The sequence below is a fragment of the Hyla sarda genome, chromosome 7, assembly GCF_029499605.1.
Source record: "Hyla sarda isolate aHylSar1 chromosome 7, aHylSar1.hap1, whole genome shotgun sequence".
NCBI classification, from domain to species: domain Eukaryota; kingdom Metazoa; phylum Chordata; class Amphibia; order Anura; family Hylidae; genus Hyla; species Hyla sarda.
Window position 1 is genome coordinate 54,808,760 of NC_079195.1, and position 144,179 is coordinate 54,952,938.

At 44.2% G+C, this 144,179-nt stretch overlaps 4 protein-coding genes across 10 annotated transcripts in view; 1 reads left to right on the forward strand and 3 right to left on the reverse strand.

The window, feature by feature from the left end:
• Positions 1–19,563: 19,563 nt before the first annotated feature.
• ABRAXAS2 (abraxas 2, BRISC complex subunit) lies at positions 19,564–45,294 on the reverse strand. Its single transcript, XM_056529073.1, has 9 exons — positions 45,173–45,294; positions 41,463–41,553; positions 39,819–39,855; positions 30,652–30,718; positions 28,087–28,277; positions 24,976–25,095; positions 23,124–23,208; positions 22,937–23,051; positions 19,564–20,703 (listed from the first exon to the last, which is right to left on the reverse strand). The coding sequence occupies exons 1-9, from the start codon at positions 45,242–45,244 to the stop codon at positions 20,321–20,323; spliced, it is 1,161 nt and encodes a 386-aa protein (XP_056385048.1). The 5' UTR covers positions 45,245–45,294; the 3' UTR covers positions 19,564–20,320.
• A 15,093-nt stretch (positions 45,295–60,387) lies between these two features.
• EEF1AKMT2 (EEF1A lysine methyltransferase 2) lies at positions 60,388–83,110 on the reverse strand. 4 transcript variants are annotated; one of them, XM_056530058.1, is made up of 6 exons: positions 82,989–83,110; positions 71,836–71,901; positions 70,990–71,104; positions 70,736–70,846; positions 64,640–64,856; positions 60,388–60,759 (listed from the first exon to the last, which is right to left on the reverse strand). In XM_056530058.1, exons 1-6 carry the CDS (start codon positions 83,096–83,098, stop codon positions 60,656–60,658), a joined length of 723 nt encoding a protein of 240 aa, XP_056386033.1. In that variant the 5' UTR covers positions 83,099–83,110; the 3' UTR covers positions 60,388–60,655. The 4 variants fall into 4 exon arrangements, with proteins under 4 accessions (XP_056386033.1, XP_056386035.1, XP_056386032.1 ...); XM_056530060.1 differs by having other exon boundaries at positions 82,942–83,065; XM_056530057.1 differs by having other exon boundaries at positions 82,919–83,046.
• Positions 83,111–102,413: 19,303 nt separating this feature from the next.
• LHPP (phospholysine phosphohistidine inorganic pyrophosphate phosphatase) lies at positions 102,414–142,497 on the reverse strand. Of its 3 annotated transcripts, none has more exons than XM_056529537.1 (7): positions 119,274–119,357; positions 114,623–114,810; positions 114,224–114,377; positions 111,918–111,981; positions 109,952–110,056; positions 103,214–103,305; positions 102,414–103,139 (listed from the first exon to the last, which is right to left on the reverse strand). In XM_056529537.1, exons 1-7 carry the CDS (start codon positions 119,318–119,320, stop codon positions 103,037–103,039), a joined length of 753 nt encoding a protein of 250 aa, XP_056385512.1. In that variant the 5' UTR covers positions 119,321–119,357; the 3' UTR covers positions 102,414–103,036. The 3 variants fall into 3 exon arrangements, with proteins under 3 accessions (XP_056385512.1, XP_056385509.1, XP_056385510.1); XM_056529534.1 differs by lacking the exon at positions 119,274–119,357 and adding an exon at positions 142,325–142,497 and having other exon boundaries at positions 102,418–103,139; XM_056529535.1 differs by lacking the exon at positions 119,274–119,357 and adding an exon at positions 142,325–142,495 and having other exon boundaries at positions 102,420–103,139; positions 109,964–110,056.
• Positions 135,387–144,179, forward strand: part of NKX1-2 (NK1 homeobox 2) — a 33,438-nt gene continuing 24,645 nt past the window's right edge. Inside the window, exon 1 of one of the 2 annotated variants that reach the window (XM_056529541.1) lies at positions 135,387–135,419. The gene's annotated coding sequence lies outside the window, so the exon portion shown is untranslated. Of the gene's footprint in view, positions 135,420–135,597; positions 136,023–144,179 lie in introns of those variants that run through there. The other variant, XM_056529539.1, reaches the window with a different exon arrangement.

Sequence of the window (144,179 nt, forward strand, 5' to 3'; positions counted from 1 at the left end):
ACCTGAGGACAACATCCTAGACAAAAGTCTTATTCTCAGGTTCTCAGGCTCCAAGAAGAGGGGGAGACCCAAGGGGGGGGGGTACTGTTACGCCGAGCGCTCCGGGTCCCCGCTCCTCCCCGGAGCACTCGCAATTTTCTCGCATTTGCAGCGCCCCGGTCAGACCTGCTGACCGGGTGCGCTGCAATGTCTCTCTCAGCCGGGATGCGATTCGCGATGCGGGAGGCGCCCGCTCGCGATGCGCATCCCGGCTCCCGTACCTGACTCGCTCCCCGTCGGTCTTGTCCCGGCACGCGCGGCCCCGCTCCTTAGGGCGCGCGCGCGCCGGGTCTCTGCAATTTAAAGGGCCACTGCGCCACTGATTGGCGCAGCAGGCTTAATTAGTGTGTTCACCTGTGCACTCCCTATTTATACATCACTTCCTCTGCACTCCCTTGCCGGATCTTGTTGCCATTGTGCCAGTGAAAGCGTTCCCTTGTGTGTTCCTAGCCTGTGTTCCAGACCTCCTGCCGTTGCCCCTGACTACGATCCTTGCTGCCTGCCCTGACCTTCTGCTACGTCCGACCTTGCTCTTGTCTACTCCCTTGTACCGCGCCTATCTTCAGCAGTCAGAGAGGTTGAGCCGTTGCTGGTGGATACGACCTGGTTGCTACCGCCGCTGCAAGACCATCCCGCTTTGCGGCGGGCTCTGGTGAATACCAGTAGCAACTTAGAACCGGTCCACCAACACGGTCCATGCCAATCCCTCTCTGGCACAGAGGATCCACCTCCAGCCAGCCGAATCGTGACAAGCAGTATAGTGTGGAAGATGATAGACAATGCAGGAGATGTACAGCTAAATAGCAGTAGTGACTGGCGTTAAGGCTAAGTTCACACAGCCGTCGGTTCCCGTCCCGATATTCACCCATTCAAGTAAAATAACGGAACATGAAAAAAACGGGTTACCAACGGGTGCAAACGGATTCCAAACTGGTCTATAACCCTTTTTTTAAACGGTTGAAAACTCCTATATTATATCCGTTTGCACCCGTTTTAATCCGTTAATCCATTAATTCCTGGTTCATGCCACCTCTTCTGAGCATGCTCAGAAGAAAATAGAGGTGAAAAACGGATTGAAATTAACGGGGACAAAAGGGTACATTAAAGGGTAACCCGTTTGTCACCCGTTTCCCATAGACTTCAATGTTAAATTTAAAAGACCCGTTTTTTTTTTGCCGAGCAAAAAAATTGTGCATGGAACGTCTTTTTGCCGTCAAAAATAACGGGTTAGAAACATAACGGGTGCAAACGGGTGATAAAGGACTGTAAAAAAAAATCCCATTGAGATCAATGGGATCCGTTTACAGCCCTTTCCAACCCGTTTGTAAAATGAGCAAACGGGTTGCATAACGGGCATTTTTTGACGGGAGCAGGCGGCTGTGTGAACGAGCCCTAAGAAAGATTTGTCTGAAAAGAATAAAAAAAAAGTTACAGATTCAAAGAATTAACAGATTTATGGGATCATCAAAACATATTCAATTATTTCAAATAGAGTTGTTCATCTCTACCAGCAATACTATGTATAACTATTCTCACTTTGCAATAGTTTCAGACCACAGTGCATGATGGCCGCTAACGTTAGCCTACGGGGAAAGCATGAAATACAGCGTATACAAAGTTGGATATTTCGTCGTGAAATTGCAGGCACATGAAACAATGTACACCTGATATTTTTTTTCCCCACATCCTGTACGGGGCCCCGGCCCTTCCCGTGGGCTGCCGGGGCCCCGTACAGGAGATCGCGGGGGGCCTCACCAGTCGGACCTTCCTCAATCTGAAACGTATCCCCTATCCTTAGGATAGGGGATAAGTTTTTCAGGTCTGTACTACTCCTTTAAGCCTTGTGAACGTAGCCTTAGGGTATAAAAGCAAACCCTACCTCCTCTGGAACTGACAGTGGTTGCCAAACTTATAAAATTACCTTTCAAGTCAAGTGTCAAGAAGGCAGGACTGAGGTGCTCAAGTGCCACAGCCTGCCATGCCTTCTCGTGCACTCCCATCCGCCCCTTAATTGGCATACATTGTCTAAATTGTAAACTGCATTGGAACATTTCTAATGTGATTGAAGATTGATATACACTGTTGCTGTGACTTTAGGTCAGGACACATGCAGATTTAAAAAAACGTACACGTGAAAGGTGGCAACATCAGCCTCAATGTACTATATACGCCAGTGTTTCCCAATCAGGGGGCCTACAGCTGTTGCAAAACTACAACTTCAGGCATGCTGGGAGTGGTAGTTTTGTAACAGCTGGAGGCACCCTGGTTGGGAAACACTGGTGTACACTGAACCCAGAAATATTCTAGATACTGAAAATCTACATGCAAATGTAGCATAACAAAAGCAGGCCAGCAGTCTGCAGCTACAATCACTCCTTTCCTGTTTGTTCTTACACATTTTCCTATGTAAATATATAAATGGTTACTACCTGACTAAATCATGGCTCACTTATGGCCCTGCACGTGCAGAGAAGCCCATATGGCTCTGTACTATGGAGCTGCAGGGATTCCATGTGCTGCCGTATGTCAGAGATATCTCCCATAGAAGCAATGACTAAGGCAGTGGTCCTCAAACTGTGGCCCTCCAGATGTTGCAAAACTACAACTCCCAGCATGCCTGGACAGCCAACGGCTGTCCAGGCATGCTGGGAATTGTAGTTTTGCAACATCTGGAGGGCCACAGTTTGGGGATCACTGGACTAAGGCTAAGTTTCCACTTTTTTTTTTCTGGCAGGTTTTGGAAAACTGTCACTGCAGTTTTTGAGCGAAAGTCAGAAGTGGATCCATAAGGGAGGAGGAGTGTAAGTCCTTCCTTTATATGCAGTGGCAGCCAGAAAAAAAACTTAGTGGAAACTTAGCCTAATGCAGCACACAATGAGCCTGCCATCATTTTTTTTTTTTTTTTTTTTTTGCAAGACCTAAAAAAATAAATAAATAAATAAAAAAAATTAACCTCTATATAAATTTCTCCCAACAAATCTCCCACATGTAAATTCAACCCTGAGGTGTTTTCACATGTGCAATATTTATGCAGTTTTAGAAGTCAAAGCTAAGAGTGAACTAAAGGGATAGTCCAGGGAACTAAACTTATCCCGTATCCACAGGAAAGAGGCAAAGGGGCAATTTATCATTGTATATAGAGCTTTTTTTTTTTTTGTCTATTTTTGAAGGCAAAAATTTGCACAAGAGCTTTTTGTACAAAATCTGAGAGAATTCTTCATAGCCATGTTTACGGTTCAGTTTACCATAGAGCACTTTCTACATTAAAATCAAATTTATTAACTGCGTTTTCTTTTTTTTTTTTTTTACGCAAAACAAATTGCAAAAGCACTTTTCTTGCACAAATATACACCACCACGGAGGGCACGTACTGAAGTGTCAGAAAGCATCTGAGAAAGTGAAATTATTTTGAGACAGTTAGGACTACTATTCCCATCATGGACAGACTGTCCATGGTGGAAGTTCTAGTCCAGGGGCTGAGGGGCAGATCGCAGCAGGTCATTCTCCAAAGACCCGCTGCAATCCGCATTTATAAACTGTACAAGCTGGCGGTACATGCGGCTACACTGCGCTCCCCGCCGACTCCTGTATACAGTTTTCCTAATTCATAATACCTGTCTCCGGGAGACAGGAGCTCTGATTGGTGTATAGCTTTTCACCAATCAGAGCTCTGGTCTCCCAGTGGCGGGGATTATGAATGATGACAGCTGTATATAGTATTGCCCGCTGGTAGCACAGTGAAGCCGCATGTGCCGCCGGCTTTTACAGTTAATAAATGCGTATCGCAGCGGGTCTCTGGAGAATGACCTTGAAACACTCACGTTTCAGAAGACAGGAACTCCGGTGAATGTGGATCCGCTGGACCTGTGTGGCAGATGATTCGGACCATACCAGGGAGCAGAGTCTAAGGTGCCCCTGGTTTTCACCAGAGCCCGCCACAAAGCGGGATGGACTTGCTGCGGCAGGCGGCACCCAGGTTGCTACCCCTGGCACGGCTCGACCACACAGGCAGCTGAGGAGATGCAAGGCACAGGAGGGATAAGGCAGCTAGTAGTCAGGATAGCAGAAGGTCAAGGCAGGTGGCAAAGTAGCGTAGTCAGGACATAGCAGGAGGTCAGTAGGCAGGCAGCAGAAGAACAAGGTCAAGTCACAGATCAAAGGATCAGATACACGGCAAGGCAACTCTCAGGAATGCTTTCCCTCAGGCACAAGGCAACAAAGATCCGGGAGGGAAGTGAGGAGGGTGGAGGAATTTATCAATGAGCCACAGGTGAATTAAACTAATGAGCGCACTGGCCCTTTAAATCTTAAAGCTCCGGCGCTTGCGCGCCCTAGGGTATGGGGACACACGTGCTAGAGCAGAGAGGCAGAGGCTGGGGCAGGAGAAGCACCAGGTGAGTGACGGACTGGGGCTCACATGCAGGCGGGTCCCACGATGCAAGTCCCAGCCCCGCCGGCAGCAGCAGTTAACGGAACCATAACGCGAGCGCATAACGTAACAGACCTGCTACGATCTGCCCCTCGGCCCCTGGACTATAACTCCCATCATGGACAGAGTCTGTTCCATGATGTGAGTAGTTATAGTACCACAGCACTGAAGGATGGCACTTGCACATCCCCCGGCTGTGGGACTTTTAGGACTATTACTCCCATCATAGACAGACTTCATCCATGATGGGAGTTATAGTCTAGGGGCTGAGGTGCAGTTAACAAGCTGGCGGCACATGCGGCTACACTGCGCTCCCCACTGGCTCCAGACTCCTGTGTACGGTGTCATAATTCATAATCCCCGCCGCCAATCAAAGCTCCCGTCTCCCGGCGGGGATTATGAATTATGAGAGCTGTATATAGGAGCCAGTGGGGAGCGCAGTGGAGCCGCCGGCCTGTTAGCTTGCGGATCGCAGCAGGTCTCTGGAGAATAACCTGCTGCGATCTAACCCTCTGCCCTTGGACTACTACTCCCATCATGGAGTCTGTCCATGATGGAAGTAGTAGTCCTAAAAGTCCCGCAGCCGGGGGATGTGCAAGTGCCATCCCTCAGCGCTGTGGTACTACAACTACTCCCATCATGGGACAGACTTTGTAGTAGTCCAAGGGCAGAGGGACAGATTGAAAGGGGGTCTCACTCCTGAGGCCCCCTGCGATCTGTACTGCTCCACCCCCTAGTGAAGACGTTATTAGGGGGCGGAGCTACACAGTCCAGGCCTGACTCTGTTCACATTATGCGTTTTGCATAATGGGAACAGAGCCTTTCTGGCAGTGTGTTCCCAAACAGGGAGACTCCAGCTGTTGCTTAACTACAGCCCCCCATGATGGGAGTTGTAGTTAAGCAACAATTGAAGGCTCCCTGCTTAGGAACAATTGAAGGCTCCCCAGGGGAGAGCACAAAAAAATGTACTAACCCATATCTGTTGTTTTTCTTCTCCTTTCAGATACGTGAATTCAGAGGACTACATCAGATTTGGTGGACTGCGACGATGACCAGTGTTTTTTTTATTTTCAATAAAATGGTTAACGAGGGCTGTGGGAGAGTGTTTTTTTATTAAAAATTTTTTTTTTGCAATGTGTCGTGTTTTTTATAATAGAATTTTCAGGCTTAGTAGCGGAAGCCGTCTTATAGAGGGAATCCGTTACTAAGCTTGGGCTTAGTGTTAGCCCCAAAATCAGCTAGCACTAACCCCCAATTATTACCTCGGTACCCACCGCCACAGGGGTGCCGGGAAGAGCGGTACCAACAGGCCCGGAGTGTCAAAAATGGCACTCTTGGGCCTAGGTGGTAACAGGTTGGTGTTATTTAGGCTGGGAGGGCCAGTAACAATGGTCCTCGCCCACCCTGGTAACTTCAGGCTGTTGCTGCTTGGTTGGTATCTGACTGATACTGAAAATAGGGGGAACCCTATGCATTTTTCTAAAATAAATAAATAAAATAAAATGTGTGGTTCCCCCATTTTTTCGGTATCAGCCAGATACCAACCAATCAGCAACAGCCTGACGTTACCAGGGTGGGTGAGGACCATTGTTACTGGCCCTCCCCAACCTAAATAACATCAGCCTGTTACCGCCTAGGCCCAGGAGCGACATTTTTGACATTCTGGGCCTGTTGGTTTTGGGGGTAATAATTGGGGGTTAGCACTAACTGATTTTGGGGCTAACGCTAAACGTGAGCAGCGGGAAAATACCACAGCTCTGTGAAGTGTGAGGTAGATAAGGAGTGCACGGTACAGCGAGGGGGGCGTTTCTATATTTGCACAAAATTTATCAAAGGACGTGCACAACTTTTGTAAATCTTGAGCAAGAGTGTAAATTAGACAGCAGTGTAACGGGGTAGATCTGTGTCTACAATAGACACCTAATGGTAAATCTCCCCAAAAGTGTCTGATCGCAGGGGTTTAACAGCTGTGCCCCCTGCGATCACCTGCATGGGGCCCTTCCTCCTTACCCATCCTTGATGCGCTCCGCCACCACCTTACTGGATGCTGGCAAGTGACTGCCCTGCTCAGCCATAAACCGGCTGATGCAGGACATCACTGCAACCGGTGATTGGCTGAGCGAGCAGTCACAGCAGTTGGACCCTCGCGATCACTTATCTCCTATCCTGTGTATAGGGGATAAGTTGAGTTCCCCAGACTAACCCTTTAAAAAAAAAAAAGGAAAAAAAACGATGTTATTCCCTCTATGTACTTTATTTTCCTTTATGATCCATTCCAGAAGTTGCCTTCAAAATCTACATCAGAGCTGCTAAAGACTGGACAAGTAAAGACGCCGTTAGGGCCCATACACACTACGGAAATTCTGCGCAGTTATTTCAAGCAGAATTCCACTTTCAGCAGATTCCCTTTGCTTTCATTGGTATTTGGCTACACTATGCACACTGTAATGCCAGGTTCACACTAAGAAATTTCAGATTGGAAAAACAGAGCTAATTTCTTCCAAAATCAACATCACGTCTACCCCCAGGTCGTGTGTGCTATCGCATGTCAGTTCCATTGAAGTTAATGAAGCCAAGTGGTAATACCACACCCAACCTGGGGACAGACGTAGCGCTGCTTTTGGAAGAAACCAGCGCTGTTTTTCTATTCCTGAATAACCCCCTTTAAAAAATTGTACAGTTTTCTGTGTTTTAGCTAAAAATACTGAACAAAAATAGGGCAGGTGAACCCACATTGTTTTTTTGCGTTTTTATTGGATTGCTAAAAAAAAAAGTACAACTTTTATGTGTTACATTTTCCTTTTTACAAATCCCACCCAAATAGAAGCAAAAGTTAGTTAAAGGGGTTATCCAGGAAGAAACTTTTTTTTTATATATCAACTGGCTCCAGAAAGTTAAACCGATTTGTAAATTACTTCTATTAAATCTTAATCCTTTCAGTACTTATGAGCTTCTGAAGTTAAGGTTGTTCTTTTCTGTCTAAGTGCTCTCTGATGACACGTGTCTCGGGAACCGCCCAGTTTAGAAGCAAATCCCCAGAGCAAACCTCTCCTAAACTGGGCGGTTCCTGAGACACTTGTCATCAGAAAGCACTTAGACAGAAAAGAACAACCTTAACTTCAGAAGCTCATAAGTACTGAAAGGATTAAAGGAGTAGTCCGGTGCACACTTTTTTCGTTTTATCCCGTCCGGGCTGCAAAATAAAAGAAAACACACGAGCCCCCGGAGCTCCGGTACAGGTGTTCGGTCCCCGGGCTGTATTCTTCTTACTTCCTGTTAGCCCGGCACGTCACACGGAGCTTCAGCCTATCACCGGCCGCAGTGATGTCCTGCTTCGGCCGGTGATAGGCTGAAGCTCCGTGTGACATGCCTGGCTAACAGGAAGTAAGAAGAATACAGCCCAGGGATCGAACACCTGTACCGGAGCTCCGGGGGCTCGTTGGCAGGTAAGATAAAGTGCGTTTTCTTTTATTTTGCAGCCCGGACGGGATAAAATGAAAAAGTGCGCGCCGGAGTACTCCTTTAAGATTTTTTTTAATAGAAGTAATTTACAAATCTGTTTAACTTTCTGGAGCCATTTGATATATAAAAAAATATTTTTTCCTGGATAACCCCTTTAATTCTTCCCTTTATGTCAACTACAGCTACACTTCTGTGAGGTAAAGTTATGACAGACTTTAACGAGGTTTCCAGGCTAAATTGATTGATTCCTATCCTGAGAATAAGCAATCAATCTCCGACACCCAGTACCCCACACTACACAGAGAATGGACCAGAAGCCATGCTTGGTTCATTGTGTAGTGGTGGCTCTGTGTTACTGCAGTTCAGCTCCCATTCAAATTAAAGGGGTATTCTGGGCAAAAACATTTTATCCTTTATCCAAAGGATAGGGGCTAAGATGTCTGATCGGGGGGGGGGGGGGGGGGGGGATAGTGACTGGGACTGGGGACGTGACGGGATTCATGACATGAATGGAGGGGGCGTGGCGTGACGTCACGTCCCCAGTCCCGGAGGTTTGCGAAAATAGTTAAATACCCCTTTAATTATAGTAACTAGTACTGGGCACTACACAATGAGAAGCACAAGTCTTCCGTCCGCATTCACTGTGTAGTGCAGGGTGCTGTGGGTTTCTCTATGGATGGCTAGTCCTAAGAATAGGCCCGTCAATCAATTCAGCCTGGAAAACCCTTTAAAGAAGGGTTTAAGTTCTGGTGCCTGACAGATCCAAGTAGCAAAACAGATATACATCCAAATACGTACTCTGCAGATGAATATGGAAGTGAGCAGGTATTAGTGCATCAAGCAATGTAAAGTAATAAAGATAAGAATGTGATCCTACTATGATCAAGTGCCCCTAGCTCCGCATTTCCCAACCTTTTCCACCTTGTGTCACCCTACAGAAAATCATTTTTACCATGGGGCAACCCAAACAAATAACAATATACAACAGAATGCTAATACAAAGCAGTACATATATGTTAGATATATAGATTATAGTGCTGTTACATCCACCGACTCACAGGTGACATCTCTGAGGCGTTCACTTTCCCTTTTCTTCTCCATCTGGCCCGGACAGCCATGACTTTTTCCCCAGCCAAAACTCATCTCTGCAATACCTGTCTGAAAACATCTTATGCTTTGCACTTTTCCAGCATTCTTCTTCCCATCTATAGGGCTCCCAAACAGAAAGAATTCCTCCATACCGTAGCTAAGTCCCTCCATTAGGTAGATAAGTTGCTCCAGTAAGTAGTTTTTCCCATTAGACAGGTGCCCCATGTATGTAGCTTCCCTTAGTAAGATGAAATGCCTAATAGGAAGTTTCCCTCAGTATGCTGGTGTCCACTGTAGGTAGTTTGCTTCAGTAGGTACTTTGCTCCCTTTTGAAATAAAATCAAAAAATGCGACACTTGCCCTGATCATCCGGGCCTCTGCATTAAAAACTGCTTCAGGGAGTATCACACTTCGTGAAATTTGCATATTCGCTATGCTCATTCACTTATTTTTCCCCATGCGAAAATTTGCATGGAAGATTTTCATAAAATTTGCATGTGAAAGAAAACAAAAAAAAAACAGACCCACGTGATAGACCCCTTTTCGCATGGAAAATTTGCATAAAAATTTGCATGTGAAAAAAAAAATGGGGTTACAAAATCAGCTGCTATTGGTCGGACGATGGGGGTTTTCACGGGATGCCTGCTGAATGATTTAAGCAGGCTTCCCGGTCCGGTCCCCGCCCAGCAAGCAGTGAGGACCGGAATTCCCACAGGCATACGTGGGTCTGTTTTTTTGGGGGGGTTTTTCACATGCGAATTTTATACGAATTTTCCATGGAAATTTTCGCATGGAAAAAAAAGTGAATGAACATAGTGAATATGCAAATTTCACAAACATAGGATGAATAATCATCAATATATTCGCGAAATATCGCGAATTCGAATATGGTCCCTGCTGCTCATCACTACTTCTGAATATGGAAATACCCCATATGTGGACGTAACATCCTGTGCGGGCAAACTACAGGGCTCAAAAGTCATAGAACTATGTTTGAGGCCTATGGCATAACAGTTACATGCATTCAGCAGAAAATAAAAGAAAGGAACACCCACGTGACCCCATTCCACACAGTACACCCCTTGGGTAAGGTGTATAGGGGGGAACTGGACATTTGGAATGGATGGGTGTTCCCTAAATTTATTTTCCAGGAATGGATGAAGTGTACTATGGGGGGGGAGGGGGATGCAATTTTACTACTGATATGCAAATTATGTTCCCAGAATGATGACCCAGAGCATAGCCAAAAGAAAAAAAAATATGCCCACCCCAAACCCTATGCTCTGAATCATCATTCTGGGAATGTGATGTGTGTGGCCGTCTTTAACCTGTTGCCTCAAATGCGCACCCCGCTCAGGTGGAGAGAGAGCTGTGCATTTGAGGCAACATAAAAAAGTCCCTGATGATAGTGACTCAGTGACCCATGACCCATTTTTGGAAAAAATACCCCCAGAGGTCTAATAATTTTTTTTTTTTATAAAACGTTTTTTTTGGGGCAATTTAGTGGTCTATGGGGTTAAAATTGGGAATGTACTCTGGACTTGGTACATTGGGGTCAAATTATGGAAAATTAAAATGAAAAGGGAAAATTTAGTACTGCATGGAAGTGTGATACTCCCTGAAGCAATCCTTAATGCAGAGGCCCGGATGATCGGGGCAAGTGTCACATTGATAGGTGGTATCCTTCCGAATCCCCCTCCTGTTACACACTCTGCATTTTTTCTGGGATCGTCCCTTCTTTCCAGTGTGTGGGACTTCACCTGGAAAGTGTTGGCCTGGGACGATCCTGGCACCTATTACTTCAGTTCCTTGGGAAGTCCGGCCTGCTCTTTCCCGGTCGCCAAAGATCAGGACCTTTAGGACTTCTTCTTGGATCTGGAGGAATGTCCCTGTGCTGCCAGCGTTCTGGGATAGTACAAAAGAGTTGTACATGGCAACCTGTACCATGTAGACCGCAACTTTCTTGTACCATACCTGTGTTTTTTCGCATGGCGTTGTATGGCTTGAGGACTTGATCAGAAAGATCAACTCCCCCCCATATACTGATTGTAGTCCAGAATACAATCGGGCTTGAGGACCGTTGTTGTGGTAGCTCGCACAGGGACAGGTGAGCTGCCGTTACCATGAATAGTGGTCAGCATAAGGACATCCCTCTTATCCTTATACCTGACCAGCAACAGGTTTTCATGGGCAAGGGCACGGGACTCACCCTTGGACATAGGTGTCTGGATCAAATTTAGAGGGAGTCATCTCTGGTTCTTCTGCGCGGTCCCACAAGCGGACTTGGATCTGGCGGCAAGAGATGTGAAGAGAGGGATGCTGGTATAAAAGTTATCCACGTAAAGGTGGTAACCCTTATCCAGCAATGGGTGCACAAGGTCCCAAAGGATTGTGGGGGGGGGGGCATTCTGGGGTTCAATACGGGAATCTCGGCCCTCATATACTCTAAACTGTTAAGTGTACCCGGAGGTAGTCTCACAAAATAGAGCTTCACGACATACCGCACCCGCTTCGAGGGAATATACAGGCGGAAGATGAGTCTCCTCTTAAAACTGATAAGAGACTCATCTACCGAGAGCTCCTTGAGGGGTACGTAGGCCTCCAAAAATTTGTCCCCAAAGTAATCTATGACTGGCCTTAGGCAGGATCATCGCGGGGGGGGGGGGGGTTTGGACATGCCGCTCTATTAGTGTAATGTAGGCATTTCCGAATGGCCTCAAACCCCTCCTCTGCCAGCTGCTATTGATCGGACGATGGGGGTTTTCACGGGATGCCTGCTGAATAATTTCAGCAGGCATCCCGGTCCGGTCCCCGCCCGGCGAGCAGTGGGGACCGGAATTCCCACAGGCATACAGGTAAGCCATTGGTCCTTAAGTGGTAAAAAAAAGCTCATCTGTTCCCCTTTCCCCCTTACTGCATAGGTCAGAGAGGTCACAGGTCTCCAATGACAGATTTTCTTTAAGCCCCCTGGGGCTATGCTCATATAGTGTGCTATACCTATTAAACACAGCAGAAAACAGGCCAAATACCTAGTAGAGAACTGACAGAAGAAGCAATTCTATGATAGTAAACATGGCAGCAATGTTAATGTAAGACAACTACTTCCTTTTCCAGTATAGGAGGAAAAATTACATTTGGTGCGTAAAACACTGTTTACCAGAGAAAGCCAACACACAAATACTGTACATACAGTCATGGCAATATATGTTGGCACCCCTGAAATTTTTCAAGAAAATTAAGTATTTCTCACAGAAGAGGATTGCAGTAACACATGTTTTGCTATACACATGTTTATTCCCTTTGTGTGTATTGGAAATAAACCAAAAAAAGGGAGGAAAAAAAGCAAATTGGACATAATGTCACCAAACTCCAAAAATGGGCTGGACAAAATTATTGGCACCCTTAACTTAATATTTGGTTGCACACCCTGAAATAACTGAAATCAGTCGCTTCCTATAACCATCAATAAGCATCTTACACCTCTCAGCCGGAATGTTGACTGCAAATGTCGGACGCAAACCCATCTTTCTGACACTGGGCTGTACAGTGTGACCCACGATCCATTTGTAATCCTCAGATTTCATGATGCCTTGCACACATTCAAGGCACCGGCAAAACAACCCCAAATCATCATTGAACCTCCACCATATTTCACTGTAGGTACTGTGTCCTTTTCTTTGCAGGCCTCAGTTTTCGGTAAACAGTAGAATGATGTACTTTATCTTGGTCTCATCTGTCCACAAGACATTTTCCCAGAAGGATTTTGGTTTACTAAAGCTAATTTTGGCAAAATGTAGTCTTTTTTATGTCTCTGTGTCAGCAGTCATTCATTTAAATGTCGACGGACAGTTCGTTCCGACATTGATGCTCCCTGAGCCTGCAGGACAGCTTGAATATCTTTGGAACTTGTTTGGGGCTGCTTATCCACCAACCGGACTATCCTGTGTTGACACCTTTCATAAATTTCTCTCTTCCGTCCACCCCCTGGGAGATTAGCTACAGTGCCATGGGTCGCAAACTTCTTGAGAATGTTGCGCACTGTGGACAAAGGCAAATCTAGATCTCTGGAGATGGACTTGTAACCTTGAGATTGTTGATATTTTTCCACAATTTTGGTTCTCAAGTCCTCAGACAGTTCTCTTCTCCTCTTTCTGTTCATGCTTAGTGTGGCACACACAGACATACAATGCCAAGACTAAGGAGTGATCACTGTTACTTGCCCCAGGTGAGTTTAAAGGAGCCTCACATACTTGAAACAATCTTATTTTTCCACAATTTTGAAAGGGTGCCAATAATTTTGTCCAGCCCATTTTTGGAGTTTGGTGTGACATTATGTCCAATTTGCTTTTTTTCCTCCCTTTTTTGGTTTGGTTCCAATACACACAAAGGGAATAAACATTTGTATAGCAAAACAAGTGTTACTGCAATCCTTTTCTGTGAGAAATACTTCATTTTCTTGAAAAATTTCAGGGGTGCCAACATTTATGGCCATGACTAAGAACGAGCGAATAAAAATAAATAAATAAAAACTGATATAATGAGGGCCAAAGATACAATTAACAAGTGTTTGTGTTCTTGGGGAGAAGTAAGGTCTGTAGTATGCAGCTATGCCAAGACTGTGCAATGTTTTCTCACCTAGCTGTTTTTGCAATGAGATTGTATTACTCATAGGACTTCACGGTGATGAGAATATAAATTCAAGCACATTAAAATGAGGAAGCAAAAGTCATTTAAAAAAAAACTTTTGACATGTAGTACACAAAACACCTCAAAAATTTTCATCATTTGGACGATGAGACGCCCTCCAATTGGTAGATATAGTTGGGTGAAGGATGCTGCTGTGCTCTTCACTCCCTGGCTGGCTCCATTATAAAGAACTCCTCTCCTACAATAACTTGGATCCAGAAGCAAGCCGGGGTATGAAGAGCACAACTGTGTGCTCCTCCTAATTACATCAAACTACTGCAGGGGGTCTCAGCACTAAGACCCAGACACATGTAAACTTTTATCGTGTCTATATGACATGTCAAAAGTATGTTTCACTGACAGTAACACAAAAAGTAGTGTGGTATCATGGTATCCTCATATTAAAATGAACAACAAAATCCCTTTCTAATGTACTTTGTTTAAAAAAAAAAAAGTTTTGTTTATTTGCATTTAAAAAGCTGCCACTAGGTGTCTCCCTACTTGTCCAGAGCACATTTTCCCATATTTTTTTGCACAGACTCCTGCTGGCCTGGTATAAGTCCAAAATCAGGAAATGCTGAGGGGTGGGGGGTTTGTGTGCAACCTTATCCAATCATAGCTCATCTCATACTGAACTGCATGGGCTGTGTGTAGCAGAGTGAGGGAGGAAGTGTTTCACAGGAATAGCAGCAAGTTGAAGGAGAAAATTCAAAATCTTAATTTTTTTACACTCGCATGTTCTTGTAAACCCATTGTCCAGCCAATAGCAGCGCTCCTGGGGGGGGGGGGGGGAGGGGGCTTGTGACAAAATTGTCTTCTCCCCATAGATACAGTGGGTGATAGGGGGTGTATTGTACACCCCCGATCACCTTGTATCTTCGGGTCAGCAAGTACCGTATGAGCCGAATCGCGGCAGATCGTTAGTGTGAATTCACCAACGATCTGCCGCGATCGCCGACATGGGGGGTCTGCTAAACTAAAATATATCAAAAGTTTATTTGATGAGAGGTACCCTTTAAGTACCAGGACGTCAAGGAGTGGGGCATCGCACAGAAGCCCCGCTGTTACCGGCGGGAGACAAGTTCTGCAACACACCCCAGGACCATCTGTGATTGGTCCTGGTCAGCGATCACTGCGATTGGTCCCTGTGGACCAATCAGAGTGTCTCAGCTGACTGGGGGGTGGGGGGGGTATAGAAAAGGTCAGATCCCATGCTCTGCCCGCCACTAGAAGTCCGGGCAGAGAGGGGGAAGATGACCCCAAGAGCTGCGGGGGACAATGGGGCGAGGGACACATACCTGAGGATTGGCGCAGGCAGCAGGGACGGCAGCAGGCAAGTGGAGGAGGCAGCGTCGGCATCAGAGGCACCAGTGAAGGTCGCTGTAAAATGATCTTCACTGCTGCTTCTAGGAGTTTCAAAGCTACAACTCACAGCATACCCAGACAACCTTTGGCTGTCTGAGCATGCTGGGAGTTGTAATTTTGCAACAGCTAGAGGCATAAGGGTTTGGAAACACTGAGTTAAGTAACAAACTCTGAGTTCTGCAACCAGTGTGCCTCCAGCTGTTCCATAACTACAACCCCAAGCATGCACGGACAGCCAAAGGGCATGCTGGAAGTTGTAATAGTATGCCTCCAGCTGTTGCATAACTACAAGTCTCAGCATGCCCTTCTGCTGTCACTGCATGCTGAGAGATGTAGTTTTGCAACAGCTGGAGGTTTGCAAATTTTCCGCTGCAGCTCAAAACTCCCAGCAGGAAACTCGCTGTGAACCCCCGCCCATGCGAATGTACCCTAAAAACACTACACAAAATAAAGGGTAAAACACTACATATACACATTCCCCTACACAGCCCCCCTCCCCAATAAAAATGAAAAGCATCTGGCACGGCACTGTTTCCAAAACGGAGCCTCGGCTGTTACAAAACAACAACTTCCAGTATTTCTGGACAGCCATTGACTGTCAAGGCATGCTGGGAATTCGCAACAGCTGGAGGCACCCTGTTTGGGAATCACTCAAAAAACACCCCACATGTGACCCTATTTTGGAAAACTACACCCCTCACGGAACATAAAAAGGGTATAGTGAGCCTTAAGTACCCACAGGTGTTTGAAGAATTTTAGTTAAAGTTGGACGGTGAAAATAAAAAATGTCTTTCACTAAAATGCTGGTGTTCATAGTTACATAGTTAGTACGGTCGAAAAAAGACATATGTCCATCAAGTTCAACCAGGGAATTAAGGGGTAGGGGTGTGGCGCGATATTGGGGAAGGGATGAGATTTTATATTTCTTCATAAGCATTAATGTTATTTTGTTCCAGGAATGTATCTAATCCTGTTTTAAAGCTGTTAATTGTTCCTGCTGTGACCAGTTCCTGAGGTAGACCGTTCCATAAATTCACAGTCCTCACAGTAAAGAAGGCGTGTCGCCCCTTGAGACTAAACTTTTTCTTCTCCAGACGGAGGGAGTGCCCCCTCGTCCTTTGGGGGGGTTTAACCTGGAACAGTTTTTCTCCATATTTTTTGTATGGGCCATTAATATACTGATATACGTTTATCATATCCCCCCTTAAACGTCTCTTCTCAAGACTAAACAATTGTAACTCCTTTAATCGCTCCTCATAGCTAAGATGTTCCATGCCCCATATTAGTTTAGTCGCGCGTCTCTGCACCCTTTCCAACTCCGCAGTGTCCCTTTTATGGACAGGTGCCCAAACTGAACAGCATATTCCAGGTGAGGCCGTACCAATGATTTTTCATTTGCACAGCCCACTGTTCCAAAAGTTTGTCTAACACCAGTGAGGTGTAAATGCTCACTGCACCCATTATTACATTCTGTGAGGGGTGTAGTTTCCAAAATGGGGTCACGTGTGTGGGGGGGGGGGGGGGGGGGGGGGGACGACTGTTCTGGCACCACGGGGGGCTTTGTAAACACACATGGCCCCCAACTTCCATTCCAAACAAATTCTCTCTCCAAAAACCCAATTGGGCACAAGTAGTTCAATTGTAGTTCAGAGCACTTTACATCCACATATGGGGTATTTCCATACTCAGAAGAGATGGGGTTACACATTTTGGGGGACTTCTTCCTTTTACCCCTTTTAAAAATTCTAAAACTGGGTCTACAAGAACATGTAATGTAAAAAATTGAGATTTTACATTTTCTCCTTCACTTTGCTGCTATTCCTGGGAAACACCTAAAGGGTTAACAAACATTCTGAATATTATTTTGTATACTTTGAGGGGTGCAGTTTTTATAATGGGGTATTTCTACTATGAAGATTCCTCAAATCAACTTCAAAACTGAACTGGTCCCTGAAAAATTCCACTTTTGTGAAAAATTACTGCTGAACTTTGAAGCCCTCTGATGTCTTCCAAAAGTAAAAACATGTCAACTTTATGATGCAAACATAAAGTAGACATATTGTATTTGTGAATCAATATATCATTTTTTGGAATGTCTATTTTCCTTACAAGCAGAGAGCTTCAAAGTTAGAAAATTGCAAAATGTAAAAAATTTTCATGAAATTTGGGAATTTTTCACCAAGAAATGATGCAAGTATCGACAAAAATTAACCACTATGTTAAAGTAGAATATGTCACGAAAAAACTGTTTCAGAATCAAAATCATAAGTAAAAGCATCCCAGAGTTATTAATGCTTAAAGTGACAGTGGTCAGATGTGCAAAAAACGCTCTGATCCTTAAAGGGGTAGTCCAGTGGTGAACAACTTATCCCATATCCTAAGGATAGGGAATAAGTTGCAGATCGCGGGGGTCCGACCGCTGGGGCCCCCCGCGATCTCCTGTACGGAGCCCCGACAGCCCGCGCTAAGGGGGCTTGTCGACCACCGAACGAAGCGGCGGCCGACACGCTCCCTCAATACTCTATGGCAGAGCCGGAGCGCTGCCTTTGGCAATCCCTGGCTCTGCCATAGCGATGTATTGAGGGGGCGTCGGCCGCCGCTTCATGCGGAGGTCGACACCCGCTATCTGGCCGGAGAGCCTGGCCCCCTGTACAGAGAGATCGCGGGGGGGCCCCAGCGGTCGGACCCCCTGCGATCTCAAACTTATCCCCTATCCTTAGGATAGGAGATAAGTATTTCACCACTGAACTACCCCTTTAAAGGGGTACTCCGCTGCCCTGTGTCGGAAGCTCCGCTCCCCAGCGTCCGGAAGTTTATTGTTCCGGACGCTGTGTGCGGGCTTCAGGGCCGCCCCCTCGTGACGTCACGCCCACCCCCTCAACGAAAGTCTATGGGAAGGGGGCGTGACGGCCATCGCGCTCCCCTTCCCATAGGCTTTCGCTGAGGGGGCGGGCGTGACATTACGAAGGGGGCGGGCAGTGGAGTACCCCTTTAAAGGTCAAAATGGGCTTGGTCCTTAACGGGTTAATACTCACATACTGGTTTTCAACCATATAATGGAACTTTTAACACTCTTTACCATAGAAAAAGGAGGGCTTTTGTTATTCACATGCTGCTGGAGAAATATGGATGTGTTGGTGAAACATCTGCCTGAAACAAGCAAAAGGCCTGAGCTACATAATCTAAGACAGTGGTCTTCAACCTGCGGACCTCCAGATGTTGCAAAACTACAACTCCCAGCATGCCTGGACAGCCAACGGCTGTCCGGGCATGCTGGGAGTTGTAGTTTTGCAACATCTGGAGGTCCGCAGGTTGAAGACCACTGATCTAGGACACCAGGTGACCTCATAGTAGCCCAAATCTGACGTCTCCACAGACATCAAATATTGATCAGACACACAATCCGGGGACCAAGGTTCGATAAACTAAAGCACGTTTATTATGTTTGATTTGTACCAGTCTTAAGGCTGAAGTATGAGCACCATTCCAAGAATGAGACAGGCTCTCCATAACTACTTTCCCAGCAGGAGGTTTTAATCGGCAGTAAACATGACGTCTCGTAACTAGCGCCTGAAGGCCGGCATCAAACAGAATAAAATCCGCCAGCGACCCACGTGCACATCTGTACAAGTAACGTCCCAGTGAAGGACCAGGCACCTCAGTCCGAGGGATTAGATGCGGATTTCATAGACATACAGGGAGGATGTAACCTACTTAGTAAAATTAATTTAAAAGTGCAGCTAAATATAAAACCACTGTATGCGTCACATCGCAGCAGTCAGAGGAAGAGGTCTTCATACTTTCATGTGAGGAGAGGGAAATGGAGTAAGGTGACTTGTCTGCAACGCAGTTCAGAATCAGGCAACAATTTGATTTTCGTTAACCCTGGAGTCAGAGGTTGGGCGCAGTGTCCTAGTGCAGGGGGTCCGGCTCTATTCCAGATTACTTCCCACATGTCCAGCCCTTCCTCTTACCCACCAGGACACCGGTTTGTATGGACACTTTGGTTTCTCTGTAGGCTGAGGTTTAGATAAATGGCCACATGTGATCTGAGGGAGAACACTGGGTCTCACTCTGTATCCCACAGACAATAGAACCATCGCTCATTTGGGGTTGGGGGCATAATAAAAAACCCTTCTATACAAAAGAAGCAATATTGTGCAATTTAGTAAATTGATCATATTTTTCAAAGGTGCATGAATTGATTACATTGTAGAATTTTAAGGGATTATGCGGTAGTGACAGCCGGGGAGAATGGAAAAGTATATTGTGGAGGAGCCTTGAAAAGGGGAAATATACCCTCTGGCTACATTGGCTATTATTTTGGGAGTTGAGAGGTTAAAGGGGTTATCCAGGAAAAAACTATATTATATTATATATATATATATATATATATATATATATATATATATATATATATATTTTTTTTTTTTTTTTTTTTTTTTTGAGCTGCTGAAGTTAAGGTTGTTCTTTTCTGTCTAAGTGCTCTCTGATGACACCTGTCTCGGGAACTGCCCAGTTTAGAAGCAAATCCCCATAGCAAACCTCTTTTAAACTGGGCGATTCCCGAGACACGTGTCATCAGAGATTACTTAGACAGAAAAGAACAACCTTAACTTCAGAAGATCAGAAGTACTGAAAGGATTAAGATTTTCTAATAGAAGTAATTTACAAATCTGTTTAACTTTCTGGAGCCAGATGAGATATATATATGTATAAATAATATGTGTGTGTGTATATATATATGTTTTTTCTGGATAACCCCTTTAACCTAATTTAACTTTAACTGGAGCCAGATGATTGAATATATATATATTATATATATATATATATATAAATATTATGTGTGTGTGTGTGTATGTTTTTTTCCTGGATAACCCCTTTAATTTACGGTAGATTTTAGGCTAAAAAAAATAAAATAAATGTAAAAAAAATAATAATAGGGTGTGAGCTGTTCAATGTCCCGCCTCCCTTTATTACCTAATAATCCCTTTAATCTACACAACGCCCCCTTGAGGTTGACAGTACTGGCTCAAAATATACAGGAGACATAGAACAAGCAGCTCGGTGTACTCTTCAGCTTCACACAAGTACTGGCGATTCAGAAATCAGGAAGCTGACGGGAGTATAAGGCCCACACACAGGCAGCTGAGGAACTCCCAATAAAAGGCTGGCAGCTTCATCTGTCTACATTCCATCTTTCAATGCCACAATGAGACCTTAGTCTAGGTCTGGGCATGAAGGTGTTAGTCACTGTTGTGCCAGTTCTCCATCTGGCTGTGCGGTAGCTTGGTAAGGCTGCTCCTCTATCATCTCACTGTCAGGAGATTCTGAACGGTGCTGAGGCTTTCTATGTTCACTTGGGGATTCCTCCGTGTCTTCATTCACAGCCGTCTTAGAGGCGATTGTGCCAATATCCTTAACCTCTTGACGGACATGACAGGAAGATCCCACAGCCTGTGGCCTGGGCATGTCGGGTGTGCTATCTACTCCTTCATCTGCATGTATACTCTCTTCTGAGTAAGCAGGAGGAAGGAGTTCTTGTGGTCTAGAAGTGGCACCTAAACAGTCCGCAAGCGTTACCATGCTCTCTGCAGGCACTTGTGTCTGGATTAACATGGACTGACGCAGATCTGGAGATTTAAAAAAAAAATAAAAAAATACAAAAAATAAATTCACTTCAATAAATACAAATAAAAGGCACACATTTCATTTTATATATGGTACAGAAGAGGTGTATGTACACTCACCGCTCAATATAGGTCACGGGAAGCAGGATCTCAGCGTGGACGCATATAGGTAGCGCTCGGAGGCAACACCGGCAGTTTCGCATGTGAGTGCGTGCTTCTTCCGGCCTCAAGAGGCCGGAAGAAGCACGCACTCACGTGCGAAACTGCCGGCGTTGCCTCAGATCGCTACCTATATGCGTCCACGCTGAGATCCAGCTTCCCGTGACCCGGAACGCAGTGACTAGAGATGAGCGGACTTACAGTAAATTCGATTCGTCACGAACTTCTCGGCTCGGCAGTTGATGACTTTTCCTGCATAAATTAGCTCAGCTTTCCGGTGCTCCCGTGGGCTGGAAACAGTCCTAGGAGACTCTTTCCTAGGACTGTATCCATCTTTTCCAGCCCACCGGAGCACCTGAAAGCTGAACTCATTTATGCAGGAAAAGTCATCAACTGCCGAGCCGAGAAGTTTGTGACGAACCGAATTTACTGTAAGTTCGCTCATCTCTAGCAGTGACCTATATTGAATGGTGAGTGCACATACACATCTTCTGTACCATATTTATTGATACTTCATCTGTAGTATATGCACCCCGCAGGAGGTACTCCTATAAGTCGCCGAGGTTGAGCGGCGCATTCCATGCAGGTGAAGTTGCCGTTTAGTGTGCCCTCCCCTTTCTCTCTTGCATATTAGTTACACGTCTCCTATTATTTTGCTATGGACATCCATCTACAAAACGACATCCACAAGTAATATCCAGCAAAGCTGGGATCGAGGACTCCTTTGTAAGACCCTTATCAGCCAGTCTGGGTAGGTGAAACGAATACATTTACATTTTTTATTTTTTGCTGAACAACATTTAGGGTTCTGGGGAAGATGGATGACAGCTCTTCTGCACAACTTAAAAAGGGATAAAACAAGTCATCCATACACCTTACAGAAAAGTCAATCAAACACGCCAATTTCAGCAAGACAGGCTGGCTATCTAGCGTGTTTGGGGGTCTTCTAAGCTTTCTTTCAAAAGTGGTGCCTGGCAGTAGCTTTCTTTCCTCCCCCCCCCCCATTATAAATACATGTACAATCAGAATGAGTATGGGGGTGATTTTCTGCTAGCCCCAGATAAAAGGGACAGAGAGTTTGTGGCAAGTACAGAAGATGTCCAGGGCTAAGAAACGTATCCCCTGCTAGAGCACATTTTATGCCCAGCACATCAGCTGGTCGAAACATGCCCCCCCCCCTCCATTCATCTCACTTAAATGTCGCACACAGCAGCACTGCTGGGGACCCGTATGGGAGATCGGGGGGTCCTAGCAATCAGACCTCCGCGATCAGCCATTTACCCCCTATTGTGCGAATAGGGGATACATTTCTTATCACTGGACATCTTTAAAGGTTGTTTATAAGATGTCAGGTCGCCGGGGTCCCGCTGCTGGGGACCCCCGGGATCTCGGCTGCGGCACCTCGCTATCATTACTGCACAGAGCAAACTCTGTGCAGGGGCCGGAACATAGTGATGTCAGGGCTCCGCCCCTCATGACATCATGGCCCGCCCCCTTAATGCAAGTCTATGGGAGGGGGTGTGATAGCCACCACGACCCCTCCCATAGACTTGCATTGAGGGGGCGGACTGCTACATCACGAGGGGGCGGAGCCGTGACGTAATTACGCATGGAGCAAGTCCGCTCTGTGCAGTAATGATAGCGGTGTGCCGCAGCGGGACCCCGGCGATCTGACATCTAGGGGCGGAGTACTCCTTTAAGGATTATGCAGCTAGAATACCTGCGAAAATGTATTCCACAGTATACTGAAAGGCTTTCATATAGCAAACACAAAGGGGGAGATTTATCAAAACCTGCGCAAAGGAAAAGTTGCCCCATTGCAACCAATCAGATCGCTGCTTTCATTTTACAGAGGCCTTGTTAAAAATGAAAGAAGCGATCTGATTGGTTGCTATGGGCAACTGGTCACCTTTTCCTCTGGACAGGTTTTAATAAATCTCCCCCAAAGTGACTATGTCTGGTCTGATTCCTGAGCGAATACATTTTGTAGATAGTAGACTATTCAAACAAAACGTATGCGTTTGGGAAGCAATCTGAACAGGTTTTATTTTAACCTGAGACAAGAACAGACTCTTACTCTCTTTGCGTTGCTTTTCTGCCTTCCTTTTGCAGACCTGGGCTCGGAGTTCATTTACTTCTGACTGGTGAGCTTCTACAACCCTCTCGCTGTTTTCTACCTCTTCACAGATTGCCTGTAAAAGAAAGTATAGTGTAAGTTTTACTGCATTTCATCCTCCTTATTTTTCCTGATGATATCTCCTTACCTGAACCTTTTCCTGTAACGCATTATAAACCTGATAAATTAATCGGATGTCCTTCATTACACCATCTTTGTCAAAAAAATTGGTACTACAATGAGAAAACAAAAAAGACTGATGGTCAGTAGGATATACTGGACCTCTACTACTATATTTAACACCCTAAGTCCCAGAAGCACCTTCCCTGCGTTAAAGGGACATGTCCTATGTCAGTAGTTCTAGGCTGTGGATAGCAGCCCTAATAAAAAGGACATGTCACTAAGCCAGTGTTTCCCAACCAGTGTGACTCCATCTGTTGCAAAACTACAAATCCTAGCATGCCCGGACAGCCTTTGGCTGTCCGGGCAAGCTGGGAGTGTAGTTTTGCAACAGCTGGAGGCACACTGGTTGGGAAACACTGCACTAAGCAAGCCGAAATTCAGAAGTGTGAATGGGAGTGTGAAATCCCATAGAAGTCTATGGGCTTTAATTTGAAGCAGAATTCCGCAAGCAGAAATTCTGCCGTGTGAATAGACCCTTACGCTTTAAAAAGGAGTAGTCTTAAAAGGGTACTCCGGCCCTAAGACATCTTATCCCCTATCCAAAGGATAGGGGATAAGATGTCTGACCGCGGGGGTCCCGCCACTGGGGACCCCCACAATCTTGCATTCGGCACCCACCTCTTTGAGCTGCACGCCACGCTGCCAGCTTACAAACTGCCGGGTGCCGACCACGGGGGGCCGGAGTACCGTGACGTCACAACTCCGCCTCCATGTGATATCACGCCCCACCCCCGCTATGCATGTCTATGGGAAGACGGCTCAAAGAGGTGGGTGCCGAATGCAAGATTGTGGGGGTCCTTAGCGGCGGTACCCCCGCAGTCAGACATCTTATCCCCTATCCCCATCTTATCCCCTATCCTTTGGGGAGTACCCCTTTAAATTAGATACATGCTTCTCTTTTAGTCACAGAAACAGCGCCACTCTACAAGGCTGTGTCAGACACTGTGGCTCAACCCCATTTAGCCTAAAATAAATGAGCTGCAATGATAGACAAAGCTGAGGGTGACAATTCTGAAAAATAGGCTTTACATTCGAACCTGTAAAACATTTGGAAAAAAATTAGAATCAAATTACAGAACTCCAGTGATTTTTACATGTATTTTAGAACTATATAAAAAATGTAGATAAAGCCAAAATCTTAGGAGAATAATAAGAGCGGAAAAGTATAAAAAAAGTTATTACAAAGATTAATATTTATTCCCTTTTAAGTACAAATACAAGCATAAGCTGGAAAAAAAACTGCAATTAACAACTGCGCTTTTTACCAGCATAAGTCACCTATTTTTATTTAATTTTTTTAAATTATATTTTTATTTTCCATTTGCAAAAAATACATATTATAAAAACATCTCTATACACCATCATCTTTGCACAATACTCTTTTTAGCCCACCCCAACCATCCCCCCCCACCCCACACACGACAGAAGGAGAAGAAAAAATAAATATAATCTCCTTTAATCTTATCCCCAGTGTCCCCATATTCCCTGCCATATCTTTTTGGCTTCAAATGTTTTGATTCTCATATCTTTTAACTTAGCATAAGTCACCTTAATTTGACCACTAGGTGGCGCTGTTGTCAAATGCTGCAGTTATAGGCTCCAACCTGTGGCGCTACAGCTGTTGCAAGACTACAACACCCTTCAAGTCCTGAGGGCAGATGGGAGTAAATGTTCTGCAACAGCTGGATAAACACGGGTTGGGAAGCAGTGCAGTAGAGAATACGGTGCAGCAGCTGAAACGGTCACTACTACTTAGTCACTCCATTGAAGTGCCAACCATTCTTCATTTTCAATGACTCTACAATGTATGTACTTACCCATGTTCTTTGATCACTTTGGCATAATTCTGTGAGGTGTTTGGCACCGACGTCACTTTATATTCCTGTTGACTGGTTGTGCCCAGGTTTGGGATTGTTAGAGACACTCTCTGATTATACCTTGGGGAAAATAAAGGAATCCGGAAATAGGATTTTAGTGCATAAAATGTGGTGACATTAAAAAGGTGTGACTGCTTTACTGCCAAGTCCATGATGATATGGTGGTTATTATTATAGCAATCAGTGTAAGCAAAATACAGAAGAAGTTTGGAAGTTGCCAAGAAGGTTCAACATAAACTATACAAACTGCAGCAAATGACTCCTGTCTCAGTATATATAATTTAAAGAGGCACTGTCATTGTTAAAAACTTTTCATATATTGCAGGACTCCTATGACATTTCACAATTTACACCTGTTAAAAAAAATTACATTTTCACCTGAAATTCAAGCTCAAATTAGCCACCACTAGGGGTCGCCTGTCTTTTAGCCTGACAGATTTGTCTAGATTTTACAGCATACTGGATACCGGCCGTAAAGCATACCGGTATCCAGTATAGGAGATTTCTATTGTGTATACAAAACTACAGATAAAGGATGTGTGGACATGCTGGGAGCTGTAGTTTTACAACAGCTGGAGGCAACACTGCTCTAACACAGTTATTTACAAACACTGCAGCTTCAGTTGTTACTAAACTACAACTCCCAGCATGCTGAAATAGTCAGCTTTCTCGGACTCCTGAATGACAAAGAAGTTGATCAGACATTCAGGAGTCTGTGAAAGATGAATGACACACATAGTGACAGCTATGCTGATTAGCATCCAGCTTTACTAGGAGAAGATAAAACAGATAGAACATGTATTCATAAAAATGTTGTACTTTTATCTAAAAAATCCTTGCACTAATTTTATAAAGATCTATTCTTATATTTATACATTTTATCCCGTTATAAATTCACCATAATGCCTTCCGATTACTGCAGGAAAGCTCCAAGCATCTTCCTCTGACACATGACACAGCATAAAACCAGAGAGGAAAGGGTTACAGAGTAGAGAGTACTGATTGGCTGACTGCCCAGGCTTGCTCCTGTGAGGGAGACAGACTGACACGCCCCCTCCAGCCTGCACAATGAAAAAGTAACTCACCAGCAGATAAATGCTTATATCTCTGGATATATAGGTCCGAGACACATAAAAATTATATGCACATGATCAGGATTGGGTCCTGAGTAACATAGCTCTTTTTTTTTTGCACTATGATAGGTACACTGTAAGTCACCTTTGGCAGAGCATTCTTATAGTCTATACTATTTTTCTAATTTTTTATTTGGTTGACACTGCCATACGAGAGCTTGTTTTTTGCAGGACAAGTAATTTTTATAGGCATCATTTTGGGTTCAAGTAACGTCTTGTTCTTTTATAAATTTTTAAAGGCAGTGAAATATTGGTATAATTCCTGTATGGCTGTATTGTAGCACATACATGGTAGGCCAGGGAGCCTTCGGATTTAAGCCAACCAGCACCCAGACATTGTGTACGCTGGCTGCCAATAGGGGTCACAGAATCATACAAATTCATTAAATGCTGCAGTCAGGATTTGATTGTGGGAAGTGATGGGTTAAACTGGCCTTCAGGAGACCAGTGCCGTGCTTCTAAACCGCCAGCGTAAAAAGTATCAGCTCTGCCAAAGTACCCTTGCTGGTCTCCATATAAATGGTCATTAAAGGGGTACTCCATCGAAAAAATAAATTTAAATCAACTGGTGCCAGAAAGTTAAACAGATTTGTATATTACTTCTATTAAAAAAATCTTAATCCTTCCAGTACTTATCAGCAGCTGTTATGATCCACAGGAAGTTCTTTTCTTTTAGAATTTCCTTTCTGCCTGACCACAGTGCTCTCTGCTGACACCTCTGTCCATTTTAGGAACTGTCCAGAGTAGGAGCAAATCCCCATTGAAACCTCTCCTGCTCTGGACAGTTCCTACAATGGACAGAGGTGTCAGCATAGAGCACCGTGGTCAGGCAGAAAGGAAATTCAAAAAGAAAAGAACTTCCTGTGGATCATAACAGCAGCTGATAAGTACTGGAAGGTTTAAAGGGGTACTCCGCCCCTGGCATCTTATCCCCTGTCCAAAGGATAGGGGATAAGATGTCAGATCGCCGCGGTCCCGCTGCTGGGGACCCCGGGGATCGCCGCTGCGGCACTCCGCCATCATTGCTGCACAGAGCGAGTTCGTTCTGTGCGTAATGACGGGCGATACAGGGGCCGGAGCAGCGTGACATCATGGCCCGTCCCCTTAATGCAAGTCTATGGCAGGGGGCGTGATGACCGCCACGCCCCCTCTCATAGACTTGTATTGACGGGGGCGGGCCGTGAAGTCACAAGGGGCGGAGCCGTGACGTAACGATGCTCCGGACCCTATATTGTCCGTCTGCACAGTAATGATAGCGAGGTGCTGCAGCAGCGATCCCCGGGGTCCCCAGCATCGGGACCGCGGCGATCTGACATCTTATCCCCTATCCTTTGGATAGGGGATAAGATGTCTAGGGGCGGAGTACCCCTTTAAGATTTTTTTTTTTTTTTTTTTTAAATAGAAGTCATTTACAAATCTGTTTAATTTTCTGGCACCAGTTCATAAAAAAAAAATAAAAAAAAAGTTTTCCCCTTTAAGCAGTTAAAAATCAATATGACAAGTGCACCAGCTTGTGGTAAAGCTGCATGTATGGTTCTGTGCACATGTGTTGCAGCCCAATTTAAATAGCCATCAGCACCTTCTATCTTATAGTACAGTGTTTCCCAACCAGTGTGCCTCCAGCTGTTGCAAAACTACAACTCCCAGCATGCCCGGACAGCCAAAGGCTGTCCGGGCATGCTGGGAGTTGTAGTTTTGCAACAGCTGGAGGCACACTGATTGGGAAACACTTCTAGTATAACCTCCCTGTTCCCTTCATGATGGAGGCCTTATCTGCATCAGATGATCTAATAAATAACAAGCATTACATACTGAATGTCCAAAGAAATACTTTTTTGGTTATGTAGTAATAGCCTCAAATTTCCTTAAAATTAGAGCTAGAGACTTTAAGCTTATATGGAATATAAATGACACCCACCTGCGATTAGGCCTGAAGAGCACATATTCCAAGGCATGAGTGGAAGTGTTGGCAGTAGAAATGAAGCTGATGAGCAGGAAGACGAGGTCAGGAACACCAAGAAGGCGAGTTAACTGCTTGTGCAAAATATGTTCTCTATACGACATCTGCTGTTGGGTGTTTCTTCGAAACTTGTACCAACCAATCACGTTCTGCAAATCACAAAGGACCATTCAAGTTACATAACGCAGACCAAGCCAAAAAGAAGCTGTCTGCTGCCCATATGCTTGGTTGTTATGCGCAACAAAGATAGTATTTTTATAAAGGGGCACTCCGGTGGAAAACATTTTTTTTTATTTTTAAAACAACTGGTGCCAGAAAGTTAAACAGATTTGTAAATTACTTCTATTTAAAAAAAATGTTTAAAATTCTTCCAGTACTCTTCAGCTGCTCTTCTGATCCACAGGATGTTCTTTCCTTTCTGAAATGCCTTTCTGTCTGACCACATTGCTCTCTGCTGACACCTCTGTCCATTTTAGGAACTGTCCAGAGAAGGAGAGATTTGCTATGGGGATTTGCTTCTACTCTGGACAGTTCCTAAAATGGACAGAGGCGTCAGCAGAGAGCACTGTGGTCAGGCACAAAGGAAATTCAAAAAGAAAAGAACTTCCTGTGGATCATAACAGCCGCTGATAAGTACTGGAAGGATTAAGATTTTTTTTTTTAATAGAAGTAATTTACAAATCATTTTGACTTTCTGGCACCAGTTGATTAAAAAAAAAAAATAATAATAACAACAATAATAATAATAATAGTTTTCCAGTGGAGTACCCCTTTAAGTCAGTTTATAAATCTGTCCCAATAAGCAACATAACCGAGTCATGTGTATGACTGCAATATCCATAGTTTATCACAGTCTAACACACTTTGCTATTTAAAGGGATAATCTACTACCAGTACCCCCATCAATGGGCCGTAGCACTCCAGCCTTTCACGTTTACTGTTGCTCAAACATGCATCGCCATTAGAGATGAGCGAACTTACAGTAAATTCGATTCATCACGAACTTCTCGGCTCGGCAGTTGATGACTTTTCCTGCATAAATTAGTTCAGCTTTCAGGTGCTCTCGTGGGCTGGAAAAGGTGGATACAGTCCTAGGAGACTCTTTCCTAGGACTGTATCCACCTTTTCCAGCCCACCGGAGCACCTGAAAGCTGAACTAATTTACGCAGGATAAGTCATCAACTGCCGAGCCGAGAAGTTCGTGACGAATCGAATTTACTGTAAGTTCGCTCATCTCTAATCGCCATACTCAGCACAAAGTACTGCAGCGCTGTCCGCTTCACTTGAGATAAAATAAACATTGAAGGGGCTCACACAAGTGCTATGGCCCCTTCCTACAACTGATCAGTGTGGGTGCTGGGAGTCAGAAATCCACTGATCCGAAATCTGATGGCTCATTCTTAGGATAGGACATACGTTTTATATGGCTGGATAAACTGTTAAAGGGGTTATCCAGGAAAAAAAAATTTTTATATATCAACTGGCTCCAGAAAGTTAAACAGATTTGTAAATTAAAGAGGCACTCCGGTGGAAAAAAAGTTTTCTTCAAATCAACTGGTGCAAGAAAGTTAAACAGGTTTGTAGATCACTTTTATTTAAAAATCTTAACCCTTCTAGTACTTATCAGCTTCTATATACTACAGAGAAATTTGTGAAGTTCTTTCCAACCTGACAACAGTGCTCTCTACTGACACCTCTGTCCGTGTCAGGAACTGTCCAGGCGGAGAGGTTTTCTATGGGGATATGATTCTACTCTGGACAGTTCTGACACGGACAGAGGTGTCAGTAGAGAGCACTTTTGTCAGACTGGAAAGAAAATCACACATTTCTCTGTTTTATACAGCAGCTAATAAGTACTGGAAGGATTAAGATTTTTTTTTTTTAATAGAAGTAATTTACAACTGTTTAACTTTCAGGCACCAGTTGATTTGAAAACATTTGTTTTCTACTTCTTTCCACCAGAGTTCCCCAGAGTCTATAAAAAAAAAAATCTTAATCCTTACAGTACTTATGAGCTGCTGAAGTTGAGTTGTTCTTTTCTGTCTAAGTGCTCTCTGATGATACCTGTCTCGGGAACTGTCCAGAGTAGGAGCAAATTCCCATAGCAAACTTCTTCTATTCTGTGCAGTTCCCAAGACAGACAGATGTCAGCAGAGAGCACTGTTGCCAGACAGAAAAGAACAACTCAACTTCAGCAGGTGATAATTATTGGAAGCAATAAGATTTTTTAATAGAAGTAATTTACAAATCTGTTTACATTTCTGGAGCCAGTTGATATCTAAAAAAATTTTTTTCCCCTGGAATACCCCTTTAAATATTGTTTAGCACAGTGGTCTCAAACTGTGGCCCTCCAGATGTTGCAAAACTTCATCTCCCAGCGTGCCCGGACAGCCGTTGGCTGTCCGGGCACGCTGGGAGTTGAAGTTTTGCAACATCTGGAGGGCCACAGTTTGAGACCACTGCTTTAGCACATACATTTAAATACACGAAAACGTTACTGAGAAAACAAAAAGAGGACCCTACTTTCCGTCTGTCCTTGAGAATACGATTAAAACTTTCTTCGTTGATAGTGCCCGCATAATCATAAAAGCTGTGAGGAGAAAAAAAAAAAAGAAACATCTAAAAACACAATAGAAAACAAGATAATGTATTGATGAAACAGTCAAAAGGCCTTATGGGTCTATTCACACGTACAGGATCCTGCGCAGATTTTCTGCGCAGGATTTTCTGCAGCAGATTTATAATGTAAACTGACTGACTTGAAATCCTGCGTATCAAATCTGCGCAGAATACTGTACATGGGAATTGACCCCATAACTGTAATTTTACATTTATCGTGTGAGCTATAAGTATTTTTCTAATTTCCTGACAGGTCTAAATATCAGAGAATTTAACCACTTCAAGGAGATTTCTGGGATTGTAAAAACATTTAGTCAGGTAGGAACCAACCTAAGAAAAAATAAATAAAAATAAAAAAATTCTGTGTCATCCAATGCAATATGAACTAAATGGCAAGTCCACTGCTTAAAGGGGTACTCCCCTGGAAAAACTTTTATTTTAATTTTTTTTTTTAAATCAACTAGTGCCAGAAAGTTAAACAGATTTGTAAATTACTTCTATTAAAAAAATCTTAATCCTTCCAGTACTTAGCTGCTGTATGATCCACAGGAAGTTCTTTTCTTTTTGAATTTCCTTTCTGTCTGACACCTCTGTCCAGAGCAGGCGCAAGTCCCCATAGCAAACCTATCCTGCTCTGGACAGTTCCTGACATGGACAGAGGCGTCAGCAGAGAGCACTGTGCTCAGACAGAAAGGAAAATCAAAGAACTTCCTTTGGATCATACAGCAGCTGATAAGTACTGGAAGGATTAAGATTTTTAAATAGAAGTAATTTACAAATCTGTTTAACTTTCTGGTACCAGTTGATTTAAAAAAATAATAATTTCCAGGGGAGTACCCCTTTAAATAGCAGTGGGCATGGCAAGCAGCAGATCATACATTGTACGCAGTGTCTTGTAGATTTTGCCAAAATGTGGTACCACATGCCAACTATAATACAGGAATATGCTTGGAGTATGAAAATTATTTTGTTGCTGGCTTCCTGCTCAGGGTCCTAAATGAGTTATACCTAAGATGGCCATATGCCTTAAAAGGGGTACTCTGTGCCTAGACATCTTATCCCCTATCCAAAGGAAAAGGAATAAGATGTCTGATCGTGGGGGTCCCGCAGCTGGGACCCCCGCAATCTCTGCAGCACACAGCGTTTAAATGAACACTGGGTGCCGGCAGCAGAGGTAGTGATGTCACAACTATGACCCCTCGTGATGTCACACCACACCCCCTCAATGCAAGTTTATGGGAGGGGGTGTGGCAGTAGCCTGCTCCAAGCGTTCGGAACAAAAGTCGGTAATTATTCACTGGTAATGTTGTTTCCCCTTCGCCATGACGGCACCACCTTAGAGAGGGACTCTGCCCCTAGGGACAGGAAACCTGAGAATAAAAAGAAGAGCCCTCCTCTCCAGCCCCTCAGTGAATTTCCAAGACCAGAAGAGCCTTCTTAAAAGGGGTACTCCACTGGAAAACAACCGTATTTTCCGCCCTATAGGACGCACCGCCATATAAGACGCACCCAATTTTAAAGGTGCAAAATCTAGAAAAAAAAAAAAAAAAAGATTCTGAACCCAACAGTGATCTTCTACCTGCGGACCTCCAAATGCTGCAAAACTACAACTCCCAGCATGCCCGGACAGCCGTTGGCTGTCCGGGCATGCTGGGAGTTGTAGTTTTGCAACATCTGGAGGTCAGCAGGTTGAAGACCACTGGTATAGGAGGTAATAAGTGTCCCCGCCGCTCTGGACCCGTCACCGCTGCCCTGGATGTCGCTCCATTGCTGTTGCCGCGTCCCCATGGTGTTCCCGACGCTCCGGACATCATCTTCCCCGGGATCGACGCTCTCCGCCGCCGTCATCACGTCGCTACGCACGCCACTCCTATTGGATGACGGGACGACGTCAAAGGAGATCGCCAGCCATGCAGGGGATCCCGGCACGGAGCAGACACCGAGGAGGCAGGTAAGGTCCCTCCCGGTGTCCTGTAAGCTGTTCGGGACGCCGCGATTTCCCTGTGCCAGTCCCGAACAGCCCGGCTGAGCCGGGTTAGTGTCTCTTTCGCTTCAGACGCGGCGGTCAGCTTTGATCGCCGTGTCTGAAGGGTTAATACAGGGAGTCACCGCGATCGCTGATGTCCTGTACTAGCCGGGGGTCCCGGCCGTTGATGGCCGCAGGGACCGCCGCGATAGGTGTGTATTCGCCGTATAAGACGCACTAACTTTCCCCCCCAGAGTTTTAGGGGAAGAAAAAGTGGGTCTTATATGGCGAAAAATACGGTATATATATTTTTTAAATAAATTGGTGCCAGAAAGTTAAACAGATTTGTCAATTGCTTCTATTAAAAAAATCTTAATCCATCCCGTACCTATCAGCTGCCATATGATCCACAGGAAGTTGTTTTCTTTTTGAATTTCCTTTCTGTCTGACCACAGTGCTCTCTGCTGACACCTCTGTCCATTTTAGGACCTGTCCAAAGCAGGAGAGATTTTCTATGGGGATTTACTCCTACTCTGGACAGTTCCTAAAATGGACAGAGGTGTCAGCAGAGAGCACTGTGGTCAGGCAGAAAGGAAATTCAAAAAGAAAACAACTTCCTGTGGATCATATGGCAGCTGATAAGTACTGGAAGGATTAAGATTTTTTTTAATAGAAGTAATTTACAAATCTGTTTAACTTTCTGGCACCAGTTGATTTAAAAAATGTTTTTCCCAGTGGAGTACCCCTTTAAATGAGCATATAAGGGAATGCTGCACAACAATTAGTAGAGGTAGTTGGCAGGTCTCTTCATTGAAAATACTTCATCGCACATATAGGGTACCTGCACGCCTCCACGTCATTTATCCACTGGTATGTCCATTATGCTTTCGGGGGTGTGGGGTTAATGGTACCATGTATCACACCTGGTGGGGTTGCCCGGTGGTTGCCGCATTGTGGAGACAAATCTTGGATCTACTTACTACGATATTGGAGGTCAGCGTTCCCCGTACCCCTGCATTCTGCCTTTTGAGTCATAAACCAGCGAGCATGCGCTTTCAAGTATTTAAACTTTCTCAATATATTTTAATGGCGACCAGAATACATATTGCAGCACATTGCAGGCGACCTGTCTTGACCTTCTCCCTGGTACTGGATAGAATCAATTCTATTATGCTCAATGAGAAACTAGCTGCCATTAGAGAGGACCAGGTGGATAGATTTGGTGCAGTTTGGGACCCGCGGCTCAATTCCTCCTATTGTCCTGACTAGAGATGAGCGAACTTACAGTAAATTTGATTCCTCACGAACGTCTCGGCTCGGCAGTTGATGATTTTTCCAGCAAAAATTAGTCCAGCTTTCCGGTGCTCCGGTGGGCTGGAAAAGGTGGATACAGTCCTAGGAAAGAGTCTCCTAGGACTGTATCCACCTTTTCCAGCCCACCGGAGCACCTGAAAGCTTAACTAATTTATGCAGGAAAAGTCATCAACTGCCGAGCCATCTTGGATGACTCCTAAAAAGGGCTTTTTCTTTGCCGGGACCAGAGAGGACTTTGACCAATTTATTATCCACCCCAATTTCTGCAGAATTTTTAGGGTATGATCTAAAAAAAAAAAATGTTTAATTCCTCTTCCGTCTGGAGTAAGTTGTCCAGATAAGGAACGATCCACTGTGGAGGTAGCCTGAGGGCTTACCTCTCCTTCCACGGCAGCTCTGGCGCTCAGAATGATAAAGCGTGGCAGGACCAGGCTTTATCAATCGAGCGCAGAGCACACAGATCAATGGTTTTATGAAACCACATTGATCTGTATGAGGAATCAAATGATTCCTCCTAAAAGTCCCTTAAGGGGACTAAAAGTGAATAAAAAGAAAGTTTAAAAAAAGTTTATAAGCAAACACATTAACCCCTTCCTTATTAAAAGTTTAAATCACCCCCCCCCCTTTTCCCAAATTCCATATAAAAAATATATACACATAATAAAAACATATGTGGTATCACAGTGTGTGAAAATGTCCGAACTATAAAAATATATCCTGAATTAAACCTCAGTCAATGGCGTATGCACAAAAATATTCCAAAGTTCAAAATAGCGTATTTTTGGTCACTTTTTATACCATATAAAAAAGGAATAAAAAGCGATAAAAAAATGGTACTGATTAAAACTTCAGATCACGGCGCCAAAAAAATGAGCCCCGTACGTGGAAAAATAAATGTATAGGGGTCAGAAGAGGACAATTCTAGAGAAAGACCATTCTTTATAGTGTTTAGTACCCAGGAGAGGTTTGAAATCTGCTCCCACTCTGAAAAGAACTTTCTCAGCCTGCCGCCGACTCTAACCACCCCGTCACTGCTGACCTGGTTTCTTAGCTATAGAGGACGGCTGATTAAACAGGTATCCTTTAGATTTCTTGGGAACTCGCCATCTAGAGGGTTCCCCAGATTTGTGGGTCTGACCTCTGGATTTTCTATTAGAGAAATATTAGGTCTGAAGGGAGGGAAAATAGGGAAGTTTTTCTTCCGGTCACCGGCCTTCTCTAAGATTTCTGATAGAGGGGGAACGAACAGATTACCCTCACAAGGCAGGGCACATAGCTTATTTTTGGCACTAACCTCCCCTGACCAATATTTTAACCAGAGGGCCATGTGACCAGAGTTGGACATTGCTACAGATCTGGCAGACAGCATTAAAGCATCAGAAGAGGAGTCTGCCAAAAATGCTGCAGATTTTTTGATTAATGGGACAGAGAACAACAATTGGTCATGAGGGACATTATTTTGAATGTCCATAGACAACTGGTCAATCCAGATTAGCATAGATCTAGCTACCCAGGAGGCTGCGACATTCGGTTTAACCCCTTAAGGACCCGGGGTTTTTCCGTTTTTGCATTTTAGTTTTTTCCTTCTTACCTTTAAAAAAATCTCAATAACTCAATTTTTCACCTAAAAATCCATATGATAGCTTATTTTTTGCGCCACCAAATCTACTTTGTAATGACGTCAGTCGTTTTACCCAAAAATCTACGGCGAAACGGAAAAAAAAAATCATTGTGAGACAAAAATTGAAAAAAAATGTTTTCGGGGCTTCCGTTCCTACATGGTACATTTTTCGGTAAAAATGACAACTTATCTTTATTCTGTAGGTCCATGTGATTAAAATGATACCCTACTTATATAGGTTGGGTATTGTCGTACTTCTGGAAAAAATCATAACTACATGCAGGAAAATTTATATGTTTAAAATTGTCATCTTCTGACCCCTATAACTTTTTTTATTATCCCATGTACAGGGCGGTACGAGGGCTCATTTTTTGCGCCTTTATCTGAAGTTTTTAGTGGTACCGTTTATGCATTGATAGGACTTATTGATCGCTTTTTTCATGACATAAATAGTGATCAAAAATGCACTATTTTGGACTTGGGAATTTTTTTGAGCGCACGCCATTGACCGTGCGGTTTAATTAACGATATATTTTTATAATTGGGACATTTCCGCACACGGCGATACCACGTTTATTTTTAATTTACACATTTTTTTTTTATGGGAAAAGGGGGGTGATTCAAACTTTTATTAGGGAAGGGGTTAAATGATCTTTATTCACTTTTTTTTTCGCCGTGTTATAGCTCCCATAGGGACCTATAACACTGCACACACTGATCTTTTACATTGATCACTGGCTTCTCATAGGAAACCAGTGATCGATGATTCTGCCGCATGACTGCTCATGCCTGGATCTCAGACACTGAGCAGTCATTCGGCGATCGGACAGCGAGGAGGCAGGTAGGGACCCTCCTGCTGTCCTGTAAGCTGTTCGGGATGCTGCGATTTCACCGCGGCTATCCTGAACAGCTCCCTGAGCTCACCGGCAGGGTTTCACTTTCATTTTAGACGCGGCGTTCAACTTTGAACGCCGCGTCTAAAGGGTTAATAGTGTGCGGCACCACGATCAATGCCGTGCGCTATTAGCCACGGGTCCCGGCCGTTGTTAGAGGCCGGGCCCGACCCGCTATGACGCGTGGCCACGCGTTATAGATCGGGAGCGGACTCAGGACGTACAGGTACGCCCTGGGTCCTTAACAGGTTAAAGAAAGCCGTAGCAGCTTCCCATGAATGCTTCAAAAAAGAATCAGATTTTTTGTCCATAGGATCCTTTAGAAGGCCAAGATCCTCCATTGGAAGTGCTCCTTTCCTAGATAGTTTAGATATAGAGGCATCAATTTTTGGAACCTTCTCCCAGGAAACTAGATCTGTGTCAAACGGGTATTTTCTCTTGAATGCCATTGGTAAAAAAAAAAAAAAGACTTTATCTGGATTACCGCATTCTTTTTTTAATTAGATCAGTAATGCTTCTATGTACTTGGAAAACTCGCTTTTTTGGCTCCAAACCCTCAAACATGATATCCTGTACAGATTTGACCTGTTTGAGGTCCTCAATATTCATGGCATGTCTTATGCTTTTGATAAGGCTTTCCGTGTCTTCTGCTAGAAAAAAAGATCTCCCAGATGTAGAATCTTCTGAAGATGAGGAACCGCAGAACCCAGGATAATTCCCTCTTCTTCTGAGCCTGCACCGGGCAAAGCATCACTCACAGGAGCGTCAGGAGCAGGTGCAGAGGTATTCATAGACTTTAAAAGAATTTTAAATCTCTTTTCTTATCTCTTGCATTGAGGATGGCAGAGCTGGCACCTCAGTAGAAAAAACTTTAACTACACAGGAAGAACAAGTCTGTTTGTCATATCCCTGTGGCAGCTTAGCCTTACATGCATTATATTCTGCATGCTTGGATTTTTTTTGTAGATTTATTTGTAGTAACATCACCCTGCAAAATAGAAATAAACCAGACTAAGCATATGAACCCCAAAAAGGAAGGAATAGGTGGTTTTTGCAGGTACTGAGGACGGGGACTTTGCTGTAACTTCAGCCGACTCCCGTCGTGGTTCACGATGAGATGAGTTTTCCACTTGCCGATACTTCTTAGCTGGCTGGGACCACAAAGAGACGGCTACCATGCACAGAGGCCTCCTAAATACTATTCAGGAGGCGCTTCCGTACCGCTGCGCCAGCATCCGATGTCAGATCTGCCCAGCACCGTCACGGTCATGCGTCCCTCTGTCAAACAAGACGTAGCTCGCGCGGAGGCACAGGCACTATCAGCTGTTCCTCCGCTTTCTGTTCCGGCCTGACGCGCATGCGCCGGCAATCAGTGCTCCCCAACTGAAGGCCGCAACAAGTAAGTGGCTGTAGACTCCACAACCTCATGGCAGACTGTAGCAATAGAGCGCTGATCACACAGATCAATGTAATGCTTATACTTTACATTGATCTATATAAGCCAGTGTTTCCCAACCAGGGAGCCTCCAGCTGTTGCAAAACTAAAACTCCCTGCATGCTGGGAGTTGTAGTTTTGCAACAGCTGGAGGCACCCTGGTTGGGAAACACTTATATAAGCAAACAAACAATTAAAAAGTGTAAAAAGAAAAATGTTGCAGGTTTTTGCAGGTACCGAGGACGGGGTCTTTGCTGAAACTTCAGATGATTCCCGTCGTGATTCCTCTTTGTTAGAGCTCACGATGAGATGAGTTTTCCACTTGCAGATACTTCTTAGGGTGGGTTCACACCACGATTTTGCAATACGGTTTCGGTATACAGTTGGAAAAAATAAATAAAATAAAAAAGTATGCAACCGTACAGAAAACCAGGCCCATAGACTTCCCATTCAAAACTGTATGCACCATAATATATACGGTTGTGTCCGTTTTTCAAACCATACGGTTTTTTTTACTTTTTTTTAGCCGGACAGAAAACTGTGGTCTACCATGGTTTTTGGTCCGGGTGAAAAACTGTATTAAACCGTATACGTTTTTTTGTGTTTTTTTTTTTTTTGTAACATTGGAGTCAATGGGAACCGTATGTGCGTCCGGTTCCATCCGGTTTTTGACTTACACAGTTTTTTTTCTTTGAATTTCAGTCAAACAAGTGAAACTTTATTTATAATGGAGTGAAAAGTTAAAAACGTATACAGTTTTTTCTTAAAAAACGGATGCAACTGGACATCATTTTTCAAACTGAATACAGATAAAAACTGGTACACACATTTTGATACAGTTTAGTCCGGTTTTGAGGAATTCGTTTAAAAAAAAAAAATAAAAAACCTGATACAGAACCGTATTGCAAAAACGTGGTTTGAACCCACCCTTAGCTGGCTGGGATCACAAAGAGACCACTACCATGCACAGAGGTCTCCTAAATACTATTCAGGAAGCGCTTCCGTACCGCTACGCTGGCGTCCGATGTCAGATCCAGGTCCCGATCACCTGACCCCTCCGACGTCAGATCAGCCCAGCAGCGTCACAGCCCTGCGTCCCTGTCAAACAAGACGTAGCGAGGTGCGTGCGCGGAGGAACAGGAACTACCAGCTGTTTCTTCGCTCTCTGTTCCGGCCTGACGCGCATGCGCCGGCAACCAGTGCTCCCCACCTGAAGGCCGCAACAAGTAAGTGGCTACAGTCTCCACAACCTCACCACACCAGGGAGGTAAGCAGGGGAAAGGAGAAAAACCGAAACTACGTGGAAATTACGCTCCCACCCCCAGCTTCTTCCCCTACCTGAGACAGGGACTCCCACTCAATCAGGCTTCCATAGGGACAGGAAACACACTGCGGCTGGAGAGGAGGGCTGCTCTTGTTATTCTCAGGTGGTGCCGTACTGGCGAAGGTGAAATGTTCTGAACGATGGGGCAGCGGAGTACCCCTTTAATTAAGCATATAGAAAAGGGGCTGTCTCTACTGAGACATACGGGTCAGTGTGACATTTACTGTTTTGCTGAATTGAATATTTAACCTTTGTCTAATTTGTAAGCACAGAAACTGCTACCAGGATACATTATATACCCACATCCTGGTCACCCACGTGGTGTCACTCACACAGGCGAGACGGATTTAATGTCTTTTAGCTAACAGAAGTGTTGCCCACTGGCAACCTGAGACTCCAGAATGTAAATAAGCCTAGAGAGATCTCCTATCATGTAACAGCATAACCCCCAGCAAACCTGGTCTATAAAATAACAAAGCAAATCTGAATAATTTAAGAAACATTTGGAGGAAACCTACCTGAAAAGATTTGTACATGGTTCATGCCTATGGATCTCTGTAAAAGTAAAAATGGAGCTAAAATAGAGTTTACACATGACACGGAGTATACAGAAACAGGCAAAACATTACAAGGCTATTCCGAGATTGAAAGTTATCTCCAAGACACAGGGATAGGACATAACTAGCTGATCGGTAGAGGTCGGATGGCTGCGACCGCGACATTACAAGAATGGAGGTCAGCTGTTCCCTGGGTAAATGGGGCAGCAGTTTGCATGCCTGCCACCCTGCCTGTTCACTATGACAGGGCTCTACAAATCCCAGGTGCCAGGCCATCATGGCGACTGAATTTGTGTCAGCCCTTTCTACTGATACATTTATGATATTGGTTATGTGAGGGAGTATGATACGTGCCACAGAGCCAGGCCCGCAACAAACCCCGCAGGTAACTGAGAAAACTCCAATGTCCGTCGCTTAACTGTTTAAATTCCACAATCGCTGCATTTATGGCAGACTGTAGCAATAGAGTGCTGATCTCATAGATCAATGTAATGCCTATACTTTACATTGATCTATATAAGCCAGTGTTTCCCAACCAGGGAGCCTCCAGCTGTTGCAAAACTACAACTCCCAGCATGCTCGGAAACCTTTGGCTGTGCGGGTATGCTGGGAGTTGTAGTTTTGCAACAGCTGGAGGCTCCCTGGATGGGAAACACTGAAATAAGCAAACAATTTAAAAATGTAAGAAGAAAATCATAAAAAAAGTAAAGAAAATATGTTAAAAATTTTTGGTAAGGCCGTGTGGAATAAACATTTTTGGTAAGGCCGTGTGGAATTGTCCAAACTATTATGACTAGAGATGAGCGAACTTACAGTAAATTCGATTCGTCACAAACTTCTCGGCTCGGCAGTTGATGACTTATCCTGCATAAATTAGTTCAGCTTTCCGGTGCTCCGGTGGGCTGGAAAAGGTGGATACAGTCCTAGGAAAGAGTCTCCTAGGAATGTATCCACCTTTTCCAGCCCATCGGAGCACCGGAAAGCTGAACTAATTTATGCAGGAAGTTATCAACTGCCGAGCCGAGAAGTTCGTGACGAATCGAATTTACTGTAAGTTCACTCATCTCTAATTATGACTTTCCTGATATTTAATATCCCTTTACGTTGTTGACCCTGCATGGTCAACGGCCTACAACAAATGACAAAATTGCTGATTTTAAATAACATAAATGAATAAGAAAATATACTTCTATATAAAAATCTTAATCCTTCCAGTACTTATCAGCTGCAGTATACTCCAGATGAAGTTGTGTAGTTCTTTCCAGTCTGTCCACAGTGCTCTCTGCTGCCATCTCTGTCCATGTCATGAACTGTCCAGAGCTAAGCAAATCTCCATAGCAAACCTCTCCTGCTCCAGACAGTTCCTGACACGGACAGAGGTGTCAGCAGAGAGCACTGTGGACAAGACAAAAAATAAATTAAAAAAGAAAAGAATTTCTTCTGTGGCATACAGCTGCTAAAAAGTACTGGAAGGGTAAAGATTTTTTTTTTAACAGAAGTCATTTAAAAATCTGTTTAACTTTCTGGCACCAGTTCATATAAAAAATAAATGTTTTCCACCGGAGTACCCCTTTAAGGTAGAGGAAGACGCACAAGACGACTCACCTATAACTTGTAATAGTTCTGTGTTACTAATCTGAGAATCACTGATCGAGAACGACTCTTCTTGTCTCACTTCACCTAGTAAGAAGCCCTCCTGCAAAGCGAAAAAAATATATAGTAAATGGCATATAAACTTCTATTTATTCCCAGCCCAAGATGAAAATCAAGGAATCAATCACTAAATGAAGATCAAAGGTCTTAACATCCCCTTGTATTTTCCTGTACAGCAGTGATCCCGGCCACCAGCTATACTGGGAATTGCAGCCAACCCCACTGACTAGAATAGGAGCAGTTATGTTGTGGCCTTATGCAGGGACAACATGGGAGGGGACAGAATATATCAGTAAGTTACTTTATTATAGACGGGTTGTTTCTTTAGCTGGACAAGCCCTTTAACACTAATAGTTCAGAACGAGAAATGGTTCAGGATGACGAGAGAAGAACAGTCATGTGACAGGGGGATGACCTGTATAATGGTTCATCTCTTGTCTGCTTAGAGCCGTGTATCCAACCTTCAGCTCTCCTGCAAGACTACAACTCACAGCATGACCTGACAGACACACACACACACACACACGTTCCCACAGTGATGTCACACACACACACGTTCCTATAATGATGTCACACACACACACACACACGTTCCCACAGTGATGTCACACACACACACGTTCCCACAGTGATGTCACACACGTTCCTATAAAGATGTCACACACACACGTTCCCATAATGATGTCACACACACACACGTTCCTATAAAGATGTCACACACACACACACACACACACACGTTCCTATAATGATGTCACACACACACACATTCCTATAAAGATGTCACACACACACACACACGTTCCCATGATGTCACACACACACACGTTCCTGTAATGATGTCACACACACACACACACACGTTCCTATAAAGATGTCACACACACACACACGTTCCCATGATGTCACACACACACACGTTCCTGTAATGATGTCACACACACACACACACGTTCCTATAATGATGTCACACACACACAAACGTTCCTATAATGATGTCACACACACACACACACGTTCCTATAATGATGTCACACACACACGTTCCTATAATGATGTCACACAAACACACGTTCCCAGTGATGTCACACACACACACGTTCCTATAATGATGTCACACACACACGTTCCTATAATGATGTCACACACACACGTTCCTATAATCATGTCACACACACACACGTTCCTATAATGATGTCACACACACACGTTCCTATAATCATGTCACACACACACACGTTCCTATAAAGATGTCACACACACACACACACGTTCCCATGATGTCACACACACACACGTTCCTGTAATGATGTCACACATACACACACACGTTCCTATAATGATGTCACACACACACAAACGTTCCTATAATGATGTCACACACACACACACACGTTCCTATAATGATGTCACACACACACGTTCCTATAATGATGTCACACAAACACACGTTCCCAGTGATGTCACACACACACACGTTCCTATAATGATGTCACACACACACACGTTCCTATAATGATGTCACACACACACGTTCCTATAATCATGTCACACACACACACGTTCCTATAATGATGTCACACACACACACGTTCCTATAATCATGTCACACACACACACAGACGTTCCTATAGTGATGTCACACACACACGTTCCTATAATGATGTCACACACACACACACACAGACACAGACGTTCCTATAATGATGTCACACACACACACGTTCCTATAATGATGTCACACACACACACAGACGTTCCTATAGTGATGTCACACACACACACACACGTTCCTATAATGATGTCACACACACACACACACACACACGTTCCTATAGTGATGTCACACACACAGACGTTCCTATAATGATGTCACACACACACGTTCCTGTAATGATGTCACACACACACACGTTCCTGTAATGATGTCACACACACACACACGTTCCTGTAATGATGTCACACACACACACGTTCCTATAATGATGTCACACACAGACGCACGTTCCTATAATGATGTCACACACAGACGCACGTTCCTATAATGATGTCACACACACACGTTCCCATAATGATGTCACACACACACGTTCCCAGTGATGTCACACACACACACACACACGTTCCTATAATGATGTCACACACACACGTTCCTATAATGATGTCACACACACACGTTCCTATAATGATGTCACACACACACACGTTCCTATAATGATGTCACACACACACACGTTCCTATAATGGTCACACACACACACACGTTCCTATAATGATGTCACACACACACACGTTCCTATAATGATGTCACACACACACACACGTTCCTATAATGATGTCACACACACACACACACACAAACGTTCCTATAATGATGTCACACACACAGACGTTCCTATAATGATGTCACACACAGACGTTCCTATAATGATGTCACACACACACGTTCCTATAGTGATGTCACACACAGACGTTCCTATAATGATGTCACACACAGACGTTCCTATAATGATGTCACACACAGACGTTCCTATAATGATGTCACACACACACGTTCCTATAATGATGTCACACACACACGTTCCTATAATGATGTCACACACACACGTTCCTATAATGATGTCACACACACACGTTCCTATAATGATGTCACACACACACGTTCCTATAATGATGTCACACACACACGTTCCTATAATGATGTCACACACACACGTTCCTATAATGATGTCACACACACACGTTCCTATAATGATGTCACACACACACGTTCCTATAATGATGTCACACACAGACGCACGTTCCTATAATGATGTCACACAGACGCACGTTCCTATAATGATGTCACACACAGACGCACGTTCCTATAATGATGTCACACAGACGCACGTTCCCATAATGATGTCACACACACACACACGTTCCTATAATGATGTCACACACACACACACGTTCCTATAATGATGTCACACACACAGACACACGTTCCTATAATGATGTCACACACAGACACACGTTCCTATAATGATGTCACACACAGACGCACGTTCCTATAGTGATGTCACACACACGTTCCTATAATGAAGTCACACGTTCCCACAGTGATGTCACACACACACACACACACACACACACGTTCCTATAATGATGTCACACACACAGACACACGTTCCTATAATGATGTCACACACAGACACACGTTCCTATAATGATGTCACACACAGACGCACGTTCCTATAGTGATGTCACACACACGTTCCTATAATGAAGTCACACGTTCCCACAGTGATGTCACACACACACACACACACACACACGTTCCTATAATGATGTCACACACACACACACGTTCCTATAATGATGTCACACGTTCCCATAGTGATGTCACACGTTCCCATAGTGATGTCACACGTCCACCCCATGAGGTCACATGTCTGTCCCTCCTCTCTATGACTCAGGGCCCCGCACCGTGCAGTCGCCGCCGCTGTAGTGAAGCTGCCCCTGATGACAGCCCGGACAGCCGCCCCGCTCCCTGTCATCTCCCGGAGCAGTCACAGCTCCACACCCGGGTACTTCCTCCCCGCTGCCGGTCACCTTCCCCCCGCTCCTCCCTCCACACACCGGGCCCCGGCGCTCGCCTCCTCGGGCCCCATGCCACTTACGTGATCCGAGTTGCTATTTGCGCTGTGATAACACAAGGAACTAAACGTATAACCCGAAATGGAAGCCGCCATGATGGTGAACCCGCTCCCTCCCACAACGCGACGTGCCGCCGCCCTGACATGACGTCACACGCACGGCACTCCGGGGAATTCTGGGAATTGTAGTCTGCTAAATTAACTTTTTTTTTTCTTACATCCTGCAGTGCTGGGACTGTAGGAGTATTAACCCCTAGCAGTGTTTTCCAACCAGGGTGCTCACAGCTGTTGCAAAACTACAACTCCCAGCATGCCCGGACAGCCTTTGGCTGTCCGGGCATGCTGGGAGTTGTAGTTTGGCAACAGCTGGAGGCACACTGGTTGGGAAACACTGCTCTAGGGGACTTTTATAAGCAATCAGATTGCTTATACTGAACAAATGCTGTGCTATTGCATTCCACTGCTCTGTGAGATCAGCGCTTTCCGTATAAAGTGTGCCCAAGGTAGACTCTAATAGTAGATAGCCAAGTATCCAGTACAGACACCTTCAGAAGGATGCAATGATTGCATTTAAGAGGTTAATGTCAGACATTTGCGCAATCGTTGATGTTGGCCATTGACTGCGAGTGTGGGCTGTTAATAGCAGCGGTCACTCACCATCTATAATGCAAATGCAGCTTCTGCACAATGCAACATTACGTGTAAGCCGTTAGGAATTAAAGGGGTACTCTGGGGACAAGGCCGGTGATTGGCTGAGCGGCCGTCACTTACCCACTTTCTCCAGGGACGAGTATGGGCTATGATTGACCAGAGAAGTAAAGAAAAGGAAGTCCATGTATGTGTTGTGCTTGCAAATGGCTCAGATGTGGTCCCAACCCCTGAAAGGGAGGGAATGAGGAGGAGAGGACACTCAGGGGGCTCAATAACTTCATTAAGAATACTAAATGACCTTGTCACCACTCTGACTCTGAAACTATTGGTAGAATGCAGGCTCGGATCAGGAATAGTAAGTATTATTATCATTAGTGTCAACCGCACTTCAAGCGTGTACCAACAGCTTAGTGCGGGCGATACTGATGACAGATTCCCTTTAACCGGTGACAAATGGCAGCATGGGGACTCCGTTTACATCCATAGAGGCTGTACTGAGAAGAGATAGGGCTAGGAGAAGATATGGCGCAACAAAAGGTGAGTATATTTACATTGAAGGATAGGTCCAGTAGACCTTTAAAGGGTACCTTTCATCAAAAAAACTTTTGACATATTATAGATTAATGTATGCAGAATAACTTTCCAATTACACGTCGTTAAAAAAAAAAAAATGCTTCTTTCTATTTAATTTTTCACTTTGAAAAAATGACCACTAGAGGTCTCCCTACAAGTCCCGGCCGCAAGCCCGTTTTATAGATTTCAGACTCATGCTGGAGTCCTAAATCTCAGACTGCAGCCGGGACACAGACAAGCTCAGCCGGCAGCTCTGAATCTTCTCTCTGTTTACAGCTGCATGTGCAGAGAGAAGAAAGATCGGAGCTCAGATAGGCTGGGTTCACATCACGTTTTTACCAATACGGGACCACATACGGCTGGGGGGAGTTAAAACCTTGCGCTCCCGTAATTGACCACGGTTTGAGGTCTGGTGGAAAACCGCATACGGGGCTAAAATGAGCCGACCGGAGTCAGCGTTTCACTCCGGTAGGCACATTAAAAAGAATTACATACGGGCGGCATATGGCAGGGATACGGGTGCACAAGGTTTTAGCTCCCCCCCCCCCACCCGTATGCGGTCCCAAATTGGTAAAAATGTGATGTGAACCCAGCCATAGTAAAATGAATGAGGGCATGCAGTAAGGCGGAGTCAGAGGTATGCCCTGCTGGGCTATGAGCACAGTGCTGGCTCCTGCCTGTCTGATTGACAGGCAGGCAGGGAGCAGTGCTGAGCTTGTCTGTGTCCCGGCTGCAGTCTGGGATTTAGGACTCCGGTATGAGTCTGAAATCTATATAAAGGGCTTGCAGCCAGGACTGGTAGGGAGACCTCTAGTGGTCATTTTTTCAAAGTGGAAAATTAAATAGAAAGAAGCATATTTTTTAATAACATGCAATTGGAAAGTTATTCTGCATACATTAATCTATAATATATCAAACGTTTTTTGATGAAAGGTACCCTTTAAGGGTTGTGTTAAGCACAATTGATGAGATTGGTTACAATGGGCAACTGGTCAAGTTTTCCTCTGAACAGGTTTTGATTAAACCCAAATTATATTGAATGCTATAAGGGTCTCTCATGGAGAGGTGTGAACATCAGCTCAGGTGAACAGTGCCCACCATACTGGGGGTTAATGCCAAACAGTAGAGGAGTGAGGATGGCAGCATGGCTCCAATCACTGATCAGAAACGTCCACATTGAATCACCTATATTACTCTGAGGAAGAAGAAACTTAAAAACCATAGGGTCAGATTTATCAAAAGTGTTTAAAAGAAAAACTATGTTACCCATAGCAACCCGTCAGAGCTTAGCGTTTATTTTACAAAGTACAGGGTGAGCCATTTATATGGATACACCTTAATAAAATAGGAATGGTTGGTGATATTAACTTCCTGTTTGTGGCACATTAGTATATGTGAGGGGGGAAACTTTTCAAGATGGGTGGTGACCATGGCGGCCATTTTGAAGTCGGCCATTTTGAATCCAACTTTTGTTTTTTCAATAGGAAGACAAATCAAACTTTTGGGGAATTTCACAAGAAAAACAATGATGTGCTTGGTTTTAATGTAACTTTATTCTTTCATGAATTATTTGCAAGTTTCTGACCACTTATAAAATGTGTCCAATGTGCTGCCCATTGTGTTGGATTGTCAATGCAACCCTCTTCTCCCACTCTTCACACACGGATAGCAACACCGCAGGAGAAATGCTAGCACAGGCTTCCAGTATCCGTATACACTGCTATATACTACTATATACACCGCAGGAGAAATGCTAGCACAGGCTTCCAGTATCCGTATACGCTGCTATATACTACTATATACACCGCAGGAGAAATGCTAGCACAGGCTTCCAGTATCCGTATACGCTGCTATATACTACTATATACACCGCAGGAGAAATGCTAGCACAGGCTTCCAGTATCCTTATACACTGCTATATACTACTATATACACCGCTGGAGAAATGCTAGCACAGGCTTCCAGTATCCGTATACACTGCTATACACTACTATATACACCGCAGGAGAAATGCTAGCACAGGCTTCCAGTATCCGTATACACTGCTATATACTACTATATACACCGCAGGAGAAATGCTAGCACAGGCTTCCAGTATCCGTAGTTTCAGGTGCTGCACATCTCGTATCTTCACAGCATAGACAATTGCCTTCAGATGACCCCAAAGATAAAAGTCTAAGGGGGACCTTGGGGGCCATTCAACTGGCCCACGACCACCAATCCACTTTCCAGGAAACTGTTCATCTAGGAATGCTCGGACCTGACACCCATAATGTGGTGGTCACCATCTTGCTGGAAAAACTCAGGGAACGTGCCAGGTCTGAGCATTCCTAGATGAACAGTTTCCTGGAAAGTAGATTGGTCGTCGTGGGCCAGTTGAATGGCCCCCAAGGTCTCCCGATCTGACCCCCTTAGACTTTAATCTTTGGGGTCATCTGAAGACAATTGTCTATGCTGTGAAGATACGAGATGTGCAGCAACTGAAACTACGGATACTGGAAGCCTGTGCTAGCATTTCTCCTGCGGTGTATATAGTAGTATATAGCAGCGTATACGGATACTGGAAGCCTGTGCTAGAATTTCTCCTGCGGTGTATATAGTAGTATATAGCAGCGTATACGGATACTGGAAGCCTGTGCTAGCATTTCTCCTGCGGTGTATATAGTAGTATATAGCAGCGTATACGGATACTGGAAGCCTGTGCTAGCATTTCTCCTGCGGTGTATATAGTAGTATATAGCAGCGTATACGGATACTGGAAGCCTGTGCTAGCATTTCTCCTGCGGTGTATATAGTAGTATATAGCAGTGTATACGGATACTGGAAGCCTGTGCTAGCATTTCTCCTGCAGTGTATATAGTAGTATATAGCAGTATATAGAGAAGAGGGTTGCATTGACAGTCCAACACAATGGGCAGCACATTGAACACATTTTATAAGTGGTCAGAAACTTGTAAATAACGGGTAAAGAATAAAGTTATGTTAAAACCAAGCACATCATTGTTTTTCTTGTGAAATTCCCAATAAGTCTGATGTGTCACATGACCCTCTTCCTATTGAAAAAACAAAATTGGATTCAAAATGTCCGCCTTCAAAATGGCCGCCATGGTCACCACCCATCTTGAAAAGTTTCCCCCCTCACATATACTAATGTGCCACAAACAGGAAGATAATATCACCAACTATTCCCATTTTATTAAGGTGTATCCATATAAATGGCCCACCCTGTACTTTTCCTTTACAGACTTTTGATAAATGAAGCCCTTTATGTCTCAAAGAGCCTCAGGGTTTAGTTGAGGAATTATGCTCATGCTTCTACTATCCAATATAACCAATTTGAGAGATGTCAAAAGTTATGATTGGTCGGGGGGGCCGGATGATGAGACCCCCACTAATCGCTAGGACAAGTGGGAAGAAGCAATCAGCTGAGCGCTTTGTTTTCCCTGTTGTCTCTTTGCGGCAGAAGACAAACTCTATACAGTGGTCCCTCAACATACAATGGTAATCCGTTCCATACGGACCATCGTTTGTTGAAACCATTGCATGTTGAGGGATCCGTGCAATGTAAAGTATAGGACAGTGGTCTACAACCTGCGGACCTCCAGATGTTGCAAAACTACAACACCCAGCATGCCCGGACAGCCGTTGGCTGTCCGGGCATGCTGGGTGTTGTAGTTTTGCATCATCTGGAGGTTCGCAGGTTGTAGACCACTGTTAGAGGAAGTTGTACTCGCCTGTCCCCGCCGCTCCGGACCGTCACCGCCCGTCACCGCTGCCCTGGATGTCGCCTTCCATCGATGTTGCCGCTTCCCCGAGGTGTCCCTGACGCTCCGGCAAGGCCTCTTCTTCCTCGGCATCCTCGCTCTGCGTCGCCGCCATCATTTCGCTAAGCACGCCGCTCCTATTGGACGATGGAGAGCGCCGACGATGCAGGGGAACCCGAAGAGGACGCGCCAGAGCCCCGAGGACAGGTAAGAGACATCACCGGAGCACACGGGGCACCGTAAACGGCTATCCGGTGGCAGCTGAAGCAGTCTGCGCTGCCGGATAGTCGTTTATGCGATGACCCCGACATAAAAAAGCATCGTATGTTGATGCTACCTACAACATGCGATGGCCTCTGAGAGTGATCGTATGTCGGGGCCATCGTAGGTCGAGGGGTCACTGTATACTTTCTATAGAACCCGTCTCCTTCAGTGTGGAGACAATGGGGGGGCAAGTGCTAAGCTGAATGCTTCTCCCCATTTGATTTAGAGATCATGTGGTTATACACACCTATACCCCCCTGGCCAAAGCTTTTAGGGCAGGGGTCTCAAACTGGTTGCCCTCCAGATGTTGCAAAACTTCAACTCCCAGCATGCCCAGACAGCTGTTGGCTGTCTGGGCATGCTGGGAGTTGAAGTTTTGCAACATCTGGAGGGCCACCAGTTTGAGATCCCTGTTTTAGGGGAATCAGCGGGGAACCAGGGCTATGTAAGTAAAGTTTCTTTTCTCAGTCCCAGCAGTATATACATTTTTTTTAAAGCACCAGAATGTGACCCTACTCTTAAGTGCTTTTTAGTTCCAAGCTGTGAATCTTACTCATTTCTGAATACATTGTTAGAGGAAATACTTATGCACAGCCTTGCAGGGACCTTTCTCCTCAATTATATCACCATAAAGAACCACAATTTCCTCCATTAGAGCCTTCAGCAAACTTTGTGGCTCATAAGGTAACAGAGGTTTGATTTATAGTTGCATTTGCAATAAGAAGGAAGTTTGCATGAAAATGATGGAAAAAGCATTCTCAACTCGATAGCTTAACCCCTTAAGGACGCAGGGTTTTTCCGTTTTTGCATTTTCATTTTTTCCTCATCACCTTCTAAAAATCATAACGCTTTCAATTTTGCACATAAAATTCCATACGATGGCTTATTTTTTGCGCCACCAATTCTACTTTGCAGTGACATTAGTCATTTTACCAAAAAATCCACAGCGAAACGGAAAAAAAATCATTGTGCGACAAAATTGAAGAAAAAAAATGCCATTTTGTAACTTTTGGGGGCTTCCGTTTCTACGCAGTACATTTTTCAGTAAAAATGACACCTGATCTTTATTCTGTAGGTCTATACGATTAAAATGATACCCTACTTATATAGGTTGGATATTGTCGTACTTCTGAAAAAAATCATAACTACATGCAGGAAAATGTATATGTTAAAAATTCTCAAGTTCTGACCCCTATTACTTTTTTATTTTTCCGCGTACGGTCCGGTATGAGGACTCATTTTTTGCGCCGTGATCTGAAGTTTTTATTGGTACCATTTTGTATTGATCTGACTTTTTGATCTCTTTTCATTCATTCAAAAAGTGACCAAAAATACGCTATTTTGGACTTTGGAATCTTTTTGCGCGCACGCCATTGACCGTGCGGTTTAATCAATATATTTTTATAATTCAGACATTTTCACATGCAGCGATACCACATATGTTTATTTTTATTTACACTTTTTTTTTTTTTTTTACTGGAAAAGGGGGGTGATTCAAACTTTCATTAGGGAAGGGGTTAAATGACCTTTATTAACTATTTTTTTTCACTTTATTTTTGCAGTGTTATAGCTCTCATAGGGGACTATAACATGCAGTACATTGATTGCATACACTGATTCCTTCAAAGCCATAGCTTTGCATTGATCAGTGTTATAGGCGGTCAATTGCTCAAGCCTGATCAGATGTGACGGAGACAGGTGAGGGGACCTCAGCCCGCGTACTAGCTGATCGGGACATCGCGATTTTATCGCAATGGTCCCGATCAACCCAACAGAGCTGCCGGGTAGCTTTCACTTTCATTTTAAACGGGGCGATCAACTCTGATCGCCGCATCTAAAGGTTTATAGCGCGTGGCACAACGATTGCTGCCGCACGCTATTAGCTCAGGGTCCCGGCTATCATTAGCTACCGGGACCGACCCGGTATGGGTATGCATGACCCCACGTTATTTACCGGGCACAGGGCGTACAGGACGCCCTGCGTCCTTCAGAGGTTAAAAGGGTATTCCCATGGAATTATTATTATTATTTTTTTTCATATCAACTGGTTCCAGAAAATTAAACAGATTTTGAAATTACTTCTATTTAAAAATCTTAATCCTAATCCAGTACTTATCAGCTGCTGTATGCTCCAGAGGAAGTTGTGTAGTTCTTTCCAGTCGGACCACAGTGCTCTCTGCTGACACCTCTGTCAATGTCAGGAACTGTCCAGAGTAGGAGAGGTTTTCTATGGGGATTTGCTCCTACTCTGGACAGTTCTTAAAATGGACAGAGGTGTCAGCAGAGAGCACTGTGGTCAGACAGAAAAGAACTATACAACTTCCTCTGTAGTATACAGCAGCTGATAAGTACTGGAAGGATTAAGATTTTTAAATAGAAGTAATTTACAAATCTGTTAAACTTTTAGGCACCAGGGGGGTGATTTATCAAAACCTGTGCAGAGGAAAACTTACCCAGTTGCCCATAGCAACCAATCAGATTGCTTCTTTCATTTTCATGAAGGCCTGTGAAAAATGAAAGAAGCGATCTGATTGGTTGCTATGGGCAACTGGACAACTTTTCCTCTGCACAGGTTTTGATAAATCTCCCCCCCAGATGATTTGAAAAACTGTCTTTTCCACCGGAGTACCACTTTAAAAATCAATATGGACAGAAATGAAAAGGGATAAAATATTTGTGATCCATCAGCAAGGTGTGAACGAATCCTGCTGATAACCTGCCTCTCAGCCAATCATCATTACTGATACTGCACAGAGCAACACTGAATGGCTAAGAGCAAAAGGTTTTAGGCTGGGTTCACATGTAGTACACTGCTCAAAAAAATTTTTAAGGGAACACTTAAAGGGGTATTCCAGGCAAAACCTTTTTTTTATATCTATCAACTGGCTCCGGAAAGTTAAACAGATTTGTAAATTACTTCTATTAAAAAATCTTAATCCTTCTAATAGTTATTAGCTTCTGAAGTTTTCTGTCTAACTGCTCAATGATGATGTCACGTCCCGGGAGCTGTGCATGATGGGAGAATATCCCCATAGGAACTGCACAGCTCCCGGGACGTGAGTCATCAGAGAGCAGTTAGACAGAAAACAACAACTCAACTTCAGAAGCTAATAACTATTGGAAGGATTAAGATTTTTTAATGGAAGTAATTTAAAAATCTGTTTAACTTTCTGGAGCCAGTTGATATATAAAAAAAAGTTTTGGCCTGGAATACCCCTTTAAACAACACAATGTAACTCCAAGTCAATGACACTTCTGTGAAATCCCACTGTCCACTCAGGAAGAAACACTGATTGACAATCAATTTCACATGCTGTTGTGCAAATGGAACAGACAACAGGTGGAAATGATGGACAATTAGCAAGACACCCCAATAAAGGAGTGGTTCTGCAGGTGGAGACCACAGACCACTTATCCGTTCCTATGCTTCCTGGCTGATGTTTTGGTCACTTTTGAATGCTGTCGGTGCTTTCACTCTAGTGGTAGCATGAGACACAGTCTACAACCCACACAAGTGGATCAGGTAGTGCAGCTCATCCAGGATGGCCATCAACGTGAGCTGTGGCAAGAAGGTTTGCTGTGTCTGTCAGCGCAGTGTCCAGAGCATGGAGGCGCTACCAGGAGACAGGCCAGTACATCAGAAGTTGTGGAGGAGGCCAACAACTCAGCAGCAGGACCGCTACGCTAGTGTCTAAATGTGTGTCTGATCTGTGAAAACAACACTACCAGGCTATAGGATCCTGTATTTTACAAGTCACTCCTGAGAGTGACAACACCAGATAATAGGACTGTCTGATTTATTCCGTGTTCATGTATCTTAAGCACTTAGCACATTGCCCAGTACTCTGCTGTACACTGCAGGTCTGGACTTCTTAGGCCTATAAGCGCCAACTATTTCATTCTTATAGATACATGATGCGAAGAATCATTATCAAGATGCATTGGGAAAGCAATTAAAATTGCAAACTGTCACACCCCTGAGCACATCTGGGTCATCATGTCTCGCTCCATCCACCAACACCACGTTGCACCACAGACTGTCCAGGAGTTGGCGGATGCTTTAGTCCAGGTCTGGGAGGAAATCCCTCAGGAGACCATCTGTCACCTCATCAGGAGCATGCCCAGGCATTGTAGGGAGGTCATACAGGCACGTGGAGGCCACACACACTACTGAGCCTCATTGTGACTTGTTTTAAGGACATTACATAAAGTTGGATCAGCCTGTAGTGTGGTTTTCCACTTTGATTTTGAGTGTGACTCCATATCCAGACCTCCATGGGTTGATACATTTGTATTCTATTGATAATTTTTATGTGATTTTGTTGTCAGCACATTCAACTATGTAAAGATGAAAGTATTGCATACGATTAGTTCATTCATTCAGATCTAGGATGTGTTATCTTAGTGTTCCCTTTATTTTTTTGAGCAGTGTATATTGATCAGTAGTGATGTCGCAAACAAAATTTTCGGTTCGCGAACTGGGCGAACCGCCATTGACTTCAATGGGCAGGCGAATTTTAAAACCCACAGGGACTCTTTCTGGCCACAATAGTGATTTAAAAGTTGTTTCAAGGGGACTAACACCTGGACTGTGGCGTGCCGGAGTGGGATCCATGGCAAAACTCACATGGAAAATTACATAGTTGATGCAGAGTCTGGTTTTAATCCATAAAGGGCATAAATCACCTATTATTCCTAAATGGTTTGGAATAACGTGCTTTAGCCCCCTTTAGGCATCACATAGTTAGATTCCCCCCTTTAGACAGCACATAGTTAGATCCCCCCTTTTGGCATGACATAGTTAGATTCCCCCGTTAGGCAGCACATAGTTAGAGCCCCCCTTGAGGCAGCACATAGTGGGATTTGAACACAAGGCCCCAGCGCTGCAAGGCAGCAGTGCTAACCTCTGAGCCACCATGCTACCCTTAGCATACATCTAATATCCATGGTTGCAAAAATGGACAGAGATGTCAGCAGAGAGTACCTGAAAAATTAGGCATGTACAGATGCCTGAAAAATTTGGTATTGTTGCAGCCGCTTCTGTAGCAGCGGCCATAAAAATTGCAGCACCATAAAAAGTGCAGCAGCAGAGGCCAGAAAAATTAGGCATGTACACCTGGATGGAAAATTTGGTATTGTTGCAGCTGCTGCTGTAGCAGTGGCCAGAAAAAATTCTGTTTGTTTTGCCAGGCAGAAAGTGCCCTAAAACATTGCGGCTTGAACCCTAGTTGGTGGCGGATAAGTCACGCAAGTCATCCGGCATTCAGAGTTCAAATACAGCAGCGTGTGGACCATTTTTAGTCCAAGGCAGGTCATCTGATCAGGCCTTGTTCAGTCAAATGTATCACCCAGTGTCAGTCCCTTCGAGATCCATCCCTCATTCATCTTAAGAAAGGTGAGGTAATCCAGACTTTTTTGACCAAGGGGACTGCTCTTCTCAGTGACAATACCTCCTGCTGCACTGAAGGTCCTTTCTGACAGGACACTTGAAGCGGGACAGGCCAGAAGTTCGAGCGCAAATTGGGATAGCTCAGGCCACAGATCAAGCCGGCACACCCAGTAGTCAAGGGGTTCATCGCTCCTCAGAGTGCCGATATCTGCGGTTAAGGCCAGGTAGTCTGCTACCTGTCGGTCAAGTCGTTCTCTGATGGTGGACCCCGAAGTGCTGTGGCGATGCGTATGACTTAAAAAGCTCCGCATGTCCTCCATCAACAGCATGTCTGTACAGCTTCCTGTCCTTGCCGGCGTGTTCGTGGGAGGAGGATTACTTTCACCTCTTCCCCTGTTAGATCCCTGTTGTGCTGTGACATGACCCTTATACGCTGTGTACAGCATACTTCTTAATTTATTTTGGACCTGCTGAATCCTTTCCGCCTTGCTGTAATGCGGTAACATGTCTGGCACTTTATATTTATACCGGGGGTCTAGTAGCGTGGACACCCAGTCCATCTCATTCTCCTCCATCCTTTTTATACGAGGGTCCTTCAACAGGCACGACAGCATGAAGGACCCCATTTGCACAAGGACGGATGCCGAGCTACTCATGTCCCGTTCCTTGTCCTCAGTGATATCATGGAAGGTATCATGTTCTTCCCCCCTGCCACGTACAACACCACGGGAACCAGATAGGTGACAAGGAGCACCCTGGGATGCCTGCTGTGGTTGGTCTTCCACCTCCTCTTCAAAGCCACATTCCTCCTCTGACTCCTCTTCCTCACAATCCTCTTCCAGCGTTGCCAGAGGTCCAGCAAGCGATGCTGATAAGGCTGTTTCTGGTGGTGATGGTGTCCACAACTCTTCCTCTTCACGCTCATCTACTGCCTGATCCAGCACTCTTCGCAGGGCACGCTCCAAGAAGAAAACAAACGGTATGATGTCGCTGATGGTGCCTTCGGTGCGACTGACCAGGTTTGTCACCTCCTCAAAAGGACGCATGAGCCTACAGGCATTGCGCATGAGCCTCCAGTAACGTGGCAAAAAAAATTCCCAGCTCCGCAGATGATGTCCTAGCACCCCGGTCATACAAATATACGTTGACGGCTTTTTCTTCTTGTAGCAGGCTGTCGAACATTAGGAGTGTTGAATTCCAATGTGTCGGGCTGTCGCAAATCAAGCGCCTCACTGGCATGTTGTTTCGCTGCTGGATATCTGACAAGTGCGCCATGGCCGTGTAGGAACGCCTGAAATGGCCACACACCTTCCTGGACTGCTTCAGGACATCCTGTAAGCCTGGGTACTTGAGCACAAAGCGTTGTACAATCAGATTACACACATGTGCCATGCACGGCACATGTGTCAACTTGCCCAACCTCAATGCCGCCAACAAATTTGTTCCATTGACACAAACCACCTTGTCGATCTCCAGTTGGTGCGGAGTCAGCCACTGGTCCACTTGTGCGTTCAGGGCCGACAGGAGGGCTGGTGCGGTGTGACTCTCCGCTTTGAGGCAAGTCAACCCCAAGAAGGCGTGACACTGCCGTATCCGGGATATGGAATAGCACCTGGGGAGCTGGGGGGGTGCCGATGATGTGGAGCAAGACGCAGCAGTGGAAGAGGACTCGGCCGAGGATGTTATGGAATAGGATGGAGTAGGAGGAGTAGAGGAGGTGGCAGCAGGCCTGCCTACAAGTCATGGCGGTGTCACCAACTCCTCTGCAGAGCCATGCATTCCATGCTTGGCAGCCATCACCAGGCTTACCCAATGCGCAGTGTAGGTGATATACCTGCCCTGACCATGCTTTGCAGACCAGGTATCAGTGGTCAGATGGACCCTTGCCCCTATACTGTGTGCCAGACATGCCATAATTTCCTTTTGCACAATGGAGTAAAGGTTGGGGATTGCCTTTTGTGCAAAAAAATTTCGTCCGGGTACCTTCCACTGCAGTGTCCCAATGGCTACAAATTTTTTAAAGGCCTCAGACTCCACCAGCTTGTATGGTAAAAGCTGGCGGGCTAGCAGTTCCGACAAGCCAGCTGTCAGACGCTGGGCTAGGGGGTGACTTTGAGACATTGTCTTGCGCTCAAACATGTCCTTGACAGACACCTGACTGTGGGCAGATGAGCAGGAACTGCTCAAGGCGAGAGACGGAGAGGCGGATGGTTGAGAGGGGGCAAGGAGGGCAGCAGTGGTTGACCTGGCTGAAGATGCTGGACCAGGAGGAGGATGGCGGCTTTGACTTTGTGTGCTGCTTGTACTGACGTGTTGATCCCATAGGCGTTTGTGATGTGACATCATGTGCCTTCACAAAGCAGTTGTGCCTAGGTGGGTGTTGGACTTCCCACAACTCAGTTTCTTCTGGCACAGGTTGCAAATGGCCTCGCTGTTGTCAGAGGCAGACACACAAAAAAATGCCACACTGCTGAGCTCTGCGATGATGGCATTCTGGTGTTGGCAACAGCATGCGTTGATTGGCGTCCCGTCTGGCTGACCCCGGGTGCCGATGCATGCTGTCTGACTGTGCCACTAAGCTCCTTACGACGACCTCCCCCTGCTTCCAACTCGTCTCCTCCTCCTCTCTGTCACCCCATCTGAACTTTCCCCCTCTTCTATTCTAGCGAGCACCCACGTGGCATCCACGGACACATCGTCATTATCGACACCTTCACCGCTATCTGGCACCTCAAGAAAGGAAGCAGCAGCGGGTACAACATCATCATCACACCGTACGTCCATGTGTGTAATGCTGCCTGACTGGGACATATCCCTGTTATCTACATCCTCTGGCAATAATGGTTGCGCATCACTCATGTCTTCAAACTGATGTGTAAATAACTCCTCTGACGGATCAAGGAAAGCTGCTGCGGTGCTAGTGTTGGTGGTGGCGGCAGGTGGGTAAGTGGTAGCATGAGAGGTGCCCAAAGCTAAGCTAGAGGAGGAGAAGGATGGTGCGTCAATGTTCCGAGCGGAAGCTTTAGTAGTAGATTGGGTATCTTGTGATAGCCAGTCAACTAAGTCCTCAGAACTTTGGGGGTTCAGGGTACGTGGCCTCTGAACACTGGCCATTCTAGGGCCAAAGGGAATCCCAGCACCACGACGGCCCCTGCGGGGTGGCCTTCCTCTGCCTGTCATTTTTTTGGTTAAATTTGCACAAGTGTCACACCTAATGTGATTTGCACTAGGGTGACACAATTTGCCCTGCAGGCAAGAAAAATGGCAACTGTGACATGAACGACTGATTTTATTTAACAGCCAAAAAAGGTATTTTTTTAATTTGCACAACTGTCACACCTAATGTGATTTGCACTAGTGTGACAATGAGCAAAAAAACTTGCCAGCGGAGTTCCCCTTTTAAGCAGTGGTCCCCAACCAGGTTGCCTCCAGCTGTTGCAAAGCACACGGACTGATATTTCAGCCCTTTGAGTACTGTAGTAGTTAGTTGCTTTAAAAGAAAAAAAGCTTGCCAGCGGAGTTCCCCTTTTATGCAGTGGTCCCCAACCAGGGTGCCTCCAGCTGTTGCAAAACACACGGACTGATATATTTCAGCCCTTTGAATACTGTAGTAGATAGTTGCTTGAAGGAACTTAAGTTTGATTCTGGAGTACCCCTTTTAACCAGCGGTTCCCTCCCAACCAGGACTGATATCTTTCAGCCCTAAAAAGGGCTTTTTTGGGTGTTGCCCTTAAAGCAGATGTTACACTAGTGCTTTAGAAGTAAACTGGACCCTGAATACACCACCTAGCAGCAACCTAGCTATGGCTTTCCTTATACAGCAGGAGCAGCTTCTCTGACCCTCCACTTCCTAAGCCTGCAGCTTGCTGAATGAGGCTAATATGGCGTCCGTGCAAGAGGTAGGAGGGTCTGGAAGGGAGAGACTGCTGCTGATTGGCTGTAATGTGTCTGCTGACTGACTCACAGGGTCAAAGTTTACTGCAATGTTAAAGTATAGGGGGCGGATCGAATTTCACATATGTTCGCCCGGCGATGCGAACATGCTAAATTCGCCGGGAACTGTTCGCCGGCGAACAATTCGTGACATCTCTATTGATCAGTATTTTTAGCCAAAACCAGAAGTGGATACAATGCACAGAAAAAATATTATGGAATGATTTGCAGTGTTCTCAGCTTTGGCTTAAATTACTGACCGTCATCTCATCAGTTTTTTAAACCTAACAATATGTTATATTAAAATTAAAGTCTATGGAAAAGCAGCCATCAGTGCACACATTTATAAGGAAAGAAGAAAAAAAAAAAAGTCATAATTCTAATTTTGGAATTACAGGAATTTTTTTTAATACAATGTGTGCACCGATAGCCATTTTTTTAAACATTAGATATATCAAAAAAATATATATACCTTTTTATACCTATTTCACTGACGTTTTTTGTGTAAGCATTAGATTGGTCGGGTTTCGGACTCTTAAAAACATTGTACATAATTTGCTTAAAATGCCTGCAGCCTCTTCATTGCTTATGAATGTTTGTATATATCAGATTTTTCATAGCAGCTGTATTCCATTCAAGTGAACAAAAACACACTGAAATATATAGCACTGCCACTTCAAAAGTGAAAGTATTTTTATTTAGCACTTCTATGGAACTACGGATCATCTGAACAAATCCAGCAAGATTTAGGCTGCGGGCTCAGGAGAATGACAGACATCACATTACATAGCTTCTTCTCCACTATAAGATTACTCTCCATAGCCACAATCTACTTCTCATTTGTCTTCCTTGTATTACAGTTTCCTTCAACATATGGAGTGAGTAGGATGTAATGTCCTATCCAGGTAATCATCTTTCCTTGGCAATATATTTTTAATGACAAGCCCTCCTCCTGAACACAAGGGCTGTTACGCTGTGACCCGAGTGTCCCCCAAAACCAAAGGATGGCGTGGGCAGCTCATCTGTTACTTCAAACTCTGTAAGATTAAAAAATATATAAATAAATCAACTTTAAAGTACATGCAAAGCATTATATACACTGTGAAAACTCTGAGATGGCCACTCAAAATTGCACAAAAAAGTGGAAAGTGGTCTCCTTGGGGGGGGGATAAGAATGCATAATAAGTGTATGTTCCCATGTAGCGAGTCCACTGCGTATATGATGTAACCCTCCGGACATGACACTGAACAGTCTTCTATACAGATTACTGCCCCCCAGATTTTGGCACACCTTCTGCTCTTCAGCGGGAAACTCTATTTAGAGCAGGGCCCCCTCATTTTGATTGGAGCATTGGCGAATGAACAGTTAACAGCGGAGCACTACGCACCACTGTTTACTGTACAGCCTGTAGAGGTAAGTGGTGACATATCCTAAAAATAATAATTATTATTTTAAATAAAAATAAAAATAAATAAACCTGTTCTGGATCATGAGTCTTCTCAAACAGGTGGTCTTTTGGACAGGTTAGGCCCCTTTCATACTACAGGTATCATCCTGCTTTTTTACTGCCCTTATTTTACAATAATGGAAATAATGAAAAAAAAAACGGATGCAATAACTGGTAATAACGGATGATAACTGATGAGCATCATCCGTCATTTTTTATGTTTTTTTCTTAAAAAACCTGATGTTGTTCATCAGTTATCATCCGTTATTACCAGCTACAGCCATTTTTTTTAAATCAGGTTTTTAACCCTTTTTTGTAAAGCTGTACTGAGCATGCTCAATACAAAATACGGATAATAACTGATGAGAATGGATGTTTTTTTTATCATCCGGTTCCCATAGAATTCATGTTCAATGTTGAATTTTAACGTCCAGATAGCTAGACAGACAGGTAGGTAGGTAGATAGATAGGATTCAAAAGCAATGTCTGATTTTCATCAGTTAATTTTCAGTAACTATTTATTCATTATTATTTTTGTCAGTTTCAAGTTATTTCAGGAGCATTGTGGATTTTTCCATCTTTAATGAAAAAGGTACCAACAACTTTGTCTACGTCTGTACTTGTGTGTGTGTGTGTATATTTATATATTTATATAAATATATATATGTGTGTGTATGTGTGTGTATATATGTGTGTATATACAGTGATCCCTCAACTTACAATGGCCTCAACATACAATAGTTTCAACATACAATTGTCTTTTCTGGACCATTGTAACTTGAAACCAGATTCAACATACAGGGATACAGACAGTCCAGATCTGTGAAATGTGTCAATGGCTGGAAGAACTGACCAATCAGAATGGGCATTTTACTGGTAAAACACCTGTATTACTGAAGTGCATGCACTGACTGATGTCTGGTAGCGCCCCCTACAGTACAGGGAGGTATCACATGTTCTGTACTCTTTACCTGTGCCAGGGTTACCTGCTCCTTTGGACACCAAGTAAGGACAACTCCATGTTACTTTTTTAGGACACTGTATTCTGTACAGGACCCTGAAGAAGCTCCTGTCCTCTACATAGACAGTGATTACAGCTCCCAGCAGATCTTTCTTACTTTTATATGTAAGGACTTGTTTTATCTGTATTACTTATCTACTTATTTTTCTTTAATCCTCACTTTTTCTTATTTTTGGATGACATTTTGGGGCTTCAGAACCAATTACCAGGTTTCCATAGAGTTATGGTCTCAACCTACAATGGTCATCCTGGAACCAATATTGTAACTTGAGGGATCACTGTGTATATATATTTGCACTGATATACACACACACATAGAAAAGACATGTCCTAGAATGTCATTGTGTAGTTGTTGTATTCTGTGGATCCAACCTATTTCCTCTCCATTATCTTTTCAGCGCTTATCCTGAGGTCTGTGACTGGCTGTAAGAATCAGGCTGAATCTGAGCGAGTAGATCTAAATATTTTATTCCATCTTTTATGGTATGAATAATACATTATACATTTTACTGATCACTTATGCATTTCATCCTTCAGATGGAACAATGGGAAAAATACTGGACTCACAATCTCTCATTCTGTGCAAATCTTCGGGGCACCAGACCCAAGTGCATTCAGGGTTTTTAAACATTTTATGCAGGAGTGAAAGTTAAATATCAGGTCAATCATTTACACAAACTGAAAAAGGTTCAGTTTTAGCTTAAAGTGGTATTCTTATTTTATAACCTGATTCCCGCAGCCACAGGAGATGCATTGTGCTCTGCAGTATTTGGATCCCCATAGAAAGTTAACCATGTGCTTGCCACACATGTACTGTGCTCCGTGTTCATTCTGAGCCACAATTTTCTGCATTCTCAGGATCAGCAGGGGATCCAGTGAGATCCAGTCAGACCGGCTGCAAGCTGTGAAATGAGAATGACCCTTTAAAGGGGTACTCCGGTGGAAAACTTTTTTTTTTAATCAACTGGTGCCAGAAAGTTAAACAGATAAATTAATTCTATTAAAAAATCTTAATCCTTCCAGAACGTATTAGCTGCTGAATACTACAGAGGAAATTCTTTTCTTTTTGGAACACAGTGCTCTCTGCTGACATCTCTGTCCATTTTAGGAACTGTCCAGAGCAGCATATGTTTGCTATGGGAATTTTCTCCTACTCTGGACAGGTCTTAAAATGGACAGAGATGTCAGCAGAGAGCACTGTGGTCATAATGTCAGCAGAGAGCACTGTGTTCCAAAAAGAAAATAATTTCCTCTATATTATTGAGCAGCTAATAAGTACTGGAAGAATTAAGATTTTTTAATAGAAGTAATTTACAGTTGATTAAAAAAAATGTAAAAAAGGTTTTTCCACCGAAGTACCCCTTTTTAAGGCCACATTTCTGCATCTGTATTACTGCTGCAATTCCCAGCAAGACTGGGGGTTTAATAAATGGATCTGATAACATTAAAGGGGTACTACGGTGGAAATTATTTTTTTTTTAATCAACTTTCTGGTGCCAGAAAGTTAAATAGATTTGTAAATGACATCTATTAAAAAATCTTTACCCTTCTAGTACATTTTAGCAGCTGTATGCTTCAGAGGAAATTCTGTTCTTTTAGAATTTCTTTTTTGTCTTGTCCACAGTGCTCTCTGCTGACACCTCTGTCCATGTCAGGAACTGTCCAGAGCAGCATAGGTTTGCAACTCGGGATTTTCTCCTGCTCTGGACAGTTCCTGACACGGACAGAGGTGTCAGCAGAGAGCACTGTGGACAAGACAAAAAAAGAAATTCAAAAAGAAAAGAATTTCCTCTGTAACATACAGACGCTAATAAGAACTGGAAAGGTAAAGATTTTTTAATAGAAGTCATTTACAAATCTGTTTAACTTTCTCGTACCAGTTGATTTAAAAAAAAATGTTTTCCACCGGAGTACCCCTTTCACTACAATGTTGTCAATTTGGGTCATTAAACCTTCCCTAATGAAAATAGAGTTCCCTTCATCTAGAGCTCAGTAATTAGTACAGTGTTTCCCAACCAGGGTGCCTCCAGCTGTTGCAAAACTACAACTCATGCTGGGAGTTGTAATTTTGCAACAGCTGGAGGCACCCTGGTTGGGAAACACTGCTTTAGTATATCATCTTTGATGAGCCAATGCAGGCGTCAGATGGTATCAAAGAGTAAATATGTACAAGACTGCCACCTAGGGTCCTCCTACAGGATGACACCACTATTGCTGGATTGGGTTTGCGATACATGGACAGAACTTAGAGATTCCCATTACGGGAAATGTGTCAATGTTTTGATTTTCACAGTTCTTCACTTACAATGCTGTCAAATTTTATGGATGAAGGAAACCTAGACTGGCACAAGTAATCCTTGCACAATACAAATCAGCCACATATATGATTTCCAACGATATGATGCATACGTGACACATCAGACACAGCATCAGATGCGCAGCACTTACCGTCTCCGAATTGTTGGAGCAGCTCATCTTTGGTCCAGTTGCAGGAAGTGATGATGAAAATACCATTTGGCTTTAAAATCCGACAGAGTGACTTTATATACTGCCGTCGCTTTTCTCCGGAATCACTGGGATTCAGACTTACTGCGTCAAAGGTGCCTTTATCCAAACCTATGTCAAACTGTTCTTCAGGATTGAAGGAGCCCAGGAAATCTGCAGCCTAAAACATAACACCAGATAATGGAACAGGATGCCTCAATAGGTAAAACCTTAACCCCTTAAGGACGCAGGGTTTTTCCGTTTTTGCATTTTCATTTTTTCCTCATCACCTTCTAAAAATCATAACGCTTTCAATTTTGCAAATAAAATTCCATACGATGGCTTATTTTTTGCACCACCAATTCTACTTTGCAGTGACATTAGTCATTTTACCAAAAAAACCACGACGAAACGGAAAAAAAATTAATTGTGCAACAAAATTGAAGAAAAAAAATGCAATTTTGTAACTTTTGGGGGCTTCCGTTTCTATGCAGTACATTTTTCGGTAAAAATGACACCTTTATTCTCTTATGATCTTTATTCTCTAGGTCCATACGATTAAAATGATACCCTACTTATATAGGTTTGATTTTGTCGTACTTCTGAAAAAAGATCATAACTACATGCAGGAAAATGTATATGTTTAAAATAGTCATCTTCTGTCCCTATAACTTTTTAATTTTTCTGCGTACGGGGCGGTATGAGGGCTCTCTTTTGCGCCGTGATCTGAAGTTTTTAGCGGTACCATTTTTGTATTGATCGGACTTTTTGATCCCTTTTCATAAATTTTTTCATGATATAAAAAGTGACCAAAAATACGCAATTTGGGACTTTGGAATTTTTTTGCGCGCACGCCATTGACTGTGTGGTTTAAAAAACAATATATTTTTATAAATCGGACATTTCCGCACGCGGCGATACTACATATGTTTATTTTTATTTACACAATTTTTTTAAATGGGAAAAAGGGGGGGGGGTGATTCAAACTTTCATTAGGGAAGTGGTTAAATAATCTTTATTCACTTTTTTCTTGCAGTGTTATAGCTCCCTCTAGTGGCTATAAAACTGCATGCCCTGATCTCTTACATTGATCACTGGTTTCTCTTAGGAAATCATTGATCAATGATTCTGCCGCTTGACTGCTCATGCCTGGATCTCAGGCACTGAGCAGTCATTTGGCGATCGGACACCAGGAGGCAAGGTAAGGGACCCTCCTTGTGTCTTACAGCTGTTCGGGATGCCGCGATTTTGCAGCGGTGATCCTGAACAGCCCCCTGAGCTAACCGGCAAGTTTTACTTTCACTGTAGACGCGGCGTTCAACTTGGCTGTGGCCCCACGTTATAGAATGGGAGTGGACTCAGGACGTACAGGTACGCCCTGAGTCCTTACGGGGTTAAGGAGTTAAAGGGGTACTCCGCAACTAGACATCTTATCCCTGCGATCTCGGCTGCGGCACCCCAGACATCCGGTGACCGGAGCAAAGTTGACTGGCGATGCGGGACCGATTGACTGGCCTGGCGATACGGGGCGGAGGCTTGTGACGTCAAGGCCTTGCCCCGCTCATGACATCACGTCACGAGCCTCCGGAGCTGCACCTGATGCTCTAAATGAACGCCAGGTGCAGCAGGAGATATTGCGGGGTCCCCAGTGGCAGGACCCCCACAATCAGACATCCCTTATCCTTTGATAGGGGATAAGATATCTAGGGGCGGAGTAACCCTTTAAAAGGGGTTGTCTGCTTTATGTTAGTGCAGCAGCAGAACTAAACACTAACTATCCAATTCCCTGCAGATAAAACTTGACCACCATAAGTTGTGGACAACTTATGATCTATTTTAGGGGCACCCTTGCAACAAATCCAGACTGCAAAAAGTACCAACTGGTGCTGAGGGGCAATACTACGACATACTGCAATACTATGTGAAGCTGCTCAAGGAACAGGTCTGCAGGGGCTTCACTTCTGTCCATCCAGGACCTTTCACACAGCAATGTCTATTTACCCAATTCTTTGATGTAGCAATTACAAGCAACTCGCACCAGATTGAGGTATGCAAGGTCTGGCCCAAAGACCTAAGGGGCACACATGCTGCTCAAGGAACTGAGATCTGCAGACACTATGGCCTATGGTCCATATAGAACCTTTCAGACAGTGATGTCCCTATTTAGATGTTCACCAGATAAAGATGTGGCAATCAGAAGAGACTCACATTGTAAACACCAGATAAAGAAGTGCAAGGTCTGGCCCAAAGACCTTAAAGACTGATGTAGAATTGAGATCTGAAGACACTGTGGAGTCTCTATGGTCCACCAAGGATCTTTCACACAGTCATCATTTAGCCATACATTAAAGGGGTACTTCGCTGGAAAACTTTTTTCCAACTGGTGCCAGAAAGTTAAACAGATTTGTAAATTACTTCTATTTAAAAAATCTTAATCCTTCCAGTACTTATCAGCTGCTGTATACTACAGAGGAAGTTCTTTTTTTTTTTTTCCTTTCTGTCTGACCACAGTGCTCTCTGCTGACACCTCTGTCCGTGTCAGGAACTGTCCAGACCAGGAGGTTTGCTATGGGGGTTTGCTCCTGCTCCGGACAGTTCCTGACATAGACAGAGGTGTCAGCAGAGAGCACTGTGGTCAGAAAGAAAATAACTTCCTGTGGAGCATACAGCAGCTGATAAGTACTGGAAGGATTAAGATTTTTACATAGAAGTAATTTACAAATATGTTTAACTTTCTGGCATCAGTTGATTTAAAACAAAAGGTTTTACAGCGGAGTACCCCTTTAACTAAAGTTGTAACAATGTGAGGGACCAGGCAGTCTCTACATGATGATATTTAGGAATGAAGAGTTTATAACAAGTATATGAACTTTTAACACAGCTGCCACACATGGAGCTCAGGGAAACGATCATTCTTGGTTAAGTCATTTTATTCTTTTATTATTCATTATTTACTTCCTCAGGAGAAATACAGGGGCTGTTCACAGGGACAAATCATCTTAAAATGGATATACGCTGCTAAGTGAAAAGGGCTTGCAAGGAAATCCAATTTCCCCGAGCTATCCTTCAGCCTGTATTCATGGAGCAATTGCAATGATACAAACATATATTAAGGAATTTCTATAAATGCAGTTCCCAGAAACTATAATCGAATTGGTAAGGGAAAGCAAAAGGTGTACCCATAAGACGTGTTAAATGGGCACTGTCATGAAAGGGGTACTCCGCTGCTCAGCGTTTAGAACAAACTGTTCCGAACGCTAGAGCCAGCGTCGGGAGGCTGTGACGTCATAGCCCCACCCCCTCATGACATCACGCCCCACCCCCTCAATGCAAGTCTATGGGAGGGGGCATGACAGCCATCACGCCCCCTCCCATAGACTTGCATTTAGGGGGCAGTGTGTGACCACATGAGGAACTATGACGTCACGAGCTCCCGGCGTCGGCTTCAGCGTTTGGAACAGTTTGTTCCAAACACTGAGCAGCGGAGTACCCCTTTAAATATGATTTTTTATATTTGATTCCTTATGCCAAATAAATAGCTTTTGTAATTGGCTTCCATTTAAAAAAACAAACAATGTTTTATGTTAGTTTTTCTACTGCACGATTCTGGCCACCAGGGGTCTCACTCCTTGGCCAGAACACACACAGTGTTGTCAAAATCTTGGATTGCCATTACAAGCAGGAGAGCAAACTCAGGAAGTGTTTCTCTGCACTGAGCTTGATTTTTATACTTTTTTAATTTTTTTAATTTTACATCACAAAACAGAACAGACAAAATTACAAACCATACAGTTATACAAAACAAAACAGAAATATAAAATACAGGGTTCTATTTATTATCCTATATCTCTCTATATTAATTATTAACAGCATAGAACCCAAAGGATACCTGTCTTATAGTTACCTATGTACATACCCACTTCATACCCCACCCACCCACCCCTTCCACACAATCCTTATTCTAGTGCCATGGAAAGAAGAAAAAAAAATAAAACCTCAATTTATATATATTTCGTTCTCTTCCCTTGGAGATATTATACACCATTAAGCCAGCCTGACCATATTTGAGAGAACAAATCACTACATCCTCGCTTAAGATAAATCACCCGCTCCCAAGATATAACTCTTTCCATTTTTAATCGGAATTCCTCTATGGTTGGAGCTTTTGCTTCTTCCCAGTTCCTAGCTATAAGAACTCTAGCATTGAATAGTAATCTGTTTAAAATAATTTGTGTAAATTGGCCTAGCTCATGAATATCAATACAACCCAAAACACAAATTTTTATATCTAACGGGACTTTAATTAAAATTTTTTGCTCAATATGTTCCAGTATTTGCCTCCAATAACTCTGTATCTCTGGGCAATTCCAAAACATATGCTCAATGTCCGCATTGCTGGCAGAACAACGCGGACATTTAGAATCTAAACCTGCAGCATACTTAGCTACCATAGAGGGGGTCTGGTAGGCTCTATATAGAATATATAACTGGGATAGCCGAGGACCCTCACCTATCGACTGTAAAGTTACAGAACCCAAGACAGACCTCCATGCGACTTGATCCATTCCCAAACTGATTTACCATTTAGAGAAAGCGGGCACACTATACCCCTGAAGAATATATGCCATCAGATTTTTATATATCTTTGATATCACCCCATTGGCACCATTTTTACCCACAATTAAATCTAACATAGGCTCTCTTAATTTCTAAAGGTGTCTCTTTATTTTGAGCATATAAAGCATGTCATATTTGAAGGTATTGATAATGAGAAGCCTGAGGCAACTGAAAGTCCCCTCTAAGCAGCTGAAAGGATTTTACAATCCCTTTATCATATAAATCTGATACCCATAGCACGCCTGCGTGTTGCCACTTATCAAACCCCTGTAATTTACCCAACTCCATAAGTTTACTATTTCCCCATAAAGGGGTATATTGATGTATCTTTGCTATCTCACAAATCTGTTTGACTTTACGCCAAATCTTATCCATTAAAATAATAGTAGGGGGAAGGGATTTAGTGTCTATTCCAGCTCCATTCTCCAGACAACCTAATATATTCCTAGTTGACAGGCACTGAGCTTGATTGACGGCTGCATAGATCCTCACTGAAAGCTACACAGACTGAAAGCTGCACAGAGCATCAATGAAAGCTACACAGACTAAAAGCTGCACAGAGCCTCACTGAAAGCTACACAGACTAAAAGCTGCACAGAGCATCAATGAAAGCTTCTGCACAGAGCTTGAGGTCTTCTATTCATCAGAGCACTGCAACCATGTGAGGGCGGAATCGGTCCCCCAGCAGGATTCAGTGATGTCATGCCTGCTGGGAAACGCCCACTTTCTTATGCTGGAAGATTTCACTATGTGAGCAAGAATATAGGTAAGATACACAGCTTTTTAAAGCTCTGAATTTTTTTCAAAGGGTGGGAGGGGTGTTAGGATTAGTTAGGGAACATAGCCTGAGTTAGTTTAGAAAAGTTTATTTAGTGACAGGTACTCTTTAAGGGTTAAACCTCTCCTTTCCTCACCAGCACTAAGGTTAGGTTCAGACTACGGAATCTCCAGGCAGAAAATTTCCGCCCGGAGATTCCGAGTGTGGCCAGCGCTGACTGAATCAGTCGGCGCTAGGACCGCGCGGACACTGCAGTCTCCAATAGACTGCAATGTGTTCCGAGGGGATTTCCGCCTGAAGAAAGAGAACCGCCTTTCTTCAGGCGGAAATTTCTAAGCGGATTTTCCGCTTCACAAATTCCGAAGTGAGAATTTGTGAACGGAAATCCATTCACTACACTAGACATTTTAGCAAGCGGAATTTCTGACGGAAATTTTGCGACTGAATTTCTGTCGGAAATTCCGTAGTCTGAACCTAGCCTAAGAGTCCCGGGTCTGCAGCATTCATTGTAGTGCATGCACATAGTAATACACATGCAAGACACTGCTGAGATGGATTGCGACTGACCTGTGACTGCTTCCTTGTGCATGATCCTGACCCCAGTTTGACAATTCTCCAGTAGTAATCAGACAATAAGGGACTATAACCAATCCTGAACCCCTTACCTGTAGATATATACTTTGAGACACTCCTTCCCTTTCGCAAATGCTTCTTGCAAGTTTTATCGCATCTGAGCAGTAGTCAATGCCAAGGAGATTGTTGTATCCCCACTTTGCCTGTAATTTAAACAGCAGAATCATTATTATACGGCAAATGACTGACCAAAGCACATTTCACTGTCTTCTGTATTACACAGCAGAGAGTATATGAAGGTACTTGGTCAGTATTTCTTATCATTCAGGATGACATTTTCACTTACCAGTTCTACCAATAGCATGCCATTCCCAGTGCCTATGTCCACTATTGAGGATGACAGCGGGATCTTCTGCGCATTAAACCACTGTACAACCCTGGTCATACTACTTTCTCCAAACCTGTTCAGAAGAGAGCAGATCTGACACATGCAAATCCATGTATACATTTACCCTAATATATGACATACACTTCATAGCTACATCAAAAGTAATGCTAAACAGTGTGCACAGAACCTGCAAGGTGCCATACAGAATATAAAAAACATTTGTCACGACAGAACTTTTGATAGGTGAAGACCTGGGTGCTGAGACCCCCACCAATCACAGGCAGCAATGCAGAGCTTAGTTCTTTGTTCTTTACTCTGAGCTAGGCGGGGATGGACATCGCGCTCTGCTGGGTACTGCTGCACATTCATTTTAGACATTTCGCTATGGCGTGTCAAAAGATTTTGTAAACTTTAGGTATCCCTTAGGAAGTCATAGGCACTTTGGGGGAGATTTATCAAATCCTGTCCAGAGGAAAAGTTGACCAGTTGCCCATAGCAACCATTCATTTTTAAGAGGCCTTTTCGAAAATGAAAGAAGCGATCTGATTGGTTGCTATGGGCAACTTAGCAACTTTTCCTCTGGACAGGTTTTGATCAATCTCCCCCTTTGTGTGCAGCTTTATGGTGCCTCCATGTGCATTTTGTACTAGAAGCTTATTCTGTATGGGCCACAGATTACTGTCCTTGCCAAGACAAAATCACTACATTTAGGCCCTGATGTCAGAAACACCTCCAAAATGCCACCCACTTTTGCAACCCAGTTTGCTGGACTGTCCAGACAAATTCCATAGTATTAGTACTGACCAGATCTCTCCTTCATCTCCATACTCGTGGAAAGTCTTCAGTTCACGGCTGTACACAGCATCCCAGCTAGAAGAATAGGGGAGAGAGTATTTAATCTACCTGTACATACACTGCATGGATAAAGGCAGGATTTATTAGAGGGATTGTGACACGATTAAAGGGGTACTCCCGTGGAAAACCTTTTTTTTATTAATTTTTTTTTTAAAATCAACTGGTGCCAGACAGTTAAACAGATTTGTAAATTACTTCTATAAAAAAAAAAATCTTAATCCTTCCAGTACTTATTAGCAGCTGTATACTACAGAGGAAATGCTTTTCTTTCTGGATTTCTCTTCTGTCATGACCACAGTGCTCTCTGCTGATCTCTGCTGTCCATTTTAGGAACTGTCCATTTTAGGAACTGTTCGTCGATACGTGCATCATTTATTGGTGACAAATTCAAAAATTTGATGAAAGAATGGAAAATGTTTCATTTTTCTAACTTTGAAGCTCTCTGCTTGTAAGGAAAATAGACATTCCAAATAAATAATATATCGATTCACATATACAATATATCTACTTTATGTTTGCATCATAAACTTGACATGTTTTTACTTTTTGAAGACATCAAAGCGCTTCAACGTTCAGCAGCAATTTTCACAAAATTTTCAAAATCGGAATTTTTCAGGGACCAGTTGAGTTTTGAAGTGGATTTGAGGGTCTTCATATTAGAAATACGCTACAAATGACCCCATTATAAAAACTGCACCCCTCAAAGTATTCAAAATGACATTCAGTAAGTGTGTTAACCCTTTAGGTGTTTCACAGGAATAGCAGCAAAATGAAGGAGAAAATTCAAAATCATTTTTTTTTTTTTTTACACTCGCATGTTCTTGTAGACCCAGTTTTTGAATTTCTGCAAGGGGCAATAGGAGAAAAAGCCCCCCAAAACCCAATTTCTCTCGAGTAAGGAAATACCTCATATGTAGATGTCAAATGTTCGGCGGGCGCAGTAGAGGGCTCAGAAGGGAAGGGGATTTTGGAGAGTGAATTTTGCTGAAATGGTTTTTGGGGGGCATGTCGCATATAGGAAGCCCCTATGGTGCCAGAACAGCAGAAAACCCCGCACATGGCATACCATTTTGGAAACTACACCCCTCAAGGCATGTAACAAGGGGTCCAGTGAGCCTTAACACCCCACAGGTGTTTCACGACTTTTCATTAAAGTCGAATGTGTAAATGAAAAAAAAAATGGTTTTTCACTAAAGTGCAGTTTTTTTTCACCCAAATTTACCATTTTTACAAAAGGAACTGGGAGATAATGCCCCCCAAAATTAGTATGGAAATACCCCATGTTAGGATGTAAAATGCTCTGTGGGCGAACTACAATGCTCAGAAGAGAAGGAGTCACATTTGGCTTTTGGAAAGCAAATTTTGCTGAAATGGTTTTTGGGGGGCATGTCGCATTTAGGAAGCCCCTATGGTGCCAGAACAGCAAAAGCAAAAAAAAAAAAAAAAAAACACATAGCATACTATTTTGGAAACTACACCCCTTAAGGAACGTAACAAGGGGTACAGTGAGCCTTAACACCTCACAGGTGTTTCACGACTGTGTTAAAGATGGATGTGTTAATGAAAAAAATAATAATAATTCCCTAAAATGCTGGTTTTGGAGAAAATCTAACCCCATTTCTTCTGAGTATGAAAATACCCATGTGTGGACGTCAAGTGCTGTGCTGGCGCACTACAATGCTCAGAAGAGAAGGAGCGCCTTGAGATTTTGGAGAGTGAATTTGTTTGGAATGGAACTCAGGGGCCATGTGCGTTTACAAAGCACCCCGTGGTGCCAGAACAGTGGACCCTCCCACGTGTGACCCCATTTTGGAAACTACACCCCTCACAGAATTTAATAAGGGGTGCAGTGAGTATTTACACCCCACTGGTGTTTGACAGATCTTTGGAACAGTGGGCTGTGCAAATGAAAAAATTACATTTTTCATTTTCACGGACCACTGTTCCAAAAATCTGTCAGACACCTGTGGGGTGTAAATGCTCACTGTACCCCTTATTACATTACGTGAGGGGTGTAGTTTCCATTGTCCATTGTTCTGGCACTATGGGGGCTTTGTAAACACACGTGGCCTTCAATTCCGGACAAATTTTCTCTTCAAAAGCCCAATGGCGCTCCTTCTCTTCTGAGCATTGTAGTGCACCCGCAGAGCACTTTACATCCACATATGGGGTATGTTCTTACTCAGAAGAAATGGGGTTACAAATTTTGGGGGTCTCTTTCCTATTTTCCCTTGTGAAAATGAAAAATTTAGGGTAACATCAAGCATTTTAGTGAAAACATTTTTTTTTCTCATTTTCCCGTCCAACTTTAATGACAATTCTTCAAACACCTGTGGGGTGTTCAGGCTCACTATACCCCTTGTTATGTTCCGTGAGGGGTGTAGTTTTCAAAATGGGGTCACATGTGGGTATTTATTTTTTTTAGTTTATGTCAGAACCGCTGTAAAATCAGCCACCCCTGTGCAAATCACAATTTAGGCCTCAAATGTACATGGCGCTCTCACTCCTGAGCCTTGTTGTGCGTCCGCAGAGCATTTTACGCCCACATATGGGGTATCTCAGGAGAAATTGCGATACAAACTTTGGGGGTCTTTTTTTTTTCTTTTACCACTTGTGAAAATAAAAAGTAAAGGGCAACACCAGCATATTAGTGTAAAAAAATAAACATTTTTACACTAACATGCTGGTGTAGCCCCCAACTTTTCCTTTTCATAAGGGGTAAAAGGAGAAAAAGCCCCCAATATTTGTAGTGCAATTTCTCCCGAGTTCGGAGATACCCCATATGTGGCCCTAAACTGTTTCCTTGAAATACGACAGGGCTCCGAAGTGAGAGAGCGCCATGCGCATTTGAGGAGTAAGTTAGGGATTGCATAGGGGTGGAGATTGGGAATCACTGGCGTAGAATACCCCTAACAGGGTGCCTCCAGCTGTTGCTAAACTCCCAGCATGCCTGTACAGTCAGTGGCTGTCCAGAAATGCTGGGAGTTGTTGTTTTGCAACAGCTGGAGGCTCCGTTTTGGAAACACTGCCATACGATACCTTTTTCATTTTTATTGGGGGGGGGGGGGAACAGTGTAAGGGGGTGTATATGTAGTGTTTTACCCTTTATTGTGTGTTAGTGTAGTGTTTTTAGAGTACAATCGCACTAGTGGGTTACGGTGAGTTTCCCGCTAGGAGTTTGCGCTGTGGCAAAAAATTTGCCGCAGCTCAAACTTGAAGCAGTAAACCCACTGTAAACTCGCCAGTGTGAATGTACCCTGTACGTTCACATGGTTGCAAACCTCCAGCTGTTTCAAGACCACATCTCCCAGCATCTACAAACCGTGCATGCTGGGAGTTGTACTTTTGCAACAGCTGGAGACACACTGGTTGGAAAAGCTTCAGTTAGGTTCTGTTACCTAACTCAGTATTTTCCAACCAGCGTGCCTCCAGCTGTTGCAAAACTACAACTCCCAGCATGTACTGATCGCTGAAGGGCATGCTGGGAGATGTAGTCATGCAACAGCTGGAGGTACACAACTACAACTCCCAGCATTCCGAGACAGCTGTTTGGGCATGCTGGGATTTGCAGTTTTGCAACATCTGGAGGGCTACAGTTTAGAGACCACTGCACAGTGATCTCCAAACTGTGGCCCTCCTGATGTTGCAAAACTACAAATCCCAGCATGCCCAGACAGCAAACTGGTGTGTGGGCATGCTAAGAGTTGTAATTTTGCAAGATCTAGAGGGCCACAGTTTAGAGATCACTGTGCAGTGGTCTCTAAACTGTAGACCTCCAGCTGTTGCAAAACTACAAATCCCAGCATGCCCAAACAGATGTCTGGGCATGCTGGGAGTTGTAGTTTTGCAACATCTGGAGGGCTACAGTTTAGAGACCACTGTACAGTGGTCTCAAACTGTAGCCCTCCAGATGTTGCTAGGCAATTTACCGGCTTCCGTAGGATCCAGGGAGCCAGCCGCACGACATCGCCACCCGCCGATCGCAGCCTCCGCCGATTGGTAAGTGGACTTCGCCGCCGGTCCCTGTCGGTTTCCCCGTTTTGCCCAGCCTATTGTGGGTGGGCAGAATGGGGAAACCAAAAGTTAACCCCCCGCCCCGGTACTGCTATAGGTTGTCACTTCTATACGACCAATAGCAGGGATAGGTGGGGTGGCACCCCTGCCACCTCACTCCTATCCCTTCAGGGAGATCGTGGGTGGGTTTGATGACCCCCTGCGCGGGGTGCCTGCTGATTGATAACAGCAGTCGTCCCAGTCCGTTCCCCGCCCCGGGTGCGGCGTCGACCGAAATTCCCACGGACGTACAGGTACGTCCTGGGTCCTTAAGTACCAGGGTGTCAGGACGTACCCGTATGCCCTGGGTCCTTAACAGATTAAAGGGGTACTCCGGTGGAAAACTTTTTTATTTTTATTTTTTTATCAACTGGTGCCAGAAAGTTAAACAGATTTGTAAATTTCTCATATTAAAAAATCTTAATCCTTCCAGTACTTATTAGGTGCTGAATACTACAGAGAAAATTATTTTCTTTTTGGAACACAGTGCTCTCTGCTGACATCTCTGTCCATTTTAGGAACTGTCCAGAGCAGCATATGTTTGCTATGGGGATTTTCTCCTACTCTGGACAGTTCTTAAAATGGACAGAGGTGTCAGCAGAGAGCACTGTGCTCGTGATGTCAGCAGAGAGCTCTGTGTTCCAAAAAGAAAATAATATCCTATGTAGTATTCAGCAGCTAATAAGTACTGGAAGGATTAAGATTTTTCTATAGAAGTAATTTACAAATCTCTTTAACTTTCTGGCACCAGCTGAATAAAAATAATAATAAAAAAAAAAAATCTTAAATTTCCACCGGAGTACCCCTTTAACCTCTTAAGGACGCAGGGCGTATGGATACGCCCTGCATCCCGAGTCCTTAAGGACGCAGGGCGTATCCATACGCCCGTGGGAATTCCGGCCCCCACCGCTAGCCGGTTGGGGACCGGAGCCGGATGCCTGCTGAAATCGTTCAGCAGGCATCCTGGCATATCGCCCAGGGGGGTCATTATGCCCCCCCATGTCGGCGATCGCCGCAGATCGCTGGACAATTCAGTCCAGCGATCTGCGGCGATTCCAGGTCAATCGGGTCTCCAGTGACCCGGTGACCCGGAATTACTGGCTGTTCGGGGCCGTCTCTGACGGCCCCGAACAGCCAGAGCCTGCAGGGGTGAGGTGGCACTGGTGCCACCTCACGATCGCCCTGATTCGTCGGCCGGATTACCGGCCGACCAATCAGGGCGCCTGCTGCGGGCGTCACTCCCGCACCCGCTCCGCCCCTCTTCCGGAGGACGTGAGCGGGTGCGGGAAGACGACCCCCGGTGCTGGGGACCCCGATCCCCGGCGCCCCTGTTGGGATTGGGGCCCCAGGAGCGACGGAGACGACGAGGGACAGCCTGTGATGGAGCAGCAGCAGGAGGTGAGTTACAGCCTCCTGCTGTTGCTTAGCAACAGCTCCCAGCATGCAAAAAGGGCATGCTGGGAGCTGTAGTTATGCAACAGCAGTAGGCAGACCACCACAACTCCCAGCATTCCCTTATGGGCATGCTGGGACTTATGGTTTTGCAACAGCTGGAGGCACATTTTTTCTATGGAAAAGTGTACCTTCAGCTGTTGTATAACTACAACTCCCAGCTTGCACAAACAGCTAAAGTGCATGCTGGGAGTTGTAGTGGTGCATCTGCTGGTTGCATAACTACAACTCCCAGCATGCCCGTTGGCTGTCGGTGACTGCTGAGAGTTGTAGTTTTGCAACAGGTGAAGGCACACTGGTTGTGAAACTTAGAGTTTTTTTTACCTAACTCAGTGTTTCACGACCGGTGTGCCTCCAGCTGTTGCAAACTACAACTTCCAGCAGTCACCTTACACCATGCACCGTACATGCTGGGAGTTGTAGTTTTGCAACAGCTGGAGGCACACTGGTTTTGAAACACTGAGTAAGGTCACAAACTCCGTGATACATAACCAGTGTGCCTACAGCTGTTGCAAAACTAAAACTCTCAGCATGTACAGTCTGTCAGCGCATGCTGGGAGTTGTAGTTATGCAACAGCTGGATGTCCCCCCCAATGTGAACGTACAGGGTACACTCACATGGGCGGAGGATTACAGTAAGTATCGGGCTGCAAGTTTGAGCTGCAGCAAATTTTCTGCAACAGCTCAAACTGCCAGCGAGAAACTACTGTGAACCCTCCGCCCGTGCGACTGTACCCTAAAAACACTACACTAACACAAAAAATAAAATAAAAAGTAAAAAACACTACATATACACATACCCCTACACAGCCCCCCTCCCCTCCCCAATAAAAATGAAAAACGTCTGGTACGCCACGGTTTCCAAAACGGAGCCTCCAGCTGTTGCAAAACAACAACTCCCAGTATTGTCGGACAGCCGTTGACTGTCCAGGCATGCTGGGAGTTTTGCAACAGCTGGAGGCACCCTGTTTGGGAATCACTGGCGTAGAATACCCCTATGTCCACCCCTATGCGATCCCTAATTTAGGCCTCAAATGCGCATGGCGCTCTCACTTTGGAGCCCTGTCGTATTTCAAGGCAACAGTTAAGGGTCACATATGGGGTATCGCCGTACTCGCAAGAAATTGGGCTTCAAATTTTGGGGGGTATTTTCTGCTTTTACCCTTTTTAAAAATGTAAAGTTTTTGGGAAAAGAAGCATTTTAGGTAAATTTTTTTTTATTTTTTTTACATATGCAATAGTCGTGAAACGCCTGTGGGGTATTAAGGTTCACTTAACCCCTTGTTACATTCCCCGAGGGCTCTAGTTTCCAAAATGGTATGCCATGTGTTTTTTTTTTGCGGTTCTGGCACCATAGGGGCTTCCTAAATGCGGCATGCCCCCAGAGCAAAATTTGCTTTCAAAAAGCCAAATGTGACTCCTTCTCTTCTGAGACCTGTAGTGCGCCAACAGAGCACTTTTCACCCCCATATGGGGTGTTTTCTGAATCGGGAGAAATTGGGCTTCAAATTTTGGGGGGTATTTTCTGCTTTAACCCTTTGTATAAATGTAAATTTTTTGGGAAACCAAGCATTTTAGGTACATTTTTTTATTTTTTTTTACATATGCAAAAGTCGTGAAACCCCTGTGGGGTATTAAGGTTCACTTTACCCCTTGTTACGTTCCCCGAGGGGTCTAGTTTCCAAAATGGTATGCCATGTGTTTTTTTTTTGCTGTCCTGGCACCATAGGGGCTTCCTAAATGCGGCATGCCCCCAGAGCAAAATTTCCTTCAAAAAAGCCAAATGTGACTCCTTCTCTTCTGAGACCTGTAGTGCGCCAGCAGAGCACTTTTCACCCCCATATGGGGTGTTTTCTGAATCGGGAGAAATTGGGCTTCAAATTTTGGGGGGTATTTTCTGCTATTACCCTTTTTAAAAATGTAAAACTTTAGGGAAACCAAGCATTTTAGGTAAAAAAAAATTTCTTTTTTTTTACATATGCAAAAGTCGTGAATCACCTGTGGGGTATTAAGGTTCACATTACCCCTTGTTACGTTCCCCGAGGGGCCTAGTTTCCAAAATGGTATGCCATGTGGGGTTTTTTGCAGTTCTGGCACCATAGGGGCTTCCTAAAGGTGACATGCCCCCCAAAAACCATTTGACGCTTCTTCCCTTCTGAGCCCTCTACTGCGCCCGCCGAACAATTAACATAGACATATGAGGTATGTGCTTACTCGAGAGAAATTGGGTTTCAAATACAAGTAAAAATTTTCTCCTTTTTACCCCTTGCAAAAATTCAAAAATTGGGTCTACAAGAACATGCGAGTGTAAAAAATGAAGATTGTGTATTTTCTCCTTCACTTTGCTGCTATTCCTGTGAAACCCGTAAGGGTTAAAACGCTTACTGAATGTCATTTTGAATACTTTCGGGGGTGCAGTTTTTATAATGGGGTCATTTATGGGGTATTTCTAATATGAAGACCCTTCAAATCCACTTCAAACCTGAACTGGTCCCTGAAAAAAAGCGAGTTTCAAAATTTTGTGAAAAATTGGAAAATTGCTGTGGAACTTTGAAGCCCTCTGGTGTCTTCCAAAAGTAAAAACTCATCAATTTTATGATGCAAATATAAAGTAGACATATTATATATGTGAATTTAAAAAAAAATTATTTTGAATATCCATTTTCCTTACAAGCAGAGAGCTTCAAAGTTAGAAAAATGCAAAATTTTCAAATTTTTCATCAAATTTTGGGATTTTTCACCAAGAAAGGATGCAAGTTACCAAAAAATTTTACCACTACGTTAAAGTAGAATATGTCACGAAAAAACAATCTCGGAATCAGATTGATAACTAAAAGCATTCCAGAGTTATTAATGTTTAAAGTGACAGTGGTCAGATTTGCAAAAAATGGCCGAGTCCTTAAGGTGAAAAAGGGCTCAGTCCTTAAGGGGTTAACCCCTTGCCGCAAAATTCCGGGTTTATACGGCGCTGCGGCATGGGGGGGGGGTTGTTATGAAGTGAGCTCAGGAGCTGAGCTCGCATCATACCCGCACGGTTCTGGCTGCAATCAGCAGTAAGGACCTGTGGCTAATGCTGGACATCGCCGTTCCGGCAGATGTCCGGCATTAACTCTTAAGACGCGGCGATCAAAGTTGATCGCCGCGTTTAAAAGTGAAAATAAAAGCTTCCCGGCTGCTCAGTCGGGCTGATCGGAACATCGCGATAAAATCGCGATGTCTCGATCAGCTGGGACGCAGCACGAGGGTGGCTTACCTGCCTCCTGCACGTCCGAATGGCGATTGATTGCTGCAAGCCTGAAATCCAGGCTTGAGCAATCAACCGCCGATAACACTGATCAATGCAAAGCTATGGCTTTGCAGGGATCAGTATAAGTGATCAGTGTTTGCAGTGTTATAGGTCCCTATGGGAGCTATAACACTGCAAAAAAAAAAAAGAAAAAAAAAAAAAAAAAAAGTGAAGATCATTTAACCCCTTCCCTAATAAAAGTTTAAATCACCCCCCTTTTCCCCCCCCCCAAAAAAAAGTGTAAATAAAAATAAACATATGTGGTTTCGCCAGGTGCGTAAATGTCTGTACTATAAAAACATATTGTTAATTAAACTTCACGGTCAATGGCGTACGCGCAAAGAAATTCCACAGTCCAAAATAGCGTATTTTTGGTCACTTTTTATAAAAAAAAAAAAAAAAAAAAAAAAAGGAATAAAAAGCGCTCAAATAGTCCAATCAAAACAAAAATGGTACCAATAAAAACTTAAGATCACGGCGCAAAAAATGAGCCCTCATACCGCCCCATACGCGGAAAAATAAAAAAAAGTTATAGGGGTCAGAAGATGACAATTTTAAACGTATAAATTTTCCTGCATGTAGTTATGATTTTTTCCAGAGGTACGACAAAATCAGAACCTATATAAGTAGGGTATCATTTTAATCGTATGGACCTACAGAATAAAGATAAGGTGTCACTTTTACCGAAAAATGTACTGCGTAGAAACGGAAGCCCCCAAAAGTTACAAAATGGTGTGTTTTTTTTACAATTTTGTCTCACAATGATTTTTTTCCCCATTTCGCCGTAGATTTTTGGGTAAAATGGCTGACGTCATTACAAAGTAGAATCGGTGGCGCAAAAAATAAGCCATCATACGGATTTTTAGGTGCAAAATATAAAGAGTTATGATTTTTTTTTAAAGGCAAGGAGGAAAAAACGAAAGAGCAAAAACGGAAAAACCCCCGGTCCTTAAGGGGTTAAGCAGACTGTGAGCTGTTGCGCTTTTGAAATAGTCCTGAAAGAAGTCACTTTTCGACTCTGTTCAAGCACAGAAGTGAATGGAGTACCCCTTTAATACAGCCATACATCCTAAACGTCAGGTGGTGACTCCGTTCGGCCTTAGAAGTGAATAGGGTCCACTGCTCCCGCCAACGGTATAGGTCAGAATTCTGTTATCAACGAGATGTCGACAAATCCGATTAACGGGGGCAGGAACGTAACGTGGGCCTATCCTAATCTACAATGAGAAATTTAGCAATTTAATACCAGCCCCTACTATGCCCCAGGGCCCAACACCTCTCTCCTCCTATATCAGTGTTTTCCAACCAGGCTGCCTCAAGCTGATGCAAAACTACAACTCCCAGCATGCCCGGACAGCCGAAGGCTACTACCCAGCTCTCCTAGACTCCTGAATGGCCTATCAGACTGGACCCTGATTTTGTAGTGCAGTGTTTCCTCCCAACCAGCATGCCGCCAACTGTTGCAAAACTACAACTCCCAGCATGCCCAGACAGCCGAAGACTACTACCCAGCTCTCCTAGACTCCTGAATGGCCTATCAGACTGGACCCTGATTTTGTAGTGCAGTGTTTCCCAATCAGCATGCTGCCAACTGTTGCAAAACTACAACTCCCAGCATGCCCGGACAGCCGAAGGCTGTCCGGGCATGCTGGGAGTTGTAGTTTTGCAACAGCTGGAGGCACCCTGGTTGGGAAACACTCTCCTAGGTCATCTCCCTTGAGAAATTGACTAAGTGCCACCGTGCTAGTACTGACATTGATGGAGTATACATATTTTCTGTGTCAGTTTTTGGCTTTCCAGCCCGCTCCCTCTCACTCCATCCCTGTTACCCTCTCTCAGGGGGACGGGGACACAGTTTCGCCTACATCTTCCAGCCTCTCCCCCTCTCACCTGCGCCGCACATCCGTCATTCATCCGCTACCTGTTGCATGTCCTCACTGTAAGGATATAGGGGGAGATTTATCAAAACCTGTGCAAAGGAAAAGTTGCCCAGTTGCCCATAGCAACCAATCAGATCGCTTCTTTCATTTTGCAGAGGCCTTGTTAAAAATGAAAGAAGCGAGCTGATTGGTTGCTATGGGCAACCTTCCCCTGCACAGGTTTTGATAAATCTCCCCCCATACTGTACAGAGTTTTAGATTAACCTGCTAATGGATTGCACCTTGTAGAGAGCCCACAGAGCCCAGCAGGAAGGCCTGCTGAGGGTTGTAGTTCCTCTAAAGCTGGCGAGTCATACACTACCGGTCTAGATAAGAGCTTCTCACAATGGCTGCTGGAGTGTGGCGCCCCCTGTGGCTCAGTCTGTACTCACTGCTCTTTAGTTCCCAGAGCCGAAGGACAAAACTGATCCTCATCCATACTGAGCGGAGCGTGCGACAACCGGAGAGCATGGAGAGCACGGGCTGATGACGTAATGATCATGTGACCAGTCACGTGTACGGGGGACACAGGGGGTGTGGTCCTGGTTTGTCAGCTGTAGAGATGTGCGGTGTAGCAGAGCTGTAGATGTAATATTAGGATGCTTAGCTTTAGTTGTAGCAGAGCTGTAGATGTAATATTAGGATGTTTAGCTTTAGTTGCAGCAGAGCTGTAGATGTAATATTAGGATGCTTAGCTTTAGTTGCAGCAGAGCTGTAGATGTAATATTAGGATGTTTAGCTTTAGTTGTAGCAGAGCTGTAGATGTAATATTAGGATGCTTAGCTTTAGTTGTAGCAGAGCTGTAGATGTAATATTAGGATGTTTAGCTTTAGTTGCAGCAGAGCTGTAGATGTAATATTAGGATGTTTAGCTTTAGTTGTAGCAGAGCTGTAGATGTAATATTAGGATGTTTAGCTTTAGTTGCAGCAGAGCTGTAGATGTAATATTAGGATATTTAGCTTTAGTTGCAGCAGAGCTGTAGATGTAATAGGATGTTTAGCTTTAGTTGCAGCAGAGCTGTAGATGTAATATTAGGAAGTTTAGCTTTAGTTGCAGCAGAGCTGTAGATGTAATATTAGGATACTTAGCTTTAGTTGCAGCAGAGCTGTAGATGTAATAGGATGCTTAGCTTTAGTTGTAGCAGAGCTGTAGATTTAATATTAGGATGCTTAGCTTTAGTTGTAGCAGAGCTGTAGATGTAATATTAGGATGTTTAGCTTTAGTTGCAGCAGAGCTGTAGATGTAATATTAGGATATTTAGCTTTAGTTGCAGCAGAGCTGTAGATGTAATAGGATGTTTAGCTTTAGTTGCAGCAGAGCTGTAGATGTAATATTAGGATGTTTAGCTTTAGTTGCAGCAGAGCTGTAGATGTAATATTAGGATGTTTAGCTTTAGTTGTAGCAGAGCTGTAGATGTAACATTAGGATGTTTAGCTTTAGTTGCAGCAGAGCTGTAGATGTAATATTAGGATATTTAGCTTTAGTTGCAGCAGAGCTGTAGATGTAATAGGATGTTTAGCTTTAGTTGCAGCAGAGCTGTAGATGTAATATTAGGAAGTTTAGCTTTAGTTGCAGCAGAGCTGTAGATGTAATATTAGGATACTTAGCTTTAGTTGCAGCAGAGCTGTAGATGTAATAGGATGCTTAGCTTTAGTTGTAGCAGAGCTGTAGATTTAATATTAGGATGCTTAGCTTTAGTTGCAGCAGAGCTTTAGATGTAATATTAGGATGCTTAGCTTTAGTTGCAGCAGAGCTGTAGATGTAATAGGATGCTTAGCATTAATTGCAGCAGAGCTGTAGATGTAATATTAGGATACTTAGCTTTAGTTGTAGCAGGGCTGTAGATGTAATATTAGGATGCTTAGCTTTAGTTGCAGCAGAGCTGTAGATGTAATATTAGGATGTTTAGCTTTACTTGTAGCAGAGCTGTAGATATAATATTAGGATTTTTAGCTTTAGTTGCAGCAGAGCTGTAGATATAATATTAGAATGTTTAGCTTTAGTTGCAGCAGAGCTGTAGATGTAATATTAGGATGCTTAGCTTTAGTTGTAGCAGAGCTGTAGATGTAGTATTAGAATGTTTAGCTTTAGTTGCAGCATAGCTGTAGTTGTAATATTAGGATGCTTAACTTTAGTTGTAGCAGAGCTGTAGATGTAATATTAGGATGCTTAGCTTTAGTTGCAGCACAGCTGTAGATGTAATAGGATGTATAGCTTTACTTGTAGCAGAGCTGTAGATATAATATTAGGATTTTTAGCTTTAGTTGCAGCAGAGCTGTAGATATAATATTAGAATGTTTAGCTTTAGTTGCAGCAGAGCTGTAGATGTAATATTAGGATGCTTAGCTTTAGTTGTAGCAGAGCTGTAGATGTAGTATTATAATGTTTAGCTTTAGTTGCAGCAGAGCTGTAGTTGTAATATTAGGATGCTTAGCTTTAGTTGTAGCATAGCTGTAGATGTAATATTAGGATGCTTAGCTTTAGTTGCAGCAGAGCTGTAGATGTAATAGGATGTTTAGCTTTACTTGTAGCAGAGCTGTAGATATAATATTAGGATTTTTAGCTTTAGTTGCAGCAGAGCTGTAGATATAATATTAGAATGTTTAGCTTTAGTTGCAGCAGAGCTGTAGATATAATATTAGAATGTTTAGCTTTAGTTGCAGCAGAGCTGTAGATGTAATATTAGGATGCTTAGCTTTAGTTGCAGCAGAGCTGTAGATGTAATAGGATGCTTAGCATTAATTGCAGCAGAGCTGTAGATGTAATATTAGGATACTTAGCTTTAGTTGTAGCAGGGCTGTAGATGTAATATTAGGATGCTTAGCTTTAGTTGCAGCAGAGCTGTAGATGTAATATTAGGATGTTTAGCTTTACTTGTAGCAGAGCTGTAGATATAATATTAGGATTTTTAGCTTTAGTTGCAGCAGAGCTGTAGATATAATATTAGAATGTTTAGCTTTAGTTGCAGCAGAGCTGTAGATGTAATATTAGGATGCTTAGCTTTAGTTGTAGCAGAGCTGTAGATGTAGTATTAGAATGTTTAGCTTTAGTTGCAGCATAGCTGTAGTTGTAATATTAGGATGCTTAACTTTAGTTGTAGCAGAGCTGTAGATGTAATATTAGGATGCTTAGCTTTAGTTGCAGCACAGCTGTAGATGTAATAGGATGTATAGCTTTACTTGTAGCAGAGCTGTAGATATAATATTAGGATTTTTAGCTTTAGTTGCAGCAGAGCTGTAGATATAATATTAGCATGTTTAGCTTTTATTGCAGTAGAGCTGTAGATGTAATATTAGGATGCTTAGCTTTAGTTGTAGCAGAGCTGTAGATGTAGTATTATAATGTTTAGCTTTAGTTGCAGCAGAGCTGTAGTTGTAATATTAGGATGCTTAGCTTTAGTTGTAGCATAGCTGTAGATGTAATATTAGGATGCTTAGCTTTAGTTGCAGCAGAGCTGTAGATGTAATAGGATGTTTAGCTTTACTTGTAGCAGAGCTGTAGATATAATATTAGGATTTTTAGCTTTAGTTGCAGCAGAGCTGTAGATATAATATTAGAATGTTTAGCTTTAGTTGCAGCAGAGCTGTAGATGTAATATTAGGATGCTTAGCTTTAGTTGTAGCAGAGCTGTAGATGTAATATTAGGATGTTTAGCTTTAGTTGCAGCAGAGCTGGATATGTAATATTAGAATGCTTAGCTTTAGTTGTAGCAGAGCTGTAGATGTAATATTAGGATGTTTAGCTTTAGTTGCAGCAGAGCTGGATATGTTATATTAGAATGCTTAGCTTTAGTTGTAGCAGAGCTGTAGATGTAATACTAGGATATTTAGCTTTAGTAGTAGCAGGGCTGTAGATGTAATATTAGGATGCTTAGCTTTAGTTGCAGCAGAGCAGTAGATGTAATAGGATGCTTAGCATTAATTGCAGCAGAGCTGTAGATGTAATATTAGGATATTTAGCTTTAGTTGCAGCAGAGCTGTAGATGTAATATTAGAATGCTTAGCTTTAGTTGCAGCAGAGCTGTAGATGTAATATTAGGATGCTTAGCTTTAGTTGCAGCAGATCTGTAGATGTAATAGGATGTTTAGCTTTAGTTGTAGCAGAGCTGTAGATGTAATATTAGAATGCTTAGCTTTAGTTGCAGCAGAGCTGTAGATGTAATATTAGGATGCTTAGCTTTAGTTGCAGCAGAGCTGTAGATGTAGTAGGATGTTTAGCTTTACTTGTAGCAGAGCTGTAGATGTAATATTAGGATATTTAGCTTTAGTTGCAGCAGAGCTGTAGATGTAACATTAGGATGTTTAGCTTTAGTTTTAGCAGAGCTGTAGATGTAATATTAGGATACTTAGCTTTAGTTGCAGCAGAGCTGTAGATGTAATATTAGGATGTTTAGCTTTAGTTGTAGCAGAGCCGTAGATGTAATATTAGGATGCTTAGCTTTAGTTGCAGCAGAGCTGTAGATGTAATATTAGGATGCTTAGCTTTAGTTGCAGCAGAGCTGTAGATGTAATATTAGGATGCTTAGCTTTAGTTGTAGCAGAGCTGTAGATGTAATATTAGGATGCTTAGCTTTAGTTGCAGCAGAGCTGTAGATGTCATATTAGGATGCTTAGCTTTAGTTGCAGCAACGCTGTAGATGTCATATTAGGATGCTTAGCTTTAGTTGCAGCAGAGCTGTAGATGTAATATTAGGATGCTTAGCTTTAGTTGCAGCAGAGCTGTAGATGTAATATTAGAATGCTTAGCCTTAGTTGTAGCAGAGCTGTAGATGTAATATTAGGATGCTTAGCTTTAGTTGTAGCAGAGCTGTAGATGTAATATTAGAATGCTTAGCTTTAGTTGCAGCAGAGCTGTAGATGTAATATTAGGATGCTTAGCTTTAGTTGCAGCAGAGCTGTAGATGTAATAGGATGTTTAGCTTTAGTTGCAGCAGAGCTGTAGATGTAATATTAGGATGTTTAGCTTTAGTTGAAGCAGAGCTGTAGATGTAATATTAGGATGCTTAGCTTTAGTTGTAGCAGAGCTGTAGATGTAATAGGATGTTTAGCTTTAGTTGCAGCAGAGCTGTAGATGTAATATTAGAATGCTTAGCTTTAGTTGCAGCAGAGCTGTAGATGTAATATTATGATACTTAGCTTTAGTTGCAGCAGAGCTGTATATGTAATATTAGGTTGCTTAGCTTTAGTTGCAGCAGAGCTGTATATGTAATATTATGATACTTAGCTTTATTTGTAGCAGAGCTGTAGATGTAATATTATGATACTTAGCTTTAGTTGCAGCAGAGCTGTAGATGTAACAGGATATTTAGCTTTAGTTGTAGTAGAGCTGTAGATGTAATATTAGGATGCTTAGCTTTAGTTGCAGCAGAGCTGTAGATGTAATATTAGGATGCTTAGCTTTAGTTGCAGCAGAGCTGTAGATGTAACAATACATTGTCTTTGTAATGTGTTAAAATGTGAGCCAAGTGTATAAGATGTGTGTATCAGCATTGTACGCTTGTATTGTTTGCACTGTAAACTGTGTGATCTGTTCCTGCTGTAGAGCTGTGACGTGCAGCCTGTAGAGCTGTCACCTGGCCGGAATTTTACAGGCGCAGCCGGTATTTTGGCCACCCTGACGGTATTTTTATATTAAAAATACTGACCATGCAATGGCCGGTATTTATCCAACCAGTCCTCCAACTACCGGAATGTTACAACATATACTACACCAGTGTTTCCCAACCAGAGCGCCTCCAGCTGTTGCAAAACTACAACTCCCAGCGTGCCCGGACAGCCAACGGCTGTCCGGGCATGCTGGGAGTTATAGTTTTGCAAAAGCTGGAAGCGCCCCTGGTTGGGAAACACCGACCTATACTATATATTACTATATAGTCCAACATGCTGGGAGTTGTAGTTTTCATTTGGGGCAGCTGCTGAGCTGTATCAGGACATGCTGGGAGTTGTAGTTTTCATTTGGGGCAGCTGCTGAGCTGTATCAGGACATGCTGGGAGTTGTAGTTTTCATTTGGGGCAGCTGCTGAGCTGTATCAGGACATGCTGGGAGTTGTAGTTTTCATTTGGGGCAGCTGCTGAGCTGTATCAGGACATGCTGGGAGTTGTACTTAATAACTAACTGCAACTCCCAAATTTTATTAAAAAAATGATCGAAAAGTCCTATAAAAATAAAAGTGATACTGTTAAAATCTACAGATCGGTGCGCAAAAAAATGAGCCTCCTACATCCTCGTATAAGGAGAAATAAAAAAAGTTATAGTGGTCAGTAGAGATGAGCGAACTTACAGTAAATTCGATTCGTCGCGAACTTCTCCGCTCGGCAGTTGATGACTTTTCCTGCGTAAATTAGTTCAGCCTTCAGGTGCTCCGGTGGGCTAGAAAAGGTGGATACATTCCTAGGAAAGAGTCTCCTAGGACTGTATCCACCTTTTCCAGCCCACCGGAGCACCGGAAAGCTGAACTAATTTATGCAGGATAAGTCATCAACTGCCGAGCCGAGAAGTTCGTGACGAATCGAATTTACTGTAAGTTCGCTCATCTCTAGTGGTCAGAATAGGACAAAATTTCCCCCGCAAGTGTGTCCTGTGATGTCACGGTATTTTTTTAATGTTTTTATTGCAAGAAAGGTGTCGCCCCTGCGCTGTGTGAGAATGAATTCCAGCAGTGTATATAAGGTCTTGTTCACATGATCCTATAAATGTCCTTTCACAGGGACATACTAAAAGGAATGACAGAATGGAACGCCCATAGGGGGAGATTTATCCAAACCTGTGCAAAGGAAAAGTTGACTACTTGACTACTTTCATTTTGCAGAGGCCTTGTCAAAAATGAAAGTAGCGATCTGATTGGTTGCTATGGGCAACTGGGCAACTTTTCCTCTGCACAGGTTTTGATAAATCTCCCCCATAGAGTATTATGGGAAGCAAGATTTCACTCACATTCTGAACTGTCACAGAAATCTCCATTCCTCCCCCGCCCCCCCATACTTCTAAAACTGGGTACTGACTTTAAGGTGGAGGATACATGGGGGGCAACTACAGGTCCATGTACACCATGGAAATTCTAAGAGTGGCCCGCGCTGACTGAATAATAGGCTGGGTTTCCATTATGTTTTCCCCCATACGGGAGCGCATACGGCAGAGGAGAGCTAAAAACTCACGCTCCCGTATGTAAATCATTTCAATGAGCCGACCAGAGTGAAACGTTCGGTCGGCTCATTTTTGCCCCGTGTGCGCTTTTCCCCCGCACCTAAAACCGCGGTCAACCACGGTTTAAGGTCCGGTTGTAAAAGCGCATACGGGGCAAAAATGAACCGACCGGACCGAACCTTTCACTCTGGTCGGCTCATTGAAATGAATTACATACGGGAGCGCATACGAAGGCATACGGGAGCGTGAGTTTTTAGCTCTCCTCTGCCGTATGCGCTCCTGTATGGGGGAAAACATAATGGAAACCCAGCGTTATTCAGGCCTAGAGCTGTGCAGCCATTACCAGTCCTTATAGCCGGCAGTGAAATTTCGTAGAGTGCGCTGTACAGCAGAATCCCATTGATTGCAATACAATTCTGCTGCATCAGCAATTTTCCGCATCCCGGCGTTCTGAACATTTTTGTTCAGAGTGCTGGGTTCGGGCGGCCATGGAGGGGGCGTGGCGTGACATCATGACCATGGCCGCCACAATCCAGCATTCGCAACAATGTTTAGAATGCCCGAAGATCGCGGGAGGTCCCAGCGGCCAAACCCCCCACGCTTATCACCTATCCTTTGGACATATGCAGGAGATTGCAAGAGGTCCCATCAGTCCGACCCCCTCAGCAATTTAAAGAAGTTATCCAGGAATAGAAAAACAGAGCTAATTTCTTCCAAAAACCTTTCCCTGTCTGTCTTCAGGTTGGGTATGGTTTTGCAGCTCAGTTCCATTGAAGAGAATGGAGCCAAGTTGTAATACCACACCCAAAGTGGAGACAGACAGGAAGCGGTCTTCGAAAGAAAACAGGTCTGTTTTTCAATTCCTGGATAACCCCTTGAAGTGAGGTATTTGCTAAAAAAAAATTTCAGCTGAGGTGCCCTTCAGGGTTACAGGGGTACTCGTGTGGAAAACAATTTTTTTTTTTTTTTTTTTTAAATCAACTGGTGCCAGAAAGTTAAACAGATTTGTAAATTACTTCTATTAAAACAAATCTTAATCCTTCCAGTACTTATCAGCTGCTCCAGAGAAAGTTATTTTCTTTTTGAATTTCCTTTCTGTCTGTCCACAGTGCTCTCTGCTGACACCTCTGTCCATGTGAGGAACTGTCCAGAGCAGGAGAGGTTTGCTAGGGGATTTGCTTCTACTCTAGACAGTTCCTGACATGGACAGAGGTGACAGCAGCGAGCACTGTGGTTAGACTGGAAAGAACTACACAACTTCCTCTGAAGCATACAGCAGCTGATAAGTAGAAGTAATTAATAGAAGTAAATTACAAAGGATTAATAGAAGTAATTTACAAATCTGTTTAACTTTCTGGCATCAGTTAGTTTAAAACAAAATGGTTTTCCACCAGAGTACCCCTTTAACTACATTAGTTGAGATGGGACAGCAATAGCATTCAGTACCATAGGGACATCTGTTTGCATTACTTTGTTAGTAAATCTTTGTCTTTATAAAGTCTATTGAAGCCCAGGAAGTGATGTGATAAGTAACGGTGGGTTTTAGTGAGGTGACTGTGCTTAGAGGGTCTCGGCTGATTGAGGAGACGGTATCTTCAGCTGCTGAGGAGGTGATGAGGAAAATACATAGAAGATGTGGGCAAACGAATGGTAGCTTCCACACCTTTTTTTGAGAATTGAGCCAAAAGACTCGTAAATTCAATGAGAAAATGTTGTATAGTTCACGTTAGGCTTCTTTCACACTGCCGTTGTTCTTCTACGAGAACGGCCATCAGAGTTTCTTTATTTCCTGACTTTAATGTCCGTTCTCATAACGGGGAGCAACGGCAAACATCGGGTCCTGGTGGCTCCTATTTACTATTATGAGGGCCGCTGGGACCCGTTATGATGGCACATGCTGTAATTTTTCTCCTGTTATCCTGCCCGGCTCTTCCAGCGGCCATCACACTGCCGGGCACTAATGGCACTTAGGGACATGTCACTTATTTCGGATAGAATACAGACATTTTAGGCTAGGTTCACACTACCGAATTTCCGGCCAGACAAAATCCGGCTAGAGATACCAAGTGCTAATTCAGTCGGTGCTAGCGCCGTGTGGACATTGCCGTCCTCATAGAAAGCAATGTCTGCAGCGCGGATTCCACCTAAAGAGTGAGCAAGCTCATTTTATTTGGCGGCGAAACTTCACCAGTAGAATATCTGTTGCTAAAATTCCGTAGTGTGCATTGTGCAGCGGAATCAACTTGCCAGCAATGGGATTCTGCTGCACCAGACTTTCCAAGTGGACTTCTGCTTTAGAATTCCACTGGGAAATTCCAGATTGTGAACCCAGCCTTATGCTTGTAATTTGATGAATAAACATGTCAAATTATGCCAGCGGTGCAGGCAAATACACCCTAAAAAGCTTGAAATTCAGTGGCATAGGTTTGTGACCTTGTCCTGTTCCTGTCTTATGTCCCCTCAGGAAGAGTCCCTGCAGTCCATATGGCTCTCCTGCAGGGCTTCACCCCTTGCTAATCAGTTATTGTTTCATAACTATGCATATAATATGTCTGTATATTGTTCAGTGTATATAAAGGTTGTACAAATGTATAGGACCTTCCTGGGTCATGTGATACTGTCATGTGTTGTACCCAGAGTTCCCTGGGTACAGGACCTCCAGGCTTGACAACCAATGGGATTAGTCCAGCCCCCCTAGTATATAAGGGGCTGTAGTCTCTAAATTATCTCTCTTGGTTCCTGCTTCTCATCCTGTACTAACTTCAAGGGATCGACCGATTATCGGTTTGTCCGATAATCACGATTTTGGGCATTATCGGAATCAGCAATTACCGATAAGCCAAAGCCGCCGCTGGGGACCCCCGTGATCTTCCACGCCGCACCCCGTTAGCATCTGTCCCCGGAGCATGTTCGCTCCTGGTCTGATTACTGGCGATCATGGGGACGGAGCGGTGTGACGTCAAGGCTCCGCCCCGTGTGACGTCACATTGCGCCCCCTCAATGCAAGCCTATGGGAGGGGGCGTGGCAGCTGTCACGCCCCTCCAATAGACTTGCATTGAGGGGGCGGAGCCGTGACGTCACTATGCTCCGTCCTCGTGGTCGAGATGGACTCAGCCTGAGGACCTCCAGCGGTTCTGGAAGCCGCTAAAGGTGGGTGCTGCATGGTAGATCCCGGGGGTCCCGCTGCTGGGCGATCTGACATCCTTTGGATAGGGGATAAGATGTCTAGGGGCGGAGTACCCCTTTAACCCCTTAAGGACCGAGCCCTTTTTCACCTTAAGGACCAGAGCATTTTTTGCAATTCTGACCACTGTCACTTTAAACATTAATAACTCTGGAATGCTTTTAGTTATCATTCTGATTCCGAGATTGTTTTTTCGTGACATATTCTACTTTAACTTAGTGGTAAAATTTTGTGGTATCTTGCATCCTTTCTTGGTGAAAAATCCCCAAATTTGATGAAAAAAATTAAAATTTTGCATTTTTCTAACTTTGAAGCTTTCTGCTTGTAAGGAAAATGGATATTCAAAATAATTTTTTTGGGGTTCACATATACAATATGTCTACTTTATGTTTGCATCATAAAATTTATGAGTTTTTACTTTTGGAAGACACCAGAGGGCTTCAAAGTTCAGCAGCAATTTTACAATTTTTCACAAAATTTTCAAACTCGCTATTTTTCATGGACCAGTTCAGGTTTGAAGTGGATTTGAAGGGTCTTCATATTAGAAATACCCCATAAAAGACCCCATTATAAAAACTACACCCCCCAAAGTATTCAAAATGATATTCAGTAAGTGTATTAACCCTTTAGGTGTTTCACAGGAATAGCAGCAAAGTGAAGGAGAAAATTCAAAATCTTCATTTTTTACATTCGCATGTTCTTGTAGACCCAATTTTTGAATTTTTGCAAGGGATAAAAAGGAGAAAATTTTTACTTGTATTTGAAACCCAATTTCTCTCGAGTAAGCACATACCTCATATGTCTATGTTAATTGTTCAGTGGGCGCAGTAGAGGGCTCAGAAGGGAAGGAGCGACAAATGGTTTTTGGGGGGCATGTCACCTTTAGGAAGCCCCTATGGTGCCAGGACAGCAAAAAAAAAAAAAACAAGGCATACCATTTTGGAAACTAGACCCCTCAGGGAACGTAACAAGGGGTAAAGTGAACCTTAATACCCTACAGGTGTTTCACGACTTTTGCATATGTGAAACATTTATTTATTTTTTTACCTAAAATGCTTGGTTTCCCAAAATTTTTACATTTTTAAAAAGGGTAATAGCAGAAGACACCCCCCAAAATTTGAAGCCCAATTTCTCCTGATTCAGAAAACACCCCATATGGGGGTGAAAAGTGCTCTGCTGGCGCACTACAGGTCTCAGAAGAGAAGGAGTCACATTTGGCTTTTTGAAAGCAAATTTTGCTCTGGGGGCATGCCGCATTTCGGAAGCCCCTATGGTGCCAGGACAGCAAAAAAAAAAAAACATGGCATACCATTTTGGAAACTAGACCCCTCGGGGAACGTAACAAAGGGTTAAGTGAACCTTTATACCCCACAGGTGTTTCATGACTTTTGTATATGTAAAAAAAAAAATTTTTTTTTACCTAAAATGCATGTTTTCCCAAAAATTTTACATTTTTAAAAAGGGTAATAGCAGAAAATCACCCCCAAAATTTGAAGCCCAATTTCTCCCGAGTACGGCGATACCCCATATGTGACCCTAAACTGTTGCCTTGAAATACGACAGGGCTCCAAAGTGAGAGCGCCATGTGCATTTGAGGCCTAAATTAGGGACTTGCAGTCAGTGGCTATCTGGCAATACTGGGAGTAGTTGTTTTGCAACAGCTGGAGGCTCCGTTCTGGAAACAGTGGCGTACCAGACGTTTTTCATTTTTATTGGGGAGGGGGCTGTGTAGGGGTATGTGTATATGTAGTGTTTTTTACTTTTTATTTTGTGTTAGTGTAGTGTTTTTAGGGTACAGTCGCACGGGCGGGGGTAGTTTCTCGCTGGCAGCTTGAGCTGCAGCAGAAAATTTGCCGCAGCTCAAACTTGCAGCCGGATACTTACTGTAATCCTCCGCCCATGTGAGTGTACCCTGTACGTTCACATTGGGGGGGGGGGGGGGAACATCCAGCTGTTGCAAAACTACAACTCCCAGCATGTATGGTCTATCAGTGGATGCTGGGAGTTGTAGTTTTGCAACCGCTGGAGGCTCCGTTTTGGAAACAGTGGCGTACCAGACGTTTTTCATTTTTATTGGGGAGGGAGGCTGTGTAGGGGTATGTGTATATGTAGTGTTTTTTACTTTTTATTTTATTTTGTGTTAGTGTAGTGTAGTGTTTTTAGGGTACAGTCACACGGGCGGAGGGTTCACAGTAGTTTCTCGCTTGCAGTTTGAGCAGCGGCAGAAAATTTGCCGCAACTCAAACTTGCAGCCGGATACTTACTGTAATCCTCCGCCCATGTGAGTGTACCCTGTACGTTCACATGGGGGGGGGGGGGGAAATACCTCCAGCTGTTGCAAAACTACAATTCCCAGCATGTACGGTCTATCAGTGGATGCTGGGAGTTGTAGTTTTGCAACAGCTGGAGACACACAGGTTGTGAAACACCGAGTTTGGTAACAAACTCAGTGTTTTGCAGCCAGTGTGCCTTCTGCTGTTGCAAAAGCTACAACCCCCAGCATGTACAGACAGCGGAAGGGCATGCTGGGTCTTGTAGTTATGCAACAGCCGGAGGCATACTACATTGGCTGGGGATGCTGGGGATTGTAGTTATGCAACAGCTGGAGACACACTGGTTTGCTACTTAACTCAGTGTGCCTTCAGCTGTTGCAAAACTACAACTCTCAGCAGTCACCGACAGCCAACGGGCATGCTGGGAGTTGTAGTTATGCAACCACCAGATGCACCACTACAACTCCCAGCATGCACTTTAGCTGATTGTGCAAGCTGGGAGTTGTAGTTATACAACAGCTGAAGGTACACTTTTCCATAGAAAGAATGTGCCTCCAGCTGTTGCAAAACTACAAGTCCCAGCATGCCCATAAGGGCATGCTGAGAGTTGTGGTGGTCTGCCTCCTGCTGTTGCATAACTACAGCTCCCAGCATGCCCTTTTTGCATGCTGGGAGCTGTTGCTAAGCAACAGCAGGAGGCTGTCACTCACCTCCTGCTGCTGCTCCACGATGCCGCCGCACAGGTCAGTCCCTCGCCGCCACCGTCGCTCCTGGGACCCCGATCCCAACAGGGAAGCCGGGGATCGGGGTCCCCAGCACCGGGGGTCGTCTTCCCGCACCCGCTCACGTCCTCCGGAAGAGGGGCGGAGCGGGTTGCGGGAGTGACACCCGCAGCAGGCGCCCTGATTGGTCGGCCGGGAATCCGGCCGACGAATCAGGGCGACCGTGAGGTGGCACCAGTGCCACCTCACCCCTGCTGGCTCTGGCTGTTCGGGGCCGTCTCTGACGGCCCCGATCAGCCAGTAATTCCGGGTCATCGGGTCACTGGAGACCCGATTGACCCGGAATCCGCCGCAGATCGCTGGACTGAATTGTCCAGCGATCTGCGGCAATCGCCGACATGGGGGGACATAATGACCCCCCTGGGCGATATGCCGGGATGCCTGCTGAACTATTTCAGCAGGCATCCGGCTCCCCTCCGGCTAGCGGCGGGGGCCGGAAATGCTCAGGGCGTATCCATACGCCCTCGGTCCTTAAGGACTTGGAAACGGGGGCGTATGGATACGCCCTATGTCCTTAAGGGGTTAAGGCAAGGACCTCCAACGTAATATTTTCTTAAATATTACCTGTACCCCGAGCCACACCAGAGAGGCAGCGGGAGATCAGGGAGGTAAACAAGGGGCTCAGAAGCTGGTGTAGGAAGGAGGGGTTTGGGTTCATGGAGAACTGGGCCGACTTCGCTGTCGGTTACCGGCTCTACCGTAGGGACGGGCTGCACCTCAATGGGCAGCTGTGCTTGGGGAGAAGATGGCTAGAAGGGTGGAGGAGTGTTTAAACTAGGGACTGGGGGGAGGGAACCTACAGCAAAGAGGGGGAAGATAGTGTAGATAGAGGGGGACTTATTAATGTACCTGGGGGTGGAGCGGAGGGAGGGGTTAGAATAGTTAATAGGGATAGGCTTCATAGGAAGAAAAAGCATACACCTTTGAATTGCATGTTGACTAATGCCAGAAGTCTGTCCAATAAAACTGACGAACTGGAGTTGATAATGTCTGAGGAGGATTATGACATAATGGGTATAACAGAGACTTGGTTGGACGATAGCTGTGACTGGGCGGTCAACATACAGAGTCTATTCAGGAAGGATCGGACAAAACGGAAAGGGGGAGGAGTTTGTCTTTATGTAAAGTCCAGTCTGAAGGCCGCACTGCGGGAGGATATATGGGAGGGAAACGATAATGTGGAATCATTATAGGTAGAAATATATGGAGATAAAAATGTAAAAAAATTCTGATATGGGTTTGTTATAAGCCACCAAACATAATAGAGGCAGAAGATCAATTATTGAGGCAAATAAACAAGCAAATCAGAATGGTGTGATAATAATGGGGGACTTTATCCTATCCTGATATAAACTGGGAGACTGAGACCTGTGAACCTCATAAAGGAAACAGGTTTCTGACTATAGCTAAAGACAATTATCTGTCCCAAATGGTGCAGAGCCCAACCAGAGGGGGCGCCCTACTAGACTTAATATTAACCATTAGATCTGACAGAGTAACTAATGTTAAAGTAGAAGGACACCTGGGAAATAGTGATCATAATATAAAAAACAATGAACTTTAGGAAGGCAAAGTTTGATCAACTCAAGCCCTTAACACTATAAAATGGGATATTGTCCTCAAAAACAAGAATACTGACACTAAATGGGAGACTTTTGAGAACATTTTAAATTCTCACTGTAAGATGTATATACCTTATGGTAATAAAAGGGTCAGGAATAAAAGAAAACCAATATGGATGAATAAAAATGTGAAGGGGGCAATAAATGACAAAAATAAAAAGCACTTACTCTACTAAAACAGGATGGCAGTGAAGAAGCATTAAAAAGCTATAGAGAAAAATATGTGAAAAACAGATAAAAGCTGCAAAAATAGAGACAGAAAGACTCATTGCCAAAGAGAGTAAAACTAACCCCAAAATGTTTAACTATATAAATAGCAAAAAGGTTAAAAATGAAAGTGTAGGCCCTTTTATTATAGGCGGGGATCAGGAAAAAGCTAATATATTAAACAAATTCTTCTCCACTGTATTCACAGAGGAAAAGGAAATGCCAGGTGAAATACAGTGAGATAAGGTAAACTCTCCAGAACAGGTCAACTGTCTAACCCAGGAAGAAGTACAGTGCCACCTACAAAAAAATCAAAATAGACAAATCACCAGGTCCAGATGACATTCACCCCCGAGTTCTAAAGGAAATCAGTAATGTAATAGACAGACCCCGATTTTTAATATTCAGGGACTCTATAGTGACAGGGACTCTTCTCCAGGACTGGCGCATGGCAAATGTGGTGCCAATATTTAAAAAGGGGTCAAAAGGTGACCCCGGAAATTATAGACCTGTTAGTTTAACCTCTGTTGTATGTAAATTGTTTGAGGGTTTTCTAAGAGATGCTATTTTGGAATATATTGATAAAAATAAATGTATGACCCCATATCAGCATGGCTTTATGAGGGATCAGTCCTGTCAAACTAACCTGATTAGCTTTTATGAAGAGGTGAGCTCCAGACTGGACCAGGGGCAATCACTGGATGTCGTATATCTGGATTTTTCCTAAGCATTTGATACTGTGCCACATAAAAGGTTGGTGCATAAAATGAGAGGGATTGGGCTGGCAGAGAATGTGTGCAAGTGGGTAAGTAACTGGCTCAATCATAGGAAACAGAGGGTTGTTATTAATGGTACTTATTCTGATTGGGTGACTGTTACTAGTGGGGACCACAGGGGTCCGTCTTGGGTCCTGTTCTATTTAATATATTCATTAATGACTTGTAGAGGGGTTGAATAGTAAAGTAGCAATCTTTGCAGATGATACTAAACTCTGTAAAGCGGTAAACACAATAGAGGACAGTGCACTGTTACAAATGGATCTGGATAGGTTGAAGGTTTGGGCTGGGAAGTGGCAAATGAGATTCAACACTGATAAATGTAAGATAATGCACATGGGGAAGAAAAATCCAGGCTGGGATTATGTATTAAATGGGAGAACATTTGGGACGACTGACATGGAAAAGTACTTAGGAGTCTAAGTCAATAGTAAATTTAGCTGTAGTGACCAGTGTCGGGCAGCTGCTGCCAAGGCAAATAAAATCATGGGGAGCATCAATAGGGGAATAGATGCCGATGACAAGGAAATAATTCTACCGCTGTACAAATCACTAGTCAGACCACACATAGAATACTGTGTACAGTACTGGGCACCAGTTTACAAGAAAGATATAGTGGAGCTGGAGAGGGTTCAAAGACGGACAACCAGGGTAATACGGGGAATGGGAGGACTACAGTACCCAGAAAGATTATCAGAATTAGGGTTATTTAGTTTAGATAAAAGAAGGCTTAGGGGCGACCTAATAACTATGTATAAATATATCAGGGGACAGTACAGAGATCTCTCCCATGATCTATTTATACCCAGGACTGTATCTATTACAAGGGGGCATCCTCTATGTCTAGAGGAAAGAAGGTTTCTACACCAGCACAGATGGGGGTTCTTTACTGTAAGAGCAGTGAGACTGTGGAATTCTCTGCCAGAGGAGGTGGTCATGGTGAACCCTGTAAAATAATTTAAAAAGGGTCTGGATGCATTTTTGGAAAATAACAACATTACAGGTTATGGATTCTAGATTTATAGGAACAGAACGTTGATCCAGGGATTTATTCTGATGCCATATTTGGAGTCGGGAAGGAATTTTTAACTTTAGTATGAGGGTTTTTTGCCTTCAACTCAGTAGGGACTCATTAGGGATATAGGTTAAACTTGATGGACTCTGGTCTTTTTTCAACCTTATGAACTATGTTACTGTGGTGCCGTACGCAGCACAGGACACCTGTGCCATACTATTCCTATGCCACTGTAAAAAGGACATATGGAAGAAATAAGGCCCTTTAATGATCACTGTAAAAAGGTGTATTAGCGGTCATTAAGGGGTTACTCCTCAAAACTGCAGCCCCACTAAAGTAGTCATCTGTATGAGGCCCCCATTGAATATGGAATGGCAGGTACCAGGCAAACAGAAACATCTTAGCTTCTTCCCGATGATCTGAGCTCCAAAAAGGTTTCCCTTTCTCATACAATGCTTCTAACATAAAACCAGATTGCATCTTAACTGAAAGGTTTTTTAATGTGCGTCACATAATTCTAACATTAATTCCAGTCCTAAAACGGAAATTATTTGATTCAATTCAAACAATAATAATTTATATTAGAATCGTTGCTACCCGTTGACCTCAACGCGTTTCACGGCTGACTGCCGTATTCCTCAGTAGCCAAAATATCACTAAATGATATTTTGGCTACTGAGGAATACAGCAGTCAGCCGTGAAACATGTATAGCCTATTTCCTAATTCAAAGACTTTTGATATTATCCATCCTTTCTTGTTTTTGAACTTACCTTGACAGCACTGGAGCACCGCAACTAAATCCCACTGTGCGGCTCGCGCGCAATTCACACGAGGGACGCCGACCGCTCACCTCATTCTGCTACACACAGTGCTATCCTATAGAGGACTGCAAGCACCCGCTCCGATTGACCTCAGAGACGCGGGGTCCACAAGTGCCACATTGCAATCTTTATCCATCACCTACAAGACCGGACGCTGTACCGTGTCACCGCTACTATCTGTCTCCTGTCATCCAGGATTACACCGTAAGAAGGCCGGGATGGTCCCCATATCCACGGAGCACGCCACTCTGAAGGGGACAAACTGCATCTACGTACGGTAATACTGTCACCACATCTGAGAACAAGGTACTATCATTCCTTAATATACCTCAGTGCACTGTAGGAAACATCTAATGAACAGCAGCATTCTGTAACAGCTTGCAGTCTTCCTGTCACAAGTTATAAAATATCATTTACTACATTTTTTCACCAAGAACAGGACTTACAGCAACTTTGTATCCATTTTTTATTATCACATTGCAAGCATGAGGATGGACTATTAAAGGGGTACTCCGGTGAAAACCTTTTTTCTTTTAAATCAACTGGTGGCAGAAAGTTAAACATATTTGTAAATTACTTCTATTAAAAAAATCTTGATCCTTCCTGTACTTATTAGCTGCTGAATACTACAAAGGAAATTCTTGAAATGCTCTCTGTTGACATCACGAGCACAGTTCTCTCTGTGGACGTTATTATAATAATAAAAATGCTTTATTTATTGTTGTCCTTAGTGGGATTTGAACCCAAGTCCCCAGCACTGCAAGGCAGCAGTGCTAACCACTTAGCATACATCTGCTATGCACGGTTGCTAAAATGGACAGAGATGTCAGTAGAGAGCACTGTGCTCGTGATGTCATCAGTGTTCCAAAAAGAAAGGAATTTCCTCTCTAGCATTCAGCAGCTAATAAGTACTGGAAGGATTAAGATTTTTTTTTTTTATAGAAGTAATTTACAAATATGTTTAACTTTCTGCCACCAGTTGATTTAAAAGAAAAAAGGTTTTCACCGGAGTACCCCTTTAATTTCATTTTTTTCATTATTTTTAGCTAACCTTTTGCATATCTTTTCATATTTTACTCTGTGGTATACCTGAAGCAAGGGCCCTGCCCAGGTATCCATGATTATTTATATGTAATAAATGATTGAATATATTTAATATTTCTATTCTCAGGTATTTTATCTACTGTAATCCATTAATCAATTTATTCTTTATTTTTATTTATATTTCTGTCACTATATCAATCTGTGTGCATATATATCCACCCATATACGCCCATTGTGCAGGTGTGGGTGGATCTTCTATGCAGATAGATTGACATGAGTTTTGATTATTATTCAATTTATCAATTTCATTATTTGTGCAAACATTAAACACATAGTTTGAACATAATTACCACCATTTTTATCACTATTTATTGGATATATATTTATTTTCCACTTTATTCTAAAATTATTCTCCTACATTTATTCTACACATTTCTCTTACATTTTTTACCATATATCATACCTTCCCTTCTTTCATTCTCCTTTTTTCACTTTTGTAATCCCTTGAGGACTGGTTATGCACTTGTTGTATAATTTTTTTCAGCTACATTGTTGAAAGTCTTTTTGGGATTTAGACTTTCCAGTTAACCTCGGGATTTCAGCTGAGTGAGCTGCACTACCCTCCTTTTTTATTTCGTTTATTTATTTATTTACATGCAGTAGTTTAAAGGGGTACTCCACTGCTCAGTGTTTGGAATAAACTGTTCCGAACGCTGAAGTCGGCAGCTCAGGTTGTCATAGCCCCGCCCCCTCAATGCAAGTCTATGGGAGGGGGCGTGACGGCTGTCACGCCCCCTCCCATAGACTTGCATTGAGGGGGCAGGGCTATGATGTCACGAGCTCCCGACGCCGGCTCCAGTGTTCGGAACAGTTTGTTCCAAACGCTGAGCAGCGGAGTACCCCTTTAAAGGGGTACTCCGCCCCTAGACATCTTATCCCCTATCCAAAGGATGCTGGGGACCCCGGTGATCGCTGCTGCAGCACCCCGCTATCATTACTGCGCAGAGCGAGATCGCTCTGCACGTAATGACGGGCGATACAGGGGCCGGAGCATTGTTACGTCACGGCCCGACCCCGCAAATACAAGTCTATGGGAGGGGGCGTGGTGGTCGTCATGCCCCCTGCCATAGACTTGCATTAAGGGGACGGGCCAAGATGTCATGAGGGGCGGAGCCATGACGTCACGCTGCTTCGTCCCCTGTATCGCCCGTCATTACGCACAGAGCAAACTCGCTCTGTGCAGTAATGATAGCGCGGTGCCGCAGCGGCGATCCCCGGGGTCCCCAGCAGCGGGACTGCGGCAATCTGACATCTTATCCCCTATCCTTTGGATAGGGGATAAGATGCCAGGGGCGGAGTACCCCTTTAATGGTTTTACAGCAGTGTCTCTCAAACAGAAGCCTCCAGCTGTTGCAAAACTACAACTCCCGGCATGCCGGGAGCTGTAGTTTTGCAGTCACTGGAGGCACCCTGGGTAGCAAAAAAAAAATTTAAATAAAAAAAAATAGAGGGTTCATCTTCTTTTTTCTTTTAGTACATGTGATAGAGGGGACATGAAGGGTAGAGTGAGATCAGTGGTCAGATGTCCTAGAAGCCAGAAGGATGTCCACTGCTTGGGCTAGATTATCCACGTATCCATCAGCAGTCACCTGAGGGTGGTGTTCATCACTAGGCCTGGAAGACAGGACATTTAGGACGTTTGTGCTACATGCAGAATAATGCAAAGACTTGGTTCTTATTGGTCTAACCTGTATTTTCCTGTCCGGACGAGTACACCGCGGATCCCACAGCTTTGCGCTCCTCCAATATCACTGACAACGTCGTCTCCAACCATTACAGCCTGCAATTCAAGATAATATACAGTATAATGCAGTAATCTCCAGACTGTGACTGACAGGGCATGCTCGGATTGTAGAGTCACAGGATGGGGACCACCACATTTTTTTATATATTAATAATAAAACATTTATATTATAATATATATATATATATATATATATATATATATATATATATATATATATGCTCAAAATGAGATTACTTTCCAAACACCTAATTATTTATAAATGAAAATCATGGAAATTGTCAGGGGTGCCTAAACTTTTCCATACGCCTGTGTATTGTATATTTATTTTTATATTTTTTATTTATTTAATTTATATATGTATTTATTGATATAGCATGTTGAGCCTTTGGAAAACTAAAATGGAAACCCAGTTGATATGGGAAACTGCTCCACTTCACAGGCTTTGTTCACATGTTGCAGCTAATTACCTCATGTGTTTTTGGCACAAATTAGCGAAATTGCAGTAAAGATTGTACATTGACATAATTAGCATAACATTATTACCGGCAAAAACATACACAGTAATTGGTTGTAGTATGGCTACATCCGCTCGAGGTATGAACACAGCCAAAGTCATAATATTATATATCTAGGGGAATATGCAAAGCAGCTCATTACATCACCTTTTCAGGTAATGTTCCCTGGTATCAGCTTGGCTCCTGTTAGGGAATATAAAAAGCTGATCGGGATTTTATGCCAAGCCAGACGACTCCCCAAAAGGGAAGTTTCTACCCATCTGCAGACAGCTGTTTCGGGGTTTTTGCCACTCGTCAGTACAGAACAGGGTGATCTGGCTTGGCTGGGGTAAGAGGCCTGAAGCAGCTATATATATTTGTGGTCATGGCTCGAAAGGCCGAACGAGCAAGTATACGAAAAAGGAGAATAAGAGTACTTACCGTCCTGAGCCTTGGAACCCCGGTAGACCTAGTACAGAATTTAAGAAATACAAACAGCGGATGAGGTGTGCCCAATAACCGCGACCGAGGGCACGCCTATAGAGGGCAAAGAGTCAAGAGTAGGGTGTAACTCTATTTTATTTGTATCACAACGCCAACACTTTAAACACATTAGCCATTTCGGTAGAGGGATCCGGAATGTACCGGTCAAAACAGCTGGAGTTCCAGCGGCCTAGCTTCTTAATGATGTGAGCTGGGACATCATGTTTGGAGGCTGCGGAGGCCGCTCCGATCCTGAATGAGTGTCCTGAGATGACAGTGGGATCATGACCTAGCATGGTGACTAGGGAGCGGACGTATCTGGTAAACTGGGAGGAAGACAGAGCATGCCCAGCCACCGGGAGGAGCGGACTGTCCGCTGCTTGCCCGGACAGCATTGAGAGGAGGTCGGTGAGAGACGAGACTGGGCACCACTGATGTGAGGTGGGGAAATATCTGATGGATGCTCCCCATCTGCAGGTTTTGGTGGACGGAAGGGTGAAAATGAAACCTAGCCTGTTGGATGATAGCTGGCTCAGGGTCGGCCCGGGTGCTCGGCAGCCAGTGCGCGTGAACTCCCCCGGTCTAAGGAAGCCGTAAAAAGCAAGGTGTATGGCAGCTTTGATGACCGTGCTAAGGTGAAAGCCAAAAGGGTGCGTGTCCAGTAAGGAAGACATAGCCCGGAAAAGATCCCCCGTGACCGGAGCGCGAGAAAGAGATTTGGGGTGCGACAAGACTGAAATGCCCTTGAGTGCTGCTTTGATCGGATGAGCAGAGAGTAGAGAAGAGGCGTGAGGGTGCGAGAGTGACCTGTGGTGTTGAAGACCTGTTAAGTGAAGTTTGATGGTGTTCTGGGATAAGTGTAAAGAAGAATGGCAAAAACCAACAAAAGCTAGGGCAGAGTGTAAAGTGATTGTGGGGGAAAGCCCTAAGCCCTGCATGAAGGAGGAGAAAACCGCCAAAGCGGTATCATAAGCCGGGATCGTGCTGGGAGCTAAAGACTTCTTGATTAGAGTGTTGGCAATGGAGACGTATCTGGCTAGTCCGTTAGCAGTTGTTGGAACGGAGGCACCGGGACTCCGACCCGGTCTGCGTCTGGTTGTACCTGAAAAAACACACCGAATTTAGCCCGAGAGAGTGCATCAGCCGCCAAGTTCTTCCTACCTTCTATGTGCTCGATCAAAAAATGGAAATTGTGCTGGAGAGACAACAGAATGAACCTCCTGACAAAGCGCATTATGTGGGGGGACCTAGAGCGTCCTCTGTTGAGAATGTCGACCGTAGCGGAATTATCGCACAGAAATCGAACTGTGGAGTTAGCCCAGGAGTTTCCCCAGACAGCAGCGGCGGCTACGATGGGAAATGTTTCAAACAGGGCTGACGTGACTGTGAAGTCAGGAATGTTGCGGATCTCAGCTGGCCAGGGGCCGGCTAACCATTTGTTCCCGAAAATGGCTGCGAAGCCAACCGATGAGGCATCGGACACTATAGTCGGGGACCCGTCTGATAAAGGGGGAACGAAGAAAGAGACGCCGTTCCAGCTCTCCAAGAAGTGATCCCACATGAGTAGGTCAGCCATCGCCTCATTGTTGATGTGGATGACCTGCCTCTGACCCGATACTGAAGGGAGAAGGTCCAAAAGTCTGGATATGAAGGCTCTCCCCTGCGGGATGATCCTCATAGCGAAAGCCATCATGCCCAGGAGGCTCTGGAGTTCGACCCTGGTTACTGTGCGACTCCTGGATAGGTTGTGTATCATCTCCCGGGTTCTGACTAGTTTCTCCTGGGGAAGCCTAGCCTGCATGTTTACAGTGTCTAGGATGACGCCCAAGAACACCAGTTGCCTGACGGGGCCCTCCGTCTTGTGAGGTGCCACTGGGACCCCGATTTCCTTGAACAGAGACAGTAGTGAAGTGAGGTTGCGAGGAGCGAGACTAGGATGTTCGAGTAGTAAGAAGTCATCCAGGTAATGTATGACGTGCTGGCAGTCAGCCACGTTCTGGAGTGCCCAATGCAGTGCTGTGGCTAGTTGGTCAAAGAGCCAGGGGCTGCTCTTTGCCCCGAATGTGAGCTTAACTGCGAAATAATACTTGTCCAGCCACCTGACACCGTGCCATTGCCAGAGGTCTTGTCTGATCGGGAGTAGTTTGAAAGCGTCCGTTATGTCCGCTTTGGACAACCAAGTGTTTCTCCCTGACTGTAGGATGATCTGTATGGCTCGGTCAATAGTAGCATATTTCATGGAGAACTCGTCGGAGGGGATTAAAGCATTGATGCTGGGAATGATGGAGGAATAAGGCGCTGAGAGGTCATAGATTAATCTTCTTTTATTGGAAAATTTGCCTGTGGCAAGCCCCAGAGGGCTGACTCTCCAACATGGAAAAGGGGGCACATCAAAGGGACCTATCATGAAACCTTTTGCCAGTTCCTGCTGGATTAGCCCGGACACGATCTCTGGCTCAGAAAGGGCTGACGACAGGTTACCACATTCATGCGTGCTTTGTGGCAAAGCGACCAAACCTGTGTGGAACCCATCGCAGAAACCCGCCACCAGCCATCTCACCCAGTCGGGCTCAGGATGACCAGCTAGGACCTGGGCGAGGACCTGTACCACGCCTAGTCATGCCTGAGGGCCCTTCTGGGAGAAGATAGAGCTGGGGTGAGCCCTGAAACAAATGAAACACACATGTAGTAGTCTGCAATTGCTGTACACGCAGGAGGAAAGATTGAAGTTATTGCAGATCTGGGTCTTGCCCAGGTACCTCACTGGTCTACCGAGCCTATCTAGGGCGGCCACGTTCCTTGGAGCTGGAGGGGTGAAGGCGTTCAGGCTCCTACTGGTGCTGGGTTCCCCTGGGTTGCTGACCTGCGGGCACCAGCTGGAGGAATGCGTGGTCACCCCGCATGCGGTGCAGGAGGGGGCTTTCAGACCCGCGAAATGTTCGCAGTATAGCTCCGTGTCTATGGACCCCCAGTTGGTGACGTAGCCGAACTGCGCGTATGCGGCTGCTGCTTTTGCTGAAAAAGACTTGTGGTACTCGTAAAACGTGGTACCCCCGTACTTGTACGCCATCTGCACAACCCTGTGTAAGTACAGGTCCAACTCCTCCCTGCGGCCAGGGCTGACTGAACAGAGTACGTCCCTGAATAGTCCAAATGCCAGCACAAACTCAGTGACACTCAACTTCCTGCTGAGCCTAGCGTCCTTGCTTTTGAACGTGACCGCCAGCTCCCCGCAGGCAACGGTTTTGGTATCATGTACGTCCGTGGTGGCAATTAGCAGAGAGGCGAGGTTGACCTCTTTTCCCTCAAGGATGTCCTTTTTTTATGGCTGCCGGGATGAAATGTGCGGGCGTGATGATCGGTGGAGGATGTGGCATACCTGAAGGCGTGGCCTGAGAGGTAGAAGCCGTGGGCGACGCTGCGGTCGGGACTGCTACGTCACTCCTGGAGAGTTCCATTAGGTCTAGCCTAGCCTTGAAACCTGACACCGTCGTAAGCACCTCAGTCATCATCGTGTGAAGCTGAGACAAGGAGGCGCTTGAAACTTGATCCTGGGCCGCAGCCTGGCTACCCCGGGGGGCTTGGTCAGCATTCAGCAAGTTGAATAACTCGCCCTTCCTAGCTGAGGCCGGAAAGGGGACACCCCTCCTTCTCAACTCTTCCATTAGCCTGGGGATGGTCCAGGACCTGTACGAGGGCAAGCTGCCTCGGTCCGAGGCCCTGGCAGGAGTCTCAGGAACCGAGAGTGCCTCCTCGATATCCGCTGGCTGAGACATGCTGCTGGCAACCTGTCCGGGCCATAGAAGGGTGCCGGCAAGAATAAGAGGAAAAGAGAACAATAAAAAATGACTAGTGAAAAAAGAAAAAAATATATATATATATATATATATACCCTCCCTATATATGTATATATACTCTCTGTACACAGGTTTTTTTTTTTTTTCCTTTTCGTTCTCCTGGCTACAGGAGGGAACTGACCTGCTGAATTTCCTGAAAAGCTTCCAACACCGGGAGTACTGACCGCACGGTAATGGCTTCCGGCTGTGGATATTTTAAAGGAAAAGATTAATTACACATGAATGTGACCGACCGAAAAGGCGTGATGGAGGAAAGTGTGATACTGAAACTGAGGCTAAATGTATGCTGTTGCGCTGAAGAAGAGTCAGAACAGCATACGCAGAGGACCCCACTGAAGATGAGTCAGCCACAGGTGATCCTCTGCCTATGAGTGATGTCGAGTCGTTCTGAAGAAGAGTCAGAAATAACCATGTCGTCAAGCCCCAACTGAAATTGAGTCAGGCTGGGGCCGATTGACGTGAGTGTGGTGACGCACGTGGCTCTGAAGACGTGTCAGTAGCAGCGTCCTAACCGGTGGCGGGAGTGCTCGTGACTGCGTAAATGTACGGGATGAGTATGGAGTGATAGACGGGGGGAGAACATACGGTTCCCCTCTCTAATATTGATTCTGTAAGTACCTCAACTGAAAGCTGTATGAGATGTATACGGGAATACGGACACAATCCGACCACCTGGTACCCTGTGGAGCAAGCAAAACGTGATGAGGCAGGAAGCACCCTGACTGACCGTGACTGCCAACGTTGACGAGCCACCGGCCGTCAAGCTAAATATATGTATACAGTGACATCAAACAAACAAGTTCCGTGCCGTAGTGGTGACAAGCAGCTCCCAACCCCGCTCCCTTGACGCCCCCTCCCCCTGGCAACCAGGACCTGCTGGGCCTGGCGACTCCTGCCATGTGCCCACCTTGTATGTGAAAACGGGGGGGGGGGGGGGGGGGAGGGGGGGGTGCTGGAGCAGTGGTGGGAAAGAGTCGCTGCTCCCTGGAGAAATCCGGCGTGATTAGTAGGGCCTACGTGCCACTGGAGGGAAGCTGTGGCCTCCGTGCGTGGCTCTAACTGAAACCGAATCGACCCCCCCCCCCCCAGCCGAGCGGCGAAGGGGAGCGGGACTGTATTGCGGGTCCTGGGAAACCCCTCCCCTATGGCCGGGGCCGTTTGTGTGGAGGCCGTCAGCGGCAGCGTCCTACGGCTGAGCAGCGGCAGCGCCGCGGTGCCGGACGACGCCGTCACAGAACCCCGCCCCCCCCCCCCCGGGCCAGAAACCCCGCCCAGCCAGCGCACGAGGCAGGAGATGGCGTGGAAGCGGGGCACCAGGCCCGGACGGAGCGGCCGGGCCGACGAGCGGCGGCGGCGCGGCTGAACCAGGGAGGTCCCCCACCCACACCCGGAAGCGCAACACCGGGGAGAACGCCGTAGTGCAGGGCCCAACAACCCGTTCCCCCCCCCCGGCCAGCCGAGCGAGTGCTGACAGCCGGCAGGAGAGGACGGGCCGCGCGACCCGCAGGAGCAGCGCTCCCCCAGAGCGGCAGCGAGCAGGTGGCAGGCGGGTAACCGGTACAGGGGCCTGGGCCTGCGGCAGGAGTGATACTTACCGACCTGAAACACGAAACACGAAATAACTGCAACCCACTGCAAACAACTGACACCTCCGAGACGTACGCCCTAACACAGTATCCTGCAAGAGAAATACCGCCCACGAGTCATACGCCCCTACCTAAGGGAGAGGGGAGTTTATATACCCCACGCCACTCCCACAAATGCAGCCAATTAGGCTTTTTACATTACACACATACACATACACATACACATATAGTTAGTATGTGCACGTCCACTACATTCTACCTCATATACTACCTCGTGTGGTTGCACACCCAGCTCTTTCAGTGCAGACATGAAGAAGTTCTTGGCAGGTTTTCCCACAACCTCGGCTGTGATATCGCAGGCGTACTGACCAACAAAGAAGAGGGATTAATAAAAGCAATATTCACTGTCCAATATGTGCAAACAGCATAAGGCTGGAATTCCACTTGGTTTTTTTTGTGGCAAAAACGCCAAGAAAAACGCAAATTCTGCCGCATGGTGTTTTTTTGGCCAAAAAACGCTGCGGCCAGGTGTTAGCTGTAAATCAATGAGAAATTTCAAAATTCTTATTCCACTTTGGCGTTTTTTCACTCTTTTCTTGTGTTTTTGAAATTGTTGGTAATCACAGCATGTTGCGCCACTGGCATTTTTTTAGTCAAAATCGTGGCGTTTTTCTCCCATAGAAGTCTATGGGAGTGAAAAAACGCCAAGAAAAACGATATGGGGGTTTTAACTTTGGCGTTTTTGCAGGCGGTTTTTATTCTTTTTTTGGACTTCAGCGATCCTTTTTTTAATAAAATTTCGTAGGGTACCATTACAAAAAATAAATAAAAAAGATACAGTAGTGAAGGAAAAATTGTATCTAACGAAATGTAGCTTTTTTTATTACAAAATTTTTATTAATTTTCAAACAGGGATCAATTTATGTGGGCGGGCGGGGACCTAAAAATGTAGCCGACAATAATAAAAATTTAGTGTGTGTGTGTGTGTGTGTGTTTTTCACTTTATTTATTTTTTGTACTTTTTTTTAAGGTAGTACTACTACTCCCAGCATGGAACACACTATTCCATGATGGGAGTAGTAGCACCTGTACTAATTGACAGATCGCCGTTGTGATCCTCATGTATAATTTATAGATGCGACCAGCCGCTCTTCTATGGTCCCCTGCCCTGCCGTATATATACACTTATTCATATTTCCCGCAGAGAGCTGTGATTGGCTGGAACTATCTGGGAAATCGGAATGTGTATACATATGGCAGTGCAGGGAACCATAGGAGAGCGGCCGCTGCATCTATACATTATACAGGAGGATCACAGCGGGTGTCAGTAGTGATACCCGCTGTGATCTGTGATCTTTCCTTAACTGCAGGTACAGTAGCACACTCTGCTCAATGCTGGGAGCTGTAGTACCTGCACTAATAGACAGATCGCAGCGAGTGTCAGAAGTTACACTCGCTGCGATCTGTCTATTAATGCAGATACTACAGCTCCCAGCATGGAGAAGAGTGTGCTCCATGTTGGGAGTAGTAGTACCTGCAGTTAAGGACACATCACAGTGGATGTCACTACTGACACCAGCTGTGATCGTCCTGTCTATAGCAGAGATGGAGCGACTGTATACAGCGCTCGCATCTCTGCTCTGTACTCCGGCCACTCACTGATATTTCCCTCAGAGCTGTGATTGGCTGCAACCATCCGGCCAATCACAGCTCTGGGCGGAAAATATGAATGAGTTATGTTCTATTCACATCACTGGCCGCAGTACAGTGCAGAGATGTGAACGCTGTATAGAGCCGCATCTCTGCTATATAATGGATGATCACATGGGGTGTCAGGACTGACACCCGGGGCAATATGTCTATTACTACAGGTACAACTACTCCCATCATGGAACAGTCTGTTCCATGCTGGGAGTAGTAGTACTACCTAAAAAAGTGAAACACACACACTATTAAAAAATAATAAAAATTTTGTTATAAAATATATACATTTTGTTTAATAAATTTTTTTCCATCACTGCTGCATCCTTTTTTTTTGGTACCCAACAAATTTTGGGTATCAAAAAAAAAAAAAAAAAAAAATGCAATTTCCACACAAATGAAAAAATGCCAGAAAAAACGTCAGACGCAGGACATTGCACTGGCGTTTTTTCAGGCGTTTTTTTTTATCCAAAAAAACGCAGTACAAAGAACCAAGTGGAATCCTAGCCTAAAGGCATACATACCTCCAGAGCTTTCATGTAGGCCCCCACATCTAACATCAAGCCATGTGTTTCCTTATAATAACGTCTGAAAAACATAGATTATATACTTAATTTTTTCAAGAGAGAAGAGCACTGAATACAAAACAGGCATATGGTGCCAGCGACCTGGATCTTAGGAAGAAATAAATACAACTTTATCTAGAGCAGCTCCCATTTTTCTTTGTCCACCACCCAGAAACAGGTGGTACCTTCAATGCACAACCCTGTCTTTACCCTAACCTTTTCCAAGCGCTTAGGAGAAGAAGAGAATTTGGTGTCATTGCACCCATCACGTGTCCTTCATTTGCAGTGGTGTCGTGTACAGAAAACCTGGACTGCTATGGCCTAGATTCATATCTTTTGTAGCAATGACTATAGGTTCTATTTGACATCTGATGGTTGGGTTCGGATGAGCCCTTCAATCCTACCTTTCATGTGAAGCGACACACTGATCCAACTGCTGGTGTAATGATTTGGGGAGCCATCGTTTATGACAGTTGGTCACCCCAATAATGTTATGAGGGACATAAACAGCTCAGCCATATGTACAGGACAACCTGTGGCCACATAGGTTGTCTCTCATGGCTTCCAACTGGAATTTTTTAACAGGATGATGCTCTCCCATACACAGTAAGGGTTTCCCAGAAATCCCTTTGGAAGATTGCAACACATCCTTGGCGTGCCTGGTCGCCAGCTTTATCGCCAATTATGCATATATGGGACCAGCTGGGTTGTCAGCTTCTTAAACCTATGAGTGTACAGAATCTACGGGCCCAGGTGCAATATCTGTGGGCAAATGTGCCGCAGGATGCCATATGGCACCTGTACGCCCAATCATATCTCATCATGTATGTAGACTACAGGCGACCCAACAAAGTATAAGAGCCTCCTTACAGTCTTTCCCAATAAACGTATCTTTTGGCTTTCATATTGATAATGGCCCTGATTTACTATTGTAAACCCGACACATTTTGTTGGGTTGTGCTCTGGGGCATTGCACCAGAAATTCTGTCTGCGCCAGAATTGAAAAAAAAAAACAACTAACTCTCCAATTTACTGAGAAAACCCTAAAAAGGGCCGTGTCTGCCGGGGAAAGTGGGTGTGGTCACCTAAAAGGGGCGTGTCCCTGACATTTTCACAAAAACACATATTTACTAAGGTTTCCACAGAAAATGTGGTGGATTTGAGCTGAGGAAAACCAGACAGATCCGAGCATGTGTAAAAAAAGCAAACTCTAGGGAAAAGTGCAAAATGTAGGAAAACCTTAGTAAATACCGTGAAAAAAAAATTGTGGGGAATTAAAACCCACAAAAAAAAAAAAAAAACTACATAACCCTCTCAGTAAATCAGGGCTAATATGTTTAATCTTCTGCCGAGATCCAATTCCTTGTTGGAAGTTCTGCTGTGGCACTTCCAACGTGTGCACAGACCAGCAGAATCCCATTATTATCAATAGGAGGCTGCTGTAGGCATAATCCGTATGGAATTTCACACTAAGCTCTAAGGCTACTCTTACACAGTGCAGTTTTGAAGCCATAACCCGGTGTAGATCAAAATAAATTAGATAAAATAAAGAACAGATGCTACTACTATAATTTTTTCTTTTTTTATGACTCCATTCCCCACAGAGAGTCGATTAAAAAATGAGAAGTAGCATCTGTTCTTTACAGTATTTTATCAAATTCATTATGATCAGATCTGCACAGTGTAAGAGTCCCCTTTAAGGGGTACCCCATCTGTAGACCTCTTATCCCCTATACAAAGGGTAGGGGATAAGATGTCTGATCGTGAGGATCTCAGCAGGGACCCCGCGATCTCCGTGTAGCACCCGGCTTTCTGAAAGTTATTTTCAGAACGCTGGGTTTCGGCGGCCGTGGTGGTGATGTCACGACACGGCCCCTCGTGATATCACTCCACACTCCCTCCATTCATGTTAATGGGAGGGGGCATACACCCCCTCCCATAGATATGAATGGAGAAAGTGTGGCTTGACGTCACAACCACGGCCGCCCAGACCCAGCGTTCTGAAAGTAACGGGGGGAGGGGTTGTAGATGATCAGACATCTTATCCCCTATCCTTTTGTATAGGGGTGGAGTACCCCTTTAAGCCTCCTGCTCCTCCTCAATCAATAATAAAGTTTAGAAGTTATCCGATCATATCCTTTATATAAGAATTTAATTTGGCCTGAATATCCAATATTCCCACTCACATTCAGTTGTTCAGAAAAGGAGGGAATAATACAGATTTTAGATAATTCTGGGGACACATAAGAGACTGAACCACTCACCCTTTCCCTAGAGATATCAGAACTGGTTTTTCCAGGCCAAGTAACACTTGAAATGCTCGGTTGACATTTTGATAAGAAAAGTTTTCAGCAGCATCTCCGATCACAACACAGTTGGGTTGGGATTTATCAATGGAGTCAAATTCAGGGAGGAGATCTACACCAAGAGAGATACATAGATAACATTATAGACCTATATACACACAGTATATGCTGGTAAACAACTCCATTATAAGAAATGTACCAGGTTTGGTCAGGTTTTTCCAAAATATCACGAACAACCAAATAATTATAAACAATATCATTTGGAATAGTATAGGTCTGTGTGAACTATTTCCAGATCTATAGTTCCTTCCGTTCTTGTACGGATGCATATTGGGATGTGTAGCACTTTCCACCCACCGTCATGGACCAGGAGGTGAGGGCGCAGCCCCTGTTCCAGCATTAGTTTTCTTGCCGCAGGTCCTGGAGCAGTAACTTCATCTTCAGAGATGCTAAATCCAAACTTCTGCAGTTTATGGACAAACTGAGCCCTCGTGGCCTGAGACTCATTCGTGCAGAATCGCAGCTTTACACCAGATTTACGGATCCTAATGAAGAAGGCAGGAAATGCAATTCAATAAATGCTCATACATATGCAATTGTTTTTATATAGTGTAACCATTTCAGGGGAACACTCTTCTAGAAGACCATCTTCACTGCCACTTCCGAGTTTTCTTTTCACAGTATGTTCAAAAACATCACACTGGCCAAACACCACAATGGCCTTAAAGGGGTACTCCACCCCTAGACATCTTATCCCCTATCCAAAGGATAGGGGATAAGATGTCTGATGACAGGGGTCCCACCGCTTGGGACCCCCACATTCTACCATGAGGCACCCACCTGTAACGGCTTCCGGAACCGCTGGAGGCCCTCAGGCTAATACCATCCCTACCACAAGAACGGAAGATCGTGACATCACGACTCCGCCCCTGTGTGACATCACACCCGCCCCCTCAATGCAAGTCTATGGGAGGGGGCGTGTCACGCCCCCTCCCATAGACTTGCATTGAGGGGGCGGGTGTGATGTCACACGGGGGCGGAGTCGTGTCCCCAAGAAGTGGAATGACGTCAGCACTGCCGGACCGTGAGGCCTGTGCCAGACCAAGGTATGTACGAGTTTATTTTATTTTTGAGGCTCAGGCACAGGCATATATAAAAAAAAAGTGTTCCACTACAGTTGTCCTTTAATATATTGGTGTCATTACAAGTCTTCATATACGTATCTGTAAGTTTCTTTCTAGTTCCCATACTAAGCTTCACCTAAAAATGATGCCTCTGCATCTTCATGGGTAACTGGTCAGATAGATGACTTGTAATGTTAAAAAGAGTACCTGTCACCAAATAAAATAAAACTAAACTAACTCAGGCTGTTCCCCAACTACTCCTAACATCCCTCCCACCCTTAGAAAATATTTCAAAGCTTTACAAATCTGTGTATCTTACCTTTCTTCTTGCTCACACAGTGAAATTTCCCAGCAGGAGAAAATGGGCGTTTCCCAGCAGGCATGTCCCTGAAGCCTGCTAGGGGACCACTTCCGCCCTCACATGGTTGCAGTGCTGTGATGAATAGAAGACCTCAGGCTCTGTGCAGCAGCTTTCAGTCTGTGTATCTTTCAAATGAGTCTCTTTGCAGCCATCAATCAAGCTTAGTGCAGAGAAAAACTTCCAGAGTTTGGTCTCCTGCCATTACAAGCAGGAGACCAAGATCTGAGATTTTGACCAGACGGAATGTGCTCTGGCCAAAAAGGGAGACCCCTGGTGGCCAGAAGTATACAGCAAAAAAAACTAATTTTAAAAAATTTTTATGGAAGCCAATTACAAAAGTAATTTATTTGGCATAAGGAATCACATATTAAAAACCCTGTTTAATGACAGGGACCATTTTAAGGTGTACTCCTTCCCTAGACATCTAGGGGATAAAAGGTCTGATCGAGGGGGGTCTGGCCGCTGCAGTAATCTGCATGCACTGAGCAAACTCCACCCGATGCCAGATTACAGGCAACCACAGCCCCCTCCTATAGACATTAATGGAGGAAGACTGACGACCACAGCCGGCCAGAGCCTAGCACAGCTCGCGTTCTAAACATAAATGTCCTTTGGATAGGAGATAAGATGTCTAGGGGCAGAGTACCCCTTTTAAAAGGGGTTGTCCAGGGAGCAGAAAAGGTATTACTTCTTCTGCCTTGGCCCCCCACTTCTGCCCTGTCTCAGAAGTAAAACCTTCTGAAATGAGAGGGGACAGGTACCAAATTGTAATCGTCGCATGCGGGTGAAATTACATACGCATGAGATGTCCATAAGCTGTATGATGTTGCGGCAACATTGTGCAGCTATTTGACATTGCATGCGGGAGCTGAGCGGCAGTAACTCCCAATGGAATCTGTAACTGTGCCGTTCATAATATTGGCGACGCCTCTGCCACATCAGCACCCCTGTGCAGCTAAATGCTCAATGACAAACAGTAGTATATTGGGCCATATACATTTATCCATAAGACCATGTAATGGCTTTAAAAACAAACAAACACTCTGCTAAACCCCAATTTCGCATTCCACCATGTGCTAAAGAACATTTCATGGTAGCAGAAAAGTAAGTTATGGGGACAAAGTCATCTGTGAGGTTAAGTATACACTGTGCGAGTGCAGAACCTGGAGAAGGAGCTGGAGGCGCAGAGACTTAGCCCTTGTGGTACCTCAAGTCTCAGCAGCTCGAGGTTAAACACGGCTCTATGGCTTGTCCGTGGACATCAGACAGATGAAAATGACACATAACACTTAATGTGTAATTGCCCTTCATAACATGAGCTTTTCTCTTTCAAATGAGGCCATTTGGCTAAAGAGATAACGCGATCCCGGCGTACGTTCCTAATCCACCAGCGAAGCGTGGCACACTTAAAGGGTAATGATGCAGGTGAGCAGAGCATACGAGGGACCAATTATCCCTAATAAATGACTGTGCGACCTTCTCAGAACAGTGAGCAGAGGGCGACCGAGGCAACATCTGTTCTCTCCTAGCATGGTAAATACTCCCAACAAGTGCCCACCTCCACTGGAGTGTTCACAGGAAAACATCTCGGCACAGTTCTCTCCAGCAGCCATGGTCTCATAGATCAGAACTTAAAAGGGGTACTCCCCTCGAAAACATTTTTAAATCAACTGGTGCCAGAAAGTTAAACAGATTTGTAAATAACTTCTATTTAAAAATCTTAATCCTTCCAGTACTTATCAGCTTCTGTATGCTACAGAGGAAGTTCTTTTCTTTTTGAATTTCCTTTCTGTTTGACCACATTGCTCTCTGCTGACACCTCTGTCCATTTTAGGAACTGTCCAGAGTAGGAGCAATTCCCCATAGAAACCTATCCTGCTCCTGACAGTTCCTAAAATGGACAGAGGTGTCAGCAGAGAGCACTGTGGTCAGATAGAAAGGAAATTCAAAAAGAAAAGAACTTCCTGTGGAGCAAATAGCAGCTGATAAATACTGGAAGGATAAAGATTTTTTTAATAGAAGTAATCTACAAATCTGTTTAACTATCTGGCACCAGTTGATTAAAAATTATTTTTTCCAATGGAGTACCCCTTTAAAGGCCATATTTTAACTGAAAGGGAGGAATCTATCAATGTTAACACCAGAAAACGGTCCCAATGTCCCAATGTATGGGGCAAATTGAGGCTTGCGCAAATGTTTGCAAAATTATTATTTTTTTATTGATAATTTCCCAAAGTGTCTGATATCTATTGACTTAAAGCAGTGGCTTTTCCAACCAGTGTGCCTCCAGCTGTTGCAAAACAACAACTCCAATATTATTATATAAAAGTCAACTAAACCTACCAAAATGGCGGGCGCAGCTAACTAATGTGAACACGGAATGGCGAAAGAAAAATTGGACGTGTTTTTAATCTCTGATCATTTTGTTTTCCTAAGACTGTGTCTTTCAACCAGAGTGCCTCCAGCTGTTGCAATACTACAACTCTCAGCATGCCCGGATGCATGCTGAGAGTTGTAGTTTTGCAACAGCTAGAGGCACTCTGGTTGAGAAACACTGAGAAACGTTTTATTTAGCCTGGAAGAAATAGTGTATGTTGCTGGATAGGGCATTGTAAAAAAAGAAAAAAATGATACCAAGTGTCGCGATTATTACGGCACGGGATCGCCGTTTTTTGCGCTGTTAAGAGGCCTCCAAATATGTGGAGCCCTTTAATTGTGCTGCTAATGGTACGAGGTCATGACGCCAATATGGCCTATGATCACCAAAATGCTAAATATGTGACCTGATGAAATACCAAAATATATCAAATCATGTAATTCATGTCTCTGGGCGCGACTATTTACCCAGAATTGTTTAGTTCATTGATTAGCGCTTGGCGGTACCTTTGCAACATCATAAAAAAAATACACAGGTATTCTAAAATATGCTGATTTATTGGCCAGATGATTAATAAACATACATATATAAAAGTATATAAAACAATGATTAAATGTATATATGATTCACCAATCAATTGTGATCATATATATATAAAATATTAGCAATACATTATAAGCTAAGGTTAGTAATTTTTTCTGTCCCGCCAATTGCCCATCAATACCTAACCCCCTCCCTGTTTTTAAATTTTTTTTTTTTTTTACCATATTAAAAATGCCTTTTTGTCTGCCTGGTAGTGTGCTCACTACCAGGCAGACTTTCCCAGCAGGCACCACGTCACTGATGCCTGCTGGGGGGGGCACACTTCCGCCCTTAGTTCATCTACACAGGGTGCCTCCAGCTGTTTCCTCACTACAACTTCCAACTTGCCCTGACATCTATTGGCTGTCAGGGCATGCTGGGAGTTGTAGTGGTGAAACAGCTGGAGGCACCCTGTGTTGAAAACATTAAAATAATAAGTTAGGGCCATGGGGCGCTGCCCCGTTCCATACCCCCCGCCCCTGTGTGGAAAACCCGAACCCCGCTGTCACCCAACCCCCATGTAAAAACCTTGAACCCCGCACTCCCCTAAAGATAGATACATACTGCAGAGTCCAGCAGCGGGTGTGCAGAGGCAGCAGCAGTGGCGACATGTGCAGGAGGAGTGGCCGCGTGAGCCCAGGGAGCCAATGCGCTTGCTCCCGCCTGTCTGATTGACAGGCAGGGAGTGAGCACAGGCTGAATGAATAAGGAACAAATGCCCAGCCGGCATCGCTTCGAATTCAGGTGTGACGTCACGCCAGCCTGCAGCCGGCCACTAGGAGGGAGACCCCTAGTGGCCGGTTTTCCAACTTAAATTAAAACGTTTTAATAAAAATAAATAATGAAAATATATTAGAGATATGTTGTAGTACATATGTACTACAACATATAAAAAAAAAAAATGTTGATGACAGTGCCCATTGAGGGAAATAGGATTATTTACGCAGAACATTAATGAGGCATACTAAGATTTTCTTAGTTGGTAAAACTACATTACAGAAAACAGTTTCATTTTACAACAATGGTTAGTTCAATATCATATGTTATTAAACCAAATGATATTAAGGACGGGACAAAATCTAATATCTGGATATATTAAATGGAGGTGACGTGTATGAACCCTCCAGCCCTACTAACTAACCATACATATCTGGTAGGACATATTTAAGTACAGATCTAAAATCTGTGTTCCTAAATTTGAAGGAATTACTGCTGTTCAGAGATGTCAGCAGAGAGCACTGTGGTCGTGATGTCAGCAGAGAGCACTGTATTCCAAAAAGAAAATAATTTTATCTGTAGTATTCAGCAGCTAATAAGTACTGGAAGGATTAAGATTTTTTAATAGAAGTAATTTAAAAGTCTGTTTAACTTTCTGGCACCAGTTGATAAAAAAAAAAAAAAAAAAAAGGGGGAAATGAGAACTTGATATGCTTAAAACATAACATTTATTGTAGACTATTAAAATAAATGCCAAATAGTAACCTCAAATAAATATAGGTGTGAAGGTGATGGTTACAGTGCTCTAGTTACTAGAGTCCGCAAGGACCCTATGGTATCTATATGGATCCCGAGCTCTCAATATGGTCCTGTGGTGACCACTGTTCAGGCACATATAGCACCAACAATTTGTTGCTCACAATAGTATCCCCACAACAACCAACGCGTTTCTGTCACACTATTATTTGTGACTTCTTCAGGGGAGAAACCGCTGGGGGGGGGGGTGAGCCGTAAAGAATAATGAAGATTGATAAAGCGGTATCTTGTGTATAATATCTTTATGTAAGTAGAGCTATGTATTAGCGTTAGTTATACCCCCAGTAAACTCATGCAAAGTAATAAATGAAACTGTGCAAGCGTCACAGGGGACCGATCCTGGTCACACCTAGCCTAATGCACCTAGTTTGTCAGGTGCCTGGTGCCAATATCCGGACAGTCACCGATCTGTGAAGAAAAAGAATATAGGCACAGTATGATGGGTCTGGTAGCCACACCTGTAGTAGGACAAATTTTAACCCATATTCAAGATAAAATACCTGTGCAATGGAGGAAAAGCAAAAATAAGGACAGGTGCCCTTGTTGGCACGTCTCTGAAAGGCGGAATATGCCCGCCGCTGTTGCTTCCACACCTGTATAGAAAACGTATATATCACTGTTGTAGCTATACCTGGGAAGTGATAGAATAAGTATACGTCCAGGGACCAGGTTATCAAAACACCGGGCCCTCCGATCAACCCTTTACTCACAGTTTTGTTGGAGGTATAATGATCCGCTCTACCCTGCTGCAATGGCAGACAGGGGAGCGTATTAACTCCGGCCGCTATATAGTCCGCAGCCGGGTGGCGTCTGACATCATGCGCCTGCGCCCGCCATTGTCTGAGCGGCGCAGGACAGTGGCGTCATGGCTGTGGAAGCCGCTCCCCCAGCGCCGCCGTGAGGGAGCGTCCCCGCTGCCATGGTAACCCGGTAGCCAGGGAAAACCCACTATACCACGCATGCGCCGACTGTTAGGATGAAGGTGTTTGCATGGCTGTATTAATAGAGGTGATCCACAGATTTTATGCTCCAAACCTGAAAGTTTTAGGGTAACTCTACCCTAAAACTGTCAGGTTTGGAGCATAAAATCTGTGGATCACCTCTATTAATACAGCCATGCAAACACCTTCATTCCGTTATGTACGCAGCGCGAACAGTCGGCGCATGCGCGGTATAGTGGGTTTTCCCCGGCTACCGGGTTACCATGGCAGCGGTGACGCTCCCTCACGGCGGCGCTGGGGGAGCGGCTTCCAGAGCCATGACGCCACTGTCCTGCGCCGCACAGACAATGGTGGGCGCAGGCACATGATGTCAGACGCCACCCGGCTGCTGACTATATACTGGCCGGAGTTAATACGCTCCCCTGTCTGCCATTGCAGCAGGGTAGAGCGGATCATTATATCTCCAACGAAACTGTGAGTAAAGGGTTGATCGGAGGTCCCGGTGTTTTGATAACCTGGGCCCCTGGTCCCCGGACGTATACTTATTCTATCACTTCCCAGGTACAGCTACAACAGTGATATATACGTTTTCTATACAGGTGTGGAAGCAACAGCGGCGGGCATATTCCACCTTTCAGAGACGTGCCAACAAGGGCACCTGTCCTTATTTTTGCTTTTCCTCCATTGCACAGGTATTTTATCTTGAATATGGGTTAAAATTTGTCCTACTACAGGTGTGGCTACCAGACCCATCATACTGTGCCTATATTCTTTTTCTTCACAGATCGGTGACTGTCCGGATATTGGCACCAGGCACCTGACAAACTAGGTGCATTAGGCTAGGTGTGACCAGGAACCGTCCCCTGTGACGCTTGCACAGTTTCATTTATCACTTTGCATGAGTTTACTGGGGGTATAACTAACGCTAACACATAGCTCTACTTACATAAAGATATTATACACAAGATACCGCTTTATCAATCTTCATTATTCTTTATGGCTCACATCCCCCCCCCCCCCCAGCGGTTTCTCCCCTGAAGAAGTCACAAATAACAGTGTGACAGAAACGCGTTGGGTGTTGTGGGGGTACTATTGTGAGCAACAAATTGTTGGTGCTATATGTGCCTGAACAGTGGTCACCACAGGACCATATTGAGAGCTCAGGATCCATATAGCTACCATAGGGTCCTTGCGGACTCTAGTAACTAGAGCACTGTAACCATCACCTTCACACCTATATTTATTTGAGGTTACTATTTGGCATTTATTTTAATAGTCTACAATAAATGTTATGTTTTAAGCATATCAAGGTCTCATTTCCCAGTTAATTGCCTTGATATTTTGGGTCAGGACGACCAGTATACCACATTAGTCCTACTATATTTAAAAAAAAAAATTTCCACCGGAGTACCCCTTTAAATAAGTTTCCTAGTGGATATATTTTTATTATGTCAGTTAGATGGTGAAAGATAAGACTATGCAATATATCTGCATTATTATGCACAGAATATGCCCCATTCTCTGCAGAAGAAGGGAGAATTTTCCATAGTTACCTTACAGTCGTATTGCTGCGTCTGACAGGTCCTCTCGGGCTCCTCCTGACCTCCCAGGTAACTTCTAGGGGAGGCTTATTGTCCCATGATACCTTTTATGCCTCATGATGCTTCCATGTAGGTGAAGACTATTATGACATATAACTTCTGCTCTCCCATCGCGCCCCCTTTCTCTTTGGCATGGGGATGGCTGTGGTGACGTATGCCCCTGGGTATGAAAACTCTTGACCAATAGGGACATAGAAAGCCCCTCTTGGGGGTAGTGACAATAATTCATGTTAGGTGGCGCTATAACACCATAAATCATGCCGGAGACCATAATATGACAATCAAGTGGTTACATTTTGTTTTAACAAAATATAAGAAAAATAAGAGGATAATTTGACCTCGTAACAACCATCGACGCCATATTGTTTATAGCTACTATGTGACTATGAAGGGCATTGTAGCTGGGACCTTTAGCGATATCCCAAATAAAGCGGATATGGTGTTTGAGAACATTTTGTTATTGTGAATAATAGTTTATGAGAATAGCGGTATGTGTGCAATATCGCAGATCCATTCAAATGGCAGCTGTTATGTTAACTTTAAAGAGGTATTCCGGGCAAAAACATTTTATCCCCTATCCATAGGATAGAGGATAAGATGTCTGATCGCGGGGGGCCCACTGCTAAGATCTCCCGCGATCTCCCTGCAGCACCCGCATTCTATGCGGGTGCTGAATCTCCAGTTTCGGAAACCTCCGGGTTTCCGGGACGTGACGTCACACCCCCTCCATTCATGTCTATGGGAGTGGGCATGACGGCCGCTCTCTCCCATAGACTTGCATTGAGGAGGCGGGGTTGTGACTAGGGCTGGCCGGTATACCAGTTCATACCAAATATCGAAATTTTTGTGCTGCACGATATGAATTTTAACCCATACCGCAATACCGGTTTGGCAATTCGGGAATGAATGAATTATCATCCCAGCACTTTCGGGGGAACTAATCATATGTGACCCGCGAGCGCTGTTCTGCCCCCCCCAATTAATTATTAGCCCAGTGCTGCGCTGTCCCCATCTGGGTGCTACGCACATTTCACCCACAAGCGCTGCCCTCCTTGTTCTCCTGTTTGTTGCGGCCGCCGGTGTTGACACTCTATACCAGTGGTCTTCAACCTCCAGATGTTGCAAAACTACAACTCCCAGCATGACCGGACATCCAACGAGGTCCGCAGGTTGAAGACCACTGCTATATACTGTATCCCTATGCCCGGGCTGCAAAAAGTAAACAAAATAAACTTTAACTTACCTTCCCTGTCGGTCTGGACCAGCTTCCTAGGGAATGGAACGTAGGAGAGCCGTCAGCCTATCACCGGCCGCAGCGATGTTCCACCTCGGTGGGTGATAGGTTGAGCGCACTGTCATGTAAGAAGCCGGCTTCTTACATGACAGTGGGCTCAGCCTATCCCCGGCCGAGGCGGAACATCACTGCGGCTGGTGATAGGCTGACGGCTCTCCGACGTTCACGTCCCCAGGAAGAGCGTAAGGCCGACGTAGGAGCATGCGTTAAAGTTTATTTTTGTTTACCTTTTGCAGCCCGGGCATAGGGATATCGCAGAGTATAGAGTGTCAGCGCCGCCGGCCGCAACAAACAGGAGGACGAGCGGGGCAGCGCTTGCGGGTGACGTGAGTATTTACCCCGATGGGGACAGCGCAGAGCTGGGTTAATAATTACATTTTTTTTTTTTTTTGGGGGGGGGGGGGGGGGGGGGGAAATACGGTTATATACTGTGGAACTGCCATAAGTTACAAAAATACCGCAATACACATATTTGGCCATACCGCCCAGCCCTAGTTGTGACGTCACAATACACCGGCCCCTGTATCGCCAGTCATCAGGCAAGCATAGGGGATAAGATGTCTAGGGGCAAGTACTCCTTTAAGCAGAGCTAAGGCTAGTTTCATTCTCAGTAGTCAAGAGAAGCCGAAATATACTGTGACAGAGAGCAGCTGTAATTTATGTGCACGTGGCCTGACCATAAAATGCTTTTACTTCTGTCTGTTTAATGTATGATAGTGATAGGAAAAAACGGATTCGATAACGGATGCAATACAATATTGTCCATTTCCCACTTAAAAAAAAAAAAAAATCTAAATGAACCAGCTGTAATGAAAACAGTGAAACGAAGACAAAAACATGGTGTAAATGCACCTGACACTCCAGAAACATATAGCGTTGATTTTAATGGGGTCAATTGGTGTGAAGTGTCCTTTTACATCTCATCAAACTGTTTAATCTGGTTTTTTTTTTTGGTCTAAATTTGTCGTATAAATTGTCGCAGCCTGTCTCCACGCGACTTTTCTGCAACTTTTTATTAAGAGCATTTTAGAACCATGACCACATTGTGGACTGCTTTACAAGAGTTTTTAAGTGGTTAGTGATTTATCAAGTGCGACTTTTTGGGAAAAAAGTAGCAAATTTGTCACACATGACCTCTTTTACAGACTAAGGCTGTGTTCACACAATGGGATTTCCGTGCGGAATTCCGTGTTTGCAAATAACACGGATATTCCACAGTAACATTGATTTCAATGGAATTCTGCTGCACTGTGCACACAGCAGAAATTCCACGGCAGATGTTTCTGGGAAATCCGCCGCCTATGAGACACAGTGCATTTCCCAGTGGCCCTAGCGCTGCCATGTTGGTAAAAAGTGTTCGCAAGAAAACATTCCACCATCTGAACATAGCCTAAGTCAGACTAATTCCCACCAGCCCCACAAAAACACCTAAACTGGCACCATGCTGAGGTCACGTGGCCGTGTGACAAATTCATTTGTTTAATCAAATATATATCATTTTAAACCTACAAGGAGAGTAGACCATAAATGATGAATTCCCCCCAATGAAAGTGCATGGAGCTGTCATATATTTGTGTCAGAAGAGATAGGACGGCACCACTAAGTAGTATTCCAATTACACTGAGCAGGTGGAGGGTGATGTGTAGTGGTAAAACAAGATACAGTGGTCCCTCAAGTTACAATATTAATTGGTTCGACCATTGTATGTTGAAACTAGACGTGCACCGAAATGGAAATTTCAGAACCGAAATAAAAAAAAAAAATGTCCGGCCGAAACCGATACCGAAAATTACTTCTCCCCGTCTTCTGGTAAAATGCAGCGCTCCGCTCATTAGATTAGATTCCCCCACATTAGATTACCAGCTCCCCCACATTAGGTCGGGAGTTCCCCCACATTAATAGGCAGCTCCCCCACAATAGTCGGCAGCTCCCCCACATTAGGTCAGCATTTCCCCCACAATAGTAGGCAGGTTCCCCACAATATTAGTAAGCTCCCCCCAACAATATTAGGCAGCTCCACCCACATTTGTAGGCAGCTCCCCCCACATTAGGTCAGCAGTTCCCCCACAATAGTAGGCAGCTTCCCCCCACCCCACATACATACAGCTTCCAGCCATATACAGTGTATGGCTGGAGGCTGTATGTCTGTACTGCTGCCCCCACAGTGTTCCGGTCACCGCTCCTCCGGCCCGGGGTCACATCTACTGCTATGGCCTATGGTCCATAGCAGTAGGTTCCGGGACCGGAGGTGCGGTGACCGGAACACTGAAGAAGATGACGCGCCGCCGGTCACTTACCAGGCCCCGGCCAGCGAGCGTTCTCCTGCGACGATCCTGCGGTCCTCCTGCGTCTCTATGGTTGTACGCATGGGACGTCACGTGCCGTGCGTACAACCATAGAGGCGGAGAAGCGAAGGACCAAAGGAGGAGGCGTGCTGGCCGGGGAATGGTGAGTGACCGGCGGACATCCTTATGTCCCGTAAAGATTTTTTCAGGACACAGGGATGTCCGGGATAGGAATACTTCTTTTTATGTGCCCGGGATGGCTCCCGTGTGTGGCTGCAGGCGGGGGCCGACCAGAGCATATAAAAACGAATACTGTATACTAAAAACCAGGGGGCCTCCAGCTGTTGTGAAACTACAACTCCCAGCATGCCCGGACAGCCTTTGCCCCCCCAGATGTTACGCCCGGTGCGGCCAGCCCCCCCTGCACCCCCTACGCTACACCTCTGGCAGTGTTTGTAACTTGTGCTGTGGGCGGGCAGGGGAGGTGGGTCATTATCTGCAAATTTTTTGTTGTTTCGGCATTTCCCCAAAATAGCTATTTTCGGCCAATATGTATCTGCCGCCGATATATCGGTGCATCCCTAGTTGAAACCATTGTATGTTGAGACCAGAACTCTATGGAAACCTGGTAATTGGTTTTGAAGCCCCAAAATGTCATCCAAAAATAGGAAAAAGTGAGGACTAAAGAAAAATAAGTAGATAAATAATATAGATAAAACAAATCCTTACATATAAAAGTAAGAAAGATCTGCTGGGAGTTGTAATCACTGTCTATGTAGAGGACAGGAGCTTCTTCAGGGTCCTGTACAGTACACATAGGCCCAAATTTATCAAAGAATGTCTACAGTAGAGCCATTTTCCCACGTTTATTTGGGTGGTGGGTTTGACTAGCGTGCATCTTATTTATCAAGAAGGTGCAGCAGGATGATGAATTTTGTGCAGCTCTGCTGTGGTGGGAAAAGCTCTACCGCATACACTTTTTATAGACACTTGTGAGGGAGGGAAGTAGGTGTTTTTACTTACTTTCACAGAGCTGCCGGGACATTATTACTTGCATTTTAGATGCTACAATCAAATTTGATCGCAGTGTCTAAGGGGTTAAAGCCGGGCATCACAGTGATCAGTGATGTCTGGCATTAGAGATGGGTCCTGGTGGCAGATAGCTGCCTGGACCACCCAGCAATGACCCGTGTCATAGAAGGGGAGTGGGACGATGTCATCCACAAGAGATTAAAGGTTGAATTGTGGAAGGTAGAAATTATTCTCACACCTACTGATAGGGGGTGTAGCTTTGCACCTAAAAAAGTACTTTTGCGCACAAAATAGCGACTTTTGACAAAAGTCGCAAATGATAAATACGTGACCACTGCATGGTCAAAAAGAAAAAGTTCTACGCGTAGGCAAAAAGAGTGAAACTGTTTATTTCAAAAGGCGCATTAATAGTCTCAAAATATGCTGCTTGTGCCTTAACATGAACAAATAAAATGCTCTAAAAGCAATGATAAATCTCTCCCCCCCCCCCCCCCCCCACCCAGTGTCCTAAAAAAAAGTAACATGGAGCTGCCCTTACTTGTGTCCAAAAGAGCAGCTAACCCTGGAACAGGTAAAGAGTAGTTCAGAACATGTAATACCTCCCTGTACTGTAGGGAGGCGCTACCAGACAGCCGGTCAGTGCATGCACTTCAGTAATACAGCTGTTTTACCAGTGAATGCCCGTTCTGATTGATTGGTTTTTCCAGCCATTGACACGTTTCACAGATCTGGACTATCTGTATCATTGTATGTTGAGTCCGGTTTCAAGTTACAATGGTCCAGAAAAGACCATTGTATGTTGAAACTATTGTATGTTGAGGCCATTATAAGTTGAGGGATCACTGTACACGACTTCAGTATTGAGACAGCGGAGGTGCTAGGACGTGATATAGGGATAGACTTAGTATCAAACAAACAAGTGAAGCATACGGGAATATCCTGCACTCACCGCTCAGCGTCAGACTCAAAGCTCCTAACCGGATCAGCCGGGGACCAGGAGTGCAGAGATGCGTGGGCGCTCAGAGCGCCCACGCATCTCTGCAGTCCTGGTCCCCGGCTGATCCGGTTAGGAGCTTCGAGTCTGACGCTGAGAGGTGAGTGCAGGAATCGACCGATTATCGGTTTGGCCGATATTATCGGCCGATATTCACAATTTTCTAAGTTATCGGTATTGGCAATTACCTTGCCGATAATGCAGGCACTTTAAATCAATGAACTGCAGCAGCTTTTGCGGGCCAGAGACCGCCACCCCGCTTCTCTCCCCCTGCCAGTCCTGGGGTCCTGAGTCCAACCACCGCCACTGCCAGAGACCGCCGCCAGTGCCCCATTGTCTCCCCCATCTCCGGTTTTATAATTACCTGTTCCCGGGGTCCGCGCTACTTCGGGCTCCTGTGGCATCCTGCGCTGTTGCTGTGCGCTGCGCAATGACGAGTGAAGTCCTCAAGGTGACATCACCGTCAGTGGCCTGGCGCACAGTGACAGCACAGGACGCCGCAGGAGCCAGAAGTAGCGCGGACCCCGGGAACAGGTAATTATAAAACCGGGGATGGGGGAGGCAATGGGGCAGTGGCGGCGGTTCAACTCAGGACCTCAGTTACAGGCAGGGGTAGAGAAGGGCGTGGTGGCGGCGGTCTCTGGCAGCGGCGGTGGCTGGACTCAGGACAGGAAGGGGGAGAGAAGCGGGTGGCGGCGGCGGTCTCTGGCCCCGCAGAAGCTGCTGCAGTTCATTGATTTAAAGCGCCCGTATTAAATCATTAAAGGGGTACTCCGGTGCTTAGACATCTTATCCCCTATCCAAACGTCACACCTCCGCCACCGTGTGACGTCACGCTCCGCCCCTCAATGCAAGCCTATGGGAGGGGGCGTGATAGCTGTTACGCCTCCTCCCGTAGGCTTCCATTGAGGGGCGGAGCGTGACATCACACGGGGGCGGGGGCCTGTGGTCGCCGGTAATCAGACCGGACTGATTACAAACGGGGTGCCGCGTGCAACATCACGGGGGTCCCCAGCGGCGGGACTTCCGTGATCAGGCATCTTATCCCCTATCCTTTGGATAGGGGATAAGATGTCTAAGCACCGGAGAACCCCTTTAATCTGCAGCGGCTTCTGTGGGGCCAGAAACAGTTTATCAGGGTATACACGCACATACACATGCAGAAATTAAAATGCACAGAATATCGGTATAAGTTATGGGCTATCGGCCTGGAAGTTCACAGGTTATCGGTATCGGGTCTAAAATATCAATGGGGGAGATTTATCAAAACCTGTGCAGAGGAAAACTTGCCCAGTTGCCCATAGCAACCAATCAGATCCCTTCTTTCATTTTTCACAGGCCTTCATAAAAATGAAAGAAGCAATCTGATTGGTTGCTATGGGCAACTGGGCAAGTTTTCCTCTGCACAGGTTTTGATAAATCTCCCCCAATATCGGTCGATCCCTACTCGTATGCATCACTTGTTTAGCTGTAATATATATATGTGTGTATGAGGCCTGACCATAAAACTGACCAGAAAGTGTCCGTCTGGCTGTAAACTATTATTTGCATTTAAAATGATGTATTGTTTGCTGAAAACCATTACCTTCGCTCCGAAACTGAAAATCACTTAGGAAAAAAAAAAAAAAATAATAGGCAAATGTCAATAAACTAAGCTGAGGGCACTAAAAAGCGGGGGCACACTCGGGTACCTCAGACTGAGCGCTCTTACTGCCAGGCCGCCTTCCTGCTGCGCTCTGGCAGGCAGGAGGTTAATGTCAGCCTAATTCCAGCAGACAATCATCTCTTCTGATCTTTTACGACTTCCACAAAACATCTGTGTTGGTAGAACAATTACCTGCGGATGCCGGTGAGCTATGTAATCATTAATCGGCCGCTGACAGGAATCTGCATTGTGATCAGGCATCTGTTCCCTCATTACATCCACACAATAGACTCATCAGTAACAATCAGAACTATTGAGGTAAGAGAAGTTATATGCTACAGCAGTGGTTTCCAACCTGCGGACCTCCAGATGTTGCAAAACTACAACTCCCAGCATGCCCAGACAGCCAACGGCTGTCCGGGCATGCTGGGAGTTGTAGTTTTGCAACATCTGGAGGTCCGCAGGTTGGAGACCACTGTGCTAGAGGATCACGCAAAGTACATTGCTGCCAGTGGGTTCACATCACGTTTTTTGCCATGCTGTTTTCAATCCGTTTTTCTAAAGAAAACCGTATGGCAAAAAAACGGATGGAACAGTATGGAAAAAAGTAAACCGTATGCGTTTGTAAACAGTATACTGTTTTTTAAAAGTGCATACAGTTCCGTCAGTCTTTATAGAAAAAAAAAAACATACCTTTTTGAAAATGTTGTACATTTTTAATGGGAGGGGTCTTGGGTGGGGACTTTAGGATTCAAATGCGCATGTGCAAAGTAAAAACGTATACGTTTTTCCCGTATGGAACCGTATACATGTGCGTTTCCCATTGACGTCCATGTTTTTTAAAAAAACGTATGCGGTTGCAGTATGGTTTTTAAACCGGAGACAAAATCGTGGTCAACCACGGTTTTGACTTCGGTTTAAAAACCGTACTGCAACCGCATAATTATTATTATTATTTTTTTTTTTAACATGGACGTCAATGGGAAAAGCACATGTATACGGTTCCATACGGGAAAAATGTATACATTTTTACTTTGCACATGCGCATTTGAATCCTAAAGTCCCCACCCAAGACCCCTCCCATTAAAAACGTACAACATTTTCAAAAAGGTATGGGGTTTTTTTTTCTATAAAAACTGACGGAACTGTATGCACTTTTAAAAAACAGTATACTGTTTACAAACTTTGCTTTTTCCCATACTGTTCCATACGTTTTTTTGCCATACGGTTTTCTATAGAAAAACTGATTGAAAACAGTATGGCAAAAACGTGATGTGAACCCAGCCACTTGGAACCGTCAGTAAATATCTTATATACTTAGAAGACCCTCACACACCATCAGCATACAGAGTACCCCTGTCGAAAAAATGCCGCTTATTAAAGGGGTACTCCGGCTGAAAACTTTTTTTTTTTAAATCAACTGGTGCCAGAAAGTTAAACAGATTTGTAAATTACTTCTATTAAAAAATCTTAATCCTTCCAGTACTTATCAGCTGCTGTATACTACAGAGGAAATGGTTTTCTTTTTGGAACACAGAGCTCTCTGCTGACATCATGACCACAGTGCTCTCTGCTGACATCTCTGTCCATTTTAGGAACTGTCCAGAGCAGCATATGTTTGCTATGGGGATTTTCTCCTACTCTGGACAGTTCCTAAAATGGACAGAGGTGTCAGCAGAGAGCACTGTGGTCATGCTCTGTGTTCCAAAAAGAAAACCATTTCCTCTGTAGTATACAGACCCTAATAAGTACAGGAAGGATTAAGATTTTTTTAATAGAAGTAATTTAAAAATCTGTTCAACTTTCTGGCACCAGTTGATTTAAAAAATAAAGTTTTCCACCGGAGTACCCCTTTAATTCACTAACCATCAGTGATATCTCCGCAACCGCATTCTGTACGCTGAAGCATGTTACTCAGCTAAAGCCACCATACACGGTAAGGCAATGTTCACACAGCAGAATTTCTGCATGGATGCATTTACAGCCAATTCACTTCAATGGAATTCCTGCAGCAGAAATTCTGCTGTATGAACGGGACAGCAGAGTCCCATTGAAGAAAATTCTGGCGTCTAAACAGCCTGAAGGGGTTGTCCAGGAAATCAAGCACAAACCTAATCTTTTTCAAAAACAGCTCCACACCTGTCCTCAGGTTGTGTGTGGTTTTGAAACTCAATTCCATTAAAGGGGTACTCCAATGAAATTATTTTTTTTTTTAAATAAACTGGTGCCAGATTTGGAAATGATCTTAAAAAATCTTAATCCTTCCAGTACTTATTAGCTGCTGAATACTACAGAAGAAATACTTTTCTTTTTGGAACACTTTCTGGTACCAGTTGATTTTAAAAAAAAAAGTTTTCCACCGGAGTACCCCTTTAAAGTCCTTTTTATGCTTTTGGCCACCACAATATACAATAAAGGGATGTTAGGCTATAGCACAGTAAGGAGTACTTATGGGGCTACATTACAGGTGTCAGTTTAGGTGACAGATCCCATCTGGGATGCTAATGTATAGCTATAGGATATATTATATGTAGGATTTAGTGCATTAAAGGGGTACTCCGGTGGAAAACTTTTTTTTTTTTTTTTTTTTTTTTATCAACTGGTGCCAGAAAGTTAAGCAGATTTGTAAATTACTTCTATTAAAAAAAATCTTAATCCTTCCAGTACTTATTAGCTGCTTAATACTACAGAGGAAATTCTTTTATTTTTGGAACACTGAGCTCTGTCCTGCAAAAAAATGAAAATAAACCATCACTCACCTTCCTGGGTTCCCGCGGAGCGCCACTACAGCTGATCGGTCCTCCGGTCCATCTTCTTCATACTTCCGTGTGAACGAAGCGTCACATGGCGCTCAGTCTATTATGGGCCGAGACAGAACATTGCGGCGGCTAGTGATATGAACAAAGCGTCACATGGCGCTCAGCCTACGGAAGTATAAAAAAGATGGACCGGAGGACCAATCAGCTGTAGTGGCGCTCCGCGGGAACCTAGGAAGGTGAGAGATTGTTTATTTTCATTTTTTTGCAGCCCGGGCAGGAGGGTGCAGGAATACTCTGCACCAGAGTACTCCTTTAAGAACTGTCCAGAGTAGGAGAAAATCCCCATAGCAAACATATGCTGCTCTGGTCAGTTCCTAAAATATATATTTTTATATGGTGGTCTTAATTTATAATTTTTAACACATTAAGGTATACTTATATTTTAGATAATATTAGTTGGTGCTGCACCTACACAAGGGCCCTGTGAGACGCAGACGCCATTATTTTTATTTTATTTTCTTATATTTTATATTATATTGTCACACTGTATAATAATAAATAAATAATCACTATCTGTCCAGTTGTCTCAAACCCTGAGCCCTAATATATATATATTTCTATAGACAAACTACTATTTGACACCTTGGGTATAGGTGTCTAATTAGGCAGCCCGGGTTTATTTGGTGGGTAGTTAGACAAGAGCCTCTCCAACTCCTTTATACCAGTTCCTAAAATGGACAGAGATGTCAGCAGAGAGCACTGTGGTCATGATGTCAGCAGAGCGCTCTGGGCTCCAAAAAGTAAACAATTTCCTCTGTAGTATTCAGCAGCTAATAAGTACTGGAAGGATTAAGATTTTTTAATAGAAATAATTTACAAATCTGTTTAACTTTCTGGCAACAGTTGATTTAAAAAAAAAAAAAAGTTTTCCATGGGAGTACTCCTTTTAATGCGTTGTGAACCAAGACTTGGTTTATATTCGGACTCTCAGGTCACCGGTATCTGTTGCCATCCTGCGGAGAACGGGTTGCTGACACATACTGTGAAGGAAAGCAGCGGGTGCCATTTATTTCAATGGCCCAAACAGAGTTGACTAGTGACTCCATTCAGGCCATATACACCATTTTAACCCCTTAAGGACTCAGCCCATTTTGGCCTTAAGGACTCAGACAATGTAATTTTTACGTTTTCATTTTTTCCTCCTCGCCTTCTAAAAATCATAACTCTTTTATATTTTCATCCACAGACTAGTATGAGGGCTTGTTTTTTGCGCGACCAGTTGTCCTTTGTAATGACATCACTCATTATATCATAAAATGTATGGCGCAACCAAAAAACACTATTTTTGTGGAGAAATTAAAACGAAAAACGCAATTTTGCTAATTTTGGAAGGTTTCGTTTTCACGCCGTACAATTTATGGTAAAAATGACGTGTGTTCTTTATTCTGAGGGTCAATACGATTAAAATGATACCCATTATTACATACTTTTATATTATTGTTGCGCTTAAAAAAAATCACAAACTTTTTAACCAAATTAGTACGTTTATAATCCCTTTATTTTGATGACCTATAACTTTTTTATTTTTCCGTATAAGCGGCGGTATGGGGGCTCATTTTTTGCGCCATGATCTGTACTTTTTTTTATACCACATTTGCATATAAAAAAACTTTTAATACATTTTTTATAATTTTTTTTTAAATAAAATGTATTAAAAAAGTAGGAATTTTGGACTTTTTTTTTTTTCGTTCACGCCGTTAACCGTACGGGATCATTAACATTTTATTTTAATAGTTCGGACATTTACGCACGCGGCGATACCAAATATGTCTATAAAAAAAATTTGTACGCTTTTTGGGGGTAAAATAGGAAAAAACGGACGTTTTACTTTTTTATTGGGGGAGGGGATTTTTCACTTTTTTTTTACTTTAACTTTTACATTTTTTTACATTTTTTTTTTACACTTGAATAGTCCCCATAGGGGACTATTCATAGCAATACCATGATTGCTAATACTGATCTGTATAGGACATAGAACAGATCAGTGTTTTCGGTCATCTTCTGCTCTGGTCTGCTCGATCACAGACCAGAGCAGGAGACGCCGGGAGCCGCACGGAGGAAGGAGAGGGGACCTCCGTGCGGCGTTATGGATGATCGGATCCCCGCAGCAGCGCTGCGGGCGATCCGATCATTCATTCAAATCGCGCACTGCCGCAGATGCCGGGATCTGTATTGATCCCGGCACCTGAGGGGTTAATGGCGGACGCCCGCGAGATCGCGGGCGTCGGCCATTGCCGGCGGGTCCCTGGCTGCGATCAGCAGCCGGGATCAGCCGCGCATGACACGGGCATCGCTCCGATGCCCGCGGTTATGCTTAGGACGTAAATGTACGTCCTGGTGCGTTAAGTACCACCGCACCAGGACGTACATTTACGTCCTGCATCCTTAAGGGGTTAACCAGACTCAAAGGGGGAGATTTATCAAAACCTGTGCAGAGTAAAAGTTGCCCAGTTGCCCATAGCAACCAATCAGATTGCTTCTTTCATTTTCAAAAGGGTCTGTGGAAAATGAAAGAAGCAATCTGATTGGTTGCTATGGGCAACTAGGCAACTTTTCCTTTGCACAGGTTTTGATAAATCCCCCCCCAAAAAGCGTTATCCGGTTAAAATAGCGAATCCTGTTACATTTCTAAATGGCAACAATGAACTTTTGGACCAGCAACCAACAAAGCACATTGTAGATTTTCTTTAGAAAAATAAACAAACTAAAATAAGCTAAACATAAAATATACTTAAAAATTTTTTACGTGTCTATAGCCTCGTCTGTGCCCTTTATACCTCTGGCGTCTTTACAGTGTAAGAGTAATAGAACGAAAAACTTCTGTAAAGACTTTACAGGCAAATAGCACAGGCTGGACACCCCGGGCAGACAGTCCCCCGCGGTGCGGAATGATTTTAGGAGTTATCTAAGAGGACCCCCGCCAGCAGCTGCTCACTTCTCCTGTCACTGATAGAATTTTATTGCAGGTTCCTCAGACAGACGTTGTTTGGAAAACCACAAGAATACGCTGTAAATGTCCACCCGGCCCGCTATTCATATGCGAGGGGGAAGCCATGTTGGGCCCCCACAGAGCAGCCATCCCCTTCTGTTCTCTATTGATCCGGCACACTTCTCAATGAAAACAATCACTCAGTGCACTTGTCACTACATGGAGTCAACACGCGAGAAGGTAAAGAAAAGCGATTAACAGCCTAATTTATGGCAGGTTTAGTTGACTTTTATCTAACAATGTGAATGGGGCCCATTGACATTAATAGATAAAAGTCAACTAAACCTGCCATAAATGGCGGGCGCAGCTAACTAATGTGAACACGGAATGGCGAAAGAAAAATTGGACGTGTTTTTAATCTCTGATCATCTTTGTTTTCATAAGACTGTGTCTTTCAACCAGAGTGCCTCCAGCTGTTGCAAAACTACAACTCTCAGCATGCTGAGAGTTGTAGTTTTGCAACAGCTGGAAGCACTCTGGTTGAAAGACACTGACTTAAAGGGGTAGTCCAGTGGTGAAAAACTTATCCCCTATCCTAAGGATAGGGGATAAGTTTGAGATCGCGGGGGGTCCGACCGCTGGGGCCCCCTGCGATCTCTCTGTACGGGGGCCAGGCTCTCCGGCCAGATAGCGGGTGTCGACCCCCGCACAAAGCGGCGGCCGACACGCCCCCTCAATACATCTCTATGGCAGAGCCGGAGATTGCCGAAGGCAGCGCTTCGGTTCTGCCATAGAGTTGTATTGAGGGGGCGTGTCGGCCGCCGCTTCGTGCGGAGGTCGACACGCCCCCTTCCCGCGGGCTGTCGGGGCTCCGTACAGGAGATCGCAGGGGGCCCCAGCGGTCGGACCCCCGCAGTCTCAAACTTATCCCCTATCCTTAGGATAGGGGATAAGTTGTTCACCACTGGGTCACCACTGGACTACTCCTTTAATACATAAAGCTGCCATCAGAGGTGTCTAGCAGCGTCTTCTATTCTTCGTTGGGAACACATGCACACTTGGCCGAGTTAGGGTGCGTTGACACGGCCGTCTGTCCCCGTTTATTTAATTTTTTTATCCCCGTTTCAGTTCCGTTCTTGCAGGCTGTAAACGGATTTCAAAAATCCCATTCAGGTCAATGGGATTTTACACAATCCGTTTACATCTGTTTGTACCCGTCTGCACTCATTTCCATTTTTTTTGTTTTTTTGTTTTTTTACGGCAGATGCAGTATTTTTTCTTCCGTCAAAAAAGATAAAAAAATAAAAAACAGAAGAAAAAACTGATACAGTAGATTTAACATTGAAGTCTATGGAAAATGGATGAGCCTTTAAAGTCATCCGTTTGCATCCGTTTTTTCAATCAGTATTTTGATCCGTTTTTTACTTCTGAGCATGCTCAGAACAAAAAAAAATGTTTTTCTTTTTTTTGGGGTTTATCAACCAAACAATAACGGATCCAAACGGATAACATCCATCTCCATCCGTTATTGTCCGTTTTTTTGTTTTTGTTTTTAAAGGGGTATTCCAGGCAAAAAATTTTTTATATTTATCAACTGGCTCCAGAAAAACAGATTTGTAAATTACTTCTATTAAAAAATCTTAATCCTTTCAGTACTTATGAGCTTCTGAAGTTAAGGTTGTTCTTTTCTGTCTAAGTGCTCTCTGATGACACCTGTCTCGGGAACCGCCCAGTTTAGAAGCAAATCCCCATAGCAAACCTCTTCTAAACTGGGCGGTTCCCGAGACAGGTGTCATCAGAGAGCACTTAGACAGAAAAGGACAACCTTAAAGGGTACCGGTCATCAAAAAAACTTTTGATATATTATAGATTAATGTATGCAGAATAACTTTCCAATAGCATGTTATTAAAAAATATGCTTCTTTCTATTTAATTTTCAACATTGAAAAATGACCACTAGGGGTCTCCCTACCAGTCCTTTTTTTTTTTTTTTTTTTTTTTTATAGATTTCAGACTCATGCTGGAGTCCTAAATCTCAGACTGCAGCCGGGACACAGACAAGCACAGCACTGCTCCCTGGCAGTGAGCAGTGCTGAGTTTGTCTCTGTTCTGGCTGCAGTTTGAGATTTAGGACTCCAGCATGAGTCTGAAATCTATAAAAAAAAAAAAAAAAGGACTGGTAGGGAGACCCCTAGTGGTCATTTTTCAAAGTTGAAAATTAAATAGAAAGAAGCATATTTTTTAATAACATGCTATTGGAAAGTTATTCTGCATACATTAATCTATAATATATCAAAAGTTTTTTTGATGAAAGGTACCCTTTAACTTCAGAAGCTCATAAGTACTGAAAGGATTAAGATTTGTTAATATAAGTAATTTACAAATCTGTTTAACTTTCTGGAGCCAGTTGATATATGTAAAAAAGTCTTTGCCTGGAATACCCCTTTAAGTCAGTTTTTCTGACGGGAGAAGAATGGGACGGGTCTAGACGGCCGTGTGAACGCAGCCTTAAAGCTCAACTGTCAAGAATTTGTACCCCCATAAACAAGGAAAAACCAACAGAGAAAGAAAAACAGGGGTTGATGGATTCCAGCTCTCCCAAAATGGGTGACGAGGATTAAGAGCTATATTTTAGCTTGAAACGCGTCAGCGCTATTTTTTTGTTTTCACATTTTTTGTTTCATCCATTTTAATGCATATCGATTAAATTTGAAGTTTTAATATCGTCACCTATTTTGGGAGAGCTGGAATCCATCAATCCCTGCTTTCCTTTCACTACTTGTAAGGGATGTGGCCTTCGGCTGTCTGGGCATGCTAAGAGTTGTAGTTTTGCAACAGCTGGAGGCACTCTGGTTGAAAGACACTGACTTAATACATAAAGCTGCCATCAGAGAAGTCTAGCAGCGTCTTCTACTCCGTTCTTCGTTAACAACACATGCACACTTGGCCGAGTTAGGGTGCGTTCACACGGCCGTCAGTCCCCATTTATTTATTTTTTTGTCCCCGTTTCGGTTCCGTTCTTGCAGGCTGTAAACAGATTAAAAAAACGGTTTAAAAAAATCCCATTCAGGTCAATGGGATTTTTACAATCCGTTTACATCCGTTTGTACCCGTCTGCACTCATCTCCGTTTTTTGTTTTCTTTGACGGCAGATGCAGTGTTTTTTCTTCCGTCAAAAAAAAAAAAACGGAAGAAAAAACGTATACAGTAAATTTAACATTGAAGTCTATGGAAAGTGGTTGAGCCTTTAATGTCATCCGTTTGCATCTGTTTTTTTCAATCCGTATTTTGATCCATTTTTTACTTCTGAGCATGCGCAGAACAAAAAAAAATTTTTGGGGGGTTTATTAACCGAATAATAATGGATCCAAATGGATAACATCTGTTTCCATCCGTTATTGAACGATTTTTTTTTGACGGCAGCCTTAAAGCTCAACTGTCAAGAATTTGTACCCCTATAAACTAAGAAAAACCAATAGAGAAAGAAAAACAGGGGTTGATGGATTCCAGCTCTCCCAAAATAGGTGACGATGACTAAGAGCTATATTTTAGCTTGAAACGCGTCAGCGCTATTTTTTGTTTTACATTTTTTGTTTTGTCCATTTTAATGCATATCGGTTAAATTTGAAGTTTTAATATCGTCACCTATTTTGGGAGAGCTGGAATCCATCAACCCCTGTTTTTCTTTCGCTACTTGTAAGGGATGCGGCCCGCTGTGTGATCCGTGCTCCCATTCATTTCACTGGACCCCTTCAGATATGAGACCGCAGTCCATTAAGGGTGTTGAGCTGAGCTGCATTTTTTCTATATTTTGTCGCTAAGTAAAACCAGTGCCCGTTCTCCTGCTTGCAGTGCCAGCTATGAAAACTATCCGCCTGCAGCGCAGCGCCGGTAATGTTATCACAGCGTACTGGGGCCATCAGGAGAGAGCGCTTGTGGCCTGCAGCGTCGGTGAGATCTCTTCACATCACCAACCAACAGTGCTGCGGGCGGCTAGTTTTCATAGCAAGTGCTCGCTCCTGGCCCCAGTGCGCGGTGTAATGCTCTGCCTCTAGCGAGCGCTTTCTATGGAAACTGGCCACCCGCTGCGCCGGCACTATAAGCAGGAGAATGGGCACTGGTTTTTTCTTATAAAGTTGAATGTTCTCCGCCCGCAGATAAGGATAATAAGGAGCCTATGCTCTGGGACCTGTCAATCACACAGTGGTCCCAACGCTGACATACAGGGGATAGGCGTGGCGGCCGAGGGGCATAGCCTATCTCACTGTTGCTGACTGTCATATAAAGCATTTTGTAGCCTAGAAAGCAGCAAAAGGTACGCCTGAATAGTCATAATAAAGAACTTTGTCGCCCCGTGATTAGTTTATGGGGGAACAAATTTGTGACAGTTGCGCTTTGATCCTGCATGTGCTTGGGGATCAGTACAAAAAGCTATTGGCCAAACAAGCTAAAGCATATGGCCATATTATAGTCCTGTACAGATATACAGAGCCGTATTATGAGCAGAGTACAGCACTTGGGTATCTCCGGTGCTCCCACAGACAAGGCATGGTGTACGTGCAAACCCACCGCTCTATTCAGCAGGGAGAACTGGAGATCCGATCTCTGGGACACCTCGGGATCAGACGCCAATCACCCAGGATAATACATACGTTTTCAAGGTCTGAAATACTCGGTCACCCTACGGGCTCTATATATAGACACAGACTATGTATAGCTGCCACCTGACCGTCCTGAACTTACACGGTTAACCTGAGCTGCCATAACGTGCCAGTAATACCCTCAGTGCCCCCATAACAGAGCTGTACACACCACACTTCGCCTCTCCGCTGGATCCACTTCTGCAGTGTGACGCAGAGCAGTGATCTCCAACCTGTGATGTGGTGCAAAACTACAAGTCCCATCATTCCAGCATAGTCTTTGGTTGTCCAGGGCATGATGGGACTAGTTTTGCAACAGCTGGAGAGCCACAGGTTGGGGAGCACGTGGTTAGGCCGGGTTCACATGGACGGAACATGTGCGGAATTCCACACGGCCATTCCACTGCCGCAGAGTCCTATTGATTTCAATTCTGCTGCATTGTTGGCACGGCAGAATTTCCTTGCCAGATGTTTCTGCCGCAGAAATTCTGATTCCAGGTCCATTCTTTCTGCAGAGCCCACAAGGAAATGCTTTGCCGTCTATGAGTTGGCGCATTTCTGAGTGTTCCTGGGGACCGCTGGTTGGTCAAATGTGCGGAATGTCTGCACTTGTTTTCCCGTAAGGACATTCAGCACATTTTCCGATTGTGTGAATATAGCCTTAGGCGGACATTCCCTCTCATAGACAGCAATGCATTCCGTGCATTATCCAAAAACTAATAGACAATTCTTTCAGCGGATACCGGATTTTTAATTTCCGTGCCAGATATTTCGGGAGCGGAAATTTTGCTATGCGAACAACGAAGCAGAATCCCATTGAAATCAATAAGACTCGGCTGCGGAAGTCCACACGGAAATTCAATTGTGTGAACATAGCCTTAGGGGACGTTCACACAGGCAAGTTACAAGCGCGTTTCCCACTGCAGATGTTCCGCTGCTAATTTTTCCACAGTGGAAAATCTGCAGCAGATTACATTGACCTCAATGGGGTCTGCTGCTTTTCCACTACAGAAAATTGTCCATGAAACACCCCCAGTCAGTAACCTGCCCATGTGAACGTACCCTTAGGGTCAATGTAATCTGCTGCAGATTTTCCCCTACAGAAAATCGGCCTCAGAACACCCGCAGCAGCTCAAAATGCAGAGAGAAACACTTTCATAACCAGCCCATGTAAACATAGTCTTAGCGTACGTTTAGACGAGCGGATCCACAGCGTATTCACGTATTCACAGGCCCATTCACTTCAATAGGCTTCCGCATCTGAATTCTGCTAAAATATAAGGCATCATTTATAGTTTTGCAGAATGCAGAATTTTTGCAGCAGAACATCCGCAGTGATACATTTGCAGTGTAAACAGGACTATGGGATCCCATGAAAGATAAAAAGGCTATAAACACATGCAGAATTTCCATTCGGAAATCCATGCGGAAATTCTGCTGTGTGAACGTAGCCTTAGCCTGAATAAAATGGCACCAAATAAAAAAAAAACACTGCCTGCTCATTTTTCCCTCCCAAGATGCAGTGTTTGGGGTGTTTTTGTTTTTCACAAAATTGGAATCCCACCCTTAGGTATTGTTCACACTTGGGAAAAGAGAAGTGCCAGAATTTGTGAGGGTGGTCTCAGATTTCTGCAGTGTGAAGGGTCTTATTGCCTATGTAGTCTACCAGATCAGTATTTCCCAACAAGGATAACCTTGGCTGTCCGGGCATGCTGGGAGTTGTAGTTTTGCAACAGCTGGAGGCACCTTGGCTAGGAAACGCTGTTCCAGATAGTATGAACTTGATCATCATTACTCGCTATAAAGTTCCCGCGTTAAGCCACGCCCCTTGTCATGACAGGCCCCGCCCAGACATTGTCGTAGCATTTCAAAAGCCATTACAAACCACGCCCAGTCTTTCACCTGTTGACGGCCTCTACCGAGCCAGGAATGGCGGTGCCGCCCGCCGGGCCGCCGCTGTCGTACAGGACTCCGCTAACATCCAGCAACACCGCCCGGACCCCGCTCGCCCAGGACGCCATGCCTAGCCGCTCTAGTAAAGAAGCAGAAGGACGGGCCACGCCCCCTAGCTATGACGTATTGTCGAGCGGAGCACCATGGGACTTGTAGTTCTGGAGTAGAACTGCACTAATGGCATCATTGATCCCTATGTGGGTTTTTTTTTTTTTTTTTTACTAAAACAAAACTTAACCCTTTACTTAGTAACTTTACTAATGACCAAACTCCGTTTAAGTGGTAATAACTTTGAAATGCTTTAACTGAGCAAAGCGGTTCAGAGATTATATTAGTGGTAAATTTTTCTTTCAAAATATTGTGCAAAATTGGAACATTTTATTTATTTTTTATGGCGTTCACTGTTTGGTAAAAATCTTAATTTTTTTGGGTTGGTACAGTTATGGTGATGCCTAATTTATATAGCTTTTTATGTTTTTTTTTTTTACCTTTTCACAGCAAAATTCTTTTTCTCCCATTTTTCGTGTTGCCATGTTCTGACATAACTTTTTTTTTATTTTTTGGCCCATCACATTTTGTCAGGGCATATATTTTACATGATGAGCTTTACTTTTTACTAGCATCGTTTTAGCGATACATGCTACCTTTTTTATTTTTTTTTATTCCACTTTTTCGAAGGCGTGGTGACCAAAATTGGCCAGTTTTGCACTTTTTTTGTTGTTTGTCTTTTGGCATTCACTGTGCGGGATAAATAGTATCTTTTTTACAAGTCCTTATGAATGAATGTGACGATACCGATTGTGTATAGTTTGTTTTTATACTAATATAAAGCTTTATTGCGAAAGGGGCATTGTTTTTTTTTTTTTTTTTTACACTTTATTTATTTACTGAAAAACATTTGATTTTGATACTTTTTCCTTTTTATACTATACTGCTATACAATCATACTGCAGCACAGTATAACTGTCAGTATAAAACCCAGCCTATGGGTGGACATCACAGGCTTCCATACTTGGCAGACAGAAGGCCATAAACTGGCCTCCGGCTTCCATGGCGACCATCGGGTTCCCCCTGTCAATTACATAGATAGTGATCAGTAATGAAAGTGGCATCTATGGGGTTACAGTTGCCGAGACCGCCACAATCTCTTTCAGTGCGTCCTGCAGAGTCGGGCCATAGGCGGGACATCTGCTTATGTCCTGTTGCGGGAACATACCTGCTGCAAGGATGTACCCGTGCGACCCACAGCAGGAAGGGGTTAAAACAATTCAAAAACAAAGCTGATCTTCCCATGTTTCTAGATTAGATGGGGCACCATCTCACCGCATGTGTGACTTCTATAGAATCCGCAATTTATCCTAGACCCAAAAGGTGAGAAATAAATATCCCCGAAAGGCAGTGGTCTCCAGACTGTAGCCCTCCAGAGGTTGCAAAACTACAACTCCCAGCATGCCTGGACAACTGAATAAGGCTAAGTTTCAACTTGGTTTTTTCTCTTTTTTGAGCCAAAGCCAGAAGTGGATTCAAAAAGAATAGGACATATAAAGGAAGGACTTATACTTCTCCTCCCTAATGGATCCACTTCTGACTTTGGCTCAAAAACTGCAGTGGCAGATATCCAAAAACTGCCAGAGAAAAAAACCAAGTGGAAACTTAGCCTTAACATGTCAATTCTTTCTGCAGAATCCGCTCTGAACGTCATTACTGCCTATACAGACGGCGCATACCCTGAACGGAGCAGCAGGAAAAACTAACTATAACGGACCTGTTTATTTATTTATTTTTTGCGTATACAATAGCGTGG

Excerpts from the sequence above, each read along its gene's own strand:
- ABRAXAS2 (XM_056529073.1), bottom strand. The coding sequence starts at position 45,244 with ATGGCGGCTTCCATTTCGGGTTATACGTTTAGTTCCTTGTGTTATCAC. Across the intron at positions 25,096-28,086 it reads CTCTTCAGGCCTAATCGCAG|GTATAATCAGAGAGTGTCTC; the intron begins GTGGGTGTCATT and ends ATTTTCCCCAAG. Across the intron at positions 23,052-23,123 it reads CGTTACAGGAAAAGGTTCAG|GCAATCTGTGAAGAGGTAGA; the intron begins GTAAGGAGATAT and ends TTTCTTTTACAG.
- EEF1AKMT2 (XM_056530057.1), bottom strand. The coding sequence starts at position 83,031 with ATGAGGATCAGTTTTGTCCTTCGGCTCTGGGAACTAAAGAGCAGTGAG. Across the intron at positions 71,902-82,918 it reads AGAAGCTCTTATCTAGACCG|CTGGGATGCTGTGTACAGCC; the intron begins GTAGTGTATGAC and ends CTATTCTTCTAG. Across the intron at positions 71,105-71,835 it reads GGAGATGAAGGAGAGATCTG|GTTTGGAGAAAGTAGTATGA; the intron begins GTCAGTACTAAT and ends TCTTCTGAACAG.
- LHPP (XM_056529534.1), bottom strand. The coding sequence starts at position 142,443 with ATGGCGTCCTGGGCGAGCGGGGTCCGGGCGGTGTTGCTGGATGTTAGC. Across the intron at positions 114,378-114,622 it reads TCACCTCCTGGTCCATGACG|ATCTCCTCCCTGAATTTGAC; the intron begins GTGGGTGGAAAG and ends CTCTTGGTGTAG. Across the intron at positions 103,306-109,951 it reads CACACGAGGTAGTATATGAG|GCTGTAATGGTTGGAGACGA; the intron begins GTAGAATGTAGT and ends CTTGAATTGCAG.